General features: G+C 35.0%; 8 protein-coding genes and 2 long non-coding RNA genes across 19 annotated transcripts; 9 read left to right on the top strand and 1 right to left on the bottom strand.

Moving 5' to 3' along the window:
* The first annotated feature begins 8,570 nt into the window (after window positions 1-8,570).
* On the top strand, window positions 8,571-9,878 carry LOC140802853 (uncharacterized). The gene has a single exon (XM_073158468.1). The coding sequence runs from the start codon at window positions 8,571-8,573 to the stop codon at window positions 9,876-9,878; it is 1,308 nt and encodes a 435-aa protein (XP_073014569.1).
* Window positions 9,879-10,792: 914 nt separating this feature from the next.
* Window positions 10,793-29,711, bottom strand: LOC140803900 (uncharacterized). Of its 2 annotated transcripts, XM_073159741.1 has the most exons (5): window positions 29,591-29,711; window positions 29,357-29,414; window positions 28,632-28,762; window positions 27,691-28,416; window positions 27,472-27,614 (listed from the first exon to the last, which is right to left on the bottom strand). In XM_073159741.1, exons 4-5 carry the CDS (start codon window positions 28,324-28,326, stop codon window positions 27,522-27,524), a joined length of 729 nt encoding a protein of 242 aa, XP_073015842.1. In that variant the 5' UTR covers window positions 28,327-28,416; window positions 28,632-28,762; window positions 29,357-29,414; window positions 29,591-29,711; the 3' UTR covers window positions 27,472-27,521. The 2 variants fall into 2 exon arrangements, 1 of the variants encoding a protein (XP_073015842.1); XR_012111976.1 differs by lacking the exons at window positions 27,472-27,614; window positions 27,691-28,416 and adding an exon at window positions 10,793-11,044.
* Window positions 29,712-29,893: 182 nt separating this feature from the next.
* On the top strand, window positions 29,894-36,310 carry LOC140803287 (uncharacterized). 3 transcript variants are annotated; one of them, XR_012111831.1, is made up of 3 exons: window positions 29,894-30,116; window positions 30,269-35,254; window positions 36,230-36,310. It is a non-coding gene; the product is annotated as an uncharacterized lncRNA (long non-coding RNA). The 3 variants fall into 3 exon arrangements; XR_012111829.1 differs by lacking the exon at window positions 36,230-36,310 and adding an exon at window positions 35,738-36,212; XR_012111830.1 differs by lacking the exon at window positions 36,230-36,310 and adding an exon at window positions 35,861-36,212.
* Window positions 36,311-39,509: 3,199 nt separating this feature from the next.
* LOC140802854 (uncharacterized) lies at window positions 39,510-41,279 on the top strand. Its single transcript, XM_073158469.1, has one exon. The coding sequence runs from the start codon at window positions 39,510-39,512 to the stop codon at window positions 41,277-41,279; it is 1,770 nt and encodes a 589-aa protein (XP_073014570.1).
* A 6,512-nt stretch (window positions 41,280-47,791) lies between these two features.
* On the top strand, window positions 47,792-55,687 carry LOC140803288 (uncharacterized). 4 transcript variants are annotated; one of them, XR_012111832.1, is made up of 4 exons: window positions 47,792-47,991; window positions 52,412-53,473; window positions 54,173-54,380; window positions 55,445-55,687. XR_012111832.1 is itself a non-coding variant. In XM_073159099.1 (3 exons), exons 1-3 carry the CDS (start codon window positions 47,970-47,972, stop codon window positions 55,483-55,485), a joined length of 1,125 nt encoding a protein of 374 aa, XP_073015200.1. In that variant the 5' UTR covers window positions 47,794-47,969; the 3' UTR covers window positions 55,486-55,683. The 4 variants fall into 4 exon arrangements, 1 of the variants encoding a protein (XP_073015200.1); XR_012111833.1 differs by lacking the exon at window positions 47,792-47,991 and adding an exon at window positions 51,610-52,227 and having other exon boundaries at window positions 55,445-55,686; XR_012111834.1 differs by lacking the exon at window positions 47,792-47,991 and adding an exon at window positions 51,610-52,223 and having other exon boundaries at window positions 55,445-55,686.
* Window positions 55,688-56,369: 682 nt separating this feature from the next.
* Window positions 56,370-61,739, top strand: LOC140803290 (plant intracellular Ras-group-related LRR protein 7). Its single transcript, XM_073159100.1, has 10 exons — window positions 56,370-56,690; window positions 57,217-57,286; window positions 57,482-57,528; window positions 58,036-58,144; window positions 58,268-58,353; window positions 60,078-60,168; window positions 60,630-60,715; window positions 61,011-61,097; window positions 61,184-61,319; window positions 61,500-61,739. The coding sequence occupies exons 1-9, from the start codon at window positions 56,592-56,594 to the stop codon at window positions 61,292-61,294; spliced, it is 786 nt and encodes a 261-aa protein (XP_073015201.1). The 5' UTR covers window positions 56,370-56,591; the 3' UTR covers window positions 61,295-61,319; window positions 61,500-61,739.
* Window positions 61,740-62,479: 740 nt separating this feature from the next.
* LOC140803291 (uncharacterized) lies at window positions 62,480-66,961 on the top strand. 2 transcript variants are annotated; one of them, XM_073159101.1, is made up of 3 exons: window positions 62,480-63,135; window positions 64,597-64,743; window positions 65,267-66,961. In XM_073159101.1, the coding sequence occupies exons 2-3, from the start codon at window positions 64,602-64,604 to the stop codon at window positions 66,646-66,648; spliced, it is 1,524 nt and encodes a 507-aa protein (XP_073015202.1). In that variant the 5' UTR covers window positions 62,480-63,135; window positions 64,597-64,601; the 3' UTR covers window positions 66,649-66,961. The 2 variants fall into 2 exon arrangements, with proteins under 2 accessions (XP_073015202.1, XP_073015203.1); XM_073159102.1 differs by lacking the exon at window positions 62,480-63,135 and adding an exon at window positions 63,199-64,219.
* An 8,287-nt stretch (window positions 66,962-75,248) lies between these two features.
* Window positions 75,249-77,695, top strand: LOC140803901 (uncharacterized). Its single transcript, XM_073159742.1, has one exon. The coding sequence runs from the start codon at window positions 75,940-75,942 to the stop codon at window positions 77,503-77,505; it is 1,566 nt and encodes a 521-aa protein (XP_073015843.1). The 5' UTR covers window positions 75,249-75,939; the 3' UTR covers window positions 77,506-77,695.
* Window positions 77,696-89,749: 12,054 nt separating this feature from the next.
* On the top strand, window positions 89,750-90,400 carry LOC140802855 (uncharacterized). Its single transcript, XM_073158471.1, has one exon. It carries the CDS (start codon window positions 89,750-89,752, stop codon window positions 90,398-90,400), a length of 651 nt encoding a protein of 216 aa, XP_073014572.1.
* Window positions 90,401-114,985: 24,585 nt separating this feature from the next.
* LOC140803292 (uncharacterized) lies at window positions 114,986-125,482 on the top strand. Of its 3 annotated transcripts, none has more exons than XR_012111837.1 (6): window positions 114,986-115,111; window positions 115,633-115,707; window positions 116,486-116,545; window positions 117,247-117,347; window positions 117,792-118,346; window positions 125,464-125,482. It is a non-coding gene; the product is annotated as an uncharacterized lncRNA (long non-coding RNA). The 3 variants fall into 3 exon arrangements; XR_012111835.1 differs by lacking the exon at window positions 125,464-125,482 and adding an exon at window positions 124,331-124,780; XR_012111836.1 differs by lacking the exon at window positions 125,464-125,482 and adding an exon at window positions 124,401-124,780.
* The last annotated feature ends 5,460 nt before the right edge of the window (window positions 125,483-130,942 follow it).

A 130,942-nucleotide genomic window follows, 5' to 3' on the forward strand; every position in this document is an offset into this window, starting at 1 on the left:
ATGTTAAAATAATGAAATATGATATATCTTTGTCGTTAGAAGTCCAAATGATTTGAAATTTAAAGATGACGTAGAAAACTCAAAGATATAGAAGTTTCGTATTTTGAGTTTTGAAAAATTTGAGTGTTTGGCTGATCCGGATGAATATATCGGTGGTATAAATGTTAAATATTATATATTATATTATATTATTATAATATAATATAATTTTAAAAAAGAAGATAAAAAATAAAGTTGAATGTCAGTTGGTGAATGAATTCAAATTCATTAATCGAAAGGAAGTTTACAAGAGAGAGCATAAGAAAGAAAACACGGTTTTGATTTTTTTTTTTTTGCGATATTGCAATTTATCGGTTTATCCAATTGATAAACGAATTCAGTTTTGGAATCATTGACACGAGGTCTTCGATTTGAGGTATACGTTTTAATATTTTTGGTGATGTTTGAAATTCGTCGATTTCTGGAATAAATCCGATAAATTGTTAAATCATACAGAAATTGAAGATTGTTAGATAATGTATGCTTTAATGAAGAAGATAATATTATAGTTTTTGAATTATTCTCAATTTATTATAATTAAAATAATTTAAATTGGGGAGTTGTTTATCAGTTGTTATTAATTCTGATTATATATTCGGAGTTTACGAAATATAGACTATTTGTTGATATGAAATTTTTGTAGCGGGTGTTTTTATATAGCCTATTAATTGAATTTAATTTATTAGGGTGTATTTGATGTTATTATTGATATCTAAATATATCGGAATATTGATTGTTGAACAATGAAGATGTATAATATATTTTTATATTTTTGTTGAATTAATTATTGTTGGGATATTTAATGTTATATATTGAGGCTGTTATGATTGTAATCATACGGTGACAATGATCTGATAATTGTTTTTTGAATTATACATCACAAGCCTCGTGATCAAAAAAATAGTAAGATTTTATGTATACTCGATTATCAGGTACGTGTTGACGTACGAGCATATGTTGTTATTGTTTAGTATTGTAAAATACTATTGTGTAGAACTATGGAAATCATCGAAAATAAGTGATTTGATATTATATTTGTTGTTGTTTATTATTGTTGATATTGTTAGTTGTCAGTGATTGGGTAGCTACTGTTGTCGTTGTAGTAAGGGAGCGACGTTTTGACGATATTGCAGTCTCCGGGGTTGGGGTGTGATTCATCATTCATTTTGTTTGTCGCAGTAGTAGGGGAGCGATGTATTGACGATATTACTGTTGCCGGAGCCATGGTGTGACGTATCGTTGATGTTGATCATGTAGTGACGATATTGTAGTCGCCGGAGTTAGGGTGCGGTATATCGTTCACGTTGTTGGTCGCAGTAGTAGGGAAGCGACGTATTCACGATATTGTTTTCGCCAGAATCGGGGTGTGACATATCATTGATGTTGATGATGTAGTGACGATATTGCTGTCGTCGAAGTAGAGGTGTGACATATCATTGATGTTGTTTGTTGTAGTGGAATGAAAGTGATGTTTGTTATTATTGTTGGTTGGATTGGTTTTCCAGAAATAGAAAAGTTATTATTCCTCTTATGATATCTGTTATATCTTGTTTTGTTGTGAATATAAATTTTATGTATTACGATGATGATTATTGTGAATGTTCACCCTTTGGGGTCTGTTTCTATTTGACAGGTTACAGGACTATGACATGAGACATGATAAAAGTAAATGACTAGGTGTGTCTAGTCAAAGAAGTCTTGTAGTTGATAATGAATAGAGACAATATAACTTATTGTCTTATTTGAGTATGTGTGTGTACTTATTATACTGTTTCTGCTATACTAGTGTGAATAGTGTGATGATTGCATTATTTTGTCGTATATGCATTATATTATTACGTCGTTGACAAGAAATTTTTTATGCATATGACGTCACATATTTTATGATTACGTGGTGAGATTTGTGCACCACAGAAAACAAGAATAGATATCAATCCATCCACGATCCGAGTTGATATTACATGAAAGTATCCTAGGATATGGATAAAATCAAATTCCTATAATAAGGAGCCAAAAACATGGTATGAATTTGTAACTCCTGCCTCAGTTTATACTACATCACCCAACTTACCAGAAATTTCATCACTATCAAAATGGATCTAGGACTCTATTCATGTGACCTAGGCAAACAACGACTATTTGTCTAGATGAGACATTATAGAGCTCTATTTTTTTAGTGCAGCACCAAAACCAACTGGGAAAGACTCACACAAAGCATTTCATTTCATCAAGCTTATGAGACAAGACATGAACTTCCAAAAGTTCATAAAAAAAAATACACTCTAGAGAATGAAACACCTCTTGTTTCATCATTTACTGGAGATGACATTTCTACTCGAAGAATATGAGGATTATGGGTCTGTTTCACAGAGTTGAATAAAGTCAAGCTTTCATCTAAGTTTTATCAAAATCTGTAAATGAATCTTTTATGTTAAATACTATGAAATTAAACATTACAAGTTTTACAGAATATAAAAATTTGAAAGAAAATAATCTTATGTGGAACAGCAAGCTGCCGGGAGTAAAGAAACTCGTCGGAAATTATACAACATGGCTAATGTGGGAAGATGGTCAAGAAGATCAGGAAGAATCCTCCCAAGATGCCAAAACTAAAAAGAGCCAGAATTCGAAAATGTTTTCGGCCAAGATCTGACAGGAAACATAATACAAAAACAAGCCCAAGTGATGAAGGATACACAAGTCAGGTTTTCCCAGGAGATCATAGAAAAACAAAAATTCTCCGACAAAGGTAAAGAAAAGCATGTGATCATACAAACCCTCTAAAAAACAATGAACCACTCAACCACCACAAAAAGACGAACCACTAACTAATGGTTTGACGTGACCATATACCACAAGATGTTGTCGGCCACAACTGGCAATAATGTAAAGAAATAATTCAAAATTGAAGTCCGAATTCCAAATCCATCAAGGCTTCTATATATATCAAGACATAAAGAAGATAAACACATTATTCAACCTCTTAATTTTTTTTAAAATAAAATTTTAATATTTTCAATTTATATGTGTTGTAATTTCAGCTACGATAAGTAACTAAACAAGTTTATTCTCCTATACAAGAGGTTACTATTTAATAATAAGTTGCATTTTTGAATAAAATAATCAATGTTTACTGCTTAAACTAGGGGCAATTTAAAATCTAACCCTAACAAAATTTTAATTTTAAATATTAGCTTTTTAGAATTCAAAATTTGATAAATAAACTCCACTTAAAAAAATAAATAATTAATTAAAAAATAAAAGAAGCTTACAAAACAGATCGGGCCACTTTAAAACTAACCCTAAGCAAATTTTAATTTTAAATATTAGTATTTTAGAATTCAAATTTGATAAATAACATCCACTTAAAAAAATAAATAATTAATTAAAAACAAAAGAAGCATACAATACAAAACAAAAATGGGAGAAATGAAATGGGTTCTTGTTCTCTCCATTCTTCTCATCCTTCTCACAACGATTATTCTTTTTTTCATCTTTCACTCATTAGTATTCTCTTCAATTTTTTTTCTTCCTCTACATTAAGCAAGAGAATATTGTAGTCATTTGTTTTCCTAAAAAATGTTTCATTTTTTCTCAAAATTGTCAAAGATTTTAAATCAAGTGTAAGTTCTAATTTCATCTCAATTTTTTTTATCGATTTACCGGTTTTTATTGCAATGTATAAATTGTAAATATAATTTTTCATATATTTCATTCTTAATTGTTCGGTTGCCCAAACATTATGGGTTCAGTCGCCTAATTCTGTTTCCAGTCGCTCAATTTTGTTTTCAGTCGCCCTCTTTGATATGTTATGTCATCCGATTAAATGTTAAATCATTTAATTTTTATGACATCTTTATTGCTTATTTTGTACTTACTAAAAAAATATTGTTTTTTGAAAGTGGATGGTTGGATGTATTTTTTTAAATGTGATTGAACATTAATGATTTAATATGAATGAATCGAAGATATTTTGTACTATTCAATGAATAAATGTGATCAAGTTAATGTTTTGTGGACTATTTACTATATTATAGTATATTATAATCAGTGGCGTAAAATAATTCTGAGAGCGACTGAGTGATATATGATTCTTATAATAGAAAATACGAGCAACTTCATGTTTGGTGTCTATTTACTATATTTTAGTATTGTATAATGGAGTGATAGTGTAAAATATAAAAATAATGTCATAATACAAAGAGCGACTGAGTGATATATGAGTGATCTAATAGAACCACACGATGAACTATAAAATATTGTTTTTTGGAAGTAAAAGGTTGGATGTTTTTTTTAAAAAAAATGTAATTGAACATTAATGATTTAGTTGAATGAATCGAAGATATTTTGTATTATTCAACATATAAAAGGTGATCAAATTGATGTTTTGTGGACTATTTACTATATTATAGTATATTATAATCATGTGAGTATAAAATATAAAAGTGGTGTAAAATAATTCTGAGAGCGACTGAGTGATATATGATTCTTATAATAGAAAATACGAGCAACTTCACGTTTTGGGTCTATTCACCCCAAACGTGAAGTTGCTCGTATTTTCTATTATAAGAATCATATATCACCCAGTCGCTCTTAGTCGTTCTTTGAAGTATTTCACGCCACTTTTATATTTTATACTCACACGATTATAATATATTATAATATAGTAAATAATCCACAAAACATTAATTTGATCACCTCTTATACATTGAATAGTACAAAATATCTTTGATTCATTAATACTAAATCATTAATATTCAATTACATTTTTTTTTAAAATAAACATCCAACCTTCCACTTCCAAAAAACAATATGTTTTAGTACATCAAGTGGTTCTATTAGATCACGCATATATCACTCAGTCGTCTCAGTCGCTCTTTGTATTATGACATTATTTTTATAGTTTACACTATCACTCCATTATGCTATACTTAAACAAAGTAAATAGACTCAAAACGTGAAGTTGCACGTATTTTCTATTATAAGAATCATATATCACTCAGTTGCTCTCAGTCGTTCTTTGAATTATTTTACGCCACTTTTATATATTATACTCACACGATTATAATATACTATAATATAGTAAATAGTCCACAAAACATCAATTCGATCACCTTTTATATGTTGAATAATACAAAATATCTTCGATTCATTCAACTAAATCATTAATGTTCAATTACATTTTTTTTTAAAAAAAACATCCAACCTTCTACTTCCAAAAAACAATATTTTATAGTACATCAGGTGGTTCTATTAGATCACTCATATATCACTCAGTCGCTCTTTGTATTATGACATTATTTTTATATTTTACACTATCACTCCATTATACTATACTAAAATAGAGTAAATAGACCTCAAACATGAAGTTGCTCGTATTTTCTATTATAAGAATCATATATCACTCAGTCGCTCTTTGAATTATTTTACGCCACTTTTATATATTATACTCACACGATTATAATATACTATAATATAGTAAATAGTTCACAAAACATTAACTTGATCACCTTTATTCATTCAATAGTACAAAATATCTTCGATTCATTCATATTAAATCATTAATGTTCAATTACATTTTAAAAAAAATACATCTAACCATCCACTTTCAAAAAACAATATTGTTTTAGTAAAAGTACAAAATAAGCAATAAAGAAGTCATAAAAATTAAATGATTTAACATATAATCGGATGACATAACATATCAAAGTGGGCGGCTGAAAACAAAATTGAGCGACTGGAAACAGAATTAGGCGACTGAACCCATAATGTTTGGGCGACCGAACAATTAAGAATGAAATATATGTAAAATTATATTTACAATATATACATTGTAATAAAACCCGGTAAATCGATAAAAAAAATTGAGATGAAATTAGAACTTACACCTGATTTAAAATCTTTGACAATGTTGAGAAAAATTGAAACTTTTTTTAGGAAAACCAATTACTACAATATTCTCTTGCTTAATATAGAGGAAGAAAAAAAATTGAAGAAAAGACCAATGAGTAAAGGATGAAGAAAAGAAGAATCGTTGTTAGAAGGATGAGAAGAATGGAGAGAACAAGAACCCATTTCCTTTCTCCCCATTTTTGCCTTATTTCACACTATGTTTAATTTCATAATTTTTTATCCATGAAAACGTACCATAATATAGTAAATATGATATAAAACACGAATTTGCTCACTTTGTTTTTATCATATCACTCAATCGTCATTCGGTCTCCTTCAATTGCTTTTTAGCTTATTTAACACTATTTTTCATTTTATAATCTCTATCCATAAAAATATATCATAATATATTAAATAACATATAAAACATGAATTTAATCACTATTTTTTACAATATAACACAGTCGCCATTCGGTCGCTCCCAGTCGCCATTCGATTGCTCCCAATCGCCACCTCCTCAATGTATACATTTTCATTTCCACAAAAATTTCTATCCCAAAATTGCATCGTCTCTCCAACTTAATGAAAATCTTGTGAACAATCAAGCCCAGTTATAAGTGCATACTCCATTTTCGATCGATTCTGACCTTGTGATTCACATTATCTGAAGCTTCAAAATACTTAGTTGATTCTGGTGACCAGCCCTTCCACCGCAATCCGTCAGCTTTCAACTGCGGAAGAACTCGTGAGCATGTTCCCTCGGTCTCTGGCAAAGCTTAGAGCAGTAACCGCAGACAAAAGAATAAGAACAAATGAGCGGTCCAAAAGAAGAAAACATTAGATTGGGGTTAAAAGAAAAAAAGATTTGAAAATATTTAAAATAAGGGTAAAATAGACATTTCAAAAGTGAGTGTTAGTTTTTTAAATATGATGTTGAATGTTATCTACCTAAATTTCCCCGGGCCACTTAAAAAACTAACCTTAAATAAATTTTAATTTTAAATATTAGCCTTTTACAATTCAAAATTTGATAAATAACACTCACTTAAAAAAAATAATTAATTAATTTAGAAAAAAACCGTACAAAACAGGGGAGAAAGGAAATCAATCGATTCTTTTTCTTGTTCTCTCCATTTCTCATCCTTCTCAGAACGATTTCTTTTCTTCATCCTTCACTCATTGGTCTTCTCTTCAATTTTTTTCTTTCTCTACATTAAACAAGAGAATATTGCAATCATTTGTTTTCCTAAAAAAAATTTCAAACTCTCTCAACATTGTCAAAGATTTTAAATCAGGTGTAAGTTTCTAATGACATTTCAATTTTTTTTATCGATTTACTGGTTTTTATTACAATGTATATATTGTAAATATAATTTTTCATATATTCCATTCTTAATTGTTCGGTCGCCCAAACATTATGGGTTCAGTCGCCTGATTCTTTTTTCAGTCGCTCAATTCTGTTTTCAGTCGCCTACTTTGATATGTTGTGTCATCCGATTTTATGTTAAATCATTTAATTTTCATGACATATTTATTGCTTATTTTGTATAGGAATGACGATCATCCAGATTTTGATTAATTCTAATGGAGAGTGGAAGAACGATGAACAAGGAACTTATACATGGTTATCCAAATCTAAAGAATGGACAGCTATTTCCATTGATGGTAGTAATTTGACCATAGAATGTGTCAAGAATGAAACATACGAGACACTTGGTCTGGCTAAATCAGATGTTGAATTGACATTGAGTTATTTACCAGAAGTAGATTCTTGCAAACCATGCCCAAATTATATACGAAATTCACGATCCTTGGGAACATATCTATCATTTGGTAATTCACGTACTAGACCTGTTTTGTATGTGGAAGTAATTGAGATTTGTGATATTGGAGTTGATAGAGAAAAAGTTAATGACAGTGATGTGCATTTTGGAGATGTGGAGGGTAGTGCTGTGAATTATAATATTAATGTAGAAGATAGAAAAAGAAAATGTGATTTTGATGTAAATGTAGAATGTGGAAGAAAGGAAATTGATTTGGATATGGATGCTTTTAATCAAGGTCTTCGTGATGAATATTTTGGTTGTACTTTTATCCAAGATGGTTTTGAATTGACTGCAACAACAAAAGAAGTCGTCGTTGAAGAAGATAATGCCAATAAAAACTTGAACCAAAATGATGTCTTCGATCTACCAAGAACACAAAGTCCACATGTTGATTTCTATCATTCTGATTTAGTGGAAGCGAATACACAAAATTTGTTGGCGATTAACGATGGTGATGGTGCATTTTCATTCACCGATGGATCGAATTTATTAGTTGGTCAAAAGTTCAACAGTAAAAATGAACTTAAGAAAGAATTGAATAAGATTTCTTTGAATGCTTCATTTGAAATGAATGTTGAAAGGTCGAAATACACTTTATGTGGTGGGATGCATTAAAGAAAAATGCAGTTGGAGAGTGCGAGCAACACGAAAGGCTAATTCAACTCAGTTTGAATTCGAATTTATTGTAACATACACACAAGTGACCTTTCTGACAGAAGACGAAGGCACCGACAAGCAAGTTCTATTGTAGTTGCAGATGTATTGCTAGAAAATTTTAGAGGGCAACAAATCACCCCCGTGCCAAAAACAATAATGACGATGATGCAAAATAAAGGGCTTGGTGTTAGCTACTACAATGCTTGGAAGGGCAAGCAACTTGCTCTTAATCATTTGAGGGGAGATCCAGAAGAAAGTTACAGAACTTTGCCAGCTTATTTATTTGTTGTTAAGCAAGTTAACAAAGATACTATAACTCATTTGGAGACTGACTCTAGTGGAAGATTTAAATACATGTTCCTAGCTTATGGGGTATGCATCTCTGGGTTTCGTAGGATGCGAAAAGTTATAGCAATTGATGGGACTTTTTTGAAGAAAAAATATAGAGGTGTTTTGCTTCTTGCAACAGCCCAAGATGGAGATTTACATCAATACCCCATTGCATGGGCTGTTGTTGACTCAGAGAATGAAATGTCATGGACTTGGTTTTTGCAGAAATTGCATGAACTGATTCCAGATGATCCTGATTTGGTAATTATCTCTGACAGACATGCTGCCATTATCAGCTCAGTGGCCATTTTGTACAAGCACTCACATCATCTACATTGCACATGGCACCTTTCGCAAAATATCGGTACCCATTGTGGTAAAAAGGGTGGTGGGGTTGAGTTGTTCATGCAAACTGCATATGTTTGCAAAATGTCCGACTTTAACATGTTATATGAGAGGTTGAAAAATCAAAACCCAAGTGTGGCTTCATATCTTGAGAAAACCAGTTCACCAAATAAATGGTCTAGAGCTTTCTGCCGAGGTAACCGATATGATATTATGACAACTAATGGGGCTGAGTCGATAAATTCTAGATTGTCTGAGGAAAGAGAGTTACCAATCATAGCACTGTTGAATGCAATTCAAGATATGATTTCAGTTTGGTTCAACAAACACCGCATAGCAGCAGAGTTAGCTTCATGCAGAACGAAGTTGACTCCATCTATAGAGTTGATTTTTCGAACTAGGTTTACTCAATCACAATGTCTAAAGGTAACTCAGTTGAATGATTCTGAATATCATGTAGTTGGTGATGATACAGATGAAATAGTTGATTTCTCCACTTACTCCTGCAGTTGTTGTGTGTTTCAATGTGATAAAATTCCATGTAAAGACGCATTAGCAGCTTGTCATCTAGAAGATTTCGGTATCTATGAGTTGTGCTCACCTTATTACCTTGTGCATATGTGGCTTCAAGCCTACTCGGGTACTATTTACCCCGTGCCTCATTCAAGAGATTGGAAGATTCCCGATTATATTTCTAATTTGGAAATGCTACCTCCTAACTTCAAGCCAAAACGGGGGCGACCAAATAAACGAAGAAGACCATCTATTGGAGAGTTTGGACGACAATGAAAAAAGAAATGCAGCTTATGCAATGATTTTGGACATTATAAGACGAAATGTACTCGTAAAACCACTTGATGTACTAGAAAATATTGTTTTTGAAAGTGGATGGTTGGATGTTTTTTTTAAATGTGATGGAACATTAATGATTTAGTATGAATGAATCGAAGATATTTTGTACTATTCAATGTATAAAATATGATCAAATTAATGTTTTGTGGACTATTTACTATATTATAGTATAATATAATCGTGTGAGTACAAAATATAAAAGTGGCATCAAATAATTCAAAGAGCGACTGAGAGCGATTGAGTGATATATGATTCTTATAATAGAAAATACGAGCAACTTCACATTTGGGATCTATTTACTCTATTTTAGTATAGTATAATAGAGTGATAGTGTGAAATATAAAAATAATGTCATAATACAAAGAGCGACTGAATGATATATGAATGATCTAATAGAACCACTTGATGTACTAGAAAATATTATTTTTTGGAAGCGCGAGGTTGGATTTTTTTTAAAAAAAAATGTAATTGAACATTAATGATTTAACATGAATGAATCGAAGATATTTTGTAATATTCAATGTATAAAATGTGATCAAATTAATGTTTTGTGGACTATTTACTATATTATAGTATATTATAATCGTGTGAGTATAAAATATAAAAGTGGCGTCAAATAATTCAAAGAGCGGCTGAGAGCGGCTGAGTGATATATGATTCTTATAATAGAAAATACGAGCAACTTCACGTTCGGTCGCTCTCAGTCATTTTTCCCTTATTTCACTATGTTTAATTTCGTAAGTTCTTATCCATGGAACAAATAACTAAACCATGGAATCCATGGGATGTAAAACAAATAATTAAACTATGGAACAAATAATTAAACCATGGAATCCAAAAAAGAAAAAAAAACACACAATTGCATAATATCTAGTAGAAACACTACAAATCATTAGTTTTTGTTTGCAGTTGTACATGATCAAAAAAGCTACAAAACATCCCAACAACCACCATGGTATCGCTACAAAATCCAATCTTTATTCCAAGTACATGCTGTTAAATAAGGTCTACATGAGTCGACTATCTTGTCATTTATTTCATATGGATTGAGACGAGCTAATTCCACCTCGATGGTCTTGATCACCCATGCACCACAATCACCTCTGCAAAATTAATATTATTAAAATTAATCATGGAATAAATGTAAAATAAAATAAAATTGAATTTGGTAAAACAAACCCAGCAATATTCTGAGGGAATGACGGCGGTCGTGTATGAAAGGGGATCGGTTACGGTGACCGGAAGCACAATGGAAGTTTAAAAATCAAATTTTAACATGTAATTTTCGGCCACCTCAAGATTTTGTGCAACAAATACAATAAAACACAAAAATGACATTCATAGTGTGTTTAAAATTTTACCTATCAATCTCAAGAGATTGATGATGGCACCAACCAAGTTGTAAACAACTTGGCTCTTGAAAAGGATGACAATCTACAAGCTTCCTCCTTACTCCAAAATTAGGCCCACCACCAACTAGGTAGATCCCCTCAAATTTTGCACTAGAAAAATAGGAGGATTTTTCAAAGAGAAGTATTTTTCATTCCTCAACACTTGAAGAAGAAAATAACAGAAAAACTTTGGGAGAAAAGGTGAGGTGAATTTCGGCCATGGTGCTTGCAAAATGAGGGAAGGGAGACTTGTCTTGGTAGTGGAAAAAGTAGAAATCACTTTTTGCATGCCATGCCTTGAAAACTCAAAAACTAGTCTCCCAACCTTTCACCTCCCATGCATGCATATTATATGGTTTTTTAACAAATTAAAAAACCATGGACTAAATTTAATTATCTCAAACATATTTGAGACTAATTAAACATTACTTGAATTTACCCAAGTCCCACTAGTTAAATAATTAATTTAAATTGAGCTCTACAAGACTCAATATAATTTAATTAATTCAACACTTGAATTAATTTAATTATTTTGACTCTACTAGGTCCACTACTGTTTAATTAATTCAACACTTGAATTAATTTAATTATTTTGACTCTACTAGGTCCACTACTGTTTAATTAATTCAAGTGTTTAGTCCATAATAATGTTTATGAAAATCACAATTTTCAAATACATTATTCACTTGGCAAACTTTTAATTTAGGAACACTTCCATAAATCAAAATTTACATTTCTCTCATCGAAGTCATACTTCTATTTTTCCTTACACTTATAAACTCATTTATAAGTCGTTCAACACATTGAACTAGTTTCTCCTTTATAGAAGTCATACTTCTAATTTTCCTTACACTTATAAACTCCTTTATAAGCCGTTCAACACATTGAACTATTTTTACTTCTCAACGGGATCTAGAAAGCTAGCACTTGTGTGGCCCTCAATGGTTCATTGATACAACTAGCCGTGGGTTCACATCTCCATGTGATTCGGACTAAACATGTCCTTATATGAGCATACTCCAATTGCTCCATTCTTACTTATCAACCTCTTGATAACAAGAACGTCAGAACTCAAGTCTGATAGTACCCAACCAACCATGTTAAACGCCTAGCAACATCGCTTACATGATTCCCTAGGTATCAAATGATAGTGCCTGCAAGAACCATTCAATTATGGTTAGCGTACAGTACGGTCCCTTCAACTCATATATCCCGACCGATTCGACAACCATTGGTTTATCGAGAGTTGTCAATGAATCGATACTATGTGTCATGTCGTAGTTGCATCGATGGTGTAATCTATGAAACCCCTTTCATAATTACCACCATACTCTGGCCAGAGATTTCAACCTACATACACATACGAAATTCCTTATCCAAACAGCCTCCCTTGCTGCATCCGATGCAGCAATGTATTCGGCCTCTGTGCTGGAATCCGCAGTATTGTCTTGCTTGGAACTCTTCCAAGAGACAGCAGCACCACTGAGCATGAATACAAACCTAGAGGTTGACTTCGAGTCATCGATATCGCTTTGGAAGCTAGAGTCGGTATAGCCTTCCAATTTCAGTTCTCCACCCCCATAGACCAAGAACAATTTATTGGTCCTTCTCAAATACTTGAGGATGTCTTTCACAACTTTCAGGTGTGGAAGACCAGGGTTCGATTGATATCTACTCACTACACTTAGTGCGAAAACCACGTCAGGACGTGTAGATATCATCTCATACATTATGCTACCAATCGTAGATGCATAAGAAATGCATGTCATCGCCGCTATCTCTGCATCAGTCTTGGGAGACATAGACTTGGATAGGACACGCCATGACACATTGGTAGGTGTCATCTCTTGGACTCACCCATCGAGAACCGCTTCACGATGGTATCAATGTATGTGGACTGGGTGAGATCAAGCAATCTTTGCGATCTATCTCTATAGATCTGTATCCCAATACAAAAGATGCTTCACCCAAGTCCTGCATCGAGAACTTACTCGCTAACCATATCTTAGTTGATTGCAACATTCCTACATCATTCCCAATTAGTAGAATGTCATCAACATACAACACCAGGAATGTCACAGCACTCCCACTGACCTTCTTATACACACAGGGTTCCTCAGGATTCTTAGCAAAACCAAACTCTTTGATTGTACTATCGAATATGAGGTTCCAACTCCCAGATGCCTGCTTTAGACCATAAATAGATCTATGAAGTTTGCATACCATATGCTCATTTCCGATAGATGTAAACCTTTCAGGTTGAGACATGTAAATCACTTTCTTAAAATCCCCATTAAGAAAGACTGTCTTGACATCCATCTGCCATATCTCATAGTCATACCATGCAGCTATGGCTGGCAATATCCTTATAGACTTGAACATTGCAACTGGTCAAAAGGTTTCCTCAAAGTCAACTCCTTGTCTTTGAGTATATCCTTTTGCCACCAATCGCACCTTGAAGGTCAATACCTTCCCATCCGCCCCAAGTCCCTATGGGAACCGTTCCCTCAGGTGGATCTATAAGATCCCACACTTGGTTTGAATGCATGGAATCCATCTCAGATTCCATTGCTTCAAGCCATTTTTGATGAATCGGCATCAGATAATGTTTCCTTGAAGGTCCTTGGATCACATCCATGGAGAGGCTCATCATGGCCCTCTTCAAGAAGCAGCACATACCTCATAGGTGGTCACGAGACTCTCTCGGATCTTCTAGGAGCTTGTATCTTCTCACTTGGCTCTTCGGGTGTGAGTTCTATAATTGTGGGTGTCTCTCGAACCTCTTCGAGTTCTATCATCTCGCCTTTTCTATCTAATAGAAATTCCTTTTTCCAAAAAGGTTGCATTCCAAGAAACAAACACCTTTGTTTCTTGGGGATGATAGAAATGATATCCAACTGAATTCCGTGGATATCCCACAAAGTAACATAAAATGGATCGACTATCCAATTTATCTCCCACTACCTGCTTCACATAAGCAGGGCTCCCCATATTCTAAGACAAGAATATTTGGGAGGCTTACCCATCCATATCTCATATGGTGTCTGCCTTTGAATGTACATTTAATGGAATATCTTTCAATTTTAAGTTATAGAGATCGTTTTCAAGTTCTCAAGTACCAATTAAACATTCATTCTTGTAAATGTTGCAAACACCTTTGCTAAATAGACAAGAATATCCATCTTTATCACAATAGAAATGGAAATAATGTTTTTTTCACCAAAAAGGTACAAACAAAACATCTCTTAAAAATTAACTTAAAATCATTGTTCAACAATAAGTAAACATTTCTTAAGGTCTTGGCAGCAACTCTTGCTCCATTGCCCATCCTCAAGAAGGTCACACCTTCCCTAAGCTTCCTACTTCTTCCCATCACCTGCAACACATTACAGAGATGTGATCAACATTTGGTATCCAATACCCAAGAAGTAGAGTTAACTGAAATGTTTACTTCAATGTAGAACATACTATTTCCAGAACTTTTCTGGGCAAGATATTCTTTGCAATTACGCCTCCAATGTCCAGGCTTCTTGCAGTGATGACAAACATCACTAGTCTTGTCAGCCCTAACTGGTGTGGCTGCCACAACGGGATTCGGAGATTGCCTCATCAAGGGCACGTTCTTCTTGGGACGTTGGAAAGAACTCTTCTTTCCCTTCCCATGTGGATCAATCTTCGTACCAGATGAAGAACCCACATAAAGAACCAACTTCTCTTTCTTGATGGTTGATTCAAACGTAACAAGCATATTCACCAACTCCTCGAGGGTCGGCTCCATCTTGTTCATGTTGAAGTTCACCACAAAAGGATCAAATGAGCTAGGCAATGATAACAACAACACGTCGGTGGTCAACTCCGAAGGCAAGATCATATACATGCCAACGAGCTTATCCACAAGCCCAATCAACTTCAGGCCATGCTCATGGACCGAGGCCCCATCTCGCATGCGCATAGTGATCAGCTCCTTGACGGTAGCATGCCTAAGAGGCCGTGTTTGCTCACCAAAGAGCTCCTTGTGATGCAAAAGAATGTCAGCAGCACTCTTTGCATCCTCAAAACGCCTCTGCAGCTCATCATTCATAGAAGTCAGCATATAACACCTGGCTATCAAGTCATGGTCACACCATTCCTTGTAAGCCTGCAATTCCTCAGGAGTGCAGTCAGTCGGAGCCTCAACAGGGGGCGACTCAGTCAGTGTATATGCTACCCTTTCCGAATTCAAGACGATTTTCAGGTTTCTTGGCCAAGTGAGGTAATTAGGTCCAGTTAATATGTGTTTGTCGAGTATTACGGATATCGGATTGCGAATCGAAGACATTGTCAATTTGTACTGAAAAGTAAAAACAGATAAATGTTGATGACTATTTTAAAATATTTAGTAAGATATGAAGTTTGGACTTTTACTTCATAAATATTTGCTCCCACTGTTTTGACATCTTTCACTACCCTCTAGTGAAAACGGGAAACTCCTTTCCTCAGTAGGTACGTAAGGTCCAATTAGCGAATTATGATCCCGAATAATATCATTCAATCACAATTCCTAAAAGGTAGTTTCCAATTGCATCACAATGCAACCCTCTACGTAAACTTTTGCCTCACGTTTGATTAGGACCCAATAATATGACGTCGTTCATCTTCACGTGTCAAGCCTTACCCATCGATGTTGAACCTTAATGGACGGTCGCCATGAGTTCCCCCAATAATATGAGCCGAAATCATGGGAGTTCCACGTAGTTCACATCATCATGTCAATGGATGTCACAGCTTTCCGGCACCCAAAGCTCCCCCAATAATATGAGCCGAGCCCCGAGTACGGGTAGCGTTCATCATGCACCCATTGTCGATGGAAGACATGGAAATTATAAACAAATTTATAATTCCCCTTTTCGGGCTTGATATTAATTTTGAGTCTTATTCAAAATGAGGGTTTTTTAATTTTGAAAGGTCTCATCATTAATTTTTATGTTAAAAGCTCGCCATGTTTGATCGTATGTTTGTCGGATTCATGCAACTTTGTTATTATCATAATAATAACGCACATACTCATTATTTATAACATATCATGCATATATTATAAACAGTAAACAAAACAAGGATGATCAATCGCCCCAATACTAATGGACCGTGTGAGCTAAACACGGGCCTAGGTCCAATCCTAGGGAAATGCATGGGATGCAAATGCAACTATTACATAAGCTTCCAATATTTACATGTCTTCGATCTTCATAATCATCATGGCCACCATCTTCCAATCTTGATCATCCACTATACTAATATTTACAAACAAATATCCATGGCAAATAGGGATACATCTCATGGGGTGGGAACGGGCCATAAACCAAGCCCACTTTATAAATTGATAATTAATACAATCATTCAACACAAAATATCCTAGCATACACCTAGCAAATTGGGCTTGGGCTTTTGATCATCATTCATGCATAATATCACATATCATACACCATCAATTAATTATCACAATAATTAATTGATCCAATATTATATATCTTGATCCAATCACTAACCGCCACGATTATAAACCAAATTAACAAAGTATACAAACACCTTTGTCTACTTTCCAATTAATTTATTTATAACCGAATTTATTGTAAATCACCATTTACTATAAATATTTAAAGTCCAACTTAAAATATTTATTTCATGAGAAAATATTTGCAACTTTTGTAATTTTAAACTTAAGGGCCCAAAAATTCATTTTTCACCAAAAACGTTTTGGCCCATTTAAAATTCACAAACATGTTAGCCATCCAATGGCCCAACAACTCAAGGCCCATGACACTTTGATATTCCAAAACACCTTTTGGAAACCCTAGTCGTCATCGTCATCGCCGAAGCTCCGTCGCCGGATTCCGGCAACAAAAAATTTTTTTTTTTTTATTAAATTGATGGGGTTGTTCGGGCTGCCCGGGCTACCCGAAACGGGCAGCAACATGCTGCCCGAAATATGCTCCATCAAACCTTGAATTTTGTTGCAAAATTTCATCCTCATGCGGTTAGAAATCAATCTCAATATAATATCTTGTAGTTGCTACACAAAATCGTAACCATAGCTCTGATACCACTTGAAAGGGGATCGGTTACGGTGACCGGAAGCGCAACGGAAGTTTAAAAATCAAATTTTTACATGTAATTTTCGGCCACCTCAAGATTTTGTGCAACAAATACAATAAAACACCAAAATGAAATTCATAGTGTGTTTAGAATTTTACCTATCAATATCAAGAGATTGATGATGGCACCAACTAAGTTGTAAAAAACTTGGCTCTTGAAAAGGATGACAATCTACAAGCTTCCTCCTTACTCCAAAATTAGGCCCACCACCAACTAGGTAGATCCCCTCAAATTTTGCACTAGAAAAATAGGAGGATTTTTCAAAGAGAAGTATTTTTCATTCCTCAACACTTGAAGAAGAAAATAACAGAAAAACTTTGGGAGAAAAGGTGAGGTGAATTTCGGCCATGGTGCTTGCAAAATGAGGGAAGGGAGACTTGTCTTGGTAGTGGAAAAAGTAGAAATCACTTTTTGCATGCCATGCCTTGAAAACTCAAAAAGTAGTCTCCCAACCTTTCACCTCCCATGCATGCATATTATATGGTTTTTTAACAAATTAAAAAATGATGGACTAAATTTAATTATCTCAAACATATTTGAGACCAATTAAACATTACTTGAATTTACCCAAGTCTCACTAGTTAAATAATTAATTTAAATTGAGCTCTACAAGACTCAATATAATTTAATTAATTCAACACTTGAATTAATTTAATTATTTTGACTCTACTAGGTCCACTACTGTTTAATTAATTCAACACTTGAATTAATTTATTTAGTCCATAATAATGTTTATGAAAATCACAATTTTCAAATACATTATTCACTTGGCAAACTTTTAATTTAGGAACACTTCCATAAATCAAAATTTACATTTCTCTCATCGAAGTCATACTTCTATTTTTCCTTACACTTATAAACTCATTTATAAGTCGTTCAACACATTGAACTAGTTTCTCCTTTATAGAAGTCATACTTCTAATTTTCCTTACACTTATAAACTCCTTTATAAGCCGTTCAACACATTGAACTATTTTTACTTCTCAACGGGATCTAGAAAGCTAGCACTTGTGTGGCCCTCAATGGTTCATTGATACAACTAGCCGTGGGTTCACATCTCCATGTGATTCGGACTAAACATGTCCTTATATGAGCATACTCCAATTGCTCCATTCTTACTTATCAACCTCTTGATAACAAGAACGTCAGAACTCAAGTCTGATAGTACCCAACCAACCATGTTAAACGCCTAGCAACATCGCTTACATGATTCCCTAGGTATCAAATGATAGTGCCTGCAAGAACCATTCAATTATGGTTAGCGTACAGTACGGTCCCTTCAACTCATATATCCCGACCGATTCGACAACCATTGGTTTATCGAGAGTTGTCAATGAATCGATACTATGTGTCATGTCGTAGTTGCATCGATGGTGTAATCTATGAAACCCCTTTCATAATTACCACCATACTCTGGCCAGAGATTTCAACCTACATACACATACGAAATTCCTTATCCAAACAGCCTCCCTTGCTGCATCCGATGCTGCAATGTATTCGGCCTCTGTGCTGGAATCCGCAGTATTGTCTTGCTTGGAACTCTTCCAAGAGACAGCAGCACCACTGAGCATGAATACAGACCTAGAGGTTGACTTCGAGTCATCGATATCGCTTTGGAAGCTAGAGTCGGTATAGCCTTCCAATTTCAGTTCTCCACCCCCATAGACCAAGAACAATTTATTGGTCCTTCTCAAATACTTGAGGATGTCTTTCACAACTTTCAGGTGTGGAAGACCAGGGTTCGATTGATTATCTACTCACTACACTTAGTGCGAAAACCACGTCAGGACGTGTAGATATCATCTCATACATTATGCTACCAATCGTAGATGCATAAGAAATGCATGTCATCGCTGCTATCTCTGCATCAGTCTTGGGAGACATAGACTTGGATAGGGACACGCCATGACACATTGGTAGGTGTCATCTCTTGGACTCACCCATCGAGAACCGCTTCACGATGGTATCAATGTATGTGGACTGGGTGAGATCAAGCAATCTTTGCGATCTATCTCTATAGATCTGTATCCCAATACAAAAGATGCTTCACCCAAGTCCTGCATCGAGAACTTACTCGCTAACCATATCTTAGTTGATTGCAACATTCCTACATCATTCCCAATTAGTAGAATGTCATCAACATACAACACCAGGAATGTCACAGCACTCCCACTGACCTTCTTATACACACAGGGTTCCTCAGGATTCTTAGCAAAACCAAACTCTTTGATTGTACTATCGAATATGAGGTTCCAACTCCCAGATGCCTGCTTTAGACCATAAATAGATCTCTGAAGTTTGCATACCATATGCTCATTTCCGATAGATGTAAACCTTTCAGGTTGAGACATGTAAATCACTTTCTTAAAATCCCCATTAAGAAAGACTGTCTTGACATCCATCTGCCATATCTCATAGTCATACCATGCAGCTATGGCTGGCAATATCCTTATAGACTTGAACATTGCAACTGGTCAAAAGGTTTCCTCAAAGTCAACTCCTTGTCTTTGAGTATATCCTTTTGCCACCAATCGCGCCTTGAAGGTCAATACCTTCCCATCCGCCCCAAGTCCCTATGGGAACCGTTCCCTCAGGTGGATCTATAAGATCCCACACTTGGTTTGAATGCATGGAATCCATCTCAGATTCCATTGCTTCAAGCCATTTTTGATGAATCGGCATCAGATAATGTTTCCTTGAAGGTCCTTGGATCACATCCATGGAGAGGCTCATCATGGCCCTCTTCAAGAAGCAGCACATACCTCATAGGTGGTCACGAGACTCTCTCGGATCTTCTAGGAGCTTGTATCTTCTCACTTGGCTCTTCGGGTGTGAGTTCTATAATTGTGGGTGTCTCTCGAACCTCTTCGAGTTCTATCATCTCGCCTTTTCTATCTAATAGAAATTCCTTTTTCCAAAAAGGTTGCATTCCAAGAAACAAACACTTTTGTTTCTTGGGGATGATAGAAATGATATCCAACTGAATTCCGTGGATATCCCACAAAGTAACATAAAATGGATCGACTATCCAATTTATCTCCCACTACCTGCTTCACATAAGCAGGGCTCCCCATATTCTAAGACAAGAATATTTGGGAGGCTTACCCATCCATATCTCATATGGTGTCTGCCTTTGAATGTACATTTAATGGAATATCTTTCAATTTTAAGTTATAGAGATCGTTTTCAAGTTCTCAAGTACCAATTAAACATTCATTCTTGTAAATGTTGCAAACACCTTTGCTAAATAGACAAGAATATCCATCTTTATCACAATAGAAATGGAAATAATGTTTTTTTCACCAAAAAGGTACAAACAAAACATCTCTTAAAAATTAACTTAAAATCATTGTTCAACAATAAGTAAACATTTCTTAAGGTCTTGGCAGCAACTCTTGCTCCATTGCCCATCCTCAAGAAGGTCACACCTTCCCTAAGCTTCCTACTTCTTCCCATCACCTGCAACACATTACAGAGATGTGATCAACATTTGGTATCCAATACCCAAGAAGTAGAGTTAACTGAAATGTTTACTTCAATGTAGAACATACTATTTCCAGAACTTTTCTGGGCAAGATATTCTTTGCAATTACGCCTCCAATGTCCAGGCTTCTTGCAGTGATGACAAACATCACTAGTCTTGTCAGCCCTAACTGGTGTGGCTGCCACAACGGGATTCGGAGATTGCCTCATCAAGGGCACGTTCTTCTTGGGACGTTGGAAAGAACTCTTCTTTCCCTTCCCATGTGGATCAATCTTCGTACCAGATGAAGAACCCACATAAAGAACCAACTTCTCTTTCTTGATGGTTGATTCAAACGTAACAAGCATATTCACCAACTCCTCGAGGGTCGGCTCCATCTTGTTCATGTTGAAGTTCACCACAAAAGGATCAAATGAGCTAGGCAATGATAACAACAACACGTCGGTGGTCAACTCCGAAGGCAAGATCATATACATGCCAACGAGCTTATCCACAAGCCCAATCAACTTCAGGCCATGCTCATGGACCGAGGCCCCATCTCGCATGCGCATAGTGATCAGCTCCTTGACGGTAGCATGCCTAAGAGGCCGTGTTTGCTCACCAAAGAGCTCCTTGTGATGCAAAAGAATGTCAGCAGCACTCTTTGCATCCTCAAAACGCCTCTGCAGCTCATCATTCATAGAAGTCAGCATATAACACCTGGCTATCAAGTCATGGTCACACCATTCCTTGTAAGCCTGCAATTCCTCAGGAGTGCAGTCAGTCGGAGCCTCAACAGGGGGCGACTCAGTCAGTGTATATGCTACCCTTTCCGAATTCAAGACGATTTTCAGGTTTCTTAGCCAAGTGAGGTAATTAGGTCCAGTTAATATGTGTTTGTCGAGTATTACGGATATCTGATTGCGAATCGAAGACATTGTCAATTTGTACTGAAAAGTAAAAACAGATAAATGTTGATGACTATTTTAAAATATTTAGTAAGATATGAAGTTTGGACTTTTACTTCATAAATATTTGCTCCCACTGTTTTGACATCTTTCACTACCCTCTAGTGAAAACGGGAAACTCCTTTCCTCAGTAGGTACGTAAGGTCCAATTAGCGAATTATGATCCCGAATAATATCATTCAATCACAATTCCTAAAAGGTAGTTTCCAATTGCATCACAATGCAACCCTCTACGTAAACTTTTGCCTCACGTTTGATTAGGACCCAATAATATGACGTCGTTCATCTTCACGTGTCAAGCCTTACCCATCGATGTTGAACCTTAATGGACGGTCGCCATGAGTTCCCCCAATAATATGAGCCGAAATCATGGGAGTTCCACGTAGTTCACATCATCATGTCAATGGATGTCACAGCTTTCCGGCACCCAAAGCTCCCCCAATAATATGAGCCGAGCCCCGAGTACGGGTAGCGTTCATCATGCACCCATTGTCGATGGAAGACATGGAAATTATAAACAAATTTATAATTCCCCTTTTCGGGCTTGATATTAATTTTGAGTCTTATTCAAAATGAGGGTTTTTTAATTTTGAAAGGTCTCATCATTAATTTTTATGTTAAAAGCTCGCCATGTTTGATCGTATGTTTGTCGGATTCATGCAACTTTGTTATTATCATAATAATAACGCACATACTCATTATTTATAACATATCATGCATATATTATAAACAGTAAACAAAACAAGGATGATCAATCGCCCCAATACTAATGGACCGTGTGAGCTAAACACGGGCCTAGGTCCAATCCTAGGGAAATGCATGGGATGCAAATGCAACTATTACATAAGCTTCCAATATTTACATGTCTTCGATCTTCATAATCATCATGGCCACCATCTTCCAATCTTGATCATCCACTATACTAATATTTACAAACAAATATCCATGGCAAATAGGGATACATCTCATGGGGTGGGAACGGGCCATAAACCAAGCCCACTTTATAAATTGATAATTAATACAATCATTCAACACAAAATATCCTAGCATACACCTAGCAAATTGGGCTTGGGCTTTTGATCATCATTCATGCATAATATCACATATCATACACCATCAATTAATTATCACAATAATTAATTGATCCAATATTATATATCTTGATCCAATCACTAACCGCCACGATTATAAACCAAATTAACAAAGTATACAAACACCTTTGTCTACTTTCCAATTAATTTATTTATAACCGAATTTATTGTAAATCACCATTTACTATAAATATTTAAAGTCCAACTTAAAATATTTATTTCATGAGAAAATATTTGCAACTTTTGTAATTTTAAACTTAAGGGCCCAAAAATTCATTTTTCACCAAAAACGTTTTGGCCCATTTAAAATTCACAAACATGTTAGCCATCCAATGGCCCAACAACTCAAGGCCCATGACACTTTGATATTCCAAAACACCTTTTGGAAACCCTAGTCGTCATCGTCATCGCCGAAGCTCCGTCGCCGGATTCCGGCAACAAAAAATTTTTTTTTTTTATTAAATTGATGGGGTTGTTCGGGCTGCCCGGGCTACCCGAAACGGGCAGCAACATGCTGCCCGAAATATGCTCCATCAAACCTTGAATTTTGTTGCAAAATTTCATCCTCATGCGGTTAGAAATCAATCTCAATATAATATCTTGTAGTTGCTACACAAAATCGTAACCATAGCTCTGATACCACTTGAAAGGGGATCGGTTACGGTGACCGGAAGCGCAACGGAAGTTTAAAAATCAAATTTTTACATGTAATTTTCGGCCACCTCAAGATTTTGTGCAACAAATACAATAAAACACCAAAATGAAATTCATAGTGTGTTTAGAATTTTACCTATCAATATCAAGAGATTGATGATGGCACCAACTAAGTTGTAAAAAACTTGGCTCTTGAAAAGGATGACAATCTACAAGCTTCCTCCTTACTCCAAAATTAGGCCCACCACCAACTAGGTAGATCCCCTCAAATTTTGCACTAGAAAAATAGGAGGATTTTTCAAAGAGAAGTATTTTTCATTCCTCAACACTTGAAGAAGAAAATAACAGAAAAACTTTGGGAGAAAAGGTGAGGTGAATTTCGGCCATGGTGCTTGCAAAATGAGGGAAGGGAGACTTGTCTTGGTAGTGGAAAAAGTAGAAATCACTTTTTGCATGCCATGCCTTGAAAACTCAAAAAGTAGTCTCCCAACCTTTCACCTCCCATGCATGCATATTATATGGTTTTTTAACAAATTAAAAAATGATGGACTAAATTTAATTATCTCAAACATATTTGAGACCAATTAAACATTACTTGAATTTACCCAAGTCTCACTAGTTAAATAATTAATTTAAATTGAGCTCTACAAGACTCAATATAATTTAATTAATTCAACACTTGAATTAATTTAATTATTTTGACTCTACTAGGTCCACTACTGTTTAATTAATTCAACACTTGAATTAATTTATTTAGTCCATAATAATGTTTATGAAAATCACAATTTTCAAATACATTATTCACTTGGCAAACTTTTAATTTAGGAACACTTCCATAAATCAATATTTACATTTCTCTCATCGAAGTCATACTTCTATTTTTCCTTACACTTATAAACTCATTTATAAGTCGTTCAACACATTGAACTAGTTTCTCCTTTATAGAAGTCATACTTCTAATTTTCCTTACACTTATAAACTCCTTTATAAGCCGTTCAACACATTGAACTATTTTTACTTCTCAACGGGATCTAGAAAGCTAGCACTTGTGTGGCCCTCAATGGTTCATTGATACAACTAGCCGTGGGTTCACATCTCCATGTGATTCGGACTAAACATGTCCTTATATGAGCATACCCCAATTGCTCCATTCTTACTTATCAACCCCTTGATAACAAGAACGTCAGAACTCAAGTCTGATAGTACCCAACCAACCATGTTAAACGCCTAGCAACATCGCTTACATGATTCCCTAGGTATCAAATGATAGTGTCTGCAAGAACCATTCAATTATGGTTAGCGTACAATACGGTCCCTTCAACTCATATATCCCGACCGATTCGACAACCATTGGTTTATCGAGAGTTGTCAATGAATCGATACTATGTGTCATGTCGTAGTTGCATCGATGGTGTAATTTATGAAACCCATTTCATAATTACCACCATACTCTGGCCAGAGATTTCAACCTACATACACATGATAACACATAGGATATCCATACCCCGAAGGTAAGCGGTGAATCCCCGACTACAATGCATCGACTCCTATGTGTTTCGACAGAACACCCAACCTTGCCACCTGATGACCCCATGAGAGTCGGTAAACAAGTCAAAGTGTAATTCTAGCACATAGAGTCTCAATGTTGTCCCGGGTCATAAGGACTAATGGTGTAAAACCATAAACTAGGACGTTTCCACTCGATAAGTGAGAACCACTTGGAAAGTCCTTTAATGGAGGGTTGTTCAGTGCACTCTACCAGGAGCACCTATCTGCATGCTCGGACATCACAATGTCCCCTACCAATGAAACATGGTACTCACATCGCAGATACTAGTCTCTAACTCGAGCGGCCTATATCCTTCTTAGTGGCGGCTGAATCGACTAGGAACCGTTTAGAATATACAGTATTACAAATATGAGTTTCATGATACTCATCATATGAGCATCTCATATTCTTTCTACTATTTGTATTCTACTATTTGTATATTCAAGGGCTTTATCTATGCAACTAGCATGGGTATACAGATAAAGATGTGCCAAAATAATAATTTCAAATATTATTAAAATAAAGATTGCTTATACATAGAGTTTCATTGTGAACACTCGGCCAACACTTGGCTCGACGGGCACCTACTCTAACAGTGTAATCTTCCATGTATCGGTTGTTACTACGCCCACAATATTCAATAATCGAGGTATTAGAACTTGTAGCGGACGAACATACGACTCCATGTTAATCTCTTTGGTTAAACAGATTCCAAAATCATAAATTATGATAGATGTGGCCTTTATATCGATTTTTACAGCAACCCAATGGTTGGGGACATGGTAAGGCACAAGGATAAATGATGTTTCTTTCCGTGGCAATGATTTCCATTTTCTACTTGATCCTTCAGCCACTCGAATCAAATCCTCCCAATGACAATGAGACATACCCTTTTCAGCTTTGGAATGGACAACACCCAAAAGTCCACTAAAATAACCACCCATTATAGCAATGTCTTGTGCCACTAAATGAGGATACTTTTTTTGAAGCACCAAAAACCCATTCATGCATTCGTTAATGTGCTATAAATAATAAAAAAGATTAATGATTAGCACAAAACACATGAAGAACATATATATTAATTAAATAGATTGAATCATATATACTCACAAAAGATCCAAGCCACGACCTAGGAAAATTAAACCATTTCTTAGGCAGCCATTAGGCATTGACGAGTGCCTTTCATTGTTTTAATTTGCTCCTTCAAAGCTTTAGTTAGCTTCGGTGACTTTGCTATTTGAAGTGGTTGAAATGTGCCATTACATGATCCAAGTTGATGGCTAACTAATACAGGGGGCGTCTCTGACAATTGCATGAAGGGAGACGATAAGTACGACGACTTCTTGATTTGCCTCTTAACCCTGACATAGGTTAATAAAATGTTATTGTAAGCTTTCTTATCATCATTATTGTTTGCATTTCCAACTGGTTGTGCATTGGAAGCTCCTTCATCAACTACGAATTGTTGGGGAGTGTGCAAGATATGTTTGCTTGGTTGGATCATGGAGTGTCCATTTAGAGGAGATGTAGAACCTGTATGTAAAAATATATATCTAAAAATATTTAATCAGGTGACATTACTTATCCACTAAAGCATGTGACTTACCTTCTGATGGCAAGACTTCTTCATTAACACAATTGATATCAAACATCTTTTGTCTCTTTGCTTCTGGAAGTATACTAGTTGGTTGACATGATGTCTCTGCTGGATTTTTTTTCCTATTTTTTTACCTGGACAGATACCTCTTCAAGCTTATCCTCAATCTTAGTAAATCTTTCATCCACGTATGCTTGCAATTTTGTAAACTTCTCATCTATATAATCTCGAAGTTGGACAAAATAATTTGGAACACTGGGAACCTCTCCAACAAAAGCACTCGGATCAATATGTGTGGAGGTGTGTGGTCGATCTTCTTCTTGACGAAGTGGAGGTGATTGTTTGTCATGTGCATCTGCTCTCTGGCTTTGCATATCTTCAAAAAAATTTCTCTTCTAAGGGTTGATCAACGTTTTCGGGACTGCTATCTGCATAGCAGTATACATTTTGTCTCTCCGACAACAATGGCAGAACATGCGATAAATTAGGATCTGAATTAGAAAATTGACCATTTGCGATGAATGAGGCTTGTAGTTCCAACTCTGTAGGTGTCAACAAGCTAATAACCATCTGTATATTTCAAATTATAAAATTCCAACACTCAATTACAATTAAATATCTTTGAAATATTAAATAAATTATTGGCAAAATACGCACCCTGTTTAAACACTCATGTGATGCTTGAACAACTTCATTGTACTTTGGAGATGATTTCACATGCCAATCATTTGAAATCTATCCACACATACGCGGAAGTATCATGTTATATCTATCTCTTCGCTTAGCAAACTTCTTTGCAATGCCAGGAATACATTCATATGCAAGAATCTGCATTAAAAAAATTATAGCCAACTTAATATTAAATAAATTAACTAAATAAATACAAAACAAATATATATATTACTTGCAATGGATGAACAAATCCGTTCGAAGTAAACGCTCCATATTCGACAATCTTTTCGTTCTTCTTCTTTTTCTTCAATTTGATTGAAGTTAAATCTCGCTTTATACTTTTAAGAACTTCGTTATAAGCTATCGTACCCCAATGATATTTGTTAAACAAATCCAAATCCTCCACTAAACTCAAAAGCATGTTGTCAACTTGAGGAACTGTCTTTTGTCGAACTGGCCAAAGAACAGCAGCATCAAAGTACAAACATGCTAACTTCAATTTTTCCAAATTTATAGTGCGTTCAGGTGTTTTTCTCATTTCCATTAGTTTTGTCGCCACCTCCTCAATATATACATTTTCATTGCCACAAAAATGTCTATCCCGAAATTTCATCGTCTCTCCAACTTCAGGAAAATCTTCTGAACAATCAAGCCCAGTTATAAGTGCATACTCCATTTTCGAAAATCTCAACGGTCTTTGATTCACAACCATCCACAACTCATCACTAGTAGTCTTACATGACTGTCGAGCCATCAAGAACCATATAATCTGACTGGATAAATTGTAATCACTTACATAATTAATTAAATTACCAAATTGAGTTCCATCAATCATATTCTGCATCTCTGCATAATTGAGGCATTCCATGATAGTTTCTGATACACTTTTGAAATGAGAGTTTAAACTTAACTTACATTAAAAGTGATTCTTTCTCAATAACTGAGGTTTCAATTTTACCTACACTCGAAAAAACATAAATGATATAAAAAATATAAATATTTTTCAAACATAAACAACAAATACAATGTTGAACACAATTTCTCAACAAAAACACAAATAGTTTATTCATTTATCAGTTACAGATATGAAAGAAAGTTTAGGCAAAAACTCAATTCCACAAATCTAACTAAAAGTAAAAACTCTATAAAATTAACATAAAACGATAAACTTACCCAAACTTTTTCTTCAGACATTTTAATTACAAATGTTAAATGTATGGTTATTTAAATGGTCCTTGATTAGTGAATTAGACCATTGATTGATAGAAAATTTCAATGGAGCTAAGAGAAGAACGGTCGGTCACCTAAGGAGAAGAAGGAATGATATTGTTAGTTTAATGTCACTCATAAAATAATTATATCAAAGAGAATATTCAAAACTAAGAATTGAACTCATGCAAAAACAATTTTATAAATGATTTACTAAAAAGAAATAAATTAACCTCAAACACAAATAATTTATTAATAATAAATCGTTTAGTTGAACTTGCGGGCTGTGTATCAATTTTAGACCATTGATTGATTCAATGGAAAATTTTTCTAAGCTGGACTTGCGGGCTGGGTATCACCAAATCCGGATGGATTCCAGGGACATTCACAAGACAGCTTTTCGGAATCATGGGGTTCATTATGAATTCACTGTTGTGCCATTCATTTTGAAGAGTTAAAGGATCAACAATTAAAGGATTGGGCCACCAAAGGAATATGGTTTGAAACAGAAATCTAACTTCACAGAGTACAAATTAAGGAACATTCGATGGCGATCTTTTATACGATTATACAACATAATTAATTGCTGTCAAAGTCAAAACTGGTATCATTATTACAATACAATCTGCATAATCCCTTAGGAGATAATAGGGTAAAGAAAGGAAGGAAAAGGGAACTCCGGTGCTTACCTCGAAGCATGAACAATCGCAAGAAATTCTGTGAGCTCGAAATGCCACCTTAATTGAACTGCAGCCAAAGCGAACATGATAACGATGAAAACAATCAATTGAAAACTAAAGAGTGAACCTGAAGCGAGAAGAAGACGAGGATCCAAATAGCTGATAGGAAGTAGGAATCCCATAAATATAAACAAAATTAAACACATACAATAAGATTATGAAAAGAAATCGACGGTGGCTCACTTTCCGTTTAAGATTGTAACGGTGCCACTCAGATTTGTAGTGAAGCTTCTGCTCAGAATCGTCGAGGAATTCTTTGTTGCAAGTCAATCCCGATGTCTGATGGCACCAAATGCAGAAGACAGCCCACAATGGGATTTCAAAAGAAAGAAAACGTCAGGGTTAAATAAAAGAAAAAAAATAAGGATTTGAAAATATTTAAAGTAGGGATAGAATAGATATTTCCAACATGAAAATTAGTTTTTTAAATATGAGATTGTAAGGTATCATTTGTCTACATTTCCCAATTTCCCCATTTCCCAATTTCCCCTTTAAACTAAGTTTTGAAGGAAGGGCAAGAGAGTAGATTCTAAAATCCATTTCTCTCCTTCACCTAAGATGAACCTCAAATTGATCGGGGGCTTTTGTATTTCTCTCCATAAGATTCATTTTGATGCCAAGTTTGGGGTGTAAATCGCAAATCAAGCTGAAACCCGAACCCTATCTTGCGGTTCTATTTCTATCCGAGCTGTTCTTCGATTTTTCCATGGTACGTAGTTAAAGTTTATGCCGATTTCATGCGTCCATACATGTTTTGAATCTAGATGAGAAGAAAATATGGCGAGTTTAACCCATTATCCTACTGTTATTCCACTGGAAATCTTGATCCAAAGGGATTGAAAAATTTCGTGTCTTTTGTAGGAAAACATGGAACAAATGTGAATTTCAAGGGTGCTCATTTTGTCAGGTTAAGGCCGCTTCACTGTAATATTTGAAGGTAATGATTTCGAGGAGAGAACAAGCCTGTCTGAGGTACATTCAGAAATTTAGAGCTAAAAATTAATTCCCAGTTTATTTAGATGATGAAACATTATTTATTTTCATCCTTTTGAATTTAGAAATATAAACCTTCAAGATAACTAATGGAAGCAGGAAATTTAGGTGGTCAGATTTCTTTTATCAGCTAATTTATTTAGGTAGTCACAAAAAGCTAACAAAAGAACTTGATCCATACCTTTTTCCGTTTCTTAAAGTGGTGGCAATTTAATTTATGCTAATTTTTGTTTTCCTTTACTTCTCGTCATGAAGAATAATTTAGAATAAAAAATAATATTTTGGTCCCGAGTAAAATCATTTTTGTCTATATATACTAGTGGACATACACACGAGTTGCGTGTGAAACATTCCTTTAAACAGAAGACAATGATTAAATATAACATAAAAGCAACTCCATATAAACAATATTAGTTTTTAATTTTTATATATCTTTCCAAACAAAACAGAATGAATATATCAAACATATAAATGAAACATGGAGGAAATTTATCCAAAACTATGTTGTATGGACATAGATATAGGTATCGTATCGAATACGATACAGATGTGGCGATACGACAAATTTTGAAAATACAGGATACAATATAGCTAGGATATGCTAATTATTAAAAAATATATAAATATTATATATATTTTTATAAATTTAGTATTAAAAATTAAAAATTAAAAATTGTAGTGTGTATATATATATATACACACGTCATATCCGTATCCGTTTTTATTATTTCGAAAAAAAATTAAGAGTATCCATGTTATATAGATCCAAACTATTCATCTTTAAAAATAGATATAAGAAATGAGAACAAATAATTTTGCAATATTTTAATAATGTAACCAAAACAATGCAATAATTACCAAATAAATTATGGTCTTCGTTGCATTTTGTGGGTAGAACTGGAGATGAAAATGTCAAGGAAACAATATTCGAGTGCTCTGTCAATAGAACAAAGAAGCCTAGTAAATTTTTGGTGATGAAATGCCAATCAACCAACTTTCTTTTTTTAATTTAAATTCTAGTTTATTATGTGAAAAATGGTATATCACGGGGAAGAATGGAAGATTAACTTGTGAGTGTGAACTTTAATTGTTGTTTGTTCTTTAATTTCGTGTCACATATTGCAGAAGATGATTACTGACAATATGACCCCAAAGACACATTAAATTATTACTACAACAAAAGATTTGTCTGCTAATGTCGGCATTACTCCTTTCACTCTTACCATCTTACTCTTAGCATTCATGTCGGATCAAGATGACATTCTTCGACCAGCAATCAACTATGTCAAAATGGCTGAGTCTGATGCTGATTCTGTTGGTAATGCCGATGTCGACATTTTGATGAAAGATTATTTTAGAAAATTGAATGTCAAATTACTTATCACTGATTCACATCCTAACCTAGTTGTAAACGAAGTCATTAGAAATGCACATGTGATATAGTGGCCCTTGACAACATCTTTTGGCTAGCGACGATTTGATTATAAGCTTTCTAGAAAATCGAACGGTCCATAAACTTTTACAAATGGAACGTGTTTCGGCAACTAAAGTGAGAGAGGTGGTCAATATGAGGCAAAAAGAAAAAGAAGTGTTGAAAAGCAATTCTGTATATATGACATTTAAGACTCTAATGATTTACGATCGAGACCTTGTTCAAAAAGTCAGTGAGATCAATCTCGTAACTAGTTTGGATAAAGAAATAGAACAAATTGTTGTGATACTTTTGAGAAAGACTATAAATAGTCTGGTTCTCATAGGAGAATATAGTTTTGTTAAAAATGATGTGGTGGATGGATTCACTCGGAAAATTGTACATGGGGAATGTTCCAAGTGATTTTGGCAACGTGAGATTTTTTTCTTTGGACTTGGAAGCATTGTTTGCTGGAGATGCATATCGAGAGGACTTTGTGCAGAAATTAAAGCATATTCAGAACGGAGTTGAAAAATCCGACAAGAAACTGATTTTATTTTTCGATAAGATTGACTCAATTTCTGATGATGAAAAAAGATAAAGAGACATATCTATTGTCTTGAATTTTATTTCTTGACAGAATTCAGGTATAGTGCATTGGCTCCACAACTGTGGAGGGATACAAGAATTATGTAGAAAAGAATCATACCTATAAGAAACATTTTCAGCCCCTTCATGTAATTGATTCAATTATTGCTGATACAATCAACATATTGAAGGGTATGAAAGATGAGCATGAAAGTTATCACGGTGTAAAAATTCTAGATGAAGCTCTTATAATTGAGGCTCAACTGTCTAGGTATGCTTCGCATCGATATTTTAATATTGTATTTGAATGTAGTAAAATATTGATGTGAGACATACATATGATATAACATGTTGACAGTTGGGCCGCAATTATAAGAGCTTGATCTAGATTTTTCACACTATAATGACTTTGATACTTTCTTTTATACCCTTAATATGCTAATTGTATCAGCAACATTTGAATCAACTACAAGAAGCGGCTGAAAATGTTTTTTATATGTATGATTCTTTCTTACATACTTCTTGTATCCCTCCATAGTTGTGGAGCCAATGCACCACACCTGAATCATGTCAAGAAATAAAATTCAAGACAATAGATACATCTCTTGATATTTTTTCATCATCAGGAATTGAGTCAATCTTATCGAAAAATTAAATCTGTCTCTTGCCAGATTTTTCAACTCCGTTGTGAATATGCTTTAATTTCTACACAAAGTCATCTCAATATGAATCTCCAACAAACAATGGTTCCACGTCCACAGAAAAAAGACTCACGTCGCCAAGATCACTGGGAATATTTGAACAATTTCCTGAGCGAATCCCTCCAACACATCATTTTTAACAAAACCAGATTCTCCTATGAGAACCAGACTATTTATAATCATTTTCAAAAGTATCACAACAATTTGTTCGATTTCTTTATCCAAATTAGTCACGGGATTGAGCTCACTTGCTTGTTGAACAAGGTCTCGATGGAAATCTTTAGAGTCTTAAATGTCATATTTACATAATTGCTTTTCAACATTTCTTTTTCTTTTTTCTTTATATTGACCACATTTCTCGCTTTAGTTTACGAAACACGTTCCATTTGTAAAATTTATGGACCGTTCGTTTTCTAGAAAGCTTATAATCAAATAGTCGCTAGCCAAAAGAGTATCACCACTGGCCATTCGTATCACGTGTGCATTTATAATGACTCTGTTTACTGCTGGGTTAGGATGTGAATCGATGGTAGGTGATTTGACATTCAATTTTCTAAAATAAATCGTTCATCAAACTGTCTACAACATCGACATCAACGACAGAATCAGCATTAGGCTCAGCCATTTTGACACCGTTAATTGCTGGTCGAAGAATGTCATCTCGATCTGACATGAATGCTAGGAGTAAGATGGTAAGAGTGAAAAAAGTAATGTCGACATTAGCAGCCAAATCTTTTGCTGTAGTAATAATTTTGTGTGTATTCTAGGGTTATATTGTTTTAAATGACATCTACATAATTGTTTTTCAACACTTCTTTGTTTGGGGATTGTTTAGTTTTCAAGCGTACATGCGTTCATAAGAAAAAAATATATCAATTTTAATGGTACACAACAATATTGTAAAAAATGGTCAGATAACTTTCTTAAGATATCCGGGAAATGAATGATCAAATATCATAATAACTGGTGATTATAAAATGACTGTCTTATTCATAATCTCCATAAATCAAACAATTATTGCTGAAAATAATAATAATGGTCGACAGAACCAAAACATGGTCTTTGTGGCCTCCAATGATAGCCATAAACTAGGAAAAAAGATGAATTTGAGAGAATTTTTATAATAAAATACGGTCTCTACACATTATAAAAAATGGTCTTCGTGAACTATCCAAAGGTATCCAGAAACCATTCTATGGTCTCCTTGAGCCAAAACATGGTGTACTCCTTAGTAACAATAAACTAGGGAAAAAAAAGTCTCTTGGTCCATCGAAAGGTCTCCGAAAACCATCCGGTGATTTCTAAAAGTTAAAACATAATCGTGGGCTAAGCTAGGGAATATCACCGATATTTTCAAATCAGCAACAAAAATTAGGAAAAATATCACAACCCATCAACTATGACGAAGAAATTTCACAATATTCTTGCAAAAATATGTAAATAAACTTAAAAAAACTCTTCAAATTGACATTGTAATATTCAATTTTGAGATATCAATGTGATGGTGGACCCATGGTGGATATGTTGATGATGGACGACAATGGTCGTGATGGCGAAGAAGATGGTTGGTGGGGGAAGAAGATATTCATTAGAGCGTGGAAGAAGATGGTTTCAGGACACTAATATGGAGGAAAGAGATTTAAGAAAAAATATGATGATATTTGAGTGAAATGTTTTAGTTTTAAACTTTAATGATTGGATTGTAAGCAAAAGTTTTAAATAAGTTTTTTAACAAAAGGATATTTTTGAAATTTAATGGAGAATATTATTTTCTAAAAGCGGCCCCGTCAAAATTGTTTTATGAAAGCGGTCCTGTCTTTTCTTTTGCTTTCTTTCGTTTTTTTTCCTCTCAAACTTCCAAACTAGGCTTGACAAAAAAGGAAAACAAAGAAGATGATAAAGCTTTGAGAACACAACCTCACAAGAATGGTGATAATCTAAAGTCCTCTTTCTACTCCATTCTCTGGGATTTCGAAACCGACCACATAGTTACAGCATCGTCCGCCGACAACTCGATCTGCATCCACGATATATGCTGTTTCACCGTCAAATCCACCGAAGTTTCTTGATAAACATTGTGAGGGTGTCACAGTTTTGGCACTTAGTCTGGATTCTACCTGCCTCGCTTTGGGTTCTCTCGACCATTCTGCTAAGGTACACAAGTTTCATGGTAATATTTATTTTTTATTTGCTACAAGAGCACGATTGCGATTTTGTAGATATTTTATTATGAATTTGATGATTGCGAATTTGAATTCATTCACGACTACGAGAAGTGGATCGAGTTATGGGTCGTTTCACTCGAAAATCTCCAAGGCTCACGTCTCTAATATTTTGTGTTTTTCTTCCTTGTTTGCCTATGTACGAATAGATTGAGGCTCGTTAAAGAGAACCTCTGATCTTTGGAACGAGTAATTATATTGAAATGAAGCTTGTTTATTGAATTCATTCTGAGGGATATTTATACATGATTGCATCGTATCTTGATATTGAGATAACAAGCTAAAAATTTCTAAAAGATAAAACATCTATTGAAAACAACCACCTAATAATATGATAGAATTCCTACAAATAATGATGCATATTTTATTCAACTGACAAATAAAAATAAACTTCTGATTTATTCAAATTCTGCAGCTTTATCCATTCGAACGGAACCGACCAAGAGCGAATCTTTGATATTTGATATCTTTCTAGCTTGGTTCATTTGAAGTTCTTGGGTAGTCTGACCCAACAAACTTCTGCTTTGCTGTGTTGCAGACTTGCAGCACTTCAATTAGACACCCACATGTCCACATTTACAAACTGTAGAACCCATGAACAAGTTTAATTGCTGTTTGTCTTGTGCTCAAAACTTTCTTTTTCATGCTTTGGGTGTATTCAAATTTTACTACTTTCTATTTGCAACAACTGTTTGGATATCACGAAGCCGAAACAATAATGAAAATGATGGTATGCACATAGCATTTTGCCGTGTTCTGTATTGATGTTATATTATCGTTATGAGTTCAAAATAAATGTTAGCTGTTTCAATTAGGTTGCCAATTTAGACTGCAAAGAATTCCCAACTCAATCTATTACCTTTTTATTTGTGATTTTACTGCATATCAGTTTTATGGACAATTACAGTCGCAAGGTTGCAAAACAATGTTGTGGATTGAATATGGTAATCTCTATTGCTCCTTGGGGTTTACTGTAAAATCCCGATTTTTTTTATCATGATAATATTTTGTATCAAGATTTTCGAGATTTTCAGGATTTGTGATTTTTGGAATTCAAGAATAATATCGTGTGTATTTGTTTCAGAATTTGAGATAGATAGAATTTTACCGGATAAAGATTTAAACAAGAAGATGACTTAATCTTGGAACCAAAAAAAAAATCTTGAGGATTTGTCAAGGGATTTTCGAAAATAATAGGGGAGAATATTAAGTGATTTTCGAAAATAGTAGATAGAGGGAAAAGTCTACACGATAAAATGCAGCCTTGGGAAAAATTTAAAAGTTTAACTACCGGGATTTTAGGAGAATAATCAAAATTTGAGTTGTAGAAAAATACCACTAAATTTTGGGATTTAAGTAAGCAAATTTGTGGGATTTTAGAAATATAATTTTTATTATTTTAGGAAGTCAAAAATCTACCGAATATTGGGAATTAGACACAAAAGTCGAAATTTCACAGACTGGACAAGGCTTAATTTCGAAAATTAGCTTGGATATAATTATAAATTTCTAAATTTAGGGTAAAGAATAAAGGTAGATTTGATCACGATTTTAGATGAAGATTTGATTCAGAATCAACGCGATTTGATACACGATCAGGATAACAGCCAACCCCTATAAATAGGAGGGCATGGATCTCGAAAATTCACACCATTCTACACCTCATATTTTCGAGAAACACACCTAGTTTCTTAGGATATTTTTTCGTGCACGGCGAAACGCTGCCACAGTCCAGCCACCGGAGTTTTACGTTTTTCTTCAAGAAGCTTAAGCTAAGTGGGCTTGTTTTAAATGTTGAATTTCGTGTGATGCATTTTCGGTTTTATTAAATTTCGGTCGAGTACAATTCTTCTTCTACCCCTTCTGGTTATGTATTCTGCATGAGTTTTATGTTGACACTGTGAAGATCCAACTTGATATGGGAGGGAATCCCAACTATGACATGACCCTCATACGGTGGGGATATAACCGATTCGGCCTCGCCCCCTTAGAGGAATAAAAATTAGGGACTGACGTCAGTAAACCATTGAAAGTAGAGGAATCTCAGTGTCAAGTCAAGTATACGAATGTGATATGAGTCAAAGTATGCATGGTGTGTGTGTGTATATTTTCGAATTGTTATATGCACGTTGTTGTGTACTCGAACGGCCCCCACTTGCTGAGTATTTCCCAAAATACTCACCCCCCCTTACACCTCCCCAGATAAAACTGAAGATAAATCAGAGGAACAGGTCGAAGAAGAGGAGTCGGACCAGTTTTGGGGCTGGTGAAATTATTATATTCGATTTATGCTGCAAGATTTAAGGATTTTAGTTGGTTTATTTTATTTGTAAACGCTTCCGCAATTTATTCAATTTATTCAGTTGTAAAGACAGTGGTTGTTTTTGGCGAATTTATGAAATAAACTGGTTTCGGTTTATACTGTGCTACGAGGCTTGTCGTTTTTCGATTTTGTGATTGATGAGCGACGCCGGTGTCAATCCCGAGTTTCGGGGCGTGACATTTTAGTGGTATCAGAGCCGCCAGGTTCATAATCCGAGTGGGAAAAATCGAAAAATCGAGTTTCAAAAAAAAAAAAAAATTTCGGAAATTTTTTCGGCCAAACAGCGCCTTAACGAGCCGCCGCGTTCTTCGCCGATTCCGGCCGTTGCCGGTACCCGTTCGTCGATCGGAGACCATTTCCAGAATCGTCTCGACGAAACGAACCAAAGCTCTCAACCAATTTTGGATTTCGCGTTCGTATGCGACGAGAATTTTAGATCTACCAATTCTCGTATAAACCCTAAATCGCCGAAACATTTTGGTCCAATTACCCTATCAATCTTACTCCAATTTTAAATTAAGTTTTAACGAACGATATAAGATTCATGGGTAGCGTTTCCCCTCAATCAAATTTGGAATCGGATCAGGAAATCGAAAACGCCCAAATTTGAGACATTTAGCGAGTTGCGCAAGTTTTCGGCCAAATTAGAAGATTTTCCGACCGATTCTTGCCAATCCGTCACCGGTTCCGTGACCCTTACGCCGTCGCCGTCACACACTTGTGCTCCGACCTTCCTCCGGCGATTCAACTCGGCCGAATCCAACGAGTCAACCCGCCGATTTTATTCTCCTATTTTCGGGAATTTTCAGAAATTTTTATTTTCGAAAACATTTAAATACCCGGCTCTATAAATTCTTGATATTTATTTTGTCCTATATTTCGATATATATTCTGAGCATTTCCTTTCTTTATTGTTCCAGGAAATGACTCGTACGCGTCTCACCGCCCGTAAGAAAGTGACCCCTATTGCTCTCATCGAATCGATTCAGTTGGATGGCCACCAATCTTACGCGCACACCCAGAATATTAGGAGTTCTAACGGATGGGCCCTCAGGAACCATGAGAAGACCATCAGAAGGATGAGGGCTACCAACTTCAAGAGGAGACAACAGGTGGAGGACCTGACGACCAAGCTGGAGGTAAAAGAGAAAAGAATCAATGAGGTATTTGAAATGTTCCAGCTCGTCAACGAACATAATTCCGAGCTTCGAGACTCATTAGTCACAGCACTGGGTCAAGCCAAGCAGGCAAGGGAGGAAATGGATAGGCGCACTACAGAGTTAACTGAAGCACGACAGAGAGATAAGCTGAGGATTGACGAGTCATGGGACGTGGTCACGCAACTATCGGAGTGTAACCAAAAGTTGATCAAGGAGATAGACGAAAGGAAGGCAAAAGAAAAAGTGATCATTCCGAAGAAGGATGCAAATTGCGCGCATGTGAGTAGTGAGTTGGATATTGCGATAGGAAAGATTCTGATCCACAAGGAGCGGATTGCGGCGTTGGAGTCAGAAAATCAAGACCTCCAGATGCATCTTGCAGAGTTCTTGGACCCCGAGATGCCAGAACCCGAGGAGGAAGAAGCCCCACCTGATGTGGCAGTGGGAAATGGCGAGATAGCAGATTAGAACATTTAGTGAACCAATTTTTTCTTTTTTAGTTTCCGTTGTTGCTACATTTCTTTTGTTCAGTGCATTTATCTATTTTTAGATTGGTCATGTTCATTGATTTAGGTTGGTCTTGTTCATCTATTTTGAGAAATCAATAAAATATTTTATTTGTTCCATTGATTTCAATTTACTTCTGCGCAATCTATTTCATAAAACCTACTCGTACAAATTCTTAGAACTTGCGATTGTAGGAAATGGCCGGTAGACCTCCAAGACAGAACCGCAACCCACGTTACGCTAACACTGATCGCGAGAACAGACAGGAAAATGAGCAGGAAAATAGGCAAGAAAATCGACAAGAGAATGGACCACCACCTGCAGTCGGCCTAAGCCGAGCCGATCTAATGGCTATAGCCACCATAGTGGCGACCACACTGCAAGGGTTGGTAAACCCGAACGCTAATCAACCACCTCCTCCACTACCGCCGAATGGAGTCAAATTCCATTATGAGTCCCTTCGCAAAAACAGGTGTCCGACCTTCGAAGGGGATGCCGATCCTGAAGTTGGCCAAAGTTGGCTAAAGAATGTCGAGACTCAACTGCGACTGTTGGAAGTCCCTGAGGCACTCAAAGTGGATGTGGTTGTGCCTTTCCTAGAAAGCAGAGCAGCTAAGTGGTGGGAAGCAGTCTCACCAGCCATGATCGCTACAGGACCAGTTACATGGCAGAACTTCCGGGAAACATTTCTGAGACAGTATTATCCGGCGGAAGTCAGATTGCAGAAATTGAGTGAATTTGAAAACCTCACTCAAGCCCCCGATATGTCAGTGGTGGAGTACACATCCCAGTTTAATGCCCTTGGGTCGTATGCTCCGGCAATCATGGCGGATGAAGTTTTGAAACTGCACCGGTTTAAGAGAGGATTGAACAGTCGAATTCAGTCGGCCCTAGCAGTTTATCAGGCCGCCAATTTTGCAGATCTTATGGGCGCAGCTATCCGAGCTGAAAAAGACATACGCCGCAGGGAGGGAGAGTTTAAGAACAAGCGCCCTCTTGCCAGTCAGTCTGCACAGGGTGGACAGAAGTTCAGGAAACCGAACCAATCAGGCGGACCATCTTCAGGGCAAACCTCAGCAGCCAACTACCAAGGACCCAAACCGTGCCCAAAATGCGGTTTCAGACACCCCGGGGAATGTCGAAGGGCCAGTAGAGCGTGCTTCGGATGTGGAAAACCGGGGCACCGAATTTCTGAATGTCCTACCGCCACCAATCAAGCAGCTGGGCCCAACAGGGGAACTGGGCAGAATGTGGGAGCTAACCCCAACAAACCAAAAGAGAATCAGCCTAACGCTAGAGTGTTTGCTATGACGCAAGAGGAAGCGGACGACGCAAACGATGTCGTGTCAGGTACCATATTTATTCAGCAAGTGCCTGCTTATGTGTTATTTGACTGTGGTGCTACCCATTCGTTTATGTCTAAAAGATTCGCTAAGAAGTTAGGATGTAAGCCTGAGAAACTAAACGAGCCCTTTCGAATAGCTACACCTACAAGTAGGGCCATTGAAACCCACGAAATTCACAGAGATTGTAAAATCAGTATCAATAATCAGACTTTTAGCGCCGACTTGATACAGTTGATCATGGTCGATTTCGACATCATCTTAGGGATGGATTGGTTAGCCAAAAACAATGCAATAGTAGATTGTAAAGGAAAGGAAGTCAAACTCCGAACCCCAGGTCAGGGAGAGGTCGTGTTTCACGGTAAATCCAAGAAGCGAAAATCACTCCTTTCCGCTTCACAAGCATGGAAGGCCATGAAATCCGGAGAAGACATCTACCTAGCAATGGTCAGCGAGGTGCAAGGAGAAGTCGAACTGAGAATAGAATACATCCCAATAGCATGTGAGTTCCCGGATGTCTTTCCAGAAGAACTCCCAGGGACAGTTCCGGACCGCGAACTCCAGGTGCAGTACCAATTTCCAAAGCACCTTACCGGATGGCACCAGCTGAACTCAAGGAGTTAAAAGAGCAACTCCAGGAATTGCTGGACAAAAAGCAAGTTCGACCTAGCGTGTCCCCATGGGGAGCACCAGTACTCTTTGTGAGGAAGAAAGATGGGAGCATGAGACTGTGTATCGACTACAGAGAATTGAACAAGATCACTATCAAGAACAGGTACCCTCTCCCGAGGATAGACGACCTATTTGACCAGCTTAAGGGAGCAGCCGTATTCTCTAAGCTAGACCTGAGGACGGGTTACCATCAATTGAAGGTCAGGGCGGAAGATATTCCCAAGACAGCCTTTCGGACAAGATATGGGCATTTTGAGTTCACAGTGATGCCTTTTGGATTGACCAACGCGCCTGCAGCCTTCATGGACCTAATGAACAGAGTCTTCAAACCATTCCTGGAGCAGTTCATAGTGGTTTTTATTGACGACATTCTCGTCTATTCTTCCAATGAAAAAGATCACGAAGAGCATCTCCGCATCGCACTACAGACTTTAAGGGAGAAAGAACTCTACGCCAAGTTGAAGAAATGTGAGTTCTGGCTGAAAAGTGTATCTTTTTTAGGGCACGTGATCTCAGAAGCAGGAGTATCAGTGGATCCCAAGAAAGTCGAGGCAATTGCAGAGTGGCCAAGACCTAAGAACGCCACAGACATCAGGAGCTTTCTTGGACTGGCTGGCTATTACAGAAAGTTCGTTGAAGGTTTCTCTTCAATCGCCATACCACTGACTAGACTCACGCAAAAGAATTCCAAGTTCATCTGGGACGAAGGTTGCGAGAAGAGTTTCCAGACATTAAAAGAAAAGCTCGCAGCCACGCCAGTACTAGTCTTACCCACTGAAGACAAGGAATTCACCATCTACAGTGACGCTTCTAAGGAAGGTTTGGGATGCGTACTAATGCAAGAGGGAAGAGTGATCGCCTACGCATCAAGGCAGTTGAAACCGCACGAACAGAAATACCCTACTCATGATCTGGAGCTAGCAGCGGTTGTCTTCGCCTTAAAAATCTGGAGGCACTATCTCTATGGTGCTAAGTGTGAGATTTTCACTGACCACCAGAGCCTCAAGTATCTGTTCACCCAAAAAGAACTAAACATGAGGCAGAGACGGTGGATTGAACTACTGAAAGACTACGACTTGACTATAAGCTACCATCCTGGTAAAGCAAACAAAGTGGCTGATGCGCTAAGTCGGAAGGGCCCAGGAAAAGTGACTCTAGCTTCCCTCTCAGCCCAGCCGTGTCTGCGAGAAATCGTCAAATTAAACCAAGATCAAGACCCAGCACTGACCAAACTAAAAGATCAAGTCAAAGAAGGAAAGTCTCAAGATCATCGGATTGATGACAAAGGAACCCTATGGATGAAGGGAAGACTGTGTGTGCCCGACAGTGACAACCTTCGTCAGGAGATAATGGCAGAGGCACATAAGTCGAAGTTCTCAGTCCATCCAGGCAGTACGAAAATGTACCGGGACCTCAAGAATAGCTTCTGGTGGAACGGCATGAAAGGAGATGTAGCTGAATTCGTCTCCAGATGTCAGACATGCCAGCAGGTCAAAGCAGAACACCAGCGACCTGGAGGATTACTGCAACCCCTGGAAATTCCCGAGTGGAAATGGGAGCATATTTCCATGGACTTTGTGGTGGGATTGCCGAAGTCTAGGCAAGGCCACGATGGTATATGGGTGATCGTAGACAGACTCACAAAGACTGCACACTTTCTACCCGTTCGTATGAATTACAATCTCGAGAAGTTGGCTTCGCTGTATATGGACAACATTGTGAGACTACATGGGGTGCCAGTGAGCATCCTGTCTGATAGAGACCCGAGGTTCGTCTCGCGTTTTTGGAAGAGCTTCCAAGGGGCCATGGGAACGAAAGTCACTCTTAGTACGGCCTATCACCCTCAAACCGATGGATAAACTGAGAGAACAATTCAAACCTTGGAAGACATGCTGCGAGCGTGCGCCCTAGAATTCAGTAACCATTGGAGCACTCACCTGCCATTGATCGAGTTTGCCTATAATAACAGCTATCACAGCAGTATTGGGATGGCTCCATATGAAGCTCTGTATGGAAGGAAATGTCGATCACCCCTATATTGGGATGAAGTGGGAGAGAAAGCCATAGTGGGACCTGAGCTTGTACAGATAACCATTGACAAGGTTACAGTAGTCCGAGAGAAACTCAAGGCAGCTCAAGATCGACAAAAGAGTTGGGCAGATCTGAAAAGAAGGCCAGTAGAGTTCAATGTTGGCGAGAAGGCATATGTAAAAGTGTCGCCTATGAAGGGGGTTGTCCGATTCAGTAAAGCTGGGAAGCTAAACCCTCGCTATGTAGGACCCTTTGAAATTTTGGAAAAAGTGGGCACACTGGCATACAGACTCGCTCTGCCGCCAAACATGTCCAGAATTCATAACGTCTTCCATGTATCCCAACTACGGAAATACATCTCAGATCCAAGCCACGTGTTGGAAGTAGAGCCACTCGTAATCGAAAGTAACTTGGGAGAAGAGCTGAAGTACGAAGAAGTTCCCATCAGAATTGTGGATTCCAAGGACCAAGTACTAAGGCGACGAGTCATTCCATACGTCAAGGTGCAATGGTCTAACCACACTGAAAGAGAAGCCACGTGGGAGCTAGAAGAAAATATGAGGAACCAATACCCGTATCTTTTCTCAGACCAAGCCAACCCAAGTTTCGAGGACGAAACTTCCCATAAGGAGGGAGGGATGTAAAATCCCGATTTTTTTTATCATGATAATATTTTGTATCAAGATTTTCGAGATTTTCAGGATTTGTGATTTTTGGAATTCAAGAATAATATCGTGTGTATTTGTTTCAGAATTTGAGATAGATAGAATTTTACCGGATAAAGATTTAAACAAGAAGATGACTTAATCTTGGAACCAAAAAAAAAATCTTGAGGATTTGTCAAGGGATTTTCGAAAATAATAGGGGAGAATATTAAGTGATTTTCGAAAATAGTAGATAGATGGAAAAGTCGACACGATAAAATGCAGCCTTGGGAAAAATTTAAAAGTTTAACTACCGGGATTTTAGGAGAATAATCAAAATTTGAGTTGTAGAAAAATACCACTAAATTTTGGGATTTAAGTAAGCAAATTTGTGGGATTTTAGAAATATAATTTTTATTATTTTAGGAAGTCAAAAATCTACCGAATATTGGGAATTAGACACAAAAGTCGAAATTTCACAGACTGGGCAAGGCTTAATTTCGAAAATTAGCTTGGATATAATTATAAATTTCGAAATTTAGGGTAAAGAATAAAGGTAGATTTGATCACGATTTTAGATGAAGATTTGATTCAGAATCAACGCGATTTGATACACGATCAGGATAGCAGCCAACCCCTATAAATAGGAGGGCATGGATCTCGAAAATTCACACCATTCTACACCTCATATTTTCGAGAAACACACCTAGTTTCTTAGGATATTTTTTCGTGCACGGCGAAACGCTGTCACAGTCCAGCCACCGGAGTTTTACGTTTTTCTTCAAGAAGCTTAAGCTAAGTGGGCTTGTTTTAAATGTTGAATTTCGTGTGATGCATTTTCGGTTTTATTAAATTTCGGTCGAGTACAATTCTTCTTCTACCCCTTCTGGTTATGTATTCTGCATGAGTTTTATGTTGACACTGTGAGGATCCAACTTGATATGGGAGGGAATCCCAACTATGACATGACCCTCATACGGTGGGGATATAACCGATTCGGCCTCGCCCCCTTAGAGGAATAAAAATTAGGGACTGACGTCAGTAAACCATTGAAAGTAGAGGAATCTCAGTGTCAAGTCAAGTATACGAATGTGATATGAGTCAAAGTATGCATGGTGTGTGTGTGTATATTTTCGAATTGTTATATGCACGTTGTTGTGTACTCGAACGGCCCCCACTTGCTGAGTATTTCCCAAAATACTCACCCCCCCTTACACCTCCCCAGATAAAACTGAAGATAAATCAGAGGAACAGGTCGAAGAAGAGGAGTCGGACCAGTTTTGGGGCTGGTGAAATTATTATATTCGATTTATGCTGCAAGATTTAAGGATTTTAGTTGGTTTATTTTATTTGTAAACGCTTCCGCAATTTATTCAATTTATTCAGTTGTAAAGACAGTGGTTGTTTTTGGCGAATTTATGAAATAAACTGGTTTCGGTTTATACTGTGCTACGAGGCTTGTCGTTTTTCGATTTTGTGATTGATGAGCGACGCCGGTGTCAATCCCGAGTTTCGGGGCGTGACATTTACTGCTCATGCTTACACTTATTTCAACATGGGCTGAAGATAAAGTATTCATCTGTAGTGGTTGTGTTTGAAAGATCAAGTTATGGGTGAAAGAAATTAAATAGATTATGAAGTTACGAGTCTTCTTAATTGAGTTTTGAATTTTTAACCTGAATTCATATATGTGACTCATTTTTTTTTATCTGTTTCAAACTTACCAAATGGCAAACAGGCTTCACTATGAATGTGGTCTCATATATCAATTATTATTAATGTATGAAGAGCCTTGAGATTGTTTAATTCAAATAAGGGAAAGAAAAGCAGGAAAAATGCTTTGTGGGAAGTGGTAAAGGGGTATGGTAATTATGTTTGACAACAACTTTAATACGTATATTTTTAATTAACAATTTTTTCTAATTACCATAGGCTCCTCGACAATCAGAAAATTTTTAATTCGTTTTCGCTGTTGATGCTAATAAATCGTGGTTATTTGGTCATTATGTGGTAATCAGGTGTCCTCACAGTTAAATTGATGTTAATGGTGGTAAGATTTTAGAACTGGTTTTACAGATACTGTTTGATTTTGTTCATGTTATTTTCAGTTTTCTCTCTATGCATGCATTCTAGTGTTTTTTTTTAACTCAGTTAAATATTCAAAAAAATATAACCATTGTTTTTGTTTTGCAAAGCAAGATAGGTTAGAAATGATAAACACTTGACAGATTAGATCGACGAAGAAATAAAGCTTGGAAAAAATATGTACGTGTAGTTATAAGTAGAGTTTTTAATGTTGTAGACTTATTTTGGATCAAAATATTCTGGATCATGACACGTGTATGTGGACATCACTTTAGTTTTACTTTTGGGGTTAATTGTTTGAGGATTATAAATTAAATAGTTCATTGTGTCTATATATATATATATATATAGAAAATGGTTTTTAAAATCAATTTTCTCCATTGACAACGGTTTTTCAAATATGTGAATGGTTTTTCAAAATATTCTACAAACAACTTTTTTTTATCCATTGTTAAATTGTGTTGTAACTTAAAAAAACAATGTTATTAATTTGTTGCAAAAGCGTTGTAGTAGCTCACATAAGACAACATTTCAAAACAGTTGTCATAGCTCACATAACACAACTTGTTTTAAACTTTGCAAAACTGTTGTCTTTGTTACCTAAGACAACGTTTTTTATCTGTTATCGTTAGCTGGGTTTTTAACGACAATGTTGTTAAGTCTCCGTTGTCTTTTAGCGTTTTTCTTCTAGTGGTTTGGCTTCTTTCCGCACATATTTTGTTAGCCAACTGACATTGACAATCGAGAATAATAAGTTTAGTTTCTAACCAAATTGAATTATTATTGAAAAAAATTTAGGAAATGTTTATTCAACCTCCTCTAAACACTTCAATCGATCCCTATCAGTTTTTGGGATTTAAGATACAAATGAAGTTGTAAAACGGTAATTTTTCCCAAGCTCTATTTATGAACAATGAATAGAGAGTTGATCAACATATAATCAACCTATAATAATTATATCAATGGACTATCCAAACCTTTTGAGTAAACACGTTTCATATTTCTCGAGTACAGTTCTGAGTTTCTTAGTGGAGTGGCCTTGAAATTAATAAATTATGTAATTTAATTATTTATTGGAGCTTGAAAATATAGGTTCCGGACACTCCCTGGAGTGGCCTTGAAATTAATAGATTTAATTAATTTATCTATATTTATTGGAGCTTGAACATATAGGTCCACGGTCCGGAACCATCTTCATAAAATCATATGGATATTTTTGAATAATTCTCATAAATTAATATTGAATAATAAAAAAATTTATTATTTAAGAGGACATATTTTCTATTTTTAATTTGATTACAAAATAAAATTCAATTAGAGAAAATCAGAGATAAAATTATCGTTTCGATAGTTTGAAATCAAATATTATATATTTGATAATTATCATTGAAAGTCAAATAATTTCAAATTATAAAGAGATTTCATTATCTAATTCAAATCACAATGAAATTTGTTTCCTTGATTTTGTGGATTGTGATTGTCGATAATTCCCAAATTAGTGGTCAAATTTTTGTCAATAACTTGAATGTCAAATCACTACATATTTGATGATATTTTATTTTTTGAAATTCAAATAAAATTTCACTCCTCTGAAGATTTGATTTCTTGATTTTTTGTTAAAAATAAATATCTTATCTCAATATATCTAGATTTCATTAGAATTCAATAGTTTTTTTTTCTCAATCTATAAATATGAGATATTCACAAAAGGAAAAAAAAAGGATATTTTTCCAATACATCTTTCTCCACTATTAAATGCTAGTGTGAAAAATTATGGCCAACAATTTTTGAGAAAATCAAAAAAGTTAGCCCACGCTTTTTTTCCTGGTGAGGAAGATCGTGGTACTAAAAGAATTCCAGAGGAGTGAATCATATACACGAAATGAAGCATCCAAAGATTTTTGGTAACGACTCTAATCTCCTTTTTGTGTTGATTATATTATAATGTTTACATTAGATTCTTTATTCGACATATACAAAGAAATTTATGGTAAATTTTTTTTAAACTGTTTAATATTATTTTTCACAAATTCTTCCGCGCATCGAACATAAAACACCAACAAGTGATATCAGAGTAAAGAGAGTTGCGACGCATTATAATATATTTCATCCATATGGATCGTTCTCATGTTTATGTTCGATTAATTGAATGTGTCATAATTGGATTTGATCTTGACAATCTTTGGTTTCTTTGAATTTGATAACTTGTCCTGCTCTTTTGTGTAACATATTTATTTATCATATTTGTTAAAGTTTTCAACCAAGTATTCGAATAATAATACTCTTTTATTAAAATATTTTAATTTTTGATAATCAATGTAATTATCAAAAGGTTAAATATTTTAATTAGATTTTCGGACAAAATTAAATCATAGTTGATTTTAGAATTGTGTTGATTTTATGACACTGCCTCGACATTAATGTTTTATCTTAATCAAGCAACACATTTAATATTTTTTTTATAATTAACATAATTATCAAAAGTTAAATTATTTTATTTCAAGTGTTGATAAAAATATAATCAATTGGTTGATTGCAGAATTGTGTCAAATTTGGTCTCTGTTTCGGCCATCAAAATCAAAATTACTATTAAAGAGTTTTATTCCAACTAATTAACTTGTTTAATAGTTTTAATAATAAATGTATTTATAAAAGAGTAGGTCTCTTGTGAGACCGTCTCACGAATCTTTATCTGTTAGACGGGTCAACCTTACCGATATTCACAATAAAAAGTAATACTCTTAGCGTAAAAAATAATATTTTTTCATGGATGACCCAAATAAGATATATGTCTCACAAAATACGACATGTGAGACCGTCTCACATAAAATTTTCATGGATAACTCAAATAAGAGATCGTGAGACGTGCCTATCCCATTTATTATTACATGTTGCATGAATCATGAACAATTGCATTTCATAAATTATTTACGATAGTTCTATGTGATGCATAATAAATATTTTGAACAAGATTTTATCTGATATGATTAACTTAGAAACCTTATGGAATTAAGAATTTTGGTTGTATTTTAATTTTGACACATCCATACGGAGCCATTCTTGAGTGAAAACTAAAATTTGAAACGAATGGTCTTACTCAAAAAAAGTATGAGGCCGTACAAGCGAGCATAATTTTGAATTTACTCGCTAGTGACTTTATCCCGTTCACCACCAACTATATTATGAATAAGCTGAAATATGGAATGACTCAGTTGTTGATTGAATTTCAAACTTTGAAGATGAAACGTCCACTACTTGTTTTTTTAATGTGTTATAAAATTTTTTCTTCTTTCTTACAATACTTAGGCCGAACTCTAATATATATATATATATATGTATTTATATATATATATATCTTGAACCATTTAAAATAACTCACCAACTAATTATTTGAAAATCCCAAAAACGCAATTCAAAACATAAAATCGTAAACGTCAATCAAACCTAAAACTAGCATTTTTCAAATAAAGTGTAAGCATTTTAAATCTTTCAAAATCACTCAAAAGCATAAAGTCATAAAATATTTAAAGAAATCTTAAATTATAAACATAATGCGGAAAGCTAGCAAAGGTCCTCGGGTTATGTGAATCATCAGTCTAGTTAGTTCAACCATCAAATCCTCCATCAAAATCATGCTCATCTGCATCGATCATACATAGTGAATCTATTGACTCAGCAATCATTAACCATGATAACAAGTTGTAAGGTATAGGAAATTCAAGCTACGTAACCTGACTGCATGCAATCTAGGGTTTTACTAAAATAAGTGTTTAGTTATTTTTATTCCATGGATATGTGGTTTAGTTCATGGTTTATTTAAAGTTTCATTCATTAGGACATTAAGTTATATTTTGCGAACGAGAAATGGTAACCGGAGATAATCAGGAAAATTATTTTTATTAAATAATTATTTTTAATTATTTAATATATGGTATAATTAGAGGAAAATTTCGAAAATGGGCATTGGTGGAGTATTTTTACTTGCCGGTCATATTTTTAACCGGTACCTAAAATTTAGGGAGTCGTGTGACTTTTTGAGGGCTCGGGAAATATTTTCAAAAACATACCTAAACGAAATATTTTTTGAAAGTGTTATTAGACTTGATGGGTTTATTTTATTGCTTAATGGGCCTAAAAAAATCCATCTAACCCTTTAATTTTTATTAAGGATCCATTAGTGTACAATTATACGACTTAAACCCTACATTATATTAACCCTAAATCTGCTCACACTCCCTCACACTCACGACCGCCCCCTCCGCTAGCAGCAGCAGCCCCTTCTTTGAAAAATACAGCAGCCACTCGAAAAGTCTCCTAGGTTTTCAAGAAAGCTCCTTCCCCGCCTACCCGGTGCAAGTTCTACGCGTATATCTCAAGGTTTTCGAGCGTATAAATGCAAAGACACGCCATAAATCATTTTTTTCTCATCATTCACGCTACTTTATGCTGTAGTGTGTATTTGCATGAGGATTGCATAGACTTATTAAGTTGCATAGTTTTTGCGAGGTTTTGTCACGAAATATGCTTTTGTTTGACATGAAACTCACATTTTTGTTGTTCTTGTGAAAGGGCTGCCGATTTGTGATGCTAGGGGGCTAAATATGTCGAGATTTAAGGTGTCAATGTGTTGGAATCGTGAGGTAGTCATGGTTTGGTAAGGGACGATCGCATGCTTTGGTTGAATGTCTCGGTTGTGGTTAGATCGGAAGAAAAGAGTGAGCCAGCGGTACAAGGACTGTTCCAAGCCATGAACCAGACCCTGTTGAGTCTGAGATATGGCCTAGGATGGCTCAAACACTGTTGGTCATTGTCATGGGGCCGATCGAGGGAGTTTAGGTGAGGGGTGTCTCGGTTGGGCTCGTTTTGGTGGCTCTCGGGTGGTCGCGCTTAACAGCGTGCATGGGGCTGAGGGCTAGGGCTAGGTCTAGGTTGGTCCAGGAGGGTCCAAAGGTGGGCTAGGAAGAGTTGGTTCGGGTCTAGTCCTCGTTGGTTTGGGCTATGGTCGAAATTTAGGAGTATAGATACACTAGGATTTTCGGTGCTTGTGTACTAAAAAATCCAGCAAACGGCAATGTGTTTTATTGGATTCAAAACGGCTGGAATTGGGTGGTCTAGGGGCTAGTAGGGAGTGATTATTTTGTGGTTTAAGTTTGGAAAGATTTGGTTAAGTTTCAGGGTGATTCGAGTTAAAACCGGGACTTTGGTCCAAGTTTTAAAATGAATCGAATAAGTTATGATACGCACTCGAGGTTATGTCTAGGAAATGATTATAAATATATTTTGAGGTGTTTTAAAGAGTTTGGTTGGCTTCAGATAGAAATTTTGAGGTTCAGCGGTGAGAAGGCCAAGGCTCAGTAGATGGGTAATATTGTCGCTGATGTCCCCACCGCCGGATACCGCTGTTATAACTTATACGTAGATGGATCCATCGAATAAAGCTGATACAAAAGTCACAATATATGAACGGAATTCAAATAAAAAAATGAACACCTATATGATGATATGATGAGACATGTTTTGACACGTTATATTTTGATGCGATATGTTTAAGTTCATGCTTTTAAGATCATGAAATGTATGTTGATCACTGTACTTTTCACTGTTGCATGTTATGCATATGTACTTGTTATAACAATTCAGGTGTATTGAGTCTTTAGACTTACTAGATGCGAATGATGCAGGTGAGCATATTGTTGAAGAGATTGGAAGCGTGGAAGACTGAGTAGGCGGAGCTGGATGTGTGCACGCTAACCCGAGGACCATACTTTTTCCGCACATTAGGTTTATGAATTATGAGTGATCATGAATATTTTCATACTCTTTCATTTTATAAATTGATGGTTTGTCAGGATTTTTACATGTTTCACATTTGAATTATTCTACACGACCGTCTAGGGTTTGACTTTTTGTCACCTTTTTTTAACTGCAGTCTTTTTAATGATAGTTGATTATTTTTATTTTAAAATATGTAATTTTCAGCGGCTATCGCATGCATGCATAAAATTGTATATTTCAAGATTTATCTTTTAAAAACAAATTTCTAGTAGTATTTTAAGTAGTAGATGTTTATCAGAGCAAGGTTCAGGAATAGGGTTGTGCCACTGCCAGCTTCTGCAGCTCAGTCTTCAAGCTTCAAGTATGTAAGTTTGTATATTTTTAAATGTTTTGAATGGTTTAATTCTATCACATGTATGTTTACATGATAAACATTTTTGAGTGATTAACAGTACATGTTTAGCTGCTTACATTATTTAAAGATATAATGATTTGAAAGCTAGATTAAATTGTATGATGGGTTACGTTTAGATTTTGGAATGTATTTAGATATCATGCCTCTCAGACGTGCTCTCAGCACTGATCGTCAGGATGATACTCCTCGAGGCGGTAGAGGCCCTCCACCACCACCACCACCACCACCACCACCAAGAGATGCAGCTACCCGAGTCCTTGAGGGTATTGCTAGACTGATGGAGAAGGCACGACAGGCTCCGAGGCCCCCGATGGACATTTATGAGCAGTTCAGACGGCTCAACCCGAAGGAGTTCGGGGGTACTACTGATCCGTTCTTAGCAGAGGGTTGGATCTGGTCTCTAGAGCTGCACTTTCAGCACCTAGACATGAGGGACAGAGATCGGGTCCGATGCGCCACGTACATGCTGAGAGACGATGCATCCCTATGGTGGGAGGGAGCAGCACACGCAGTAAATTTGGCTACCCTCACTTGGGACCAATTCAAAGAACTTTTCTACAACAGATACTTTCCAGAGGAGGTCAGGAGACGCCTAAAGAGGGAGTTTATGAGCCTCCGGCAAGGAAACTTGTCGGTGGCAGAGTTCATCAGGAAGTTTGAAAGGGGCTGTCACTATATGCCCCTGATTGCGAGAGACGCCGCTCAGAAGCTGAGGCACTTCATGGATGGCCTCAGACCAACTTTGCGTCGAGATGTGATGCTGATGAGACCGACGAGTTATAATGAGGCCATCCCTTGTGCTTTTCAGGCGGAACAGGCCCTCCGAGATATCGACGTCGAGATGCAGCGGAAGAGGCATCGGGCCCAGTCTAGCTCGCAACCACAGAAGAGGCAGTTCATCGGGCCATCGAGGCATCAGGGGCAACAGAAGCCCCAGGGTCAGTTTCAGAGGCTCGGAGAGCAGAGGCCACAGCAGGCACCAGGGGCTCCTAAGCCAGAGGAGAGGCAGATGTGCAAGCAATGCAACCGGTTCCACTTCGACAAGTGTATGTGGGGGACCTTCAAATGCTTCATTTGCAAGGAAGAGGACCACAAGGCAGTTGATTGCCCTAAGATCAAAGGCCCCACTACTGGCAGAGTCTATGTGATGCATGCAGCGGCGGCGGAGGCGGAGCCAAACTCTATGCTGATCACCGGTAAGCTTTAAGCTTAAGGATTTTTTATTTACCGCCTCGATTGCATGTATTATTATGTTGGTTGCGAGAAATTATTTTTTTTGTTGGGATTGAGAATATAGAATAAATTAGGCTGCATGCTCTAATAGATGGACTTAAGGGTTGAATTTATGTAATTAAGAGCTTAAGGACCATAAATGAAGTAACTGAAATCTCAGGGATCTAATTGCAAAAATCGAAATTAAGGGGTTGTTTTAAATTTTTCAAAATTTTGGGACCAATTTGTAATTTTCGAGAATTTTAAGGTTTAAATTGGCTAAATTCAAAATTTAATGGGGACTAAGATGCAATTTTCGAAAATTGATGGACTAAAATGGTAAGAAATTCGAAACTTTAGAGGTCAACTTGTAATTTTCGAAATTCTTGGAGGTAAATTTTGAATTTTTGATGGGCTTTAGAAGTAAATCAGTGATTTTTCGAGGATTTTGGGATTATTACTGATAGAAAATTTCCTTAAGATTCAACACTATCAGATTTGATGATATGCTTTGTCGCACGAAAGATATATTTTAGGTGGCCACGTACGCATTGCTAGATTCCAGAGCTACACATTCGTTTATATCCAAATAATTTTTCTAGCGACTGGGAATCATACCAGAAGCTATGGATTTGGAATTCAGAGTTTCAATTGCATTAGGAGATCATATGTTTACTTCTCAGATAGTGAGGAGATTGGAGCTTCGGTTGTAGAAAAATGTGGTGCAAGCTAACCTGATTGTGCTACCGTTACCGGAGTTTGATATTATTCTGGGTATGGATATGCTTTCTTCGAACAGAGCTGCTATAGATTTTCGAAAGAGGTCAGTATCTGTCCGACCGACCGTCCAGCGAGAAACCATTTATTTTTGAGGCAGCCAGATATCGGCAGGTGCCGCACAAACGAAATATTTTCCGAGAGTGTTACTGGACTTAATGAGTTTATTTTATTGCTTCATGAGCTCAAAATCTTTTTAATCTCTTTTTTTTTTTTTTAAATTAAGGGCCCAATATCACCTTATATTATGATTTAATCCCTAATTAAGGTGCCAAAAATTCCAGCAGGTAGCAGCAGGTTTTAAGGCATTCTAAACGGCTGGAATAGTGTTTTTTTATGGGCTGTAGGGTGTGAATAAATTGTGGTTAAAATTTGAGAAAGTTTAGTTAAGTTTCGGGCTGTTTCGGGCTTAAAGCGAGACCCCATTCCAAGTTTAAAACAAACTATATAAGTTATAAAACATGCTCGATTTTACGTCTAAGAAACAATTATAAATATGTTTTGAAGTGTTTTAAGGTGTTTGGCTGGCTTTGGGTAAAAAATTTGAGGTCGAGGGGTAAAACGGTCAATTAGAGTTTCCGGGACCAAATGGTCATTTTGCACCCGGGACGAGTTAGTAGTTCTGACAACGTCCTGATCACAAAAAATTCATGTTTTTAAATATTTATGATATAACGAATATGAATTTTTATGGAAATATAAAAAAAAAATATGTTGCATGCTTGATTTTAAGGAAATTTATATATATATTTGATTTTCATGAGTGATGAATATGATGACATATTTTTTGAGGAAAGGAGTTTTTTGTGACTAATATGATGATACAATAATACGATGATATGTAAATTCGATGCTCAATGGATGGGTAATATTGTCGTTGATGTCCTCATCGTCGGGTACCGCAATTATATGTAAATGGATTGATCGACTAATACGATGATACGAAAGTAACAACTAATGTACGAAATTCAAATAAAAAAAAGTGAATACGTATGTGTTGACATGATGCAATAGGAACACATTTATGTTTTATCATGTTACGTTTACGCTTACGATTTGAAGCTCATGAAATGTATTTTTAATTACAGTACTTTTCACTGTTGCATGATATGTATATATACTTGTTAGAACGATTCAGAGTGTTGAGTCTTTGGACTAACTATGTGTGAATGATGCAGGTGAGCATATTGATGAGGAGATTGGAGGCGCCGAAGACTGAGTAGGCGGATTGGATGTGCGCACGTTAACCCGAGGACCATACTTTTTCCGCACATCATGTTTATGAGTTGGGAGTGATCATAGATATTTTCTTACATTTTATTATTTATATGTTTATGGTTTGACAAGACTTGCATATTGTTTATTAGAGCTCTTTTAAGCTGCAATACTTTTACCCAATAGTTAAATATTTTTTATTTTAAATTATGTGATTGACAGTAGATATTGCATGTATGTCTATAAATATATATTTTGAAATAAAAATGTATATTTCGATATTTAGTTTTTTATAAAAAAAAATTAGTAGTATTTTAATTAGTAGACTTTTGAAAAACAATCGAAACTACTCAAAGAAGATTTATTTACCATCATCTATAAATTTACTATCTTGATCCTGATTATATATATAGTAAAATAAAAATACTAAATATAAAAATTAAAATATATATTTGAAATAATCTAAAAAGAAATGAGACATAAATATTTAGGAGGCAATTAAAAGAAAAAATATATATCATGTGAAATATGATAATTTTTTATAATTTGTATATTCAGATTATTTTTTTACGTATTTTTGTAAATTTATAAAAAAATTCATATGCTTTTTATTAATATCATATAAATTTTCAAACATTTACGTTATAAAAAAATAAAATAATTTTTATATAAAATATTCAAAATATAATAACTATATAAATAAATCATCGATGTGAATATCAAAATTCAAATAATTTTAAAAAATAAATGGTCTATAATTAAAAAATATTATTATTATTTTACTAAAAAATTAAAATCAAAATAAATTATCTTGGAAAAATCAAATTTTAACTTATATTAATTTTTGACTTATTGATCTTTTGACTTTCTAAATAATCTCTGGAAGAAAGAATCAATCCCAAAGAGCATAGACTACATGCCAACGCGGTTTCTCAAGTCTCACAATTCTCTCTCCAAATTTCGTCTGATCGAAACCTGATTTTTCTCAATCATTTATCCTCCATTCTCAAATTCCAAAGAATTTGAATCAAAATAGGGAAAAATCTTACAGTCTGTGTATTTTTTTTTAATGTTTTTCTTGATCGTTGAAGGTAAATTAAATTGAGCTGAATGGGTTGTTGCAGCAGTAAGAACGCCGATTCCAGAGCGAGTCGCGCCGCTCGATGGCGGTCCACGGGGATCGTAGCCTTGCGCGATTCTAAATTGAAGGTACCATCTTTTTCCCCCCTTTTTCTTTTGATTGTTGCTGTCATTATTGTTTAACGCGTTATACATTAAGGTGATCGGATACATGGGATTCCCTTTTCTTTCTGAATTTTCGTGATAGCTTCAGTGGATGGTGTATTGGTGTTGAAAATGATTTGCATGCGACGAATGAAGCATTTCTGAATATTTACGCGGTGTTACTGTTGCAGGTTTTTTTCCTTAGAATAATGGATAATTTGGGTTTGGAAAAAATTAGGAAGATGTAAGGACATAATTTTTGGTAATCCCTGTTAGTCTGTAGGTTGAGTTAGTTTTAGGCAGTTGAGTATTTGTGGATTCCTGTAGAACTTACAAGTTGATTTTTGTGTTCTCTGTTGTTGATAAGGTTCTCAAATATTGTAGCAAATTGATAGTAACTAGTCTGACATTAAATTTGATGTTTGAATGCTGAAAATATTTTTCTCCTGACATGTGTTTGCGTTATGTTGACTGGAAATGTTGATCTTTTCCTATCTGCCGTGGTTTACAGACATTTCCAGATGAAGTTCTCAATTTGGAAAGATCAGTGCGCACACTTGATTTAACGCATAACAGATTGGGTAATTTTTCAAGTATAAAATCAATTCAGTCATCATTACTGTTTTCTAACTACAATTGGTTTTTAACCTGAACTTGGATTATGGTGGGGCCTTAGTGTGTATCGTAGATTTGCAAAATCATTACTAGACGAAGAGTATTAACTTTACTCTTGTCGATCTCTTCGATTTCCTAAATTCTCTTATTTGGTTTGACAGTTGATGTTCCGACGGAGATAAGCAAATTGATTAATTTGCAGCGTTTGGTAAGAATTATGATTTGCATGTGTTGATCCTGGAGAATTGTTTGAATATTTGTTGCATGAGTTAAATACTTTTTGTTATAAAGGCTAATATTACTAGTTTATATCTATCATAATTTCTTCTGTATATTTGTAATAGTTTGAGAAAATCCAATACGTATTATTTTTGGATAGTTGTGATTTTACACGCTATATGTAAAGTAAAAAATATTAGCATGATATTTTCAAGAGTTCACAGATGTTGCATAATTGTTTTGAACTCTTTATAGACGTTAAAATTGTTAAGGTTTTTTTCATGATTGTCTTGTATGAAACAAAAAAACAATTTCTGTCAGACCGAAGATCTTTATTGCACTATGTTTTCCAGACGACAACCTTCAACAATCTTATCTGCTATAATATTAGTTTCATTATGCAGTGTGCTTAAATATGTTGTTACTTCTGACAATTAGATTGTATCATTCTGACATCTGTTTTCTCACATATATGGTTTATATCTTTGTTTCACAGATTTTAGCTGATAATCTTATTGAGCGCCTTCCAATGAACTTAGGAAAGCTTCAGTCATTAAAGGTTATGACACTCGATGGAAATAAAGTGACCACATTGCCTGATGAATGTGAGTTTCTTGATCTCAAAATGAAAGGATTGTACTTCAATATGTTGTTGAAACCGCCCTTTACTGCTTTACACTGAAGGTTTTAACATTAAATTGATTAGTGAAACTTATTCTGAATTTCAGTGGGCCAGTTGGTAAAACTGGAGAGGCTATCAATATCGGGAAATTTGTTGATTCAGTTGCCTGAAACTATAGGGAGCTTGCGCAATGTGAGTTACTTATTCTAGTGTTTCACTTATTGTTCAAAGATATTTCAGATTTTGTGACTTGATTTGTTTCTTACTGTATTTTTCTATTTTAGAGAAATTAAGCAAACTTCACTATTTTACTTATTTATTATGATTTTAGTTAGTGCTGATATAATAAGTTAGCCATATGATTAGAATGATAACAGAGTTCAGGGATCTAGTTGTGAAAGGTCCACTTCAGTTGATTGCATCTTGTCCATGCACCTGACAATTATCTAGTAATTTATTTTGAAAGAAATTAGAGCTTCCTGACAAGTTGAAGAATGATATTCGATCAGATCAGAGAAGTACGTTGACACATCGGTATAGCTGTCCCAGGCTTCGGAATCACCCCTAAGCATAGCTCCTTCCTCTTCTATGAAGTTGAAGTGAAGCAAGCGAGTCTCTTGATTGATGGAGACCGATCTGATTCAGTTTATCCATTATTTTAGGAAATGTTCAGGATATTAAAACTTTTTCCCAGTCTTTTTGATATAAATTAGAGTTTTTGTGCTTAGCTCAGATGTTAGGGCATCACACTTGTAATGGATGGTCATCGGTTCGATTCCGGTAGCCGGTTTTTCTCTAATTTTCAATTTATTATTATTAAAATTTATTAATAATTAATTATGTCCCTTTAAATCTACGGATATTGCAAAAGTGTTTTCCCCTTTTTTCCAAAATCCATGAATTTCTTAAGAACTCCACCTGATGTCAAGAAAAGGATTGGCTTAGTGTGCAGAGCCCCAAGGAGGAAGGTGTTGCAACTCAGATTTTATAGATCAAATATATTTCTGAATGCTGAAATGCAAGTTTACACACACACACACACATATATATATACCCAGAGTATTGACTCTCTCCTCTAGCAATGCTAGTTACAAAACTTCTCAAGGAAAAATAAGTTAAATAACAGAATGCGAAAACAGTCTACCCCTTCGTCACTTTTTTTCCATTCTCCCCCACATCTTGATTCTTCAGAGGCCTTGGGAACTCTTGGGCCTATGTGTTTTATATTATGACCCATATTAGGCCCATTAAATATTCAGGCAAGTAAGGGAAGGTCTTAGTATAATTTTAATCCCTCTTTTTATGCTACTCCTAGGGCGGGAAGAAGCTGATCTACTTGCACTCTTAACCTCTTGGCTCACCTGGGATTCATACACCCTGTTGTTTCTAAAGACTGCCCTCTCTTGGATGGATGTTTGTCCAGCCTACTACGAGAATCCCGTATCCAGCAACCCAACCTAGAATAAGGGCATTAAAGCCTTTTTACTTGGAGCTACAAAGCTTACCTTAATTTCATATTTTATGAAAAAAGGAATGGGCTTTTTCAGCTGGTGCGTAAGAGCACTCACTCATAGATCCATTATTCAAACAACTAGAATTGTCACGACCCCTGCAACTATGAATGTTTTTAGCCCTAACTTTTCCATTCAGATCTTCACTTTCACTAGTTCAGTAAGACCAAGGTTGTCCATTAAGTTCTTTATCCCATACCTATACACAGTGCAAAGATGAATTGTAGCTTTTCCATGGGTTCTATCACATAATGAATAGGTGAAAATGGCCCATCATGAGGTGGTTTGATTTTGAATTCATTACTTGACTGGATTTTGGATCTAATCTCTATTATTTGATAGCAGTAACTTGTTTTATATGTTGTATATGCTGAAGAAAGTCATTCAAAACTTTGGACTCTGCAGTTGGTGCTGTTAAATGTATCAAACAACAAAATAAACTTTCTTCCGGAGTCAATTGGTAGCTGTTACTCGCTGGAGGAATTTCAAGCTAATGGTACTTTCAGATGTATCTTTTTCTAATTTTTTTGTAGGACACTCAATTCAATTATACAAATTGAATGTTCTAGCAGTACAAAATTTGTGATTGCGAAATATACCAATGCATGAATTCCCAAGAAATAGTACAGAATATAATTAGCCTCAAATGGCTTTAAGTCAGCATAGACCACCACTCAGTTAGCAACAAATCGAATGGTGTTCATTTGAGGAACTTGTCTGATTGTGTCCATAGCATCTTCCAGTGTTTGATGTTCATATATGAGTCTCATCCCCATCATTTTCTTGATGATCTATTCATTCCTTTCACTTACATACAATGCATATGGCGTAAAAGAGAGATTGTTTAGAAGGATGTCTTATTTAGTTTAGAACGATGGATGTCTTATACTTGTACTCTTCTCTGCATATGCATTATTGAGTTTTAATATCTGATATATATATATATATATGTTACAGAAAATTCTATTGAAGAGCTTCCGGCTTCAATTTGCAATCTCGTTAATCTAAAGTCTCTCTGTTTGGATAATAATGACCTGAAACAGGTATCAGTTAACTTCATTTTATTTTTGGTGTTATGTGTTTTTTGGTTGAAATATCTTGCTTACCTTAGTCTTAAGTAAATGATTGTTATTTTAATGAACATAGTTGTGGCGCCTGTTGCATGTTAGGTTTTGGTGTGTGAGAATGCTAAAATAACCCAACCTGAGTTACTTTAATCGAGTCCTTATGTTCTATCGTCCCAAAGTTATAACTTTTCCATGTAATGTTGCCTGTCTGATAATTTGAAGTTTTGTTTACTATCAATGGATTTATTAATCAGTGTCCTACACTTCACAGATACCTCCAAACTTGTTGAAAGATTGCAAAAGTCTGCAGAATATATCCCTCCATGGAAACCCAATATCTATGGATCATTTTCAACAGGTGAAACCATTTAAATATTTTGCGTGCCTGTGTTGTACAACTAATTCCGCAAGCGTTCAATTATTTTTTTCTTTTGTTCTTGTTAGATGGAAGGGTTCCCAGAATTCGAGTCTCGGAGAAAAAGAAAGTTCGACAAACAGATTGATTCCAATGTGATGATCAGCTCCAAAGGCCTTGATGAGGGCGTTGACCTGTAAATCTTGCAACTGAAATTTTTGCAAGGTTTGAAATCTTTCTAATGGAAAATTTTTCTTTTATTTGAAGTTATCTCTCATTTCATGCTGTTATATTTTCATCAACTATCTTCCTAGATACTTCATCGTAACATTTTGGTAGTCGTTCGTCGTTCTACTCTGATATGCTTAGTCCCCAGATGTAAATTTAGCGTGTTTTTTTTCGCAGTTGCTGTATGTCGTGATATTCGGGATTCGGACTCTTCGATAGTCAATCACAGGGCGCCATCTTTTTATGATCCTCTTCTGCTGCCGATTATTTATTTGTGTGCCTATATTTCTTAGCTCGTCTCCCCTTGCTCGACTGCCTTATCCATCTGCTGTAGTTCTGTACTGTGATAGTCATGTAAATTATAATAATAACAATATTTTCTTTATGTATTGTATAATAATAACAATATTTTCTTTTTGTGTGTGTGTTTTGAAAAATATCAATCATCATCCAAAAATACATCTGTTCAATGTAATACTAATTAATGCTTAATACATTTTTTTTAAAAAAAAATTGAGAATTTGCATTTTTCAGTGCTCCATTTGTTCGAATTTTAGTGATCCATCCTCCATCCGTAGGTCGAACTTGGGAAAAGAAAATCTAAGAATTTCATTTCAATCAAATTATAAAGGTGTGAAACCCAATCGAATAATAATATAACAACGGCCTATTGATTTCGTAATCATAAATCACAATCAAATCTCCATTCAAAAAGATTATATGTGCTTAACTTTTTTAAAAAAATCAGTCTCATATGAGATGGGTTCACTTGATTCATATTTACGATGAAAAATATTTTTTTTTCATAAATCGAATCAAATAAGATATTCATTTCATAAAATTGATCTGTAAAATGTTTTATATGAGTTTGTATGTTTAAAATAATCATATATTAGCTTTATTAATATATTGTTGTAAGTTTTCGTGTCTTTTAGATTTTGAGGGGTTAAATGCAATTAGTTGGTTACAACAAGGATATGGATGGTACAAACTACAAAGGGATCTGGTTGCTAAATTAAAGAGTATGTGGGTTCGTGGTGAATAATAAACAATTTCAGGGATGGTTTGAAAAATAACCAAAAATTTCATGACAAGGTCGTTGCGGTAATTTCACTCCAACCTTGTTACAGTTTCATCACTCACAATTGCTTTACCTTTTATTTTTTGCATATTTATTAATTATATTAAAGTCAAACAAAATTATTTTCCCCTCTTTTCGATCCCCTTTCTTCTTCGATCAATTTCACCCAATTTTCTCTTCTAAATCTTTAAATTGAGAGCATATCCTTTCAATTCGGCTGTTTATCTTTGTATCGATAACTCATTTACCTTTCTTCGTTTATGGAATTGAAATCTAGGGTTAGGGTTTTCTGGTGTTCGATTCTGGATAGATCTTGTCGAATTAAGCTGTGATTTGCGTAGATCGTTCTGTATTTCTTTTTATTTTCATTGTTTCCTAACTTTTTCTTGAATTTGGGAAAATTATAAAAAATTATCATTATCATTTTTTTGTGATTTAATTGTTGTGTATTTTGATTTCCTTTTCTCTGATAGTTTCTTGGATTTTCGGAATAAATTTTTTTTTTCCGATTTTTGGGTAAATTTTTGCAGATCGATTTGTTTGTGTCATTTGGGGATCTATGGTTTGTTTTGTATTTTTTTTAAATAAAATTAAGCTGGAGAATTTTTTTAATTGGATCCCCAGCAAGAAAATGGCTTCGGTGCTTAGTAATTTTCTCCAAGCCCATTGATATACGATCATAAATTCATCGATCAGCTGTTCCTTTTGATTCGAAGATTCTATTATTTAGAGGTATGTAAATATTTTTTAGGTAAATTTTTCCGACTGCTTTGAAACTTTCTTTGCTTAGAGGAGCTTAATTTTTTCTCCATTTATATTTATTTGATACTTCTTCAGAAATTTACCTTATTATTTTTTTTTCCATAATTAGAGTCAATATGCATTTCCGTTGATTCAAGTTATTTGATGACAAAATAAAAATTCAAAGTTTAGTGACGACATCGCCTTACTTGATGCATGACCTTATCTTGCTTTTTGGTGGAGCCCAACTTATCTTGATGGTTTTTATTTCAAATAACATTTATTTACTATTCTTGGTATGTTGCATGCTCGTGGGATAAGAATCTGGAAGGCTAGTATACCAGGTTTCAAATTGCAAATGGTGTGAGACAAATTTAGGCATGCACCACTAATCTGTCTGTACTTTACATGAAATAATAGAACATAATTCTAAAACAAACTGTACGAGCTGTAGTTACTCTCACGGATTATATTCCATGCATCATGAAATCAAATATGGCTTGGCATTTGTACTTGGAATTCTAATTCTTAGTGGGTGCATTGACTCTGTTAGAAAATCTACTGAACTGCGCGTTTTTGTTAAGAGTTTGAAACCCTAAATTTTCTGTTGGAATTTATTGATTTAGAGGCGTAACCCTTTTCAGAAGTCTAGTGCCTACTGGTTGGATATAAACACCATTCATTGCCAAGATGGTTTTCTGCCTATTCTGGAATCAGTAGATATTTTCTTCACGGAGATGTTTTATGATTTAAATGCCATTATAGAACACTGAGATTCAGTATCCTGGCTGGATCTATGCTGTGATGGCCTAATAAAATCTTTCGAGCAAACCATGGTAAAAATATGACGTACTTTCAGTACTTTCTAATTAAAGGGGGGTCCATTTCTCATCATTACCTGATATAGGATTACCTATCATGCTTTATATTATTTGAGAAGATGACGCAAAATTATTTTACCTTGGTCAGTTTGGTTGGATAGGAATTGAAGGATTTTTTATGAAACAACGGATTCAGGTGAAGAGTGTTGGGAAAATATTAAGATTGGGCATCTACATGGATAAGGAAGCATAACGTGTTTATTACATTTTCGGTTTCAGATTTATCTAGGGATTGGACCTTTACTTACTGTTAATATGATTTGAGCTTTAGGTGGTCCGTGCCCGGATATCTTGCCCGCTTTTTGTAATTAATAGTTGGTTATTATATATTATAATTTTGTTCCTTATGAAAAAAAAGGAAAAAGAATGGAGGGAGGAGATTTGATTTTCTGATGTAGCTTGTATTCATTTTTTGTTTTCTCTTACATTATTTGTGAAAGTTGCATAAAGTGTTTTGTCTCTGCAGAGCTTCATATACGGTCAATTTTATTTTTATTTTACTTTTAGTTGTTTGGTGAATTTTCTTCTCTACTCTGAATTCTTTTTTCTAAACTTTTTTGTACTTTACCAGTTAAAATGGTACAGAAACGCACTTTTGGCGAAGGCGAGCCAATTGAAGTTTCATCTAAACAAGCTAGGCATCTTGAACCAAATAAGCAACTCAATACTACTTTGGAATTTCCTTCCGAATCTGCAGTTCCGAGTCCTCGTGTTTCAGGTGGGGAAGAGAAAGTGGCATATTCCTGACCTTCTAAAAATATTTAGCCTAGGAGTTTTAAGTCACACAGCAAGATCCTCAGAGTTGAACAATAGAGCTTGTGTTCACTGTTCTTCAACTGTCCACGTGCCCATGAATTTAATGTGCTACCTGAGATCTATGAAATGATTTGAATGTGTTCACTGTAAAAATGTAGTTAAAATTTGGTCCTCATAGATCTCGTGATGTTGGAGCATTGGCAAATTATATGATTTATTTGATTCGATGTTTCTGCACTCTTATATTCCGTTGTTAATTATCAATGGTGCTCTCGATTCTTATGATGGCACTGTCGATTCTTATGATGTTAGCTCGAGTTTTTTTAAAAAAATTTGAACTACATTATTTTGCAGCTTGTTACTTCCAATGTTGTCTCTCTTTGTTTTTATTTAACTGCCTTACAATTCAAGTTTTGGAACTGGAATTTCGGTTTTCTAGTCTGAGTTCATTTGTTTATCGATTGACTGAAACCATTGTATTTTAGATCAAGGTGATAAATGTTCAGCTAAAATTAAGCCTGAATATAGCGAGAAGTTCCATGTTACTGGTGCAGATCCTCTATTTTTCATCACGAAAGATGTTGCATCCACGGCCTCCAGTTCTCTTCCTTACAGTTCCTGGGCCACCAGCAGTGTCCATGAAGAGGATAGAAGGTTGGAGTCACCATTTCACTTGTTGTCATCCCCTGATTATCATAATACTGAACGCGCACCAAGAATCAATATGCACCATGCGGAGATTTATTCGTTTCTTTTGGATCATCCTCCTCGGAAAGTTGTTCCTGTGGGACCAGATTTCCAAGCTAACGTACCGGAATGGGTTGGGCATGGAAATCAGACGACCCTTAAATGCTCCAAGTATCCACAGGAAGAATCTGATCTGATTTCTCAATCCCCAGAATCTGTTCCTTTCAAACCTTTTGATTTTGAGAAGGAATTAGCTGGATGCCGTGTCATTCCAATGCCAGAATCAAAATTGCCTGCAGAGAGTAATGAGGTCGGGGTTGGTAGAATAGATTGTTCATGTGAAGACATGGGTTCAATCAGATGTGTCCAACAACACATTCTAGAAGCCAGAGAGAAACTTAAGAAAACACTTGGGCTTGAGGATTTTACTGTGCTAGGTTTCTGTGATATGGGAGAGTTAGTTGCGGAGAAATGGACTGAAGATGAAGAGCAATTATTTCATGAGGTTGTATTTTCCAATCCAGCATCGGTAGGGAAGAACTTCTGGGACCATCTAGCAGTTGTATTTCCCTCCAGGACAAGGAAGGAAATTGTCAGTTATTATTTTAATGTCTTTATGCTTCGAAAACGCGCTGAGCAAAACAGGATTGATCCAATGAACGTTGATAGCGATGATGATCAATGGCAGGGGACTGACGATTCTAGTGATGATGAGGTTGAAGTTGATGAAGATGATGGTTTTGAGGTTGAATCACCTTTAGATGCCGATAGACATGAAATCTTTGATAAAGTCGCACATCCATCCGGTGAGGATGTTTGCCAGGCATCTGCTGTATATCCTGGTAATATACATGCCATGTGCCAGATTTCAGGTGGCGACCATTCTCATGAAACTCGCAGTCCTGGTGTTAAAAATGAATCTCGTACATCTGGTGATGCTATTGTTGCTCTTGGCGAGCGTGCAGAGAAAAGTGATGATCATAGACAATGGACTGGCACTAATGGGGCCAGTGGACATGACTTCATGTTGGAGGCTTGTAATGCTCGAGATTGGGAAGGCGGGTACATGGCTCACACAAGAAATGAAGTGGATCTCTTGCCCACATGCAGTATGATTGAAGAAGTGTTTGGTACTGGATCTTGGAACTGTAAGGCCCGGGATGGACAGGGCTTGAGCTAGTGTCAGATAGCTTCTTTAATCTCAAACATTTTTGTTGTCCTTATGGCATTTAACACCCTGGCTCAGGTAAACAACGGATCTACTCTGGAGAACAGTTCCAATTTTACTTGTACATTTTCAGCACCTGCTGATTCTGTAAGATTTGATAATTGATATCATTTGGCAGTCCTTATTTTACTAGTTTACCTGTTTGGCTCCCAGTTTCTCCGTCGTTCGACCTTGAACTCCTGAGATTTATGTTTTAACCGATTACAATGGCATGTGATACACTCTGTAAATTCTCTAATTTGTGGCTTTTTAAGAGCCAAGGGTATTTATCCTTGTAAATTATTTATCATCCTTTGAACAAAACAATATATAACAATATATATATATATATATATATATATATATATATATATATATATATATATATATTTTGAAGGGGAGTCTGCTTGTTTGTATTATCAGCCTGAAAAACTTGAATATGGAAAAAAGTATGGGACATTTGGGATCAAAATGTCGTCTCATTCAACGTGGAGTGGTTTTTATTATATTTTATAGCATACTTTGTGTATTTTTGATGTTTTTTGCGAGCTGTACTAATCATTAACCAAGTAAAAAATAATGGTGGCATTCGAGGGACAGGTGGGAGTTTTGAGTGTTTCTCAAGCATGTGTTGCTCAGAAACATGCTTATATTATGTACACAAATATACATGGAAATACCATTAATTTATATATTTGTATGAATTGTAATACGTGAAACTTAGATTTTGTCGTAAAAAATATATTATGGATCATTCTGTTTTTACGCGCGCACAAACACACACACACACACACACACACACACACACACATATATATATATATATATATATATATATATATATATATATATATATATATATATATATATATATATATATATATATATATATTAGGAAAGTTATGGAAAAAATCTCATTTTTTCTTTAATTGATTAGTGTTTTCATATGATATAAAAGTTTGGTAGAAGCAGCTGATGTATTTAATTAACAATGATACAAAATAATGACAAACGTTGTTATTATATCAATATTGATTAGTGCAATAATATTTGTTGCAATTTGTGATTTTAATTCTCATTTCTCATCTGTTTGTTAATAATTAATATGTAGTCTAACAATCATTTACCTACAATAATTTATAGACGTGAAAAACTATGTTCTTGAAAATATTAAAGAGACCATTAGGTAGATCATGCAACCCTCCATTGGTTGAAGTTTGTTCATTTTTAATAATCTAATTTGTAGTCATGTCTAGCTCGACTATATGAGAGTGATTAACCAGAGTTTCAAACTAATAAAAAAAAATATTTTTAAAAACCACCTGATGATTATTCATTAAAAATCGTCACTAAACTGCGTGTTTTCTTGTAATGGATAATGTCTGTCAAATATAGATAGGAGTTAATTATCATTGTGATGTTTGGATTAGGTGGTATATCAATGACGGAGTTAGGAATTTCGAACCACCTGGAGCTAAGATTGAAAACTAGAATGTTTTAATTTTTTAACCTGATATCAAATTAATACATAATTATCCAAAATTTATATATAAATTTTTTTAAAAAATTGAGTCACTCAGGCGAAAGTAGCTCCGCCAATGTGGTGGATGGGTATAGCAAATTGTTGGAACAATTTGACCAATAAAGCCAAAAGAAAGGCATCTCATCTTTCTTGTACTTGAATGATGCAAGTAAGTTAGTAGAGATAAGACAAGTGAGCGTCCAACCTTTTGCTTGTCAATTTAAGCATCACTTTGGGACAATCTATGAACTTTGCTCACAAGTGAAGTCACTTTATTAATGCAAATGTTTTCAAATGCAAAAATCATTCATGTTTATTGTTGAGGAGCTTTGGATTAATAAATCAGTTAAACTAATCGATCATAATGAAAAAATCGAGAATAAATTCAATTTCGTATTTAAAATTTGATCATCTTTTCTTCCTAAACTCGCCGCTATCACATAACCTTAGAGAAAGCAAACAACATTTAATGTGATTTGCTCTCAACACACACTACAAAAAAACGGAAGACAAAGCGACGGTTTTACCCAAACCGTCGCTATTGTAGCGACGGCTTCTATTCAACTGTCGCTATATAGCGACTGTCGACAGGAACATTTAGGCAAAAACATTAAATGGGGTGGGGACCATTTAAATAAGAAATTTTAAACATGGGTCGGCGGAAACTTGCGAGAATTTCAGATGGAATTGCGTGATGAAATTGTGCAGCAATTTCCTTGTTCACACGGTCAAGGGGCTCTATAAATAGAGCCCCCCCTTCATTCTGAAATTATCCCTTCTTCATGTTTTCTCTCATCTTATAAGCATTTGAGTGTTTAGTTCTATAATATTTGTGAGGTGTTTTGTTCTCCTGTATTAAGAAAGTGTGTGTTCTCTTTGGAAACACAGTGAGTGAGTTGTACACCACAAAATATTATAGTGGAATTCTTTTCATCTTGCCCGTGGTTTTTACCCTAATAATTTTTAGGGGTTTTCCACGTAAATCTCGGTGTCCAGTTTATTCTTTATTTTCGGCTTTTATTATCTCAAATTCCGCACATGGGACCAACAAGTGGTATCAGAGCCTTGGTTTAAAATTTCTTAAAATTCTGAGTATGCTCTGTGGTTGCAGCCTAGACTGATCTTCCACATCAGAAACGATTTTTCGAGATTTTTTATTTAAGGCGGGATTATTTTGTCCGGTCTATAAAATTGTTGTAGACATAATGGCGGGAAGGTACGAGATAGCAAAGTTCAACGGAAGCAATTTTATGTTGTGGAAAATAAAGATACAAGAAGTTTTAAGAAAGGAAAATTGCTTGGCGGCTATTGGAGATAGACCGGTGGAGATTGCGGATGATGGAAAGTGGAATGAGATGAATGAAAACGCTGTTGCCAATTTACACTTGGCTATAGCTGACGAAGTTTTGTCAAGTATCTCTGAGATAAAAACAGCCAAAGTTATCTGGGATACTCTGACAAAGATGTACGAGGTCAAGTTTCTACACAACATGATTTTTCTAAAGAGAAGGCTTTATACTCTTCGGATGGTGGAATCTTCATCGATGACCGACCATATCAATACACTAAATACTCTATTTGCCCAACTCACTTCCATGAGGCATAAAATAGGGGAAAATGAACGTGCGGAGCTTCTACTTCAAAGTCTACCAGATTCATACGATCAACTTATCATCAACATTACCAACAATATTCTTATGGGCTTTCTAAGATTCGACGATGTCTTAACAGCGGTTCTCGGAGAAGAAAGCCGGCGCAAGAATAAGGAAGACAGGTTGGTAACTTCGAAGCAGGCAGAGGCTTTGACGATGATAAGAGGAAGATTCATGGGCCGTGACTCCAGTGGGAGCCAAAGACGAGGTAGATCAAAGTCCAGAATTAAGAAGAAAAATATTTACTGCTTCAAATGTGGCGGTAAAGGGCACTTCAAGAAAGAGTGTACGAGTATCGAGAAGAGTTCTCAAGGAAATGTGGCCAGTACTTCAGGCGGTGGTGAAATATTATTCAGCGAAGCGGCAACTGTTGCGGAAGGCAGGCACAAATTTTGTGACACATGGATTATGGATTCAGGTGCGACGTGGCATATGACGTCTCGGAGAGAATGATTTGATCATTATGAACCAGTCTCAGGAGGATCTGTATTCATGGGAAATGATCATGCCTTGAAAATCGCTGGGGTCGGTACTATAAAAATTAAAATGTTTGATGGCACCATTCGTACCATACAGGAGGTACGACATGTGAAAGGACTGACGAAAAATCTTTTGTCCTTGGGGCAATTGGATGACATCGGGTGCAAAACTCGGATCGAGAACGGGATCATGAAAATTGTGAAAGGCGCGCTTGTGGTTATGAAGGCGGAAAAGGTTGCTGCAAATCTGTATGTACTTTTGGGAGAAACACACAAAGAGGCAGAACTAGCTGTTGCATCAAATGGTTCAGGAGAAGAATTAACAGTGCTATGGCATAGAAAGCTCGGGCATATGTCAGAACGGGGGTTGAAAATTCTCTCAGAACGGAAGCTGCTGCCGGGACTTACAAAAGTGTCACTACCCTTTTGTGAGCACTGTGTTACCAGTAAACAACACAGATTAAAGTTTGGCACTTCTACGGCTAGGAGCAAAAGCATATTGGAGCTGATTCATTCGGATGTTTGGCAAGCACCGGTTGTATCCCTAGGAGGAGCGAGATACTTTGTCTCGTTTATTGATGATTTCTCTAGGAGATGTTGGGTGTATCCAATCAAGAAGAAATCAGATGTTTTCCAGATCTTCAAAGATTTCAAAGCGCGGGTTGAACTTGACTCTGAAAAGAAAATCAAGTGTCTGAGGACTGACAATGGAGGAGAATATACCGGTGATGAATTTGATGCATATTGTCAACATGAGGGCATAAAAAAACAATTCACGACGGCTTACACACCTCAACAGAATGGAGTGGCGGAGCGGATGAATAGAACCTTGTTGGACAGAACAAGAGCTATGTTGAGGACTGCAGGTCTAGAAAAGTCATTTTGGGCAGAAGCAGTCAAAACCGCTTGTTATATAATCAATCGTTCTCCTTCAGTGGAGATTGATCTGAAGACTCCGATGGAGATGTGGACCGGGAATCCGACAGATTATTCTCATTTGCATACATTTGGAAGTCCGGTGTACGTTCTGTACAATGAGCAAGAAAGATCGAAGTTGGATTCGAAATCCAGAAAATGTATCTTCTTGGGTTATGCTGATGGAGTAAAAGGGTTTCGCTTGTGGGATCCTACTGTTCACAAGCTTGTCATCAGCAGGGATGTTATCTTCGAGGAAGATAAAGTAAAGGGAGACAAAGACACACTGAATTCAGAAACTACTATATTTCAGGTGGAGAATAAGACAGACGAAGGTCAAGTTTCTTGTGAAGCAGTACCAGAGCACGAAGAACAAGAACATGTTGAGTCTGAAGTTTCCAATGTGAGGCAGTCAACTCGAGACAGAAGACCACCAGGTTGGCTTTCAGATTATGTCACTGAAAGCAACATTGCATATTGTCTATTATCAGAGGATGGTGAGCCATCGAGTTTCCACGAGGCTACTCAAAGCTCGGATGTATTCTTGTGGATGATAGCAATGCAAGAAGAGTTGGAGGCATTAGACAGGAATAAAACATGTGATCTTGTTACACTACCACAAAGGAGGAAAGCCATTGGAAACAGATGGGTCTATAAGATCAAGCGTGATGGCAATAACCAAGTGGAGCGATATCGTGCTAGATTGGTGGTAAAAGGGTATGCTCAGAAAGAAGGCATTGACTTCAATGAGATATTTTCTCCTGTGGTTCGGCTTACAATAGTCAGAGTAGTGTTGGCATTGTGTGCGGTGTTTGACGTACATCTAGAACAGCTAGATGTGAAAACGGCGTTTCTTCATGGAGATCTTGAAGAAGAAATCTATATGCTCCAGCCAGAAGGTTTTGCGGAAATAGGCAAAGAGAACTTGGTTTGCAGATTGAACAAATCTCTGTATGATCTCAAACAGGCGCCGAGATGTTGGTACAAGAGATTTGATTCATATATCATGAGCCTTGGATACAACAGATTGAGTGCAGACCCTTGTACGTATTTCAAGAGGTCTGGTGATGATTATATCATTTTGCTGTTGTATGTGGACGACATGTTGCTAGCAGGCCCCAATAAAGATCAGGTCCAAGGATTGAAGGCACAGTTGGCTAGGGAATTTGATATGAAGGACTTGGGACCAGCAAACAAGATTCTAGGGATGCAAGTTCACCGAGACAGAAGTAACAGAAAGATTTGGCTTTCCCAGAAAAATTATTTGAAGAAAGTCTTGCAACGCTTCAACATGCAAGATAGTAAGACAATATCGACCCCTCTTCCTGTTAACTTCAAGTTATCCTCCGAGATGTGTCCTAGCAGTGAAGCAGAGAGGATGGAGATGTCTCGAGTACCGTATGCATCAGCAGTGGGAAGTTTGATGTTCGCTATGATCTGTACAAGACCGGACATTGCTCAAGCAGTGAGAGCAGTTAGTCGGTATATGGCGAATCCTGGAAGAGAGCATTGGAGCACTGTTAAGAGGATCCTTAGATACATTAAGGGTACCTCGAATGCTGCATTATGTTATGGAGGATCAGATTTTACACTCAGGGGCTATGTCGATTCAGATTATGCAGGTGATCCTGATAAGAGAAAATCTACTACTGGTTATGTGTTTACGCTTGCAGGAGGAGCAGTAAGCTGAGTTTCAAAACTGCAGACAGTTGTGGCGTTATCTACAACAGAGGCAGAATACATGGCAGTTACTCAAGCTTGCAAGGAGGCAATATGGACTAAAATGTTATTGGAGGAGATCGGGCACAAACAAGAGAATGTTTCTTTGTTTTGTGACAGTTAGAGTGCATTGCACATCGCCAGGAATCCAGCCTTTCATTCCAGGACGAAACACATTGGAGTCCAATTTCACTTTGTGCGGGAAGTAGTAGAAGAAGGAAGTGTGGATATGCAGAAGATCCATACGAAAGAAAACATTGCTGATTTTCTGACCAAGCCAGTGAACACTGATAAGTTTGAGTGGTGTAGATCCTCAAGTGGCCTAGCAGAAACGTAAGCAGCATGGAATGGCAAGATTGAAAAGATGTGTGGAGATGTGTTTGATTTTCAATCAAATCTTCAAGTGGGAGAAATGTCGGCAGGAACATTTAAGCAAAAACATTAAATGGGGTGGGGACCATTTAAATAAGAAATTTTAAACATGGGTCGGCGGAAACTTGCGAGAATTTCAGATGGAATTGCGTGATGAAATTTTGCAGCAATTTCCTTGTTCACACGGTCAAGGGGCTCTATAAATAGAGCTCCCCCCTTCATTCTGAAATTATCCCTTCTTCATGTTTTCTCTCATCTTATAAGTATTTGAGTGCTTAGTTCTATAATATTTGTGAGGTGTTTTGTTCTCCTGTATTAAGAGAGTGTCTGTTCTCTTTGGAAACACAGTGAGTGAGTTGTACACCACAAAATATTATAGTGAAATTCTTTTCATCTTGCCCGTGGTTTTTACCCTAATAATTTTTAGGGGTTTTCCACGTAAATCTCGGTGTCCAGTTTATTCTTTATTTTCGGCTTTTATTATCTCAAATTACGCACGTGGGACCAACAGCGACTGCTTTTAATAAAACAGTCGTCTAATATAGCGACAGTGTTTTTCAAAAAACCGTTGCGATTATAGCGACGGTTTTTGTCAAACCGTCGCTTAATATAGCGACGGTGTTTTTATATCCGTCGCTTATAATAGCGACGGTGTTCATGTAAACCGTCGTAATATAGGGACGGTTAACATAAACACCGTCGCTACTATAAGCGACGGGAGTTGGGATGCAAGGGAGCGTTACGGATCGCAAAACCGTCGTTAAAACCGTCGCCTGACCCTTTTGGCGACGGTTTTGACCGTAGCTAATTCCGTTTTTTTTTTGTAGTGACATATAGAATTAGTTAATGACTATCTGTGTGCTTGAACCCGATTAGGTATATTATATAAAAATATAAAAATATGGTAGACATATACAGCTAAATCTTGGAGTGAAAACGCAGGCTAAAAAATGGAATTAGAAGACATTTGAAAGTGCGGATTTTGCAATGAAAAAAGCCGGCATGGCAGCAAATTTGGTGTTGCATGCTCAGCTTCTTTGCTAGCTGCAGCCTCAAGTTGTCCACGAAGTTTTGTATTAAAATAATACATTTTTACGCTATCTTTCATATTTATATTTTGTGCCATTTTCTAACATTCGAATGTTGTTTTTTACACCTAAAAATTTGATGGGTCAATATCAGTTTTCTCCCACTCTGATTTGTGAAAGTGGCTGGCAAATACTTGTATAAAAGTATATATGGTGGATTCGTCCTTAAAAAAGTAATAAATATCCACAAAAAAATAAAAATAAAATGATAAATAGAGGCAAAGATCCACAACTTGAACAGCTACTTATTTGTTGGATCCACCAGAATGATACTTGCAAAGAATTGTACGGTTGATGCTAAAGAACACCAATTTAATTTATTTTTACATACATACATTTTTTAAAATATATATATATAAAGTTCACATATTTAATGCATTATAAGAGAGTGTTTGTGAAATATTATGTTTTAGAGAGGTGATTAAGGGTATATATCGGGAAGATGTAAGATAAAATGAAAACCGGAGTTTTGCTTGAAAATAAAGCCAAAAACTAGAAATGTTTTGGCTTTGAATGTTCGGTAAATAAATTATACTTTTAAAACAACACAAAAAATAAATTTATTGAAGTGTTTGATGAAGTGAAGATAAAGTTTGATGGTGTAAATGAAATTAAAGAGTCTATTTATTTACCAAAATATCATAATCATTTTTGAAATATCAGAAGGAGATCAATTAATAAAATTCAATTAAATCTGAGTATTGTTTTTTTTTTTAAAAGTAGAATTGAGTGTTAAAAAGACTTATTTTTTTGAAATGCAAGGAAATATAATTTTTTTAAAAAAAAAATTACAAGAGATCACACACACTGATGAAGTCATTCATACCCATATAAAAATTTATTGTTTGCTTCTATATTCCATTTGGAGCTGAAGCTCTGAAAGAGGAGTAAGGATATCTTAAACCCCCCACCCTCCACCAATTTATTGCCACTTTCTTCGCTTTGTTTCTCTTTTTTATCTTAACTTTCATGCATGGCTTTCTCCTCCCTGATGTAGTTTGTGACAGATAGACATTTGATATAAATATATGTATATTTTTTTATATTTACTTCAACTTTCAACTACCCTAAAGCTACTATTACTACAAGTAAGAGTAGCTTAAAAAAAGAGAGTCTCTTCCTTGATTGCTAGCTGAACTGATCTTTTTCTTTCTTTTTGTTATTCTTTTTCATATACTTTTTCTTCAGCTAGATCTTGTTCGGCTCTGGAGCTCCGACAAATTCTTGAATCTTTGTTTCTCTCCAGCTGTTCAAGATTCAAGAAATTGAATCAGTCGTCTCCTTTGAGCTTGAAGTTCATGTTTCTTGATTTGAGCTTGCTGGTTATAAGTTTGGGATTGGAGAAACTGGATTAACCCCTCTTCTGGTTTGACTTCGATTCATGTTCTTGATTTGATCTTTTGCATTTTCTGTGCTGTTTCATTAGCACATATGTCAGGATTTTGAAGTTTTCAACTTTTCTTGATTTGTTTGTGATCCCTTTTTCTCCTTTGTTTCTGTCAAATTTCAACTCAATTATGGAGGAACTGAAGTATATCTGCAAATTCTGCAACAAAAGTTTCCCCTGTGGCAGATCCTTAGGTGGCCACATGAGGTCTCATTTGATCAATGTTTCATCCGATCAAGCTCAGAAAAATGATCGCAAGTTGCAAAAGAAGAAACTCCCACCTCATACAAATGGCAAAGGCAATGCTAAAATCGATGAGATTATGGTATTCGGAAGCCGAGTTGGTTCGGACAAGACAAGAAAATTCTCAAAGTCGATTAAAAAAGTTAATACTTTGCTTCAAAGAAAGCTCTGTAAAGAATGTGGCATAAGTTTCCAATCTTGGAAGGCTTTGTTTGGCCACATGAAATCTCACTCTCTCAGTGGAAGGATTGAAAATAGCTTGGAAGGAGATTCTCGGGACAGTTTCGATGATCATCGGAAAATGAACATGGATAACTGTTCAGATAACGAAGCGGCGACTCCCTTTAGCAAGAAAAAGAGATCAGAGAGATTGAAAAGGTGCACATATACTGCAAATTCATCTTCTTTAACAAATTTTTCATCGTACGTTTCTGATATCGATCAGCGAGAACAAGAAGCGGTAGCTTTGAGTTTGATCATGCTTTCAAAGGATGTAAGGAAATGGGATGGTATGCATTCTTCTGATTCTTCTGATAATAATTCTGAGCTTTTAGAAGCTAAGAATATAAGTAAAATCGTGGACAAAAACTTGAAAAATGGTGAGTTCTTGAGGTTCAAGGAACTCAAAAATGGGAAGATATATTCTGTAGTCGTGGATTCTGAGGTTAAAACTCCATATTCAAGAAATGGGCACAAAAAAAGAACTGAATTTCGTGCAGATGAAAATTTTAAGAAGTCGAAGTATGTCGACATTGGATGCAACACATCCGACGTTAGCTCCCCAAAGAATTTGATCAAGAAAAGTGAATTTGATCTGCTTGAAGAACAAGATTTCAAGAAGAACAACAAGAGGAAATTTACTGACTCAAGTGATTCTGACTCGACTTTGCCTGTGGAAAACTTCAAATTCCCATTATCCTACAGCCCATTCGACTCGGAAGATTTCAAGAAAAACAGCAAATTTTTGTGCACGATTTGTAAAAGAGCTTTCCCTTCTTACCAAGCTCTTGGGGGTCACAGAGCTAGCCATAAAAATTTCAAAGCCTGCTGTGCTCCAAGAAATGAAAACACAGAAAATTCACCCATTCAAAGTGATAAGAACACGGAAGATAAACGTGATTTTGCAGCAAAAGCTGCATCAGAAGTTGGATTCAAGAAAGGTAAAGATCATGAATGCTCAATTTGCTTCAAGATTTTCTCGTCAGGCCAAGCTTTAGGTGGGCACAAAAGATCACACTTGATTAGTCATCAAACCAAAAGCAATCATCCATCTACAGCTCCTCAGAAACCAATACCCGAAATACGAGACTTTCTTGATCTCAACATGCCTGCTCCTGTCGATGAAGGGTACAGTGACTTCAAATCTTGGTGGATAGGGATCAGCCATGAACAAGAGCACGATCACAGTCACAAGAACGAGCACGAGCCGTTGCTCGGCTTCATCTCCAGCTGATGATAGTCTTGGTTTGCTTACCATTTACTAATTCACCAATACATTGATTCTTTACTGAAAATTCAAGTGTTCTGTGGTCTATTAGCAAATAAAGTTGCATCAGTTTTTACCAAAAAGTTTCCCATCAACCATTTTCTTGAGCCATATCTTCCACTTGTTTTTACCATTTCTAGATTATGTAACACTTGATCATTACTATATTCTTGTTCTTACTTGAAAATGATATTAATCATTCATTTAATTGTAATTTCTATTTCATCTATACATCATCCACAAATTAAAGTCCTCGGCTGTAATTATCTTGACTTGGCAATGAATGAAGTATTGAAAATTGAACTTGCTATTTAAGTATATACACATGAAGTCATTACCATGTGGGGTCTTTTTATATTGTACACGTATACAAAGTTCACTAGTGAACCAAAGGTGGTGGGCTGGTCACCTACCATTTAAAATGATCATCCATCCCATTTCCCTTTCATTATATAGTCACACACACACACATATATATATATATTAATTACATATACGAAATTTGTATGTTTTCACGTGTTTATTTTAAATAATTTACACTTCTTTAATTTGTTTTTTGTTATTTGTCTTCTTATCTTAAGTTTTTAGTAAATACAAATATTTTCTCATCATAATTAGTACCAATGGTGTACTTTCTTGATCATAAATGAAATGTTAATGATACACTTTATAGATCTCTTAAACTTCTAAATATTATATATGAAAATAACTATTTTCTTCCTAATCTAGGTGATCGAGCTTTTTCAGCACAATAATTTATAACAATTGAATGAATATCTTCAAATAAAATATTATTGCAAGTGTACATGTCAAGTTTTAATAACAAGTACGGATATTGTCCGACAGAAATTGATATATGACAAATCTATCTCAAGAACAATACTTTAGTTTACTTTAACAAAAAGTTGAATGAATTAATAAACTAAATAGAAATTAAAATAAAATAAAATATAAAACAAACGTAATATAAATAATTTAAATTATAATTATAAATTAAAAACAGTCAAAATCTCGGTTAATGCATATACCCTTTAAACTTCTGTAATGATTGAGTTTCAATTCTTAATCAATACTTTTGATGTTCATTATTTTATCAATATGTTATGTCGAGTTATATTGAACTATTCAACGACGTACAATAACCAAGTGTCCTTTTGTTATTTAATAATTGCAGTCGCATCAATGAATGACAAAATTATCTAGTTTTTGTTTTTCATTCTATGACTATCAACATCTATTCAATCTCATATGTTGCTCGGATCGGTTGGTGTTTAGAGAGAGTGAATGAATACCTAGTAAAATTTTCGGTATTATTGGTTTAAATTAACAGAACACATTCACTTAGTCAGCAAGGTAAAATATGTGTGAGGAGAAAGAATCGTGTTCAAAGTTGAACCAAATAGATATTAACATGAGAATCGAAATAGCCAGCTATCCCAATGCTAAAAATATTCATGATGTTCAATAGCTTTTTGATTATGAGAATACTATTAGACAACAAATTCAAGCTGATTTTAATGTATAAAATGGAGAAGAAATGCAACATCCTTTGGAGAATGCACAATCTAGAGAGAACGAACAATAATCAATAGTCAATAAACACATTTAAGTCAATGAGTCAGAAAATGAACAAAGATCTCAACGAGTTAAAAGAAGACCGACATAGATGACATATTATGAAACAATTAATATTAACCAAATTGAAGATCTATTTGTTCATTTTGCTCTATTTTCATATTGTATAAATTGAATAAAGCTATGTATGGGCTAAAGCAAGACCACGAGTATGGTATAGTCAAATTGAGGCTTGTTTTTTTAAGTTGGATTTTCAAAAATGTCCATATTGGTATGCACTTTGTACAAAATTTGGAGACAAAGGAAAAATCTTCGATGTTTGGCTATATGTTGATGATCTTATATTCACGGGTAATGATAGTGTCATATTATAAAATTTTAAAGAGTCCATGCTGGTTGAGTTTGATTTGTCGTATCTTAGTAAGATGCATTATTTTCTTGACATTGAAGTAGTTCAATCTACTTATGAGATTTTTATTTCTCAAAAGAAATTTTTCAGAAAGTTTTGTACAGATTTAAGATGAAAAAATACAATTCTACTAGTACTTTTGTAGAGTATGGTTTTAAGCAATCAAATATTTTGAAGGAAAGAAGATTGACAGTACACTTTACAAGCAAATTGTTGGAAGGTTAATGTATTTGACAACAACAAGGCCGGATATTATGTATTCTTTTAGTCTCATAAGCTGATACATGGTGAATCATATATATGTACATCTTTTCGCGGCCAAGAGGATTTTACGATACTTGCAACGAATACCATAACTTGGTCTCTACTATAAGAAAAGAGAACAATCAGACTTGATGGCTTTTTGTGATGGTCATTATACAAGAGATCGAGACGATAGAAAAAATTTTTAGGATATGTTTTTCTCTTAAATTCAAATGTTTCTCCATGGACTTTGAAGAAGCAATAAGCTGTTATTTTATCAACCACTGAAATTGAACTTGTTGCATCAACTTCATGTACATGTCAAGCTATTTGGTTTTAAAAATTCTTGAAGAGCTTAAATTCAAGAATCATGATCATATTGCTATTTATTGTGAAGATAGTTCAACCATAAAACTTACAAACAATCCAGTCCTACATGGAAGAAGCAAGCATATTGATGTGAAATATCATTTTATAAGAGACTTCACAAAGAATGAAATAATTGATCCCATCTATTGTAGAAGCGAAAACCAAGTATCTGACATATTTACCAAGTCCCTCAAACTACCTGTATTTCAGAAACTAAGGGAGTTACTTGGCATTAGCACACTACAAAACAAGTTTGTTAAGGGATAGTGATCTTATTAAACCGATGTTGACCTTATTGGTTTAAGGGAGTGATTGTTGAATTGTTAAAAATTTGTCCAAGTCTTTAGTTATCTGTCTTGTCAAATGAAGTCTAATAGTCATGGTTTATTAGTAACAAAGTATTACGAGAAATAATATAATTGCATATATGTTATTTAATGGTTTTAGTGGTCAAATATTGTTGCTATTTTTATGTTTTTTTTTTTTGTTGAAGTATTTGCCTATAAAAAGCTCATTGCTCAATTAAGAAGATATATAGCAGAAAACAAAATTCACCACTTTGTTTGATTTATATTTTATTATCTCACTTTCTTAATTTTTCTATTAGTGTAAAGTATAAACCAATAACCATATATTTATATGTTTATTTAACTTGAAGTTTAAAAAAGTTCGAACCATTTTTTTTATTATAAAATGTTTATGTTTATTTAACATAAATAAGTTCAAATAATTTTTTGTTATAAAATGTGGAAAAGATATTGTAGGTTTAGAATACATTAATAATAGTTTAATTTTCATGTAAAAGAATGCATATTAAAAATATGTAAAAAAATATTAATAGTATTCGACTTTTTATTTGAAAGGATACATAGTGATGTATCAATCTATCAATTAAAAATCTATCAATTATTAATTTATAGTGGGAAAAAAGAATGCATAGTTATGTATCGATCTATAAATTAAATAAATGAAGTTTAAAAAATAAAGTTTGAATCATTTTTTTGTTATAAAACGTAAATGGTTATCTATGAATTAAAAAATCTATCCATTATTAATTTATAGTGGAAAAAAGAATGCATAGTGATGTATAAATCTATCAATTAAATAAATGAAGTTTTTAAAAAAAAGTTAGAAATGTTTTTTGTTATAAAACATATATGGTTATTTAACTTTAAATTTAAAAATTAAGTATCAACTGCTAACCACAAATTTATATGTTCGTTTAACTTGAAGTTTAAAAATTAAGTCTGAGCTATTTTTGATATAAAATGCAGAAAATATATTGTATTTTTAAAAAGTATTCATAGTAGTTCATTTTTCATGCGAAAGAATCCATAGTAAAAAATATGCAAAACAATAATAGTATTCGATTTTTTATTTGAAAGAATGTAGAGTTATGTATTAATTTTATTAAATTAAATTTAAAAAAACTATCAGTTATTATGTAATAACATGAAAAAGGATATCATAGTAATGTATCAATTAAATGAATTAGTTAATTAGGTAAATAAATCAGAAAATCGAAAATTCACCTAATAAATAAAAAAAAAACATTAAAGTAATAGTGAAAAAATGGTAACTAAGTAAATTTACAAATAAAACTCATATATTTATAGGTATATAGATATAGATATCCGTATGTTTTGTATATCTATGTGTTTATATATAGGGATGTTAAAAAAGGGATGGGTTTGGCAAAACTCGAGATCACCCCATTAAAAAAACTTAGACTCATTACGCGTCCCACCCTATTTAAATATGCTTTAGATCTGCCCTACATCGAACCCGAAATGAAGAGGGTTGTATATGTCATACCCGCCAGACCTGCATGCACATCTCAAGAAAAAATCTAATAAGACTTTGATAGACCCATTTGAAACCAAATACAAGATTCTAATCACAAAATACTCTGGACAATAGCCACCCGCATATCTCAACAAAAGCTAAGAAATAAAGATGGAGGTGAAAGTAGAGATGGCGGCTTCAAAGCCTGACTCGGAGTTTTGTGTAGGGAAAAATGAATGTAAGGACTATGATCGGCGACATAAATCAAACCCCCAAAGCTAACAAAATCATGTTCCAAATCTAAACTACGATTAGTGTCACACCCGAGATAAGGGTTAGTCGACATAGACTTTGTTTAACAATCACATAATTGAAAACAACATGCCTCGTATATCTAAATCTAGCCAACTAGTTTAAAAATCAAAATCGACACTATCTTTACAATGTAAAAATTTCCAAAATATAAATAAATTTTCGGAAGCGTCTTACAACTCGAATTAAAATAAAAACTTAAAAGAAACATGATTAAAACAGACTTCTTGATTTATTTTATTATCAGACCCAAAATTGATCTTGTTCATCTTCCTAGATTTCCTCTTCTGACTTGTCTGAGGAGGGTTTCAGTATGTGGGGACCGTCCGAGCACATACATACCATATAGACATAATCTTCGAAAAACATATTATACATAGCATATTTCGTATAACATATATCATAAGCATAAGCGTAAGCACAGTCTAGTCTAGGCACTGAGATTACTTTTCTTTACATGGTTTACTGATATCATTCCCTAATTTTTATTATTCTAAGAGGGTGATGCCGTATAACTGTTATAATCTTATTGTGTAAGGGTCAGGGTCATAAACTTATCATATGTTGAGATTCCCACTCATATCCAGTTGAATCCTCACAGTGCCAAAACATAGGATATCGTATCACAAGTAGGGGAAGATGAATAATAATGCTAGACCAAAACTTTCAAAAACGAACAAACTCATAAACAAAATAGTAGTTTTAAGACAAGCGCACTTACCTTAATATTGCTTGAATGATCCGAAACCACAGAAGAATCACACAAACGACACTTCAAAAACGTAGCCGCATTTAGGCCAAAAATCACTCGTCTTGTGGAATTCTTCGTGACTTACTGTACTTTTATATCATGTTTAAACTTAGACAATACATTCACACGTAAGTCAAATAAATTTTGAACAGTGGAGATCGGGTTTGAAAGTCGTTTTAACCTGATAATTGATGAAAAACCATATATTATTCTAGTTTAGAATCTGAGCAGGTTTTTTCGAAGATTATATACGACAAACTAACTGTTGGATTTAACTGAATTTTGGATATGATGTTCATAACACATGATAGTGTCTTTTGAACATTGGAGATCAGATTTTGACAGAAGCTTGGTCTAAACATAACACTCAAAAAATGGACAAAATTTCGCCTTGAAAAGCTTCTAAAAATGCTGCAGTACTTGGGAGAGGATTTTCGAAATATATAGTGATTTTGAAGGTATAATTTTTGAGAATGAAGTGGAGGTGTTTATTGGAGGTGAGGTAAAAATCTTACCATAATTGGGATGATATTTCTTCCATTATTTTCAGACAATTATTTCATACATATTACCTCACCAAATTTTGAAAACTTGGTCCCCAAATATATGTGTTGTTGGAACATTTCATGTTCGTAATCTTGATTTTGATGTCAAAAAAACTTGTTATTGTGTTTCTAATATATTTACTCAAGTGTGAAGTTGCAAACACAAGAAGCAAGCTGAAACTGAATTTTGCACAAACTGAATTTCTGGCGAGCTTCGGTATTTTAATGACATCTCTCAACTGGATTATCCAAATGACAATCAGTCAATTGGACTGATTAGAAAACTCAATTTGGAACAAGTCGTAATTTCACGTCAATTGGGCAAAATCGGATGTTATCATGGTCTAACTGATCGCTCAATTACCGAACTGATCACACGAAAACAGCATTCAGTTGGGTTTGAGCAGCTGCGGTATTTTGGTCATATCTCTCAGCTCGGTTATCGAAATGAAGCGATTAAGTATGCGTTGGAAAGATAAGACAAAGATCTACAAATCAGTTTTAGAAGTCAAAGTCTGAATCGAAGATTAAGATGCTGATAAATGACGATGAAGTTACTGGTTTTGCACAAACTGAAATCAGCTAGGCTGATTTCAGCACACCAGCTGAAACTGAACCAACTGAACCAGCAGTTGACCATCTAAACTGAACTGAACCAGCTGCTGACCAGTTGAACTGAATGACCAGTTGATTTGACCAGAGTTGACCAGTTGACCAGAGTTGACCAGTCGGGAAATTGCCCAACAAGCTGAATTTGACCGTTGCAATTCCCGAAACAGTACAGAAACTTTTCAAACGGTCATATTCTTGTGTCTAACGTATATATCAGTGTTGGAGCCTATAAATACAACATATTGAAGATCAAACAATAGCTTTTGAAGTGGATTCAAAGCATGGGCAGTTAGTATGAATATATCAGCTAGTTGAGAGCACAAGCCCTTGTGTGAGGAAACATTTGAGATGTACACTGTAACTGATAAATTCCTCACACACGATTGATCACTCACACATATTCAAGAGAGTTGAAGTTCAAAGATTAGTTGAGTGAGTCTTGCACAAAGACAATAAACTTGTATATGTAGTCTTTGCATATGAGACATTAAACAATATGCTGATTGTGAGGTGCTGCCTACAATCTTGAGTGCTAGGAGTTCTAGTTGGGTGCTTCTCTTCCGGAATGGGTTTGTACAAATAGTTGTATAAATCAAAGTCTTCTAGTGGATCCTTCCCAAAGGGAAGAAGGGGTGACGTAGGAGTGTTTGAAATCTCCGAACATCCATAAACAAATTCGTGTATATTTGTTTATTACATTTACTTATCATTTCCATAGTTTTAAAGATGCATTGTTGAATATTCATTTTATGTCTTCTTCAAATACCAAAATATTGTATACCAAGTGTTTGATAAAATACTTCAACTGAAATATTTTTATTCATTCAACTTGCATATATTTTAAATGGTTTACAAAATATTTAATCGGTTTCTACGAAGGATTATTTTGAGTGTTTTCCGCTTGATTTCATATCAAACTTGATTTAATTCATCGGTGTTCAATATTTCAAGAACCGAGCTATTGTAGCTCAACGGTGCTCCCCCTAATCGATCCTATCATGTGTAATGCCCGAGATTATATTATTGTAACTTGACATTATTTAATTGATGAATTGATATGATTATGGAATTAAAAGTCGAGGAAAAAATATGATTATGTGTGAAGACAGAAGGCCTCGTGAATATGCATGGAGATGAGGCGGACCTATGTGCGAGCTACCATGGCCGAGGCAGAAGACCTCGCACATATGCACGAGAAGAGGCGTGCATATACGCGAGCAGGTGAAAAATTAGGCGCTGAGACAGTAGGTCTCACGCATATGCGCGAGACTAGGCGCGCATATGCGCGAGCGGAAGATTTTCTATGTGCCGAGACAGTAGGTCTCGCGCATATGCACCGGTGTTGGACGCACATATGCACGAGATGTGCTGAACAAAGAAGTGAGCCACATGTATTTGCCATTCATATAATATGTAAATCTTTCCTTAATTTCATCATTTCAGTCAAGAACGAGAAAATAACCATAGCCAACCTCAAGGTTCTTTATGTTTTAGAATTTCAGTTGTTCAAGATCCGGCCATCTGATTTTCGATCCAAGAATAGTTTTGTGTTCCTCTTATCAAAGGCTTCAAAAGTAGGTGAGTATATTTACTTTTTAGCATGGTTCAAAAATTTATTTTTGGGGGAATCATAATTTGAGTTATATTATCTGTTCCTGAGATTGTGGTAATTGTATAATAGAAACCGGATCGAAGAACGAGCATCGTATGCAATTGTTATTGATTTTCCAGCATATGTGAATGAAGTTATGCAGATTTTGGAATTATGATTGTGTTTGTTATTGATTATGAGTTGTGATTGGTATCTATTGATGTTGATTTGCCGGGGTATCTCGAGATTGTGCCGATATGCCGTTGAAAAAACTAGATTAAGAATTGATTAATCAAGTCTTTCTTGAACTTCAAATGATATTGTACTTATCGAATATGTCATTTCAGACTTGGTATTGAAGACTTCGAACTCGAGAATTCAACTTCAGAATCGGTAGAATAACGAGCTAAACCCCGAGAAAAGAAAGGTATAAATCAATGTTAAACCGGGATTGATAACTCGAGGGATGTAACTTGAGTTCACAAAACCACATACTTAATTGTTATTGTTTTGACACAATTGAATATCTTTGAATGTGTATGCTTGTTCTATTGATTTATAGAAAGGCATAGAATAGAAGATATATATTGTGACAGAGTCATTGGCAGAGGAGCCAAGTCACTGGACGTTTGGTTTATGTCAATGTACTTAGGAGTAGATCGACTCCTATTGTAGATACTCGATATAGTGTACCAAAGTCCGGGAATAAGAACGTACCACCATCTAGAAGGGGAGAGTAGATGGGAGACTTGTTGCGTTCTTATTCAAACCAGGATCCCTAGATAAGAGTCGAGTCAAGTTTAAGAGTTAATGAGTTTGATTTAAAGTTTTATATCGATTTATGTTTCTCAGATTATGATACATGCTATTCGATAAATGTTTATGCTTTTGTATATGCTTATATGAAATGCATGTATACATTATGTAAGGCCCGTGGCCGAAGAGGGCGGGAGGTGATCGCCGGTGCCATGAGGTTGCACAGACAATGAGCGGCTCCTGGCAGGCTTCTAGGTGGAGGGAACATGAATGAACCGATCCCACACCAGAATGAGAGGGATTCCGAGACTGTTCAATGTAATGGACTGTACAGTTGAAGAGGACTTAAAAGATTTGATATGTACTACTCACATCAAGAAGGTGCATTTTCTTTTCGGTAGCTCATCACATAAGAACTCCAAAGTTAAGCGTGCTTAACTTGGGGCAATTTTGGGATGGGTGACCTCCTGGAAAGTTTTCTATGGTGCGTGTGAGTGAGGACATAAGCATGCTGAAAAAACTCGTCTTGATACAGTGAGGACAGTCGTCGAATCTGGGGCGTTACAGTTGGTATCAGAGCCGACCTCTCTTAGTAAGGTGTGGTCCGGGGATGAACCAAACAGAAGCTGGTGTGCATGTAAGGCCCGGGGCCGAAGAGGGCGGGGGTTGATCGCCAGTGCCATGAGGTTGCACAGATAATGAGCGGCTCCTGGCAGGCTTCTAGGTGAAGGGAACATGAATGAACCGATCCACACCAGAATGAGAGAGATTCCGAGACTGTTTAATGTAATGTACTGTACAGTTGAAGAGTGCTTAAAAGATTTGATATTTACTACTCATATTAAGAAGGTGCATCTTCTTTTCGGTAGCTGATAAGCACGAATTATATAGCATTTTAGGGATCTTATTTTGTTGTATTCGTGCTTATATGGCATGTTTTATTCCGAGTTTTGCGCTTAATTCGTACTATTATGGCAAATTGTAGGTTTGACCAAAAGAGGAGGAAAGCCAAAGAAATGAAAGAAAAGCCAAACTCCGCAATGCCACGTCAGAAATACCCGGAAGAATAGGAAGAAAACATGAAGTCCAAACACAGACCCTTACACGGACCCCGTGTAAGGGTCCGTGTACATCAACCTACGAAAAAGAGAAAAGCCGAGTCTGCACGGACCTGTAACCGGACCCCTACACGGGGTCCGTGTCCTTCACCATCCGAGAATCGATTTTACAGAGTCTACACGGACCCCAGGACAGACCTCTACACGGGGTCCGTGTCCACCATTCCGGAAGAATTCTTGGGCAGAGTCTACACGAACCCCTGTCCTGATGCATGCACGGGGTCCGTGTACACAATATCAGATCGAGATTTTGGCGAAGATTTTGCTCGTGATTTGGGAAGGAAATAAAAAGAAAAAAAAAGACCTAGAGAAGGGTTGTCGAATTTTCTGAGAGGCAGACGACGGGAAGGAAAAAGAGGCGCAAGCTTTTGAACTCTGAAAGACGGCGACGACTGGGAAAAACGAGAGGAAAAACATCGCACTTTACACGCAAGATCCGCACACCGCACTTGAGATTTCTCTTCTCTTTTATTTTCGTATTTTTAGACATGAATTCAAACATTAAATTTGACTTTAGTTTTGAATTTATGGAGTAGTTTCTCTAATGATCGGGATCACGATAGGGACAAACAATTGATTTTGGTTATTCGTTGGATTGTTTGATTTATGAAATTATTTCTCGTTATTGATTAATGTTTGCGTAAATTTAGTGCTTTTGATTTGGCCAATTAATTGCATGTTTGTTGTTCGATCTTGACTCGAAAGGGAATAGATTGAATTTAGCTTCAAAAATATTAACCAACACACGGTTAAACCGACTAGAAATAGTATTCGGTTTCAGTGTGCGATTTTAGGCGACAGCTGTAATTCAATTGTTGATAAATGCGTTTTTGTTTAATTAAATTCAATTAGAAATAATTGAGTTGTTAAATGAAAATAGGATTATAAATTCTAGAAATAGATTTATAATTAGATCAGGGAATTGCATCGTGACATTGAAATAATCTGTAGTTAAATAATTCCAGTGCATGATGTTAATCAAGGTTTGTTACCGTCGTGTGTTCCCGGTCATTTTATTTAAATTTGAATATCCCCAAGTTCCAAGCTTCTCTGATATTTGATTTAGTCATTTAATTAGCATAAATTAGTTTAAAATTTACTTAGTTGAAATAATAATCGAATCGCTCGTTGTTGTTTGCCTAGATTGAATAAAATAATTAAATAATAGTCCCTGTGGGATTGATACTTGGACTGTTCGTCCATTTACTATAACTTGACCTAGTCTGCTTGCTAGAAGTAATCCCAACCGAAATTGTCGGTCAGTAGCTCATAACATAAGAATTCTAAAGTTAAGCGTGCTTGACTTGGGGCAATTTTGGGATCGGTGACCTCCTGGGAAGTTTCTTAGGGTGCATGTAAGTGAGGATACAAGCACGTTGGAAAGACTCGTCTTGATACAGTGAGGATAGTCGTCGAATTTGGGGCGTTTCGTCGAATCTGGGGCGTTAAATTTATACTGGGAATATATTTCTCACCAGAGTTATCCGGCTGTTGTTGTGTTTGTATGTGTGCATGAAAACATGTGGGACAGGATCAGGGTCGAGAAGAGGATGAAAGATCGAGATTAGAGTAGAGATCCGGGCCTAGACGTAGAATTGGCTTTCAACTCTTGATATGTCGTTGTTGAACCCTAGTTTGTTAAGACTTTGATTTGGACAGATTTTGTATCTTTGATCTTGTAAATTAAATAAGATTGGACATAACTTGTTGTAGTATGTTGTACACTTATTAATAAGGTGTTCAATTTAAAAAAAAATTCGACCTAGTTATTTAATTGATCCACTTAATCTCAATGATTATTAAGAAATGAATTAGCGTCCGGGTCCCCACACTAGGTGGTATCAGAGCTCTATGTTCCTTAGACTGAAATAGAAGAGAGTAAGCAGGGTACTTTGAGTTTTCTTGCTTGCTTTTATGATACTAGCATGCGATTTAGTGTAATGTTGATTTGTGCACTTTATATGCTAGTATGAAAGCATGTTTTCTGCGTTAGAAAATAAATGTTTACTTGATTATCTGATTTGATTGAAAATGTGTACTATTGAAGAATGAATCAGAACCGATTCTTGATCAGCAGTAAGATGATCAGAGGAGGACTGAGACATATTTGTTAGATTTGATTACTAACTATTTTGATAATCAAATATGCCTCCTCGAAGAGCACCAGAACAGGATAGTACCTCCAATAATCCGATGGATATTACAACGACACCCATGGAAACATTGTTAAAGAGATTTCAGTCATTCAAACCGCCGACTTTGAAAGGCACTGAAACGTCTATTGACCGTGAGAGTTGGCTCGATGATATTGAGATGTTTGATTCACTTGACTATACAGATGAACGTAGAGTCAGACTGATTGGGCACCAGTTACATGACGTTGCTAAGAGTTGGTGGCTCACAACCAAGAAAGCTTTGGAGGATAGAGATACAATTATTACTTGGAAGATCTTTAAAGTTGAATTTTATCAACGATTCTTCCCATTATCGTACATGAAGGACAAGGATGCAGAGTTTGCCAACCTAAAACAGGGTCAACTAAATATTAAGGAATATGTGGCCAAATTCTCTACCTTGCTATGTTTTGCTCCTCGTGTTGCTGAAAATGATGAAGGCGTGGCTGATCAGTTCATCAATGGGCTGAATCCTGATATCTTTACACTGGTAAATACGGGGCGACCAAATAATTTTACTGACGCCTTGAACAGAACAAAAGGAGCTGAAGCGGGCTTGATCAGGCAGAAAGGAACTTCATATGTTGCTCAACCACATAAACAACAAAAACCTTCAACCTAATTCCACCAACCCCCTCCCATATTTGATAGTGGTGGTAGCAGCAGTGGGAAGAAGGATCATCTGAAAGCCCGGGGAAAACAATTTAAGAAGTCTGGGAGTAGTTCATCTAGCTCCAGTGGTTCATGACAGAGCCAGAATTATACAAGGGTCTATTGCAGAACGTGTGGAGGAAGACATCCCACAGAGCAATGCCAATGAGTGTTTTGTAGTTGCAACATTTGCCGACAGCAGGGACACTTTGCCAGAGTTTGTCCACAGAAAAGTTCTCAACGATCCCAGGGAGCAGAATCATCCGGATCAGTGGCTCAAACTGATAGACAATCATCTGCTGTTCATTCATTCCAGCCACCATCTACTCAGTCACAGCCGAGGTCAGGAGGAAGCCAGCCAGTTTGCCAGCCTCCGAGACAACAGGCCAGAGTGTTTGCGTTGACTGAGGAACAGGCCCAGGAAGCACCTGATGATATAGTTGCAAGTAACTGTCCTCTTTGTGGTTATCCTGCTTATGTGTTGATAGATACGGGTGCATCCCATACTTTTATCTCTAAGCGATTTGCATGCCTTGCCTTTTGTGTCTTTATTTGTTGTAGTATCTGTCTCTTCACCTTTGAGGAAATGACTTATATCAGTGAATTCTGTTAGACATTGTACACTACAGTATGATGGTAATGAAATAAAGTTAGATTGTATTGTACTCGATTTGTCTGATTTTGACTGCATTATTGGTATTGATATGCTGACCAAGTACAGAGCTATCGTAGATTGTTTCCACAAAATTGTAAGATTCAGACCTGAAATGGCTGATGAATGGAAATTTTACGGTAAGGGTTCTAGAGCTCAAATTCCTTTGATATCTGTGTTGTCTATGACTCGATTATTACAGAAATGAGCAGAGGGATTCCTTGTGTATTAAGTAAATGTACTGAAATCGAGCTCTTCATTGGCATATTTGCCAGTGGTATGTGAGTTTGCTGGCGTCTTTCCAGATCTCCAGGTTTGCCTCCAGTCCGAGAGAAAGATTTCAACATTGAGTTAATACCAGGTACAGTACCTATTTCTAAAACTCCATACAGAATGGCAGCGATTGAACTGAAAGAATTGAAAGAGTAGCTAGAGGATTTACTAGACAAGGGTTACATCAGACCGAATGTTTCTCCTTGGGGTGCTCCAGTACTGTTTGTCAGAAAGAAATACGGTTCAATCAGACTCTGTACCGACTATCGGCAATTGAACAAGGCTACGATAAAGAAAAAATATCATTTGCCTCGTATTGATGATTTATTTGATCAGTTGCAGGGTTCTTCTGTTTATTCCAAGATCGATATGAGATATGGATATCATCAGCTGAGAGTCAGAGATTTTGATATATCGAAGACAGCTTTCAGAACTAGGTATGTCCACTATGAGTTTATAGTCATGCCATTTGGTTTAACGAATGCTCCAGCTGTATTTATGGTTTTGATGAACCGTATATTTCAGAAATATCTCGATGATTTTGTGATTATTTTTATTGATGATATTCTGATTTATTCAAATAATATGATTGATCATGCTGAGCATCTGAGAATTGTATTGAAAATTCTGAGAGATGAAAAACTGTATGCAAAGCTATCGAAATGTGAGTTTTGGCTGAAACAAGTTGTATTTTTGGGGCACATTATATCTGGAAATGGTATTTCTGTCAATCTTAGCAAAGTTGAGGCTGTGATCAACTAGCCTAGACTGACATCAGTGCAAGAGATACGCAGTTCTATGGGTTTAGCAGGCTATTATCGTCGATTCATTAAAGATTTCTGTAGTATTGCTAAACCGATTACTCAGCTAACTCAGAAGAATGCCCTTTTTGTTTGGTCAGAAGCATGTGAATCCAGTTTTCTAGAGTTGAAAAAGAGATTAACCAGTGGTCCGGTGTTGACTATTCCGTCAGGAACTGGTGATTTTGTTTTTTATTGTGATGCTTCTCACAGGGGACTAGGTTGTGTTATGATGCAGGGAGGACATGTTATTGTTTATGCCTCGAGACAATTGAAACCACATGAGACTCGCTACCCGATTCATGATCTCGAATTTGCTGACATCGTGTTTTCATTGAAGATTTGGCGACACTATCTATATGGTGAGAAGTTTGAAATTTATTCTTATCACATGAGTTTGAAGTATCTATTTTCACAGTCAGAATTGAATATGAGACAACGGAGATGGCTTGATTTGCTGAAAGATTTTGATTGTAGAATAAAATACTACCCAGGAAAATCAAATGCAGCAGCTGATGCACTGAGTCGAAAGGTATGTTCTTTATCCTTGTTGACGATTGGTGATTCGAATTTAATTGAAGATTGCTCTCTGTCTGGATTAGTATTTGAAATAGATTGTAAACATTTGAGACTTTATACTATTCAAGTTGAACCAGAGCTGATTTTAAGAATCAAATAGGCACAGAAGGTTGATCAGAATATTCAGAATTCGAATTTGATGGTCAGATCAGGGCATCGATCAGAATATCAGGTTCGTAATAGTGTGTTATATGTGAATACTCGTCTTGTTGTGCCAGATGTTTCAAACTTGAAACAACAGATTTTGACAGAAGCACACGGTAGTCGTTTTATTATTCATCCTTGTGGCAGAAATATGTATAATGATCTGAAGAAACAGTTTTGGTGGAAACAGATGAAATCAGATATTGCAGATTTTGTGCGCAAATGCCTAAATGCCAACATGTAAAAGCAGAAAGGAAGAAATCAGGAGGTATATTACATAGCTTATCTATTCCAGAATGAAAATGAGATCACATTTCCATAGATTTTGTGACGAAGCTACCATGATCCTCCCAAGGTTGTGATGTGATTTGTGTCGTTATTGACAGATTGACCAAATCAGCATGTGTCATTCCTTACCGAATGACGTATAGCCATGACCAAATGTCAGAGATTTATGTCAGAGAAGTGGTTAGATTGCATGGAGTGCCGAAGTCCATTGTATCAAATTGTGATCCTCGATTTACTTCGCACTTTTGGCACAGTTTACAACAAGCTCTAGGTACGAAATTACATCTGAGTACTGCATATCATCTTCAGACTGATGGACAATCAGAACGGACTATCTAGACATTGGAGGATATGCTTAGAGCTGTAGTGCTAGATTTTGGCACTAATTGGCAAGATTCCTTACCAATTTGTGAATTCTCATACAATAAAAGCTATCAAACGAGTATAAAGATGGCTCTATTTGAAGCTTTGTACGGCAAGAAGTTCAGATCTCCTCTTTATTGGGATGATATCTCCGAAGTACCTGAACTTGGGCCTGACATGATTCGAGATATGATTGAGAAAGTAAAGCTGATTCAGCAGAGAATGAAGACAGCTCAGGATAGACAAGCCAAATATGCGAATATTCGACGTCGACCTTTAGTATTTGAGGTAGAAGACAGAGTAATCCTGAAGATTTCTCCTTTCAGAGGCGTTGTCAGATTTGGCAAGAAAGAGAAGTTGTCTCCACGTTATATCGGTCCATACGAGATTTTGGAGAAGATAGGTGATCGTGCCTATCGACTTGCTCTTCCTCTATCTTTATCTGGAATACATGATGTCTTTCATGTATCTTTATTACAGAAATATATTTCTGATGCTTCTCATGTTCTTCAATCTGATGAGGCCAAACTTGATGAGACGCTGAGTTATTTTGAAAAGACAATTCAGATTCTTGATCATAAAGAAAAGCAACTCAGAACGAAGACTATTCCGCTTGTGAAAGTTCAGTGGAGTTGTCATGGCATTGAAAACTACTTGGGAGACTGAATCACATATGAGACAGAAATTTCCAGAATTGTTTCAATGATGTGAGTTTCTTATTTAGCTTCTGTTATACATTTTATTATTTGTGATCTGATTGCCTGCGATTTCGATGACGAAATCAGATCTCAGAGGGAGGGAATTGTAATGTCCGAGATTATATTATTGTAACTCTACATTAATTAATTGATGAATTGATATGATTATGGAAGGAAAAGTCGAGGAAAACATATGATTATGTGTGAGGACAGAAGGCCTCACGCTAACATGGCCGAGGCAGAAGACCTCGAGCATATGCGCGAGCAGGTGAAAAATTATGCGCTGTGATAGTAGGTCTCGCGCATATGCGCGAGACTAGGCATGTATATGCGCGAGCAGAAGATTTTCTATGTGCCGAGACAGTAGGTCTTGCGCATATGCGCCGGTGTTGGACGCGCATATGCGCGAGACGTGCTGAACAAAGAAGTGAGCCACATGTCATCGCCATGCATATAATATGTAAATCTTTCCTTCGCTTCAACATTTCAGCCAAGAACGAGAAAATCTCCATATATAGCCAGCCTCAAGCTTTCTTTATGTTTTAGAATTTTAGTTGTGCAAGATCCGGCCATCTGATTTTCGATCCGAGAATAGTTTCGTTTTTCTCTTATCAAAGGCTTTAAAAGTATGTGAGTTTATTTAATTTTAAGCATGGTTCGAAAATTTATTATTGGGGGAATCATAATTTGAGTTATATTATGTGCTCCTGAGATTGTGGTAATTGTATAATAGAAACCGGATCGAAGAACAGACACCGTATGCAATTGTTATTGATTTTACAGAATATGTGAATGAAGTTATGCAGATTTTGGAATTGTGATTGTGTTTGTTATTGATTATGAGTCGTGATTGGTATCTATTGATATTGATTTGCCGGGGTATCTCGAGATTGTACCGTTATGCCGTTGAAAGTTAACTTGATTAAGAATTGATTAATCAAGCTTGCTTTGAACTGCAAATAATATTGTACTTCTCGAATATGTCATTTCAGACTTGGTATTGAAGACTTCGAACTCGAGAATTCAACTTCATAATCGGAAGAAGAACGAGTCAAACCCCGAGAAAAGAAAGGTATAAATCAGTGTTAAATCGGGATTGATAACTCGAGCAAGATGTAACTTAAGTTCACAAAATCACATACTTAATTGTTATTGTTTTGATACATTTGAATCTCTTTGAATGTGTATGCTTGTTTTATTGATTTATAGAAAGGCATAGAATTGAAGATACATATTGTGACAGAGTCATTGGAAGAAGTGCCATATCACTGGACGTTTGGTTTATATCGATGCGCTTAGGAGTAGATGGGAGACTTGTTGCGTTCTACCGAAGTCCGGGAATAAGAACGTACCATCATCTAGAAGGGGAGAATAGATGGGAGACTTGTTGCGTTCTTATTCAAACCGGGATCCCTAGATAAGAGTCAAGTCAAGATTAAGAGTTAAAGAGTTTGGTTTACAATTTTATATCGATTTATGTTTCTCAGATTATGATACATGTTATTTGATAAATGTTTATGCTTTTGTATATGCTTATATGAAATGTATGTATACATTTTTTATACTGGGAATATATTTCTCACCGGAGTTATCCGGTTGTTGTTGTGTTTGTATGTGTGCATGACAACAGGTGGGACATGATCAGGGTCGAGAAGAGAATTGGCTTTCAACACTTGATATGTAGTTGTTGAACCCTAGTTTGTTATGACTTTGATTTGAACAGATTTTGTATCTTTGATCTTGTAGTAGATATCACACTTGATCTTGTAAATTAAATAAGATGGGACATAACTTGTTGTAGTATGTTATACACTTATTTATAAGGTGTTCAAATTTTTTTTTTTAAAAAAAATTCGACCTAGTTATTTAATTGATCCACTTAATCCCAATGATGATTAAAAAATGAATTAGCGTCTCGGTCCCCACAATATACAATTTTGAAATTTATATTGGACTGAGTGGTTGAAAGTAGACTACTTTCTTTTACACGTTCGTGATGTACCTAGTATGCATTGAATTTATTATCTTTTTTGTTGAGAAAAAGTTGTCTTGGATGTAATATTTTCTTCCAATTTGATTGATATCTCAGCCTTAATTTTTGAAATTAATATTTGTCTTGTACTGGATTTCGAATTTTATGTATTTATTAAAAATTTCGAATACCGTGTATTATTTAATATTTTTGAATTTATTATTTTTACAATAATACCATTATTTGAAAATATATTCTTATATATGTCTATATTGAAATAAATAATTACATGATCAAAAATTTTGGTTCCCACATCCTTATCTTCTTATTGGAAGTTTTGTCCTCGAAAATTGATTTGGCTGGATCTTTGAAAATATAAGGTTATTGCTTGCGCATTTTCTCTTCAAACTCCAAAGTAGCTTCTCGTTTTTGTGTGATTGAACCATTGCACCTTGACGTAGAGAAATGTACGTTGTTTCAGTACTTGGTCCTTAGTATCCAAAATATGAATAGAGACATCTTCATATATCTCAATTCATATTTCAGTTTTTTCTTCAAGTTACATTTGATCATGAGATGTTCAATTTTCAGAACATGGCTTGGGTTCGAGGTGTATTTTCTTAGCTGGGACATGTGGAAGACATTGTGAATCTTTGACATATCCGGTGACAATGTTAGTCGGTATGCCAATGTAACCCACTCTCTCCACAACTTTGAATGGTTCTACATATCAAAGACTCGTTTTTTTCATTTTTACTGAATCGAACGACTCCTTCCATCGGTTAGACCTTGTATAAACTTTTTTTCTAACAGTGAATCTCACTGGTCTCCTTGTAAGATCGGCCCAACTCTTTTGCTAGCCTTGTAAAGCCTTGAGTCTGTCTTTGATTATGACCACTTTTCCACTATCGGCTTGGATCAGTTATGGCCTAGATATGGCTTTCTCCCCAATTTCCTCTTAGTACAACGATGATCAACACTTTCGTCCTTAAAGGACTTCATATGGAGTCATTCCAACAGTGTTGTGATAACTATTATTGTAAGCGAATTCTGTCAGGGGTAGATGTTCACTCCAATTACTACTAAAATCTAGGCACATGCCCTCAGCATATACTCTAAGGTTGGAATCGTTCTCTTTGTTTGGCATCAGTTTGAGGATGATAAATCGTAGTAAGAGTAATTTTTGTTCACATAGCTTCTTGAAAGCTCTTCAAAAAACGTGACACAAATCTTGAAACTATATCCTAAAAGATGCTTGTTGGCACTCCTTCTAGCCATACCATGTTATCTATGTATAGAGTATCCAAATTTTCAAGATTGTAATTCATGCGGACATGTCGAAAGTGCTCAGATTTTGTGAGTCTATCTGTGATCATCCATATCCCGTCGTGACTCTTCCTTGACTTTGGAAAATCTAATACAAAATCAATTGAAATATGTTTTCTTTTCCATTCTTGGATTTATAACAATTGCAGTAATCTTCCCAGTCGTTAGTGCTCGGCTTTCACCTGTTGACATAGACACTTAGAGATAAACTCGGCGACATCTCTTTTCCTTCCGCTCCACCAAAAAACTTTCTTTCAAGTCCCTATACATCTTTGTACTATCGAGATGGACCGAGAATTTTGGCTTATGTGTCTCTGACATCACTTCTTGTTGAAGATTGTCGATGTCTAGCACACATAATCGTCATTTCATCCCTAGTATTCCGTCTTGATCCACTTGAAAATTTGATTGCTTTCTTCCCTTGGCTTGTTCTTTGAACTTCTCTAGTATCGTGTCTCGACTCTGTTTTAAGCTTGCCTGCTTCCCGAAGGCATGATGCGTGGAGAGTGAATCTACGGTTATCTTACCCATGTTTTTCCGACTTAAAAGCATCAACTACCTTATTTTCCTAGTCGGGGGTGATAGTTTATTGTCAAGTCACAGTCTTTGAGTAACTTTATTCACCATCTTTGTCTCATATTCAATTTCTTTTGAGTGAACAAATACTTGTGGTTTTGGTGGTCTGAGAATATTTCACACTTAACACCACCTGTCTCCAAATTTTCAAAGAAAAAACCACTGATGTCAACTCGAGATTGTGAGTAGGGTAGTTTTGCTCATGAAGCTTTAGGGATAGATCTTAGAAGACCCATAACTTGCTCCATTTCTATAAAGGGCGGGTTAGGGATGGGTCTTATAAGACCCATAACTAGCTAAATTTTAATACGAGTCTGATACTTTTATGTTACATAGGTAAATAGTGATCCATATATATGTTTGAAGGATAAGCAATTTATCCCCTAATACTTTTTCAAAACAAAAAAAAAAAACTATTCTAGCTATATATTGTATTTATGTCTCACAAAAATTTACTATTTTCATTCACTGTCCTTTTATTTGATGTATTTAGGGCTGCAAACGAACCGAACATGTTCGCGAGTTTTTCGAGCCGGCTCGATAAATATTCGATTCGTATTCGAACTTATCGAATTTGAGCCGAACTCGAACACGTTCGAACTTTTTTTCGAGCCGAACTCGAGCCCAAATTATTTTGTTCGATAGCTCGCGAATAGTTCGCGAGCCTTAATATTTTATTAATATAATATAATTATAATTATATATATATATATATTTCGAATATTTCGAGCATTTCGAGCTTTCAAACCTTAATATCCGAGCAATAATTCGAATAGTTCACGAATATATTCGAATATTTCGAGCCGAACTCGAACTCGAACTTCATTTCGAGCCGAGCTCGAGCCCAAATATTTGAAATTATCGAACTTCGAATCGAGCTCGAACTCGAATATACCTATTTCGAGCCGAATTCGAGCCTGATTTTTTTACTATTATTCGGCTCGATTCGGTTCGTTTGCACCCCTAGATGTATTTGACACTTATCTCATTTACCTATTATAATTCATCCATTTCGTAAAAGATATAAATATCAAATACTTTAACTACAGAAGATGTGAATGCAAAAATATCCTATAATATGGAATAACTAAATTAACTAAAATCGAAGATTTAATAACATTAAGAGTGGATTAAAGATTTTCGACGAGGAAATCAATTGAATGTGTATATTCATCAGTTTAAGCTACCATTTTTTAAATAACAACTGCGTTTAAAACTTCAAAATTAATTATTCGTGTTCTTACATTGTTCTAGACAGTTAAATTAAAATAAAGTAGTTGATGATAATTATATAAATTGCCAAAGATAAAATAATAGTTGTCAGGATCGGTTATGGGGGCCCCGACTGAACATCAGTTACGAAGCTGTGCATCAGTCGTTGACCCTTCTGACTAATCTACCAATGAGCTGCAATAGCTCGTGTTCTAAGAATAAATACACCGATGAATTAGATCGAGTTTGGTTAAACAACTAAGCGGAAGACACTCAAAATAATCCTTCGTTAAGAAAACAAACTGATCAATTTTATATATCTTGTGCAACTGGTTAACTGAAGAAAAGAAGTCAGTTAGAGCTTATATCAGTTCGGTTATGGACAGAACTTGAACTGATATCAGCTGGACTGATGAAACAATTAAGAACAACACAGTTAAACAGTTAGACTGAAAACAAAACACAAGATATGTTTATGGATGTTCGGAGACTTCAACTGCTCCTACGTCACCCCTTCTACCTCCTCGGGTATGATACACTAGAAGACTTTGATTTATACAAACCTTTGTACAAACCCACCCAGCTTAGGACTTACCCACTGCCTAACTGAACTCCTAGTTCTAAACTGAAGGCATCACCTTCCAGTCAACACTTCTTTAACGTCTATGTGAGAAAGACTACATACACATGTTTTACGTCTGTGTGCAAGACGGAATCTGAGATGATGAGTGAGTGTGTGTGTGTGTGTGTGAGAACTGATCAATGAACACTACCCGAAAGTGTTCTCACACACTGAGGGAAAAAGGCTTCTAATCTAAGCTGATAATACAATGAAGTGTTCCCTCTGGGCTGATTGCTTCTAACAAGCTGATATGTAATAAGCGTGCCCTTGTTCTCTGTTCTCGTTTTTCTCAGTGTTAGTCTTCACTGAACTTCAGCTTCTATTTATAGGCGTTTGGCTGACCGTACAGTAAGACTCAATAATGTGTCCGTTGCATTTTGAATTTGTTCCTCGACATCTTTCCGGAACTTTTGGCTTTAAGCTCTGATGCAACGTCTCTTATTGTACTGTGGTAGTACAATAGCTTTTGTACCTTCGTGCTTAGCTGGATTCCATTATTAAGCTTGTCTTGATCTGCAACTGATTGACTCTGACTGATGCTTTCAACTGGTCAGTTGAACTGGTCTTCTGTTGGGCTGGTGAAATCAGTTGAACTGATTTCACTCTTTCAGTTGAACTGGTCAGCTGGGCTCTTCATCAGTTGAACACTTCATCAGCTGGCCGGGCTTCTGAAGGTCTTCTGCTGAACTGCTCATCAGCTGGACATTCAGTTGAACTAGTCTTTCAGTTGGCACTTCAGTTCTACTGTTTTCAGTTTACGCGATCAGTTGGACGTCTTCAGTTAGCATTCCTCGACAGCTTTAGTTTTGGCTCGTAACTGATTATTTCAGTTCCAGCTTACTGCACACTAAGGTAGATTATTAGAAACAAAATAACAAGTTTTGTTAGCATCAAAATTAAGCAAAGATTGCGAACTTGAAAAGTTCCAAAAATAGTAATAATAATAATTGCCAGTTAAAACTTGATAGTTTTGTCTCCTTAATCATCATCTACGAGGAATCTATTTAAAGTCAAAAGCCTAGTTAGTAATAATGCCTTTTATTTTAATAGGTTATGCAATTTTTTTTTTCCAGCTTCAACCTAAAATGAACTGCACAAAATTAATTATGGTCAGAAGATTTGTTTAAATTCAACATCTAACTCTCAATTATTATTTTTGTGACGATGGAATGGTAGCAGCTATTTTTATATGTTCACTGAGTGACAGTAATAGTAACATGTAAATCACACTAACTACGTAAACTGCATTAAACAAGTTATGTGTGAAAATTCATCCGAAAAATGTTGGTACAAAGAATCGAGCTTCCACCTACTCCAATAATTTGAAAAATCTGGAAGGGCGTAATTCTCAATTATTTTCTTATTTGTTGATATATTATGCTTCCAAAATTTTGAAAAATAATTTATTTGCATCCACGTCTTTTGATGTTTTGGTTTTATTAGTGAAACACATCATTATCAAGATTCTCTTGTTCAAATTCTAATTTTTATAAAAAGCTCAAAATCCTACTGATGTAAACCTTAAAACCTATATTGACCAGGAATCATATATATGCATAAACAATTCTTGTATAAATAAATAAAATTTCTCCTTATTAAGTAATTTTGGGTCAATTATATTAAAATTAGAGGAAGTTCACGAGCAATGAATTTACTGCGTGTTTTGTTTTTCAAAACATCTATCATTCATACATTAAAATACATGTTGTAGATGACTATTTGATATGTGCAAGTTTAATTTTGTACTTAAATTACCCAAAGAACTGACATGAAAGTGTGCGAATATCGAGTAGATTTATATGTTTTGGCAGTTGTTTATGTCATTGCAGGAATCAAGCATGTCATGTGCTTGTGACCAACAAGGAATAAATTAAATTTCGAAATGAAAGAATGAAGTGAAAAGAAAGCAGAGAAAGTGTTGGACAGAAGAAGTGTGAGCACAAAATCGTGCGGGCGCTCGGAAACCCATGCCCTAGCGTGCGCATGATGTCTGCATAGAGACCAGAAGTTCGTGCGCGGCCGCGTGCAATCCTACGCACCCTCGTGCGACGCAAACATGAAAGATCTTTTTCTTGGGCCGTCACAACCATTCATGCACATATAAAAATTGAAACCCTATCCACGAAGAAAAGGAGAGCCGCATTGACGCAAAAAAAACTAGAAAACGGGAAAGAGAGCGAGAATGAAGAAAGAAGATGAAGAGCACATCTACCGAGGACGGAGTCCCAACTCTGATTCGATTCTTCTTCCCTTCTTCTTACTTAATGTTAGTCTATTAGTGATGTTGAAGAATATGAATTTATTTTGTTGTCTTTCATTCATGAACTAATTTATTAAATCTAAAGGACAACATAGTTTGGTTGAATCTTTATTTATGAATTGTTGATTTACATATGCGAATGACTTCTTTGTTTATTTATATTTTTTTAAATTTTATTGCTTTGAATTGCTTGATCACTAATTGGATTGTCATATTTATTTGAGATCTATCAATCGAGAGAGGATTTTGTATAAGACCGGAGAAAAATATATCGTTGGTTTTTATAAAGTTCGGAAGGTCTATAACTCCAACGAATCCACTAAAAGAAGTATTGTGCTATTGAAATTATTTATTATTTGATTTTTAATAGGGATATAAAAATCGATTGTAGATACTTGATTTCTACTCACCACTTGGGAAATAGAGTAAGAATAGTTGAGAATTCTTGGGTAGTAAACGAGTTGAAATTATAAATATAGATGTCAATGACAATTTAATATAGTGAAGACCAAGTGAAATCATACATCTAGATTCTCGTTCTCACTGATTTTAAATCGTTTTCGCGCTTTTATTAATTGTAGTTCATAATTAATAACAAACATTCTACTAAATTTTCTAACTAAAGTATTTTATTTTAATTGAGGTAATTAGTTTATAATTAAATTGTACTCCCTATGAGATCAATATATGTGCATTACCGAATACTAAAACTTGACACCATACACTTGCGGGTAGCAAATAGTGCAACACTATTCTTTTCGTAACATATACCGTATGGTAGCAGTTGTGGGTTCTCATGTCATAAAAAAACACACACCAAGAATCCGTTGGTCATAAAGTTTTTCTATGATTTTTTTTATAATTATCAAGACAATTTGATAAAATCATAATAGTTCATATTTTTGTTATCAAATCTACTTTTGTTGTCACTTTTAACGTGTTTAATTGATGTATTTTTGTGTTAGTTTTTATATGAGATAGTTTTGTAGTCTTGGAACAAATTTGGATTAAAAAGATGATTTTATCTTGAAATTTCCAATATGGATCCTTGAAGTGAGAACAAAACAAATAAAAATCCTTGTGCCATCAGGCGACAAAGCTGAAACAATGAACCAGAAGATCATTTCCAATGAGGCGTGGGCATACCTTGTGATTGCATTGCAACTGTCGTGTGACTGAATAGAGGAGAAAAATTTATGATGAAAATATCATGTTTTAGGGTCCTAATTGTGGTATTTAGTTCATTGAATTTTTTTGGAGAGATAGATTTATTATTAAGCTAAGAAAATATTTGTTAGATTCTTATTTCATAAAAACCTAATTTTGCTTATTGATAGACCTTATCAAACCTATTAGCACTATATTTTAATATTGTTAGTGGGCTTTTCTATTGGGCTCTCAATAATTCTCATAGACCAACTTCACGTGAAAAAGAGAATAGAAGAAGGCACAAATTTCTTTCACTATTTTATCCACAATTCTAGGCTAAATTTTTTACTTCTGATTCAAGTGATATATCTTCAATTTTAATTTTATTATTGTAAGATTTTTTTGCTTTATTTAATATTTTTGTTTGTTTCAAGTATTTGCTGATTTATTATTTATTTATATGAAAGTTATATCTCGAGTAATCTGACAATTTAATTTGATGTATGATTGCTCTATATGAATTTATTGATCCGTAAAATCAGTGATATTGGTTTTTAGATTTTTAGAATTAATTGTTTTTACAAAGCTAATATCTATCTTTAATTAATATAGAACGCTGTCGTGTTTGGTTGATTACTTATAACTTTAGACTGGAAGTTTGGTTTGGTCAATTAAATTAGGAAAATATGGAAATTTTAACGGATATCCAATAATTCTAAAATTAATTGCTTAGAACGGCATGAATAAATAATTTGTTGGCCAATGACTAATGATATAATTGAGTAGTACTTGAACTTCCATAAATCAAAATTTGGTAATATTGAATTTTTCTTTTCATCATACTCATTTTTGTTGTTTAATTCTCGTTTAGATTTTTTAATATTTCTTCTCGCTTGTTTTAATTTTAGTATTTTATTTAGTTTCACCGAATAAGTCTCTCTTTTTTCAATTGTATTTTTATTTGTCGTTCTTTGTGTATTCGATTCTAATCACCATTACACTCGTTATATTTTGAATTGAGAATTTAAATTTGGTGGCTCGATAACAGAACATCACAATTATTGAAGTATTCCAAAATATATTGTATTATCATTTGGGCTTGGTAGTATGATCTGGGCTCCAAACCCTTGGAGAAATAAGTAACGAACTCATCTTTTCTTGGGCTCTAATTATTCTAATGGGTGGAAAATTCAGTTTAAACCTCTTTACATTTAATTCTAAATTAAATTTTTTTTTTCTAATTTGCTTATAAATTTCAAATGAAATTCCCTTATTTTATCATCACAACATACAAAATTATGATCAAGACGTACTTATCTTAGTCCTATGCTAATGTACTAACATAACTATATTTTTTTGGTTAAATGACAATACATTAACAAAATTGAATCTTTACTAGCTATTAAATTAGTATCATACCGGTGCAATAATTACTTGAGTTATTTACGAATAAATAAACACTATGAAAATTATTTTAGTAAATTTATAATAATCTGACCATAACTATTTTCTTGTTTCAACGATGATAAATTAACCAAATCGAATCTATAATATCTATAAATAAATATTGTACCCTTGGACTTTGGAGAAACTAGATGGCTACTTCAGTTATTTTACGTAGATGAAACAAAAAATCAATGAAACATGTTTTATAAGACTATATTTAATTTTGGTTAATTGACAACAAATTAACACACACACACACACACATATATATATATATATATATATATGTATGTTGTGATCACCCAATGTTACTGATTAAATATCATATTATAAAGTACATTTGTAATTATGATATTAAGACTCTTAATTATCTTGTTCATTATATTCCACCACATTATATGGTGGGAAAATTATTGAGAAACAGAGCAAACCTCTTTTCCAGAAATGAAAACAATCGTTTATTGAATTAAGAATCTGAACCCACAGTACAAAGCGAACTAATTTGACTTATTTATACTATCTATTTTAGAACTAAAATTGCTATATGAGAAAACACGTTTTTAACTCATTTAGGAGGAAGCCTTTTAATACTCCCCCTCAAGCATGAAATATATCAAGTATTCCGAGCTTGCATAACAGATATCGGTGTTGACTCCTGCTCAACGCTTTTGTGAACAAGTCCGCTGGTTATTGGTTCGTAGAAATGTGCGACGTTTCGATTAGCTTGTCTCGAATCTTTTCTCGAATTAGATGACAATCAATTTCTATAAGCTTCGTTCTTTAATGATATAACGGATTAGCTGCAATATGTAATACTGCCACATTGTCACATAATAACATCACTGGCAGCTTTAACTTCATTCCCATGTCCCTTAAAATCTCAACAACCCACACTACTTCACAAGTTGTGTTTGCCATTGCCCTGTACTCGGCTTCTGCCGAGGACCTTGAAACCGTGGATTGTTTCTTGGTTTTCCAAGATATTAGAGAGTCACCCAACTTTATACGATAACCAGTTACTGACCTTCTACTCATAGGACATGTGCCTCAATCAGAATCACAAAATGCTGTCAATGTGAGTGAAATTTGTGAAGAAAGCAAGATCCCTTGTCCTGGTGCAGCTTTCAAGTACCTCAAAACTCTTAGGGCAGCCTCCATGTGAGATGTTTTGGCACTATGCATGAATTGACTTAGTAACTGCACTGCAAAACATATGTCTGGGCATGTGATTATAGGATATATCAGCCTCCCAATTAACCTATGGTATAAACACGAGTCATCGAGCAGAGGGTTGAGTGAACTCTTTTGTCCAATGCTGTCATCATATTCTTTTGTGGTCAGCTTCAAATTTTGCTCCATAGATGTGTCAAAAATCTTAGCATTAGCAAGCCATGTTTCCGAAATGAGTTTCAAAGTATATTTCCTTTGATTCAGACAAATTCCATCCTTCGACCGAGCAACTTCAATCCCCAGAAAATACTTCAAGGTTCCCAAGTATTTTATCTTTATTTTCGAATGCAAGTACTCTTTTAGGTTCAAGATTGAAGGCTCATGATTCCCGGTGATAACTATGTCATCAACATATACTAACAAAATGGTTATAAAACTATGTTCCTGTTTCACAAACAAGGAATGATCGTGTTGTGATTGTTTAAAACCAGCGAACCTCATGTGTTGAGAAAACTTCATATTCCATTGTCTCGAAGCTTGCTTGAGGCCATACAAAGACTTTGTGAGCCGGCATACTGTCTCCCCCTCACTTCGAAGGCTAAGGCTATTAGTCTCCCCCCACAGACTTCGAAGACCCTCAGGCAAGACCATATAAATCTCTTCGTCGAGATCTCTTAGAGAAAGGCATTTGTAACGTCCATTTGATAAAGAGACCAGTTACAAATAGCAGCAATACTGACCAAACAACGGACAGTGGTAATATGAGCAACCGGAGAGAATGTATCATGGTAATCAATCCCACGGAGTTGTGTATATCCCTTCGCAATAAGACGTGCTTTAAACCGGTCAATACGGCCATCAGCATGATATTTGATCTTATAAACTCATTCGTTGCCAATGGGAAGCTTGCCAGGAGGCAGCGGAAAAAGATCCCATGTATGGTTGGCATCCAAAGCCGCTAATTCTTGGGCCATAGCCTCTCGCCAACGGGAGTCAAGCATGGCCTCTTGGTAGGTGTGAGGTTCCTTGACTGAGGAGAAGTGGGACAAAAAGGTACTATATGAAGGAGAAATATTAGAGTAACTAACAGAATTTAAAATGAAATGGGGAGAAAGAAGCTTGTTTTGTGAGGAAGAGCAGAAAAAATCACGAGTCCAAATGGGAGGACGAGATTCACGAGATGATATTCGAATAGGTCGTGTTAAAGGGGCAACTTGGGAACTGGTGCGTTCAGAGATGAGGGAAGAGGGAGAAGATGAATCTTCATCAAAAAGAAAAATTGGTAATGAAGCAAAAACAGGTGGAGTAGCTGAGGTATGAGAAATAGGAAATACAGATTCATGGAACCGAACATCCCGAGAAATAAAGAGTTTATGTGCTTCAAGGTCTTGAACTCGATATCCTTTTTTAGTGGATGAATAGCCAAGAAAAACACATGCATTGGCTCGAGGAGCAAACTTGTCACCACGAGGCAAAACCGAGGCATAACATAAACAACCGAACACCCGCAAATGGGAATAGGATGGGGTGCGATGAAATTAAGACCTCATAAGTGATTGATTGGCAAGAAGAGGGGTAGGAATATGGTTGATAAGGTACACTGCTGTGAGAACACAATCACCCCAATATTTGTGTGGGAGTGAAGCCTGAAATTTCAAGGCACGAGCCACTTCCAGAATATGCCCGTGTTTACGTTCCACAAGGCCATTCTGCTGTGGAGTGTATGGACATGAAGATTGGTGAATAATACCCAATGAATGGAGAAGGGCAGTGCACTCAGCTTGGAAAAATTCAGTGGCATTATCAGTGCGAATGAATTTGACAGTGGCAGAGAACTGATTTTGGATGAGAAGCAAAAAAACTTTGAAGGTAGGAAGCACATCAAGTTTTGAGTGTAAGAGGTATACCCAAGTGGCTATTGAAAAATCGTCCACTATGGTAAGAAAGTAACGTTCTCCATTGTATGTTGGTGTGTTATATGGCCCCATACATCCAAGTGAAGTAATTGGAAAATATGGCTGGACTCAAATGATCTTTTTGAAGGAAATGTCAGTCATGTGTGCTTAGATTTGGGACAAACATCACAATGAGGCATATTAAAATTATGAGTTAAAAAAGGAAGAATTTTCATTCGAGATATTGAAATGTGGCCAAGCCATTGGTGCCAAATAGTTTCATTCTTTGTATGACAACCAAGATTATTTACAACTGAAAACAAGTGCACAAAGGCACAGAATTATTTAAAGAGCAGAAACTATGCTGGACATCTGTGGGTTGAAGGTTTGAATAGTTTAGATGATATCGACTATTCGTCTCTTTACCAATCCCCATTATTTTCCCATTCGAGAGGTCCTGAAACACATAAAAATTGGGATAAAAGGTGACACAGTAGTGGTGATGTTTTGTAAACTTGGAAATGGATAAAAGATTATGCTTGAATTCGGGAACAAAAAGCACATTGTCAAGGGCGATGGTATTGTTTATGTCAACTGGTCCTACATGAGTGAATTTGGTGGTACTACCATTTGGCAATTGAATGGATCCCATGGCATCAGCATATGGCAAAGAATCATGCAACATGGTGTGATACCCAACCATATGATCATTGGCCCCTTTATCAATTATCCAGCTAGAACCAGAAGAGGATAAGTACCTGCCATGTTAGCTGAAGCGACACCTGAGTCAACTGCTGATTGGTCCTTCTCAAGCATCTTAAGGATAATAGCATATTGTGCAGGAGTGAATGAATTTCCAGTGCTAAAGGCTATGTCAGCTTGGTCACCATTGGCTTGTGGAGTCACTGAAGCATTTGCTCTCACCATCGGTTTACCTTTATCATTCCAATCTTTGGTGTTTTTCTGATTCATTCCTCTATTTGAGCCTTTATATAATCGATGTCCAAGAGGATATCCAACTAATTTGAAACAATTTTCTTTATTATGTCCAAGAAAATTGCAGTATTCACATCGAAGATTTCCACGCCTCCTATCTTGGGCAGATAAAAAACAGAGGAAGGCACTCCCGATTGAGATGTCACTGAACTCAGTAGACTTCTATGGGATTCTTCTTGAGAGACAATAGCAAATGCTTGAGTTACAGTTGGAAGTGGGCTCATCATCAACAGTTGACTACGAATGTGCACATAACTATCATTCAGTCCCATTAGAAACTGGAGGAGTTTGTGCTGTTGAAGATATTCCACATATTTCTTTGCTGCTTCACAAGAACATGTAGGCTCACAGCTGCCGAAGCTTTGAATAGTATACTGAGATTGAATTATTACCTTGTACCAACTGTCCGATTTCCCGATGCAAAGCAAAGATTCTGGAACCATTCACCTTATCGAAACGTTCTCGTTAATCCTCCCAAACGGTTGCTGCATCAGTGGAATACACAATGCCCCCAAATATTTCCTTCGACACGTTGTTCATTAACCAAGACAGTACAATAGCATTACACCGCTCCCATTGTAAAATATTATTTGCTCCAGGCGCAGGACGAGGACAGCTCCCATCGAGGCGATAACCATAGCTCGGCTCCAGATTCCATAATTTTCAGTACTGAGGAGTTTCTCATTGATCAAATTGAGACAAGGAGTATAAGATGGATTCACATATAGAGGATCGTACGTATCAACCGAAGTGGTGCTCGATCCCCATGGCGAACCAGAAGAAGCCGCCATATCGATGAAAAAATTGAGAATAAGAAAAGAATGAAAAACTTCAATCGATTTACCTCGATTACTCGAGGAATTTAGGAGAATGAAGTTTGAGCTGAAGATCTCAGAACTCGGTAATCGCAAGCTCTGATACCATATTGAGAAACAGAGCAAAGCTCTTTTCCCGAAATATAAACAACCGTTTATTGAATGAAGAATCTGAACCCACATTACAAAGCGAACTAATTTGACTTATTTATATTATTTATTTTAGAACTAAAAATGCTATATGAGAAAACACGTTTTTAACTCATTTAGGAGGAAGCCTTTTAATAAGAATACATTATTTTTAGATAATCAATACTATACAATTTTAGGATCATAATTTAAAAAATTTTATGCTTTTTTTTATGTATACTTTTCATTAATATTATTTGAGCAAAATCATTACCCATCTCGCCTGGCTAGGTGACCTGCCCTAATTAGAACAAGGCAAGCAAAAATACCACTAAAACTAGACACTGTTTCCCATCCGCATCGCCAAATTTTTAATCTATACATAAATATTAGTCACTTTGTTCTCTCTCACACACACACACACACACAAAATTTTAGAGATCGTATTATACTCAAGAACTTTAGAGATGTCTTTATATAAATTATTTATACTAACTCTGTTGATTTTTGTGACATTTAACTTTTTTTGTGTTTATAATATTATTTTTTTTAGATTTAAGATATGATATGATTATTTTGTGACTACAATAACACTAGCTAGAATCAAGATGTATAGTGTAGGTGTAAGACGGATCATGTTTAATTTCCATCGATCAAATATTTTTCAAAATTAGAAAACAATAAATTAAATAATAATAATAATAATAACAACAAAAATAATATTTTTATTTGACATGTTCGTTGTATATATGCGTTTGACGACATTACAAAATTAATTGAAAAGTACATAAATTCTGAAGTTTATATTCAATGGTATATCTGAGGCAAAATGAGGAAGGAGACTCGTACTCCATCTTTCCCTGAAAATTAACTTAGTTTTCACCTGCTGGAAAACATCAATAGTTGCAATTAAATATTGCAAAATAATATGTAGACTAGAGTATGATAAATCTACACACAAAAAAGATATAAATTACAAAAAAAAAAAATAACTATTTATTTCAAGGTAAAATGAAGAAAATATATACCCGGTGCTCGCACCATTCCTGAGTTCCCTCAGATATCTAAGAGCTTCAGTTTTCGATCTGAATGCTCTCCGAACACCCGGCGCGTAATACTTCTGCATTAAAATAATCGAGAATCATATAAAAAAATAATATTTTTCATCGGAAGACATCCTTTAGCATATAATGTCATGTATATATATGTATATATGCCTTGTCAACGTAGCCCGCGAATCTGCCTTTATCCATCGGCCTCTGCTTTTCGACTTTCTTCCACCCATCCGGCATCCATGAATCATCGTCTTCTGAACTTCTATTCCTCCTAGCATTCTGCATAATCAGTAAAATCCTATTCAAAGCAAGTCAAGAAAATGCACGAACTATACATCTGAAATTTTTTTTTTAAGATATTCGAAACGGTTACAGATTCCATCTTCTTGCTCCATTACCTCTGTTGATGATTGGGTCATTTCTGCACAAACCCGACGCGGGTTTCGGGTGAATTCATGCAGAATGTGGCAGAAGGAAGGCGCCACCAGCAATTCGAACCCTAGTTCTTGCAAACTTTTGGGTTCAGTATCTCCGTGGAACCTCAGAATCGCTTCGATTTCTAATGATATTGGATCCACTTTCTCGTATGCAGATTGTGGAATAGACCCAGAAATGCGTGAAATGGTGGAATCGACCATTTTCGAACTCCAGAAAATTTGGGTTTCCAAGTATGAAAGAAATAGGTTTTACACTTGCAATTTGTGAAGAATAGTGGAGACATTACGTTGAATTTATAGTTACACTGCATAAATATCTGAAATCTGTTCGAGGAAATTTGATTAATTGGATCATTAATATGAAATCTGTACGTACAGTTTATTGTTTATGCATTACTACGAAACCCTAAGTGGGGAAATAGGTTCTTATCAAGAAATGAGAAACAATTTTAGCGGTAAATATTTTTCGAACCGAATCGATTATAGATTACAAGGCTATAAATATCCATTGAATATAACTATAGACGGTGTAACATCAAACATATGCTTTAAATTTTAATTTACTAAACAAAATTTAAAATAAGAACATTAATTTAAAATTTTTGCCAAAATAATATCAATGTTTATATGGAAAGGTACTTCTTATACGAGCAATTAATATTTTATGATTCATAAATAAATGTTCTGATTTTATGGTTAAAATTCTCAAAATTCATGTATTGTGCGTGAGAGGAAATGTGGATTTAATAATAATAATAATTATTATTCTTGTCATAAATATTTCTATCAAATATTGACATATAAATCTCAAATCTAGATTGTTAAAGCGAATCCATAATCCAAGAAATATTGAATATATACGTTGAAAAATTGTGAAGATTTTCTAATTAATAAGTGTACTGATTGAGCAAAAACAAATCAGAACTAATAGGCAAATATTACTCAAACCCAATAAAGAAACTAACTTTGCACATCTAAAAACCGGTAGAGTAGATGCTACCTGTGAGGGCACTGCCCTCACAAGATCTCAGCCATTGATTTTACATGGTGATTAAATCTGGGCCTTTGATCACTTCATGGGGTGTATGTGTGTTTAAATCTGGTCCTTTGGTATTGTCTAAACTTATACACAATCCACCGATTATTATACTAAAAAAAAACTAATTCAACAAGTTTTGTCTACATGTGGGAAAAAATACCGATCATACCGTGCTGCAAAATAACGCACATATTGAATTTAGTGTACCAGATATATACCATACCATAAACAAGTTTTCGGTATCGGTATCGAATTCAAAAAATTTCGCTATTTCGGTATATACAGAAATACCAAATTTTTTTATATATGTTAAAAATTATAATATAATGATGTTAGGCTCACTTAGTCTTTCAATTCTTATTTTTTTTGTTGGGCTTTTTAGCTATTTTGTGATGAAAATAATACACCTTTTTTTAAAAAAAAGTTGGTACATACGGTATTACACCGATATCGTATGGAAATTTCGATAAACCTAAGTTTTTTTTATAAGAACCGTATGTAGTATACCGAAATTTCGGTAGAGTATCTGTATTCATTTTTCGGTACCGAAATTTTTTGGTACGGTATATGGTATTATTTTGAAAAATCGTTATACCATACCGAACCAGGCATAGTTTTGATGATATTCTTCACACTTAGCCAATAAGTTATTCAATTAATGATCTTCTTCACAATTAAAGATATGGTTGTTAACTATATAGTAATCATGCATGTTTTTATTTACTGATACATGAAATAATTTTAAAATTATGATCTTTGAGAATTATAAGTAGGAAAAATTATATTTATGATTATTTTGTTTATTTCGATTTTGGTAATCTTTATTATCAAATTTCAACTTTAGTTCTATATCTTTTGAATTTTTTTTTTTTTGTAATTTTTTTTTAGCTAGAGTGTTGATATGACACTATATACGTTATGACTACATTAATATCATATAACGTCACTTGGAAAAATTTAAAATTACCCAAAAAACAAAGATAAGGGACTAAGAATGATAAAAAGGGAAATTGCATATACTACCCCCGTGATATCCCGAGTTGGCATAAATCTCCTCGTGAAAAATTTATCATCTAAAAACTCCCTGTGTTTTTTAATGTCCAGCTCACGCATGCCAATCATGCTTTTAGTCAAACAAAATTTTTTATTGTCCAAAATATCCCTCCTTAAATAATAAGTTCAATTATTTCATTTTCAGCCTCCGCCTCCTAATTATGGTTGGGTTGCTCCGAACTTGCAGAATTATGCAGCAAATTTCTCAAATTTAAATACCAATGCTGCAGCTCAACCTGAATATCAGAGACCAGCTCAAAGTATTAAACCAAATATATATCCTCATGCCGTGCTCGATGCTACCAACTGGCTGGGGTACTCCACATGCGAACGCTAGCATGGGATGGGGGAATCCAGCACCGGCAAACTCAAATATGTACATGGGACCACCTATCCAACCCACAGTCAACACAAATTCCGGCTGGCTTGCTCCCACTGGAAATGCAGGGGCTAATGTTCCAGGATAGGTGCAGGCTCTCTGGGCCCCGGTTGGGTTGCTCCGGCAGTTCAAGGTTCAATACATGGGAATGGGTGGGGCCCACCGAGTGCTAATTCGGGTGCTCCCGCTCCTGTTCAAGGGTCCACTTCGTTCGGCGGTGGAGGCTCTAGAGGTTCTTCTAATAGGCGAGACACTTCTTGGGTTTTGGTGGTGGCAGACCTTGGGGATATCTTACCTCAACATTTGGATTCATAATTTTGGATCAATCTTGGGTTTTTAAAAGGAGAAAATGCAGAAATCGAGAAATGAAGAAGAAGAAGAGGTCTTCTATTTCTATATCGAACGAGGGCATTTTAGACAAAAAACCTCATAAAACAATGACAATTCGCAACTTTACGCGCGTGTCGTATAAACCATACTGGCGAGGGGGCGTGAGCTGGACATTAAAAAACACAGGGAGATTTTAGATGATAAATTTTTCACGAGGGGATTTATGCCAACTCGAGATATCACGGGGGTAGTATATGCAATTTCCCCATGATAAAATACCAAATTTACAAAGAGACATACAAGACTGAAAATGCATTTTTTCTCTTGATACTAAACATTTATTAACTTTACGCTAATTCTAAAACCCGAGGGGACAAATTGTAATTTTTGAAAGCTTTATTCAAAACAAATAGGAGTGTAACCAAAAAAACCGTAAATTCAAACCGAAGAAACCGAAAATCGAACTAAGCTGAAAATCAAAAATTTAAATTCGGATGTACCCAATTTTATATGCTTCGGTTTCAAATTTTATTTGTCAAAATCGAACCGACCGAAAAAAACAAAATTTAATTAAATTAATAACTTTATTTAAATTATATATTTTATGATATGATATTTAATGAATTAAGAATCATTTTTTCATTTGATTGTTATTGTTATTTATTTAGTTCATTTAGAATTATTAATTTAAATAATTATCAAAACCGAATAAATCAAATCGAAATAACCAAACCTTTGTTAGAAAATAGAACCAAATCGAATAAAAACGATTCAGATATTGAATTATAGATTTTCAAAATCAAAATTTAAAACCGAAAACCAAAGCTAACCGGATCGACCGGACCGGACCAATGCACACCTTGAAACGACAAGTCCCGGCATTTCAAGCTGCTGTTTGACCCACATTCTATTCATAATTGGCACTCATTCTTTAATTTCTCCACGAAAACAGAAGGGAAAAATTCACAATTTCTGGGGAGGAATTTGCAGCCTGTTAGCGTAATTATACAGAAATCCAAAATCGGTAATGTAAATCCCTCTTCTTTTTGTTGATTCAGCTGCTTTCATCATCCATAAATATCGAAAGGGCAAAATAAATAATTTTTTTGAGACATTTTCTTGATTTTGTCTTATGGGTTCTTTGTTATTCGCAATCATTTTCTAGGTTCTTCTGCACTCCTTATGCCTTTTTGGTTTTGGTAATTTTGATTTGAGTTTATTTAGTTGGAGCTGAAAGCCACGTCTTTTAATGTGTGTGCATGTTTGATCTTTAATATTATAATTAAATCTGAAGCAACTTTTAGAACAAAGACAATAGCTTGGTGACACAAAATGGTGAAATAGTGGGTTTTTTTAATTGTCATATAAATATTGTCAAGGATTTGTCTTGATGGAATTTTTGCTCCTTGTGGCACCACTGTGGCATTTTGATGAATGATCGGGTTCTCTGCAAGGGAAAAAAGAACAAAATGGACAAGTCTGTCTGATGGTTTATGGTTACATTTTCTAAGGGTAGTGAATATTTTGTATCTCTGTTGCTTCTAGATGTCTGGTGTATGTGGTAGCAATGTCTCTTTAAATGATGATGATTTGTTGGAGATCAGGGCAAGATGCAAGGAGGTTTAGCATATTTTCTCCTTTTAAAAAAAATACTAGTTTTGCAGTACTTAGATTGGAGAAATTTAAGAGATTAGATTATATTCTTTGAAATGGTATTGTAATTTGGTACATGTTTATTGCTATTCTACTTCATTTATTGTTTGTTTTGCTTTTAAGTTCTAATAATATCATTGTCATCTGATTCTTGCCAATAGATAAATAAGTGATGGAATTTAGTGAAAATGTTGTCTCGTTATTTACGAACGAGTTCAAGCTGACCACCAGTGATGTCAGTGATCGGACTTTTTTGGTGTGTCGTAGATGAGTGAAGGAAGGCAAACTTGAGAATTGAGATATGAGTAAACATTGCAAAGGAGACATGAAAGAATGAAATTTATGCAACATTAAATACACTGGTATTTACACATGAGGTCACAATTGACTTCGACCGCTTGCAAGATTTTGGAAACAGTGTATTTTTAATGTTGCAAGAGAAATATGTCAATCCGGAAAACTGCAGATCATTTTACAGGTCTAATTTGGTCATTTTAATAACATGCGCTTACAGGTTTGATTTGATCACTTTAATACCATGCACTCACAGGTCTAATCTGGTCATTTTAATTACATGCTTCAGATGCATGACTAAGATTGCTTTTGCTTGTCGCCTCGATTTAGGAACATATTTCCTATTTTATTAACGATTTCGGCAATGTTTCTATCAATGCCTGTTGTCTGGCCGTTATGATGTTCAGCTGTTTTGTTGTTTCATGCCTTTAAATTTTGTCCTCTGATGCAGATGACAAAGGAAAAGTAGATGTTAAGAGATTCAAAGTCCCAGAGCTTCGAACTAATCAGAGTATTAACTTTTTCTTTTAGCTACATGCTCATGTGATAAACTATGTATTGCACAAAGCTTAGGCTGTGGTACGTAAGTCTTTTTTCTATATATATATATATATATATATATATATATATATATATATATAAGATGTTGGTATCTGTTATTTCCCCTTGCTGTGTTTTTTAAAAATTACAGTAGCTAATATTGGCTACGAGCGTTTTGGAGAAAAGAATCATATAGTCAATTATTTCACGTTTTTCCTGCCTGTACCTTAGTGATTGAACACGTTTCCTTCTACATATAGCAAAAAAGTTGTCTTCTTTAGGTTTATCTGACATTTTTAACAAGTTTCCCACTATTTAAGTGGCCCGTACACCTAGTGGGCCAACTGCCTTTGAGATAGACACCTTATGTTTCCTCCACTCTCTCATTTAGGCAACTAGTGGCTTATTTAGATTCTGATTGAAATCATTTCCATCTTTACTTTCTATCCTGCTTTACTTTATTTCCCACCTTTATCCGTTCTGTCATCGGTATTGTCCATCCATTTCTGTGCTTTTGACATGAATTTAATCATAAATGAAAACAAATCTGTTTTATGGAACTGCAAAGTGAATACGCCCATCAAATTACAAATTTGATGAATTTCAAGCAATATTAGGATATGAGACACCTATTAATTCTAGTCACTTCTCTTTGATGCGTCTTTGATGCAGAAATTGGAATGTCATGTCAAGAATTAACTGAAGCCCGTGCGGAAGACAAAAACTGCATACAGGAATTGGAAAGAGAACGAGTAATTGTTGCCAAGAAATAGGTGGGGATCCTCTGCGATTTACTTTCATTCTTAGAGGTTATCTTCACATTGTCTAGAGATGACGCGAAACTCTTTTTTTCATGCGGTTTTACTTCAAACTATTCATCTCCAAGACATTGCCAACAATGTCAATTAGAGTGATTGCTAGGAACAATGGCTTGTGGCTAGAGTGTTTCCATTATTCTCTTATTTTATATTCATGATATAAATATACCTAGTTAAGTGGCCACTTTCTCCTTTTATAATTCAATTGCAGCTTAAATGTTAAGATGCAGAGAGTTTTTTCCTTGAAGCTGTTTTTCCCAAACTAATAAGAAGATAAAAAAGAGAACATCACCAAGTTACCTTTTTCAATTTAAAATATTTTTTAGATAGTCCTAACATGATACTTCTATAGTCTTGTTAATATTAGATTTGACTGATCAGTTAAATAATAACTCGCAGATTACCTGCAGGATCAACTGAACACAAGAAACTCTTACTGCCCTGATGAAGAAATAAGCAGCCTTAGGCTAAAACTCGCAAACATGGAAAATCTAGGGGAGGTCAGACAGTTAAGGGAGCTGATGAAGATATCTGAATCTGAGCGAGTGCTGTTAATGGAAGAAATGAGGATAAAGAAGTTATCATAAGGAACTCAGCATCATGTATTGAGAAGCTGGAGGAGTCAGTATCATCAATGGGATTAGAGTATCAATGTGAAATAGAGAGTACTAAGCTAGAGCTGATAGCCTTGGAGCAGAATTTCTTCGAAGCAAAAAAATTGCTAGAAGAAAAAACTAAACAAAATTCTTCCATGAATGAGTTAATTCGGGATCTTGAGCTTCAAATTCAGGATGCTGATAAGGTAATTGAGATCCTAGACAAAGAAAATAAAGACTTGAAAGAAAAAGTCAAAGCATCTGAATTGAATGCCAAAGAATTTGCTGAGAAGATGGCGGAGCAATTTAATGTCTGGAAAAATTGCTTTCAATCAAGCACAACAGAAAATGATACAAGGTATTCTAAAGACTTCTATGCATTTGTGTGCACTAACATGATGCACCTGCGATGCACGCAAATATCAATTATATAATAAAAATTTAAAAATTTAATATTCTAAAAAACCAATTTGAATCATTTTATAATTTATCTGAGTTTAATCTTTTGTCATATTATATTGATAAATTAATTAAGAACTTATATAACTTACTTCCAAAATTGTTTCTCAAATTAAAATTCAAGTTGTTGATTTTATGTTATATAATAAATTAAAATAAGCATTATCTATAGAATGAAATGAACTGAAAGAAATTTAAAAATATATAAATCCAAACATCACATATAAGGCAGAATAATCTAAAAATCAATCAAATTATGAATTTTATAAATACAGAAATCATAATTTACATAGATGAATCACATTAAGAACAAATAATTATCAATTTAAAATCCTCACGACTAACTCATCAAAACAACAAGAGGAAGGACCTATAAGGCTTTTACAACAAACAACCTTAATAAAGGCTTAAAATAAAAATTAATCTTCAAATCTTCAGCTTTAAGCAGCGAGTTGTGAACGCTGCTTCTCGTATGCCTTTAAGGTCAGTTTAGATCTTTCTAAATGTGGATGTATAAACCACTGTTTGTAAATATGATTGATTTCTAGATCTTTTAATCGATTTTCAAGACTCTCAATTTGAGTTTTTATTAATTTAATTTTCTTTTTTATTATTAAAAGATAATTTGCAGATGACATGATATAATCGAAAGGTGGATCATAAATATAATCATAAGACATATACTTACATGATATTGCAGAAATATGAGAATGAAAAGCTAGAGAGAATTCTTCGAAATATTAGACTTTGTATTAAGAAAGAGAAAGTAGTATTTTCGGTGTGTGGATCACAAAGGGAATTCACTCCTTAAATAAACTTAAAACTTAAACAGTAGTTCCACTTACTACCTGTTAAAACATAACACGTAAAAGATAAAATATAATATAGACACGTACAACTTAAAGGATAAGCATACAATCCCAATGATTCACAACAATAATACAGACTTTTAATAGACTTTTAGTCGTGACATCCAGCTCATACTTCCACTGGCTTATGCATTTAATAATGCGAAAATATCATCATCATCATAAGAGTCCTGTGCATCCTGATCTTGATCATCTTGTTCCGTCATAGAAGTATCTTCTTCAGTTTTCTCTTTCCCTTTTGAGGAAGTCGATGCTTGAGTTGATAAATTTGAGTTTCATCAAATACTTCTGAATCATAGAAGTAATGGTATTTTTATCCAAATGTTGGAAAAGTTCTTTAAGTAACGTAGTCTGATTTGGGATGTCATGATTTAAATTTGTCATGGTCTCTCTAGCTGGTCCAAGAGCAATTACCCATGGCGATCATAGACTTTTCCTTCTGCAAAAAAGTCTTATTTTCCCCACGATTTTATTAAAAAATTTCTGATTAAGATGGTAGGAGCAAATTTGATTTCGAACTTTTTTTTAACCATTTCTTGGAGTCCATATTCCCAATATATAATCCAGGAAACATTATATTTTAGGGCAAATTGTATCATGGCTGTCAATCCGTCAAATTGTATATTTGCTTGTCAAAATTTAATCCATATGTTTTTAACATTTCTTGGAAGAATAGAGGGCATTACCCCCTATGAAAAGGAGAAAATTTTAAACCAAATAGGTAAAAACTGATGAATATCATCTAATTGGAATTTTATCCACCAAGAATTTTTACGTTGAGAATTCTCATAGATAAGAGTTGTATCCCAAGCCATGATATAATCATGATAATTGAACATATTTGGCATTGTCTAAAAAGTATTCAATTGCCTGGCTTGACCAAGAGGTAAACCCCAATTAGCAGCTGGGATAATTTTCTTTATAATCATTTTAGAAAATGCGAAATCGTGATTGCGATCCATATGTTGTATTTCAACTGAACTTGTTTTTACTAAGATTGTTTCAAATTAATCTCTAGTTTTTCTTCCTAATATGGGTTGTAAATCTTTAATTAAATAGCTTTGAGCTATATGGATTGGTGATAGACCTTTTAGGTCTTTGTCAACAGGACAACAATTAAGATATCTTGAAATTAAGTAAGTATATTTTAATTCTTCTTTTGATCATTTTAATGCAAATATTGCATTATTATAATAATGAATTTAATATGCAGTAGAGTCATCTGTGAATTCTTTAATAGGGTCAAATTTCTTTTCCTCTGTAGTAGCCATATTAGGCTGAGAAACAATTGCACCTCTTTTAAAAGGTGACTTGGTCATGGGCTTTTTTCCCGTTGCTGGCTGTTTTAGGACTGTCTTCCAGTGTTGATCCCTATAAAAATTCTCTGATTAGAAAATATGGTAAAGAATTAGATTTTCTAGATATATGTTCAATATCAAAATCGAAACATGCTAATATAGCTTGTCATCTAGCAGACAGTCCTAAAACGGGCAGCAACGGGAAAAAAACCCATGAACAAGTCACCTTTTAAAAGAGGTGCAACTGTTTCTCAGCCTAATATGGCTACTACAGAGGAAAAGAAATTTAACCCTATTTCGTAGACGACTCTACTGCATATGAAATTCATTATTATAATAATGCAATATTTGCATTAAAAGGATCAAAAGAAGAATTAAAATATTCTTACTTAATTTCAAGATGTCTTAATTGTTGTCCTGTTGACAAAGACCTAAAAGGTCTATCACCAATCCATATAGCTCAAAGTTATTTAATTAAAGATTTACAACTCATATTAGGAAGTAAAACTATACATTACTTTGAAACAATCTTAGTAGAAACCAGTTAAGTTGAAATACAACATATAGATCGCAATCGCGATTTCGCATTTTCTAAAATGATTATAAAAAAAATTATCCCAGCTGCTAATTGGGGTTTACCTCTTGGTCAAGCCAGACAATTAAACACTTTTCAGGCAATGCCAAATATATTCAATTATCATGATTATATCATGGCTTGGGATACAACTCTTATCTATGAGAATTCTCAACGTAAACATTCTCGGTGGATAAAATTCCAATTAGATGATATTCATCAGTTTATACCTACTTGGTTTAAAACTTTCTTGTTTTCATGGGGGGTAATGCCCTCTATTTTTCCAAGAAATGTTAAAAACATATGAATTAAATTTAACAAGTAAATATATAATTTGACGGATTGACAGCCATGATATAATTTGCCATAAATTATAATATTCCCTGATTAAACGATGAGAATATGGACTCCAAGAAATGGTTAAAGAAAAGTTCGAAATCAAATTTGCTCCTAATATCTTAATCAGAATTTTTTTAATAAAATGGTGGGGAAAAGAGGACTTTTTTGCATAAGGAAAAGTCTATGATCGTCATGGGGTAATTGCTCTTGGACCAGCCAGAGAGACCATGACAAATTTATATCATGACATCCCAAATCAGACTACATTACTTAAAGAGTTTTTCCAACATTTGGATAAATATACCAGTACTTCTATGTTTTCTGAAGTATTTGGTGAAAAATAAAATTTATCAACTCAAGCATCGACTTCCTCAAAAGGGAAAGAGAAAAATGAAGAAGAAACTCCTATGACGGAATAAGAAGATCATGATGCACATGACCCTTATGATGAAGATGATATTTTCGCATTATTATATGCATAAGCCAGTGGAAGTATAAGCTGGATGTCATGACTAAAAGTCCATTGTAAAAGTCTGTATTATTGTTGTGAATTATTGGGATTGTATGCTTATCTTTTAAGTTGTACGTGTCTATACCATCTTTTACGTGTCATGTTTTTAGAGGTAGTAAGTGGAACTACTGTTTAAGCTTTCAGTTTATTTAAGGAGTGGATTCACTTTGTGATCCACACACCGAAAATACTACTTTCTCTTTCTTAATACAAAGTCTAATATTTCGAAGAATTCTCTCTAGCTTTCCATTCTCATATTTCTGCAAGATCATGTAAGTATATGTCTTATGATTATATTATCCATCTTTCGATTATATCGTGTCATCTGCAAATTATCTTTTAATATAAAAAAAATTAAATTAATAAAAACTCAAATTGATAGTTTTGAAAATCGATTCAAAGATCCAGAAATCAATCCTATTTACAAACAATGGTTTATACATCCACATTTAGAAAAATCTAAACTGACCTTAAAGGCATACGAGAAGCAGAGTTCACAACTCGCTACTTAAAAGCTGAAGATTTGAAGATTAATTTTTATTTTAAACTTTTATTAAGGTTGTTTATTGTAAAAGCCTTATAGGGCCATTCCTCTTGTAATAGTGTAAAATTAATTTTATATCATAATCTATCTTTTGTAGACTAACATTGATGATTACTAATTTCTTGTTAAATACAATGTTAAAATAATAAATCAACATATGTAATGAAATACACATTCAAATAATATTTTATTGTAAAATCAAATAAACTCATACAATAATTATTAAATATAAATTTTAAACTATTGATATAATTTTCACCATTAAAATTTAAAATATAACCAAAGAAATAAATTTTCATAAAAATGTTATTTTTTTTATTTGTTGAATTAATTAGTTTGATTTCAAAATAATTAAATAATGATATTAAAATATCATATGTAAAAAGTCTAATACCCTGAAAATGCAAATCAGTTATCATTATAATAATATTTATTATAAAAATTATGTAATATAATGTTTTTACAGTAGAAAATAACTTTTGTATCTTTTGATTGCTCATTAATATGTCTTTTCATGCATTACATATTTAGAGTTTTGATTCATCATTAAAATTTGAAATATAACCAAAGAAATAAACTTTCATAAAAATTTTTTTTTTTTTGTATTTGTTGAATTAGTTAGTTTGATTTCAAAATAATTAATAACAATATTAAAATATCATACGTAAAAGTTCTAGTACCCTGAAAAAATGCAAATCAATGATCATTATAATAATATTTATTATAAAGATTATTTCATATAATGTTTTTAAAAATAAGTTTGTATGTTTTAATTGCTCATTAATATCTCTTTTCATGCATTATATATTTAGAGTTTTGATTAATAATTATTTTGACGATCAAATGCATGTAATTTTTTAGTTATACAATTTAATAAAATAATCAGCCTATAACATATACATTTGTTATAAATAATTTTTTTTTCAATTTTTTTGAATTTTTACTATCTTTTAAAATCAAAATAAAAATTATATATGTATTATATTATAAATTTTCATATGGCTAGTTATTATCTAACTTGAAAGAAAAAATAGGTGCGAATATATATACATATATAATTTTTTACAATCAAATAAGTTTCATATATATTAGTTAATGAAGAATTATTAAAAAATATATCATTTATATTTTTCATCAAACCTTCATATACGGATCATTGTTATATTTTTTTAATGTATTTGTGTGTTCTTGGCTTTTATTTACTTATGTACATTGGATATTTCAAATTATTTGTTTTCGATGATCCATTTTTTAATATCAAATAGGCCGTAATTTTAAGAATTTGAAATCATTTGCTTTTTAAGTTTTAGAGTTGTAGCATAATCAAAATATATATAATACTTTTGTCACTTGCAAATTTGTAAATAGCGGGAGGCGGTGGCGGGAAGGCCACCGACCGCCCAGGCGGTTGAATTTTTTTGAGTAACTTTTTTATAGATAATCATGTACATTCATGCAATATAATCACAAATAGTCATCTTTTTTTATGTAAGATGTGTAATTAAATAATGTTTAAGTACAAAGAAGTTTAATACAATATAATATCATCTAGATAATGTGCAAATAATTATATAAATACAAACTAACAAAATAATTAATAAAGATGCATCATAATATTAATGCTATTATGTTAACAAAGTAATATAATTACTTTTATAAAAAACTAAGTTTTAAAACTGTTGGCTCATCGTCTCCGAACTCAATGATAATGGACTATGAACACGATGTTCCGACACAAAACATTGAAGCAGCAAAGACCTAAGAGGTTGAAAAGACCAACAAAGAGCTTAAATGAAACCACAGAGCCTGCATTTACAGCTATCCCTCCAGTATTTCAAGACCAGAATCAAATCACACCAGTTCCCTGAACCAGTACCGGGGATACACCAATCTAAACTTCCTAGTTTCATATATTGAACACTGGCTGCGGAAGAAGGTTACCGGACCGATGCACAGGAGACAAGAGTCAAAGTTGAGCTTCCCCTTACATTTTTTGGTGGTAGAATGAAGGTAATTGAGGGAAATCAAATATATTATGTATTATTGTGGTAGGACGTTACAAGCGGATATCCTGGTGAAAAATTAGAAATATAGTTCTAGTGTATAAAAGGAAAATAGTTCCTATTTACCAACTCTCATATCTAATGTAAAAACGATCATGGGATGAATTGAATGGAGCATTCTGAATCCTTATCAAATTCAAGTTTGATATGAAATCTACAAGTTAAAACTTTCTTTTACCCTAACATGTCATTTGTCAATCTAACGCTGGAGAGACTAGTAATCTTTAGCTAAGCAGATACGATGATAAATTAAGGTTACTTGTGTCCAGAGAAAAATCGATTTTTTATTTATTATTACGGATAACAATAACAATTAACTCCAACCTAATTCTTAACTTATTCGAACATTTACTCATTGGCTACAATTACTTGACACTATTGATATGAGCAACGAATGAATGAATCGAGCTCGAGTCGAGAAACACCATCTTCCTCGGTCGACTGTCGCATGGCAGCACCCAACTTCTCAGCTCTCTTCCTTATCTCTTCCCCATCTTCTGATGCCATCAATGTCTTCACGACATCCGCAATAGCCGAAGCCCTCACCACTTCTCCACTTGGATCCCATTCCCTCACAACAATCCCCACTTTCAATATCTGGGTTATGAGGAAAGCATTTCTTGGTTGGTCCGAGTGCATTGGCCATGCTGCTCATAACATGTCTCTTGACAAGGCGTGATCAAAACATCTTCTGATGTTGTCTCAAGGGCAAACAAAATAAATAAATAAATAAATAATTTTTTTAAAAAAAAACAAAAATTTACTTTTGTTTTATCTAATCTATTTGTTCTCATGACTTTCACATTTTCTCTCAGCAGCTTCGATCATCAATCCACCATTTCCCCCACCACATCAACAGAAAGCTTTGCTCTACGATGCTCAACAATTTACAGGGGAGTTCTCTAAATTCCCTTGTACTTTTACTTTCTGCATTATGTATCCACTTTTTGTGTCTAAGGATTTTGCCACATATATGTGTGGGAGGGGTATATAACTTTATTTCTAGTTTCAATTTCTATTATTTTTTGCATTTTTATTCAAAAAATTTTATGAAAAATGAAAAAAAAGAAAAGAAGAGGGAGAGCAAGTACGACTTAGATCCATAAAGCATCTAGTGTTTATTCATTATCTATTTCATTTGAATCTTGAATGTCTCTGATGCGAGTCTATGAAAAAACTAATGTTTTCTTTGTGTGCAACTGATTTTGCATTTTTACTACTACATTTATTGATAGTTAATCTTGATGATATGTTGAAATGACAAGTGTATGTTGTCTAACACATACCATTATTCTTTGGTGAGCTTTGAGCATGTGAGCAAAGATTATATCATGCTCTATTTTATTTGATTGTGTGTTGGTCATGCATTATTATTTTTTTCTAGAACTTGCAATATTATATATGTCTTTGTTGACACCTTGTGATGGATTAGAGGCATAAAAAAAGGTAAAGGGCATTATCTTCAATTCGTTTTCTTTCGCATCATCAGTGTCGTTCTTTTGAGCATACCCTGATTCATTTACCCCTAGTGATCCAAGTTCGAGCTTCAACCTATTCGTTGGAAAATAACCACGTTACAAGCCATGATAAATCCTTTTTATTGGTTATCCCTCTATTTGAACCTTGAATTGGAGAATCATACAGAAACGTCCATTATTCGTTTTCTTAAAAAGTACTGAATTTTTTTTAAAAAAACCCTCACAAATTCGGTCTAACCTATACAAAAATATATAAAATATTTTTGACACTATTTTAAAAATGAACAACCGATTATATTTGAAAATGAATGGAAATAGTTCAAAACGTAAAATCTTCCAACTTTTTCAGCTCCTAACTTAGCAACATTGCTAAAACTAACAATTTCTGAAAAAACCACTCAAAAGCATAATCAAAGTCGTAAAAATATCTTTAATATAAACTTAAAATCCTAAATCATAAACATGAGTGCGGAAAACTACTAGCGCTGGTCCTCGGGTTATGTGCACCTTCAGTCTAGTCAGATCAACTATCAAGACCTCCATTATCTTTGTTATAATATTCACCTGCATCGATCACACCTAATGAGTCTAAAGAATCAACACACCATATCCTTGATAACATATAATATCTATACAGATCACATGCAACAGTGAAAATACTTTTACGTAAGATATCATTTTTCATAATCATGCATAAAATTAAACATTTTCTATATCAAGATAAACATATTGATATTTATATCATCATAAACATATTCATATTCATCATATACATATACGTATTCCTTTTTCGTTGAATTCAGATCGTTAATTGTGACTTTCATATTTGTATAGAGGCGATAGATCCATCTATACGTAAGCGGGGATATCGGCGACACTCTTACCTGTCAACTGAGCATTGGCCTTGCGTATTAACATATCATCGAATTCATATTAGTCACAATTACTTCACATCTTTTAACATTTCATATCCTTATCACTTGATAAAATCCATGCATATAAATACCATTTTCTTTTAAACCAAGTATGCAACATATCTTTTAATGTTAACATTTCATCATAAAATTCCATAAACATTTAAAATAATCATATTAACATATAAAACAGCATTCATAGCACTGCCATGACATTTACTATTTTCTAGGTATAAAATGATCGTTTTACCCCTAGACGTAAAATTTCACGATTTCGACTTTTTCTTATTTCCGTTAACTCTAGACCATCCCAAATAATTATTTAAGCTTAGATAAATTTTCTCATATTTTTTTATTTATTCTTTAATCATAACTTATTAATTCGTTTTAACACCGAATTAAATCAAACTTTAATATAAAATTTTCAAATTTAAACATAGAATTTTAATATTTATTTTGCTCCTGTGAACCATGATTCGACCTCCGTTGAACCATGTTTCAAACTTTAGCCAATTAAACCCAATTTTTTGAACCATGACCCAAACCCTCGTTTTTCACGAGCCGCACCCAAGCAATCCTGAGCCAGCACCTGACCAGACCTCCCTTGGACCCTACAGAACCCTTGTAACCCCTAGGACTCGACCCTAACTCATTCGAAGCCCCCTACAACAGCAGAAAACTGCGGTCGAGCAACCTTGCTAGCCTAGGACTCTTCGCACCCAACCAGGACCCTCGCCCTCGAGCCAACACCGAGCCCAACCCTTCGTAAACCCTCTCAGGACTCTAACTGACCTAGCCTGGACACATGACCCCAGCCGCGAATCCCCCCCTCGCTACTGCTCTCTCGGGTAGCTTGGGGAAGAGTCCTTGTGCGCTTGGACTCTTCCCTAGCCGTCTAACTCGAGTCCTAGCGTGGCTAGGACTCCCCTCCTGACCCAACCATGTCCCAGCCCAACCCTGATCGCCCCCAAGCCGAGCCATGCATGGTTTACCCCTTAACTCGAGCCCCTTGACACAAAAAATTGATCATTCGGTTCCAGCTTGGTTCGTATCTCGTGTGAAGCTTATCATGTGCCCTGTAGGACCCTTAACTCGTGTACAAACAACCCATATACATTCCATAATCATGGTAGCCCCTTCACGCAAGTAATCATCAAGTTTTAGATCAAAAATCACACTTTAAAACCCATATTTTGCATAAAAACGAAAATAATAAAAAGCGTAACTTGTTTTTCATGAAAATCATATCAAATACATATTTAGGGTGTGATAGATGAGAAAAGGAAGATTTATGGCATGTCTTTGCGTATTTAACACACGAAATTTCGTTGACGATGAGAAGGACGACGATGAACGGAGAACCTTTGCTTGAAACCTTCACAACAAAATTTTTCCTTGCTGATGCTTCGTATGTGCGTGAGTTTATTGAGAGAAAAATAGTCCTTGTGGTAATTGGGGTGAGGGCCATGTATAATGAAATAATAGTATGGGGTTTGGGCTTAAATAATAATTGTGCAAGCTTGGGCCCATTAGTATGACTTATTAGGTCCAAGAAGCCCAATTGTGCATTTAAAATTTATTTCATTTAAGAAAATTTGTGAAATTATTAGCCGAGTTGTCAAAATATTCGTAATTTTGTTGAAAATCGAATACCGATAAAAATTACGTCTCGGCGTATAAAATCGTCTCAAAACTCTTTATTTTCAAAAATAACAAAAAACATCAACCTTCTTTTAAATAATTAAAAACAATTATTTAATAAAATTATTTTCTATTTTTCAACCATCGGTCTCCGTTCCTCGATTGCATCTCGAATAACCTTTAAAAATTCATTTTTATCCATTCATGCAGAAAAGTACATTTCAAACATGTAAATATGCACATCATAATTAATTTATGAAATTAAAGCAATTTCATTAAAATACATAAGAAGTTGATAATCTTGCATGCATGTGGTTCAAGTGGACCTTCAAATTTTCAAGAGGTTACACATACAAACTTTTCACATTTACCATCGCTTTGAGCCAAGAAAATGCAAATTGTTAAGATAGTGATTCATGCTCGAAGTCGTTGTCTCAAAAACTTCTTATGCAAAAAAAAAAAGAAAAAAAGAAAGAGAAATGATAAAAAAATATATATGAATAAAAAAGAAAAAAAAACGGGAGTGAGAAGGAAAATAAGAGCAACGAAAAAAAATGTGTTCTTGGATGTTATAACGAGATTGAAGATATTATTGTTAGCAGGATGCAATTGTCTCTGTGAAAAGTGGGTATGTGTTCTTTTGTTCCATAAACTGTTGTACTTCTTTCTTATCTGACCTCTAGCCAAAGTACAACTCATTTATAGCCCTTGTTTGTGCGTTTCAATCCATTCATTTGGTGAAGGATGTGATATATTTGCAAACCCTTGTCAATGGTTTTTTTAGAGAGAAATTGTTTCACCTCATATAACATATCCTTCACATCAAATTTTTTAGAGAGAAATTGTTTCACCTCATATAACAAACCCTTGTCATTGATTGCAAGTAATATATCATCCACGTTAAGAATAAGGAAACAAATTTTATTTCTATTGACCTTCTGGTATATACATTGATTTATGATGTTCTCTACGAATCCGAGTGAAGAGATAACAATCATGAAATTTCAAATATAATTGACGGGAAGCTTGTTTCAATCCATATATAGATTTCTTAAGCTTACATATCAAGTGGTCACCATTACTAAAGAAGAATTCTTCAGGTTATTTCATATAAACCTCTTCCTCTAATTCTCCGTTGAGAAAATCTGTTTTCACATCTATTTTTTGTAAAATCTAAGTCAAAATGTGCAACTAATGCTAGAATGATACTGACAGAATCTTTCTTAGATACATGAAAAAAAGTCTCCTTATAGTCGATTCCTTCTGCTGAGTGAATCCTTTAGCTACGAGTCTTGCTTATCTTTCAATGTTGCCTAATGAGTCTTTCTTTGTTTTGAAAACCCATTTACATCCAATGGCTTTTAAACCATCAGGCAACTGAACAAGAACCCATAATTCATTAAATGACATAGAATTCATTTCTTCTTTCATAGCATTAAACCATAATTTTAACTCATTACAACTCATGGCTTGTAAAAACATTTCAGGATCATTTTTGACTCCAATGTTAAAATCCGATTCTTGTAAATACACAACATAATCACTAGATATAGCTGATCTTCTTATTCTAGTAGACATTCTTAGATTGTTTGGTTGATCAACAATTTCTTGTTGTTCTTCATTAACAACTTGATCTACTGGATTTTCATCAACGATTTGTGGAACTTCAATAATTTCTTGCCACATCCGTTTGGCCTTGAGAGGTGTGAATAACAACTAATCTATCATTTGAATAAGATGGTTGTGAATTAATGTGATCTTTCTCAAGAACTGTGTCATTTGAATAATCATTCCCATCAAATCATTCTCAAGAAATTTTGAATGTTTTGATTCCACAATTCTAGTGTTGTGAAATGGACAATAGATTCTGTACTCTTTGGATTTTTCTGCGTACCCGATGAAATATCCACTTATAGTTCTTGGGTCTAGTTTCTTTTCATGTGGGTTGTAAACTCTTATTTCTTAAGGATAACCCTAAACGCATATATGTTGCAAACTTGGTTTCCATCCTTTAAATAATTCAAATAGCGTCTTTGGCACAACCTTAGTTGGAACTCAGTTTCATAAATACACAGTTGTCTTAAGAGTTTCAATAAACAAGGATTTAGAAAGTTTGGAGCTACTAAACATGCTCATCACCATGTCCAATAGTGTTCGGTTTCTCCTCTCAGCTACACCATTTTGGTCCGGAGAACCAGACATAGTATATTGGGCAACAATCTCATGTTCCTAGAGAAACTTCGCAAACGGACTAGGTGACTGTC

The sequence above is a fragment of the Primulina eburnea genome, chromosome 10, assembly GCF_022965805.1.
Source record: "Primulina eburnea isolate SZY01 chromosome 10, ASM2296580v1, whole genome shotgun sequence".
Classification (NCBI taxonomy): domain Eukaryota; kingdom Viridiplantae; phylum Streptophyta; class Magnoliopsida; order Lamiales; family Gesneriaceae; genus Primulina; species Primulina eburnea.

Excerpts from the sequence above, each read along its gene's own strand:
- LOC140802854 (XM_073158469.1), top strand. The coding sequence starts at position 39,510 with ATGGCCGGTAGACCTCCAAGACAGAACCGCAACCCACGTTACGCTAAC.
- LOC140802853 (XM_073158468.1), top strand. The coding sequence starts at position 8,571 with ATGACGATGATGCAAAATAAAGGGCTTGGTGTTAGCTACTACAATGCT.
- LOC140803901 (XM_073159742.1), top strand. The coding sequence starts at position 75,940 with ATGGAGGAACTGAAGTATATCTGCAAATTCTGCAACAAAAGTTTCCCC.
- LOC140803288 (XM_073159099.1), top strand. The coding sequence starts at position 47,970 with ATGAAGCATCCAAAGATTTTTG. Across the intron at positions 47,992-52,411 it reads GAAGCATCCAAAGATTTTTG|ATATCATGCCTCTCAGACGT; the intron begins GTAACGACTCTA and ends GAATGTATTTAG. Across the intron at positions 53,474-55,444 it reads AAACTCTATGCTGATCACCG|GTGAGCATATTGATGAGGAG; the intron begins GTAAGCTTTAAG and ends TGAATGATGCAG.
- LOC140803291 (XM_073159101.1), top strand. The coding sequence starts at position 64,602 with ATGGTACAGAAACGCACTTTTGGCGAAGGCGAGCCAATTGAAGTTTCA. Across the intron at positions 64,744-65,266 it reads TCCGAGTCCTCGTGTTTCAG|ATCAAGGTGATAAATGTTCA; the intron begins GTGGGGAAGAGA and ends ATTGTATTTTAG.
- LOC140802855 (XM_073158471.1), top strand. The coding sequence starts at position 89,750 with ATGCCTCCTCGAAGAGCACCAGAACAGGATAGTACCTCCAATAATCCG.
- LOC140803290 (XM_073159100.1), top strand. The coding sequence starts at position 56,592 with ATGGGTTGTTGCAGCAGTAAGAACGCCGATTCCAGAGCGAGTCGCGCC. Across the intron at positions 58,354-60,077 it reads CTATAGGGAGCTTGCGCAAT|TTGGTGCTGTTAAATGTATC; the intron begins GTGAGTTACTTA and ends TGGACTCTGCAG. Across the intron at positions 60,716-61,010 it reads ATAATAATGACCTGAAACAG|ATACCTCCAAACTTGTTGAA; the intron begins GTATCAGTTAAC and ends TACACTTCACAG.
- LOC140803900 (XM_073159741.1), bottom strand. The coding sequence starts at position 28,326 with ATGGAATGCCTCAATTATGCAGAGATGCAGAATATGATTGATGGAACT. Across the intron at positions 27,615-27,690 it reads GATTTGTTCATCCATTGCAA|ATTCTTGCATATGAATGTAT; the intron begins GTAATATATATA and ends TTTTTAATGCAG.